Below are 121,896 nucleotides of genomic sequence, written 5' to 3' on the forward strand. Positions count from 1 at the left end.
ACTCCTACCACGTGTTTATGTATGATTAAGGTGAATAAAAAGACTGTAGAAGATTCACTAGATTGACTGTACAAAAAAAAACTATTTAAAAAATGCCTTTGGGAATTTTACTTTGGATATTGCTCACCGGTAAATATTTTAACTTTGAACTAGTTACCTACCATTTTGTTCTAGCTTGAGATAGCGACCTCTAGGTTTCACTCTTAATTTTCTTTCATAGAGACTTTTAAACAATGTGTAACTTTACGGAGGTTTACATTCAAAATTGTTGTTAGCCCCAATGTTTTGTAATTTAGGAGCAGGGACAATCTCGTCACACTAAACGAAAAGTTCAGTTTTGTACCCTACAAGTGTATGCCGAGTTTGTTTTTCTAGGTGCGGTCAATAAAAGGCTAATACTGTGCATCCATAATTTTTATTCACACTGTATAATTAGTATATAATATTTATACATTGTATAATATTCCATACTCTTTTGTATTTCTATAAAAAAAAACTATAAACACTGCTCAAAATCTTTATAAAGTTTTTTAAGTTAACTAAATTTTGAGTTACTAATGTCCTCATTCACATTTTGTTAATCATTCAATTAGATAAATAATTGAGGCTATTCAACTCAAACATTTATATAATAGTAAACACAATAAGTGTACATTGGATCTATAGCTTATAGTTATAGTTTTTTTATTAATGAATGTATCCATAACATTTTGGGGAATAATGGTTTCATCGTCGAGGTGCCACCGTCTTCTTTCAGATAAACATAATAATTAAATCGCTTTAGAATTGAAAATTTGGAACATAAAATAAACACGTAGGTAAATTAGACCATTCCCCAACTTCTTACTGAGTGTACTAGTATCAATAATACATTTTATATTTATGATTTTCGCAGTAAGTTAAGTATAAAAGTTAGTTGATGGTTCAATAAATAAATAAGTATAAATACGTTTATATTATTCAACTAATACTGTGTTTTTCTTTTCATGTTTGTGAAATTCAAAATATTTGTTGCATTTATTTGTTTTATTTTATCTTTATTCTTATACTATTTATTTAATTCCTCTTGTTTATGATGTAACATTAATTTTTAAAGCCGCTTTTCTTATAATTCATTATAAAGCTGCTTGTGCTTATTCCTTTTAACTTCTGTTACTTATGATTATTATTAATACTATGACATAGGAGCTAGTGATAATATCTCGCCGTATCTCAAATATCCAATTTTAGTACAACTTTCTAATTGACTTTTCTCGAACGCTTCACTTCTCTAAATTCAAACGAATTGTTTCTTAAAACTATTTGGATTTACGAAGTATAATAAATGCACTAGTGAGGTAATAAGTTGCTTTATTTCCGACTTCATTACTGAAATAGACAAAAAAATACGGTTGGTGAGAATCATGATGGAACTGACGAATGCGTTCGACTGCGTGAGTCATCCACATCTGGATTGTCTGAGAGACCTTGGACTGGGTCGCATGGCATTAAAGTGGTGGGGCTCCAATCTTTCTCTCAGAGAGCAGTGTGTCCAGGGCGAAGGCACTCGTTCATCCTGGGCTCCAGTAAATTTTGGTGTCCCCCAGGAATTGGTTCTGGGGCCAACACTCTACCATCTGTAAATAATTTGCCGGTGGTAGTCCCATACAACCATCTGGTTGTGTACGCTGACGATATTGCGTCAAATTTTCCAGTGTAAATGCTGAAGGATTTGTGTTTAACAGTCATGTTGTTTTAAAGCAGATATACCAGATTTTGAATAGTTTAATTTAAATCTGAATATTATAAAAAACAGTTTGTATGGAATTTTGTAGGTGAGTTAAATCGAATTCTCCTAACATTGAAATTAACAATGCAACTGTACTATAGAATGAATAAATTTATTATCTGAGAGTACATATAGATGATGATATTAGTTGTACTCATATAAACCAGGTGTGCCAGTCTGCCTCTTCATTTGTATCCATTTTATGCCCACTTGCCAAGTACCGCAGCCTGTTTAAACTTACTCAATGTTCTCTTGTTGAGTCACGTCTAAGGTACAGTTTATTGATATGGGGCGCGGCTACCCTAACATAGCTTAATAGAGTTTTTTAATTACAAAGTGAGCCATTTGTGTTCTTGCGGGCCTAGGCAAACGAGACTCTTGTAAAATGCATTAAAAAATAAATTTAATAACACTACCGTCACTATACATTTTTGAAACGTTTATGTTTGCAAAATTCAATAGTGTATCAGTCACGTGTGAACCTCCGACGGACACAGCACCAGTCGGCTTTGGCTGCAGGTTTGCCTCTTCATGCAGGCACCAGGTTATTTTGAAGACTTCCTGATTGCCTAAAGTGCGTCCAAAACAAATCGGAATTCAAGCTAAAATTGAGGGAGCAATTGGCGGCGAACTTATTTTACTCGGTGGGAGAGGTTTTACCGCAGATGTATCACATTTGGGCTTTAAACCTGATTCTATTAATTGGATTCCTTATTTGAGGCTGTTTCTTTTATTATTGAATAATTCTAAGACCCTTGCTTTTTTAACTATTGACTTTGTTATAACATTTGTAAGATGGCAATTGTCGTACAACTTGTAGTTGCCATACGACAATAAGTGTATTTGTATTTGTAATAATTGACTGTTCGTGCAAAAAAGTAGGGCTTTTCTATGTTTGTCACAATACGTACCTTTATTTAATTGGTAAATTATAATGATCTATTATAGCTACTACGCCATATATAGGCTACTACTACGGTTTGGGGATACAGTACTAAAATAAACCTAATATTCTAATGCTAGCGGATATTTACAATCCGATCACACGATCGATGTTGAAGCCAAACACTGTTGAAGCTACCATATTATATCCGACGAACGGCTTAAAATAAAAGTATTAGTTCATCAGGTGAGCCACGATTGAACCAATGTTGTTTTATTTTAATTAAATAAAAAATGGATATGTGACAGTTTGTATTTTTAATCATCAGGATATTTATAGAAAAATACTACATTAAAATAAATACTAAATAGGGTTTTTGAAATCTTTTAACTCAAAGAATTTTGTTATAAACAAGTAATTACCTCAGTTTTCCAAAGTTTCAATTCACACAAATTTCAATCAATAATAATAATTAGATTTTGAACAATTACTCAGATAGATTAATAAGTGATAACAACGCTTTGACAAAAGAACAAATTGAAAACCAGTAATCTGCAAAATCTGCATCAAATTTTTCCTTCTAAACTAATTAATTAATCTTTTAACCACTAAATATATTTTCATTCTCATACAACGTTCTCTTTTTCTTGAATCAGTTCCGAACTGAACACTAGGGATCTGAAAAGCCCCGATTCAACTTGCTCTTGTAATCATCAAGGCCTGGAACCACTACAACTGTTTTAATTCTTTTGTTTGTTTCCTTTTTCGTGACCCGACTCCAAATCGAAGACCAGAAATCAGCCGAACCTCCAAGGCCAGTCTCCCCTGTAAATAATTCCGTCTCATAAGTCGAGATGCTTTCTTTTACACTCCCAGGCAGCCGTAAAACCGGGAGACATGATCGACGTGTCGGCGCTCAGCATCTCGGGCACGTAAACCCATAAAAAATTGTCGCTAACCAAGAGAAATGCGGTGGGATTGAGCGGGCTAATCCCATTGTCCGTATTAAGGCGGTACACGTAGCCGGTACTCGCGCGTCCGCTGGCCGCGATGGATATTTAATTGCGTTTCCAAGGGGCCTGTAAATCAATATGTTGTTAGTGGATTAACAATGTCATGCTCTCACTACGAACTCCACTCATGTGTTATTCAAGCCCGGATTTACTTTACCGACATCCGCCTCCACCATAATTCTATTTGGTTTATTTTATAACCGTTGTGCAGTACCATTCTATTGTACGATCCACAGACCGCTCTCCTTCCTTTCCCACTTGATTGGCTATAACCGAATGTGGCATTGTGCAATTTCTCTCCTTAATGAGTTTTCCGTTTAGCTACTTCTACTATGTATCAATACTATAAAATAGTTGTACGTTAATTTAGCTGTTGCATACAATGCATTAAGCTGTAGCTTCTGATTAAAAACGTATAAGGTTATATAGTTCATTTGAGTCTCTGCTGAAGTAGATATGCTTTTGTGGGATTTTAAATGAGTTTTTAACTCATTTAGTCCATTATCACACGAGTATCCTATTATTGCCATATCAATGATTGAACACTCTGCTGTTTCTCGGTAGCGCATTTGGTACAAGCTAGGCCACCACAATTAGTGCGGTTGACGATTTATTTATTTTTTTTTTTTTGCAGGAAATTCCTGTATTGGTCAAAAGAAAAACCAGGTTGTGTACCTATAAAATGCAAATTGGTTCTCCACTTCTAGACTATAAACTTTTATTTCCTTTCTTATTTTCTTCTTCTGAAAAAAGTGGTTTGTGCCATTTATTGCAATATTACCAGACGGTTTCTTGATAATTGACAGTTCACATTTTATAGGCTGAGCGTTAGCAAAGCATTCTCTCAGAGAGCTTGCAGAATGTTTCTTGTTTCTGTCAGTAGGATATATTGTAAACTAATTAAGCTGTAGACTCCATTTCCGCTTGAGTAAGATCGAGTTCAATGATGGTGCATGTTCTTTCAAGGGATTTTGATGAGCGTTCCCGAAGCTTACTCAAGGCGATATCTTAGAATAAATTAAAGTATAAACTTAAAATTAATGCATGAAATTTATTTTCCACAAACGTAATATTGAGGTCGGTAATCGAACATGTCACTTTACGTTCTGACTCCATTGGGTTACGATGTTTTCAAGATATGTCCATGACCTCAAATAGCGGAGATTCCAAAGGGCTTTAATACAACAGACATTTTTATATCTTCCGTAATATGTGTTAATATTAAAAGCACTTTCGCCGGTTAAAGCATCTCCAGTTAATATAAACAGAAAAAATTTGTTTATATGATAATAAGTTTATTACCTCTAGTTTAAGTTGCTCCGCCGGGACTAGAACGGAGATCTCTCACTTGCTGGGCGAGCATTCTTCTGATAAAGTAAAAATGGTTTACTCTTTCAATGGAGCAAACTAAATTGAACCGTTCCTCGAGGTCGTTTGGTAGCAAGAAGTCCAAGCGTCACTCGGCCCCAGCGCTTGACAGCAACACGCTTCTTACTGAATCTAACAGTTCACATTCAAACACAGGCTACGCAACCCTGCAATCAATACAATATTCAGCAGGATTAAATGGAGTAGACTATACTACTAAGTGAAAATTAAAAACGTCACGTAATAATGTTATACTATCTATTTTCCTCAAGAACTGTTTAATGTTATACAATTGTGAATTGATAGTGTGCCTATTTTTGTTATTTTATGGCCAGACAAAATTTTACCGAAAAAAAATTATAGACACTAATCTAAATTTAATATTTCAGCCATGTTTTGTCAGATATACCGCTTTCACGGTACAAGCCGAGGATTTTCCGCCGAATTGTCCAGTTAGAGTAACACATTCACCACGCTCTCAGGGGAGTTTTGAGATTTAAAACATTTTTATAAACATTTTTTAGAATGAATAAAAAATAGCTTCTCATTATATCCTCTACTATATACATTTCTAGTTGATATTCGTATGATATTTTGTGGGTGAACCGGTAGGTTGAGTGTAACGCCTTCTTTTGCTTTCGAGTTCCGCGGGCCGGAAGAGCTTTCGCCACCGGGTCATCCGGCTAGATCTTAACATTGTATATGATGCAATCCATTCTGTACTTCATCGGAGGCTTTACTATATACTCGTATACATAAAACAGATTCTCAGCCTACACTAGGCTACTGCGGGTAGGTTCAGAGCAGCCATAAAATAATGGCCCACACGTAGGTTGTTTGATAAATAGTGATTATGATATTTTAAATTTATATCGTCACTATCCTCACATAAATATTATACATTAAAATAATAATACTAGAAGTTACTTTTAAACTATTTATATGATATTTAACATTGAATGATTGTTTATTCGACCTTGCTGGTAGGTCTAGCTGTTTTGCACCTCGGGAGAGAAAGGCAGCTCGAGAAGGGCAAGGTCCGCTGTAAGCGACAGCACGACCGGACAAAGCGACCCTCCCAGCCACTTGCCCTGGTAATGAGGTTCTAGATTGTTTAACAAACACCGGTTCCAACATTGTCACGAATATTAGTCGCGTTCAGGGAAAGAACGAGGATCTCTACTCGGAAACGAGAGAGGAACGACGGGGACTCGCGGCGCGGCGGCGGCTCGGTGTAGCGACAATAGTCATGATTAGATGTGAGATTGTAGGGCCAACGACAAATTGGGAGGCTCAGTCTCATTGTTGGGCCGGACCGAGCCTCAATAACCGGGCCGGTAATGGCGCGTTTAGGCGCACCACGGACATTTATAATTGCGCATTTTGTTTTTATCACAACGACCCCGACCCGCCGCTTAAACGTTTTCCTCCCCCACAAAAAAGAATAGACATGATTTGACATCGGTAACCCTCGGTCACGATCACCTAATCATATGGTTCAGTAATTGTGTCCGTCTGTCTGCCAGTTGGATTAAAACTGTTCCAATCGAACCCTTTGTCTCCGACAACCGGTTGTTAACCATCTGTCCGACTCGCGTTGTTCATGGTATTGCCTCGAATATGAATGTTCCCGCACGATTTCCCGCAACTATCTTGAATAAGCACGGTTATTAACTTGACACTTGGGGTGATCAGCATAACATAAGCTTCTGTTAAAATTTGATAAGAGAAACTCATGCTTTAGAAATACCATTTTCGTCCGTCACCAAAGGTGTTAAACAGCTAAATATGAGTGTTCGAATAAATACATTAGAAAGTATTAGTTTTTAAAAATGTTCCATTATAACCACTCAACTTAAAGGCTATGTTAAAAATTCCAAATAACAAAAACCATCTTTGCGATCCATGTCAAACTCGATTATATTTTGATGAACAACTACAAAAGAAAAGAACCATCAGGCATGATTAAACTGATTTAGATTAAGATATGTTCCTGCAAATAAGATTTTCGTATTATTCTTATTATTCGTGGCACAACATAGGCGCATCGTTCCATATCGGAATCACAACAGTCATTCAATCCCGACTCTACTCCAGTCATCATCATTTATTGCGTTTGACTTTTACAATGTCAAAAACTTTTACTAGCCCCCTCTCTCCATCCCCCGGTCTAGAGCCGGTAGTGGTAGATTCTCTTACAGCATACACCGAAAGAACGACTAAATAGACTAAGTGCATAGGACATGGGAACGTACTATGATACCATACCTACAACAGTAGAGCTATAGTAGTAGTAGTAGTAGCTATAGCCTACTCTCCACAAGTGGAATTAAAGGACGGATTGACTGAAATGGTACAGCCCCTGCATCTCTGACGGTCTTGTTCCAGCTACTAAAGGTCAAATGTCTATAACGACAGCTCTACTACTAATCGTGAACTGCAAGCAATGTGCCAGATCGTAGTCACAAAGAACTCAGACCTTGTAGACGATCAGATCCGAAGCTAAGAGATCTTCCTGGATGTGGATAACGTGTTTGATTTTCTATTTTGTCACAGAGAATCCAACACTTTAAGACCTGCGTCATATATGTATAACTTCTCACTTCTTGCTCCCTATTGGATATTCATCTCCGATGTTGAAATAAAAAATGTAAAAAGACTGGAACTTTAAAAACGAGTGTGTATAAATGTCAACGGGCTGTTCAGTTTTCTTAATCTTGACAGTTTCAGGCGAGGGAAAGTCTGCAGTGATTGGGTTATCTACTCACTGTACTGACGTAATTTCATTTAAATAAATTCCCTTTAGAATGGTGGTTTAGAACAAACTTTTCAGTTCATGTTTCAATATCAATCGATGCTTATGGAGTTAGCTTATGAAATGGTTCTTCTACATTAGACAATATCATCGCGTATGTCTTGTATTACCCAGTGTTTTCAATATCGCGTTTAGATATGTTGTCTACTTTTGTTCATTGACATTTTAGCAGCCAAATGTCTTCTTTGTCAATTAGGGACAAATTTAATCCAAAGTCAGTTTTAAGATTTAAATCAAGCTTAAATTTTTTAGTAAAATATACTTGGTATAAACTATAAATTAACAAATTATTAGTTATTTCCCCTATTTTTGTGACACCAATGCAGAGCTTTTGATGACGTTTCGGGACCTGGGGGCATCGTGGGCGCTTTGTGAGACCTAATGAGTAAATTTTAACGGATAGGATATACCGGAACACTATTAACAAATTGAGGAAGAAGTGAGCTCTGTAGGGTTTAAGATACAAAAGAAGTGCTTCTGTTTATAGTGCTTGAGCTCACGGCTCTTGTTGGACGAGATTTATGGGTCGGCAAACAGAACATGTGGGTAACACAACAATGAATAGAACCCCCTCTCACACAACAGGGTATACAGCGGGGGAGGGGAGCTCATTGGAATCTTGATTTAAAAAGAGATCCAGTTATAAATAATTCAAGGTTGGCCATTGGCGGAGAGCGATTGTTCCGCTAATCCAGAACCAATCAGAATAACGCTACGATTTGAGTGCGTTTTAATAGCGTCGGCCGTGTAATATAGATCGAGGATATGCAACTTTTATGTGGCAAGCTTTATGGGAGTACATTGTTCTCCTCTGCGTTACAGCTTTTTCTCCCTCCCTCATCACTCCATCCCTCTCCCTCTATTGTCTCTTTTCCACCACATTTTATTCTTGTGGCCTAGTGCTTTCTAGTTCCTAATTCTCACGGGTGGTGTTATAAGTCGCCAATCACTTAACAAACCCATTCCTGAAAATTATTTTGACTGATTAATTCCAAACAAGATTTTGAGGTTATGTTTAGTTATTGATTTACAAAGTTTACAACCAAAGTAGTAGGGTAGTATTTTTTATTTATTAATAAATAAAAAATATTAAATATTAATATCAAAGTAATTTTAATAAATAACTATATATTTAATAGGCTAATAAGATTTGAAACTGTAACGAATATTAAGAATGTAACCGATTCAGAGACGACGTGTAAACAGCTAATTCACAACATGAAATTCAGTTTAATAATTAATAAGTAGACCATTGTTGTCTTTATCCGTTCTTTAATTCTGTGTTTCTAACAATACATAAAAAATTAAAAAAATATAATAACTATAGCCTAATGTTCCTTACTGTAATACATCTTTCACATTCGATATGTCGCTTTCTTATGTTGTTCCTTTCTATTGTGTATGTTTATTTATTTACGTAAACCATTGGGAACTCTTTAATCATTGATAATGGCAATGGCACAAATTTATATATTCGTATCAAGAAATATAATATAATATTAACACCAACAACTATATTATTGATATTACTACATAAGAATACAATCGTAACCGAGATAGAAACTGCTTCTATAATATAATAATAGTATTGCAAATAAAAAAGTATGATCATAGGTAAATAGATTGTATAAATTCATTACAACACATTTTAAGGTATACACTATTTCTGGTGATATTTATCCAATTATAATAATTTCTGTACTACTGAAAACATTAAAATAACGATAAATCTGAGTGCACCTCTGCTCTTGCTCATGTTATGTGTATAATAAAAGATCCAAAAAATATGAGAGTATATACCACTTGGTCCAGTATGTATTAAAAGGTACACACCTTAAAACTTAGTTTATTAACTTAGTTACAGTTTGTACCTAATAAACTGTAATTTTTCATTTATGCTTCTTGGTTTGAGTTCTCAGATAAAAACATTAGAATTTTATTTTTATTTAAAACCTAAGAATACTACTAATAACAAGTAAAAACTAATTCCAAAAATCAAGACACAGAATTTAAAAAAGGTAACATTCTTATGGGGTTTTAAATAACTCAACAAACTACATTTTATAAGACAATGAAACGGTCTTATTCATTGTATTTATTACACAATATTTAATCTTTAAATAACTCAATAGTAACTTTGTCTCGCAATATTCCTTAGAGATTTGATAAATAATTTTCTTGCTTCCTGGAAATGGAAGAAGAGAGACCAATACTTTGGGATAGAATAAGACGAAAAAGGCATTTATTATGGTTTTTATTGAACAGTTAAAAGTCTTTAAATAATCCAAAGATCTACTTGACTAAATTCCAAATTGATATGATCAATTAAAAGTATGTCCTGTTAGTTCATAAGTCTCTCCTTAAATGAATTATATCTAAAAAATTTAATTAATATTAATATTAAAAAATATATAAAATATTATAAAATATTTAATTAATATAATTAATATTTATATTTAAAAATTAAATTAAATTAATTATATATAATTATAATTAATTAATTATATATTTAATTAGTTAATTATATGTTTAATTAATTAATTATAATAAAATTATATTAACCCTCAATCTGCAGGGATTATTCCAACAGATACAGTGGATTATACATAGCTACAGTGTCATAGTTTTGTATCCTCTTTTTATTTCGTTTTAAGAAGAGGAAATAAAACATAAGTGCATAATACACCTAGTTTTAACAGAACTCATAAAGGAGGACACTGTAAAATTTTGCCTATTTTTACATCTCTTTACTTAAGTTGATCACCAATTTTTCCGAAACTATCAAACAAAACCTTTTAATGGAATAGGGCTGCCCCACAGCGACCCCACTCTATCTTTCGAAATGAACCTTTATGTGTACAGTAAACCATTTTTGAAGTTGCACATAATAAAAAATATTAAGAAACAATAAGCAAAAAAAACAGCGAGATGCAGTTTTCTTAAAAATGTACGGCAGCTTATTTCAGTAAATCTATGAAATACCACTTTTAGTGTTTGGCTTCGAGATGATATTCCTATTGAAGGCAATATAAAACTTGGAGGCATAGCTTGGTGATTAAAATTTCTCAAAAGTTATCTCAAAGGTACTATGGAGAGATTCCCAGTTTATGACAGGTTGCAGATGGTGCTCTTCTAGGTCTCCTTTTATAATTGACTATAACAAGGGGCAACGAAATGACAAAAGTTGCTTGATAAAGTTGTCTTTCAGTGGCCATCGCTTATCCCAAAGATCATAGGGGATATGTCTTTGTTCATAGTGGCACTCAGAGTGATGACCCTGTTTTAGGTAACGTGGATTCCGTCCTGAAGCAACAATAAAGGTGAGCGTGGACATAAGAATTTTTAATTTACCAAATGATACCTAAGAGCCGCTATGGGAAGCTTCCCAATTTTCATTAGGATTTTCATGGATCAACAAGAAGGAGTTAATTGCTTAGAAGTCCTTTTTTCCATTTCCAACGCTTACACCACTGGTACAGAACACACACTAACACACACACACACACACACACACACACGCGCGCGCGCGCGCGCGCGCGCGCACACTGTTTCTGTTCCGAGTAACGTCTGAGTAAGGCAATATACCATCTATTCCTGGAACATTCAGACAGAATAAAGTATATAGATTGTAATTTTGTAAACAAAAAATAAAATTATCTCGAATATATCATGGGAAATCCCCTCGTTATGTGAGGGCTGTACTAGGAGGTCTTTGAAAAATGACAAGGCCAGCTAAAGATAATAAATTACTACGTTTTCCAGCAATGACCATCCCTTAAATCAGGGATGACAAAAACACTTTGTTTTTTCATTTTAGCGTTCTGAGTAATGTCCCTGCTTATGAAAAATTGGGATCTATTCAAGAATAGAGGGAGTACAGAGATTTTATTTTATTTTATGTTTTATGCTTGGAGATGTTTCGAAGTTAATGTCTCTGTTCCAAATAATGATCCCTTTGAGGAAATCTACCTTTTAGGAATTGCTCAGACAGACTTTTTTGTTGAAAGAGGATTTCATGACCTTCGATTTAACACAGCAATAATTGGTATAAAATTACTCCCCTTCATTTTTTGTATGGAACTTCTGTTCGGATACATGTGGAATATATATTGTGGGACAACGGAACAGCGTAGAGTGCAGAGATTGTGAATTTTTCTGACCACAAAACCCGAAACGTCGTATGAAGAGTTTTGGCACTTTATGTTGGAGTTTTAAGTGATGGTCTTTAAGAGACGTTTACCATGACATGAAAACACAGTCATTATTACGTCAAGGATCATTGTGATTACAATTATGGCTCACGTAATATTAACACGTTCTCCGAAAATATAACATTTCTACTAGTTGGAATCACTAAACGTCACATGCTAGTATCTGAACATTTGGATATGAACATGAACTAAAGAACATATTAGAAACATTAGGCAATAAAAATTAAACAAAAATTTATTATTGTTATGATGTAAGCGCGTAACTGTTTTAATAGAGAGTACCACCTCTTCCATAAACAGGTACAATAGTATAACGATGTTCACTACTTAAAAGCGAATGCGCTGTAACCATCGATATACAACAACCGTATTTGCTATTGTTATAGTGCAATTTATGTAGTAGGCTAACCGTGTAACTGTTTTGTTGCTTATAGAACACTTATACATTATATTTAGAACAACAGTATAGTACAAACTTCTATACAATGGATAACTTTCTCATTTAAGTTAAAACACCATTTTGCCATAAGCGTTCCGTTTTGTTCAATTCAAGATTATGTCATGCAAAACCGCTGGATACTTTTTTTTTATTTAAATTAAAATGACGATAACGCTGATAATAAAACATAATATTTGCTGTAAGTGAACAGTGTGGATATAAATGGGATTGTGAACGGATAGCATTAGTTACATTTTCAAGATGACTTTTTCATTAAATGAATTCAGAGCAACTGCAGTAAATTATTTCATTTCATTAATGTTCTATTATAAGGTTTCTCAAATTTTAAGTGATTGGTGTTACTTTTGAGATCCTTCGTTTTGTTTCTAACATTGTTTCACATATTTTTGAAGTGTGTTGATTTGTATTTTAAAGTTTGTATTTATGTGTTGTTAGCTCATATAACACTGAACTAGATGAACAACACTAATAACGTTGAAGAATACTACAACGTGCTTCTACCTTGTTACAGTGAGAATTATATATATATATATATATATATATTGGTCAAACCTAAATTACCAATGACAAACACCAATGAAAAATCAATACCAAAACAAAAAGGATCACATCCGTGTAATAAACCAAGATGTTTGATTTGTAAAATGTTACCAAATTCTTCAAAATTCACTAGTAGCAAAACACGCAAGACATATCCTATCATCGGCAACTTGTCTTGTGAATCTAAAAATGTGATTTACCAAATTCAATGTAAAAAATGTCCAGCAGATTATATTGGCTCAACAACAAATACCTTGAGGACAAGAATGACAGGACACCGATTTGATTATAAACACCAAGATTTAAAGAAAACTGTCGTGACTCATGGTATAAATCATAATGAAACTTTCGAAAATACATATATTCAGTCAAACCTATTCGGCAAGTACATACAAATTCAAACCCAATTTACCTCAGAACATTAGAACAAGCACACCAATTGGTTTTAAAGAGCAAAATTCCACATGGACTCAACATCAGATAACTTAGCCAAAAACGTCTAAATTTGAAATCAACATATGGAACAATTGTTTAGTTCATGTCATCTGTATTTATTGTTATTACTTATTCACTGTTTATTTACTTTCGTTTGTACTGTTTTCTTTTATATTTTTATATTTTATACATTTTTTGCACCTGAAGACGGTTTTTCACCGAAATATAGTGCCAATGTTTTAAAAACAATTTGTTTTAATTGTAAAGTAATTCACTACAAATAATATATATATATATATATATATATATATATATATATATATATATATATATATATATATATACAAGTTACCAGCATACATTATACACAGTAAATTTTTTTTAATTACGACCAAATCAATATTGTTATCATCTCTGATGTTTCGAGTTGGCATACTTAATATATACTTAGTTGCTCATTTACGAACACCTCCTGTCAAGCTGTCACTTATTGCTTACATTACATTATCGGTTAATAACATTGGTTGTATTTGAGATAAAACATATAATTTATAACTTATATATAGATATACGTATATTATTAATAGGCAAATCGCAGTTCTCTGTAACACTGACTGAGACGGTGCTTGTAGGATGAATAATTAGCCTGGTGTCCAGGAAGGGTCTGTATTATGTAAGCTCTAGAGTAGCTTGCGTGATCAGCTGATTATCCCCTCCTTCTCCTCCCTCCCCGGCCATCGTGTGGTCAGCAGCTGTCAGCAACTCGCTGAGTCAATTATCAACAGATGCTGATAGGCTCTACGTAATCAACTCACATTAGTTTCTGTGGCTCTAGTTTAATAGCTGAAATTAGATAAAGGTTGCCGTTCAATTCGTTTCGCCCGCATAATGTACTGGCATAAATATATCAATTTATTAACTCTTAAACATTACGTCATCTAGTACATGAGAAATATTTTAGTAGCCGGCTATACTGACAGATATCTTATACCTGTTTTATAAGGCCAAATCAAATCAAATCTGAAATATATTTACTTCCCTATCTCTCTCCCACTTTATAAAATGGAAATTTTATGTTAAGATTTTCCACCATATTTATTATTTATTCAACAGAAAGTTTTAAAGTTCCTGTATTCTCGGTTACTAAAAAGCTACACATTTTTATGTACAATGTTGCTAAGTGTGTTTACATTAATGCATACTAGACTTCAAACCTTCTTTAACCTAAATTTTGGACTAAAATGATTTAATTTTTAACCTCATCATGTTGCTTCAATTCACAACACACTAGTCTAGTTCCACACAAGAGCTGTGTTATGTTGTAGATGTATTCACTCTGCGAGAACGAGCAGTGTATAAGCCAATGTTTATTAAGACATCTTCAAAAATCCTGTTACAAAATAGAAACACTGTAGACCTGTTTAGCCTCTATCGCAGGAGCGCTAGCTCTCTTGGTTTCTTACTGGATGTTCTAATTTATTTATCATAATTAATGAACTGTTAAGTATATTATAGTATTATAAGTTTCAGAATGTTTAATTGATAGAGCTTACTATAATGCCAAGTTAGTTTGAAGTTTCTGTCATCCTCTTTCAAATTTGAGTTTATGTTGGGAAATAAACAATTCCGAAACAGGAATAAAGAGAATAATCATGTTTAAACACGATTAAACATGTAGTTACATTTAAACTGGCATTGCTAATGGCACAAATGAAATAAAATTACTACAGCAGAGTCGATGAAACATACCCTCAGGTAGGAAATGTAGAAATCTTATCCAGCGTTAAATATTCAATCAAACATTATTGTGATAGTAGTTGTTGCCAGATTGCTAGCCAGAAGCTAATTTATCAAAATGGTCAAAGTGCACCAGGTTATACAGTGTTATTACTACTAGAAATTTAGATTTTAGTATGTTGGAAACAACCCCTAATATTTAGTAATAGTAATAAAGTAATACTTCTTCTTACTTTCATTTCTTGTTCTGTATTTTTTAAACCTAATACTTTTGTTTTTTTACCTTCTTACATTTTTGTAACGTACTATTGTAATGTGTATTGTAGTTTTGTCGACACTTCAACCCGTCAAGCAGAATCAAACGCTCTGATGTGGTTGAGAAATTATGTAACATCTCAACCACATAATGCTTCTGACTTTACTAGACTTCCATTCCCATATACAAGAATCTTCTAGTGCTCCTAATCAGTAGATAATTCCACATAGTTTAATGATATTTCCGATTTAGCTCTCCAGTAATTTTTTCACCATTCATTAGTAAACTATGCGCCCGTTGGATTGGCTATCATAAACGTTTATAAATAAATTGATAACACAACCAAAGAGATTTTGAGCCACGCTGTAGAAATCAATCATTAGTCACCAAATATTAAATCTACACTCAATTAAAAATAAATCTGTTTTTGTTTAAGATGCTTTCCAGGCTAAAAATTACAATATTGTACCTGAGATATTAATTTTTCGAATAGGTATGATTAGATATATCCCCTCATTCTGTTCACTAAAACCTTGTCTGTAATATTTCCTCACGCCAGTAGGAGTAAGGATATACGACTTCATCTTGCTCCGGCATTTTGTTTTCACACTTCAGAAATACTTGATATATTCCTATCTTTCGTACTTTTTGAGATTCTCCTGAAATCTCTAAAAAGATTTTGTTGTGCAGGCGGCCAAGAGAGTCATCCACAACAACCTCTTGTTGAGTTACTATGAATTCCGTCGAAGCCAGGTTCTGTCCTATGTTTTAACTTTTGATTACTCCATAGCCCATCATTTCTCTGATTTTTTCATTCTGTACTAAAACGACACTCTTTCTCTTGACATGTCATGGATAAGGTGTCTTATACCTGACATGGGCACTTTATCATAGCCGTATAAAAGATCGTGAAACCGAAGAATGAAGATACTTTTATGCCTTTTGTATGAATATCTTTGCATTGTAGTAGTCCACTATTTTTCAAACTCATCTGAACAATATTGTCCGTAATAACACACTACATACTATTCTCTTTTAAAATAGAGTACTTTCTCATCCTGTGTTTGTATTTGAGTGTTTGTCACGTACAAGGCATTCTGTTTTGTATATTTAACATCCCACAAAGTACATTATTTCATCTTCTCATTAGATATCCTTGAAATCAAGCTATCCTGCACAGTGATTGTTTGTTACACTATATTTGGCAGAATTACTATATTTCTGATAACTGCAGTGATAACCCCTGGTACATAGCATAATCCCTAACACGGCAGCTCTAATACAATCAAGATTTTCTATTAATCGTATCTGACTCAGTTAATTCCTGACTCATTTGTTACGTCAAGTATATCATTCCAAATGAATTCTTGCATGCCTTTTCATTTGCCTCACTCATCTTATAAACATGAAGGCAATTTGTGCTTAATGTCTCTATCTCTTAGATCACCACTTACGACGTTAATCATTAATGTTAATATTTTTATTCATCGTTTTCGAACCGCCATCCGAGAGAACATCTATTCACATTCCAGTTCTACTAACATCATATCCCAGGTTTCATTCTTCTTTATGGCTTGTCGTACATTTACCCAGTAGACGGACCGAATTTACTTATTATAGGGCAAACATAACTGGATCTCTCCTTGTTTATTAAAATCTGTTTCACCTTCAGAATTTATTTTCCCCAAAGCCTCAGCATGAGTCCCTGGTATTTCTTCAGTTTAAACCTCATCCACTTCCATTATTCTATTATAGTCATTTAAACCCAACCCAGCAAGTCGCATCTGCCTTCAATTCTAGCCTCTAGCAGGATTCTCACTTTCCTAGGCCTTACCATGCTTTCGTCATCTCGACATATTCTTTTCCATATTTTATAAACAATTGGTATAAAATTCACGTAACAATTCCGATTGTGAATCCAAACCCATGAATAAAAGAAGAGTAGCAATTTTCTATGATATTTAAAATTTATTTTTAGTAGTACAATTTTACCAAATGTATTTTTAATCAAATCCAAAATAAACCGATGTAAATTCTTTCCAACGTCAATATAAACTAATAACCTTTAATATGAAACGTATATATTTAAGTTTAATATAATTGCAATCTCTTAAAAGTGTCAATTAAATATTGTAAATAGACTCGTGAAAACCGCTGTAATAAAATAACAAGATTGCTACAGATTTAATTAACATTAACAAACGTTGTATTGTTTTTATAGTCAGAAATTGAAAAACATCGTGGCAACTCCATCATACAGTTTAAAACATCAATTTTATTTTAAACCAAATGAGTGATAAAAACGAAAAGATTAATTTAAAATAAAAATAATATTATGCTTAAGCGATAAAAATGTTCGCAACGATGATTGTTGCTTATCTTACGTGTACATGTTAAAAGTCAAACTAATTTACTCTACAACAGTAAAAATCAGAATTTAGTTAACCATTAAGTAAACTCTAGTTTACTTATGAATTACTGATTAGTTTCTCCAACCAGCACAAAAGCCTTTGTGTAAATAAGTAACTATATTTCACAGTCTATACCTTTGATTTTATGATTATACTTCGCGCCTACATTTATGCCTTCAGAAAAAGGTAGATTTCGTTACGATTACACCTATAATCTGAACTAATAAACACTAAAATTTGACACTTTATGTTCTGGGGGGAGGGCGGGGGGAAGAATGCCCCTTCCCCGTACTAGAACACAGCAATAACAAAAAAGGACGAGTAACTTACATACATTTTTCTGAAAGGATTGAGATAAAAGCATCTATAGTGTGTTTATATACAAGATATGAGATATACGCCGTCATAGCCTCACTCACCGAGGCGCAAGCGGAACAAAATACACAGGACATAAGTCTCACTGGAACTCTACTCATAGCGCGATCCAATGGCCAGACCTATGACCTATAATCTGAGTATATCAGGACCGTTCCAAATACCATACGACCTATACTGTACTGTATGTTCTGACGTGGAATCCATATTTATGTTTGTGTTATAATTTTTTTTAAATGTGTATCATTGTTTGCACACGTTAATATCAATTTTTTATTTATGTTTTAACTTTATATTTAATATGGTACGTAGGCCCGTATGTCGTATAGTGTCTTTACAATAATATCACAACAAACGTAAATGTTTTTTTTTTTTTTTTTTTTAATCTTAAATTAGTAAAACCACCATACCAACCTAAACTTAAAGTATCTTGAAGATTGTTAGTTCCGTTTTAATTTATAAATGTTTATTAGTAATAAAGTAACAAAATTTGTAAATAAAATGAAGTAAAGAAGATGTTATGAAAATGTTTGTGTAAACTAGAGAAAACCTAGTAAATACAAAGCTAAGTGCACAGATAAAACCTTCTAAAATACTGCATTCATTTGGCATAGTTATTTTAAAATATTATAAAACATTGCACTGTTTAATTTTAACCATTTTTTCAACTAGGATTAAACTTTTTAAATTATTGTGTTCCAAAATTCCAGGTCATCAGACGGTCTTCCCAGTCATCTCGTTGGACAAATGAGGTAAATCACTCTTGTATACAGTCATCTGCAATGTAAAATCTTATATACAATTAGCTCCTTTTACATAATTAAATTAAATTTAAAAAATCCCAGTTATAATTTAATTAATAATTAATTAATATATAAACCCTATCCACATAGTCTAAGACAAGTAGTCCTGTGGAGGCTTTGACCTGGCCTCCACAGAGCTTCTGCGTACATCTACTACGGTTTTACGAATATATTTTAGCCGGGTGTCCTAAATGTCTGGAAAAACTTAATTATTTTGATTAGACATAGCTTAATTAAACTCTAGGGTTGCGTACGCACTGTACAGTTTGAACAGTTTAGGTTAAATCTTTTCATATTGAGGATACACTGTCGAGGAAATCGTAAAAATCTTTAATGTAAGCATAGGTAGAATTATACGTCCAAGCACTTGGGAGCTCTCAGCATTTAGTACCTTTCGACCTCTGGCACCTCTCGGTTTCTGGGAGCTCTAAGCAAGACCCAGCCTTCAAAAACCCCAGGTCTCTGTCAACTCTCCATTTTTGGCAGGTCCTAGCCTTTGGAAGAATTTTTTTAGGTCTCGTTTAGAACACATTGCAATACATCCAACTGAAAAGTAACCATTCGTTTGAAAATGGCAACCTCTCAAAGATTAATTGATTTTGTTGTAAATTAACATTCTAAATTACAGTAGAGTTGGGGTACTTACACAAATTGTTGTGTAATTGTATGTTATGTTGCGTTAGGTGACGAACTTTCTTGAATAAATAAATTCAAGACATATTAGATCAAAATCTTTAAACGTTTTTACGTGATAATTTAATAACATTTAGAAAATTACTAATGATGTTCTTTACTCGTTGAATAGTGTTTTACTTATCAATGAGGATAATTCAGAATTAAACAAAAAAAACTTAAAAACATTACCTCAATAGAAAACAAGGCTCACCGGTCACAAAATTTAGATTTAAATTTAGATTTCCTTTGCAGTTCATTAGACTGGCACATTTAAACTTATAGTTCTGAACCACCTGAATCCGTAAAAGCCACAATAATTTATATGAAACCAACTATGAAACACTCTAAGCTTCTATTTTCTCAGAATTTCCACCCTGTCATGTCTCTGATTTTGGGACTTCTAAGATTCCGAGAGCTCCCACCCTCTAGGAGCTCCTGACCCAAGCCTCTGGTACATCTCGCCCCCTTGGACCTTCAATAAACTAAGAACCTATATGCCTCTAGCAAGTACCGGCCTATAGAAGCTCTAGCTCTCTGGCAACTCTCCACCGTTGGCAGTTAATTGTCTTTGGGAAATCTTCGGCCTCTTGTAGTAGTCAACCTCTAGCAAGTACCGGCCTATAGAAAGCTCTAGCTCTCTGGCAACTCTCCACAGTTGGCAGTTAATTGTCTTTGGGAAACTTCGGCCTCTTGTAGTAGTCAGTCAACCTGTAGCAAGTACCAGCCTATAGAAGCTCTAGCTCTCTGGCAATTCTCCACAGTTGGCAGTTAATTGTCTTTGGGAAACTTCGGCCTCTTGTAGTAGTCAACATCTAGCAAGAATCGGCCTTCAGCTTCTCCAGTCTTCTGGCAAGTCCTGGCCTCTGACGGCTCCTTCCCTTTGACAGTTCCTAGCACTTGGGAGCTCTCAGCATATAGCACCATTCGACCTCTGTCACCTCTCGGCTTCTGGAAGCTCTAAGCAAGACCCGGCCTTCAGAAACCCCAGATCTCTGGCAACTCTCCGTCTTTGGCAGGACCTTGCCTTTGGAAGCTATCGGCGTTTTTTTAAGAGTATATCTCTAGTAGACTAAGTATAGACTTCTGGCTGTTTCTGGTTTCGGGAAGTTCTCACTCTCTAAAAGCTATCATGCCCTTGCAGGTACACCCGGTATAGGTCTTTTGGCAGCTCCCGACCTTCTATTTCAGAGCTCTGCTCTACTCTCTTCTAAACATATAAATAATGTGTTATGATTAACTCCATAGAACTTTCATATCAATTATAGTTCATTGTATCCAATAAAAAAGTGTTTAGAAGAACATTGTGTACACAATGGCTTCGATCTGAGCCGGGTCAAATTCTCGTGCCCCTTTCGGTTTTCCCGACTCTTTTTTGTTATAGTGTTTTATTTTGTTGTTGGTGTTTGCTCTCGTTGACTCTTCGAGGCTTTGGTGTCGTCTGCGACTGGATCGAGAGAGTAGCGACTTTCACTTCTGTTCAGACCGTTACTAGTGAAGTTTATTTTGTTTTTACCCTTTTATTTAGTTTTGGGTTTTGTTTTGGGTTTTTGTTTTGCCCCAAATGTCTGGCTAAACACGGCTGTGTCAACTGACGAGGTTCACGAGCTCCAGCTCCAATGTCCGCCTCTCCCATGATTCTTGGGCCGGGTCCTTACACCGGTGCCATGGCGGGCTACTAAGGTTTTCCTACCTGAGGACATTATTTCTCTGTGATACCCTGCTGTGATATTGTCTCAGTGTGCCTGTTATTTAAGTATTGTTATCCAGTTTGTTATCTAGTTTTAAGTAGTTAAGTTTAGGTTAATTCTATCCTTTCAGGAACCCGCCCTGTGCCACAGGACTCCGGGTGATTTTGGCTTGTCCTGTTTGAAATTTGGCGCTCTAAATTCTATCTAACTTAAATTTATAAAGATTTTTAATTTTATCCATAAGTCTGGGTTGACCACTTATAGTTTTGTTCTTCAGGTGCACCTGAGTAGGCAACCTTTCTGGGTAGTTTTGTCTGCGTTTGTCCCCTTGTTTTTCTTTTCTTCTCAAATATATATATATATTTTCACTATGGCTGGCCATCCACGTTCTTTCTTTGCCTTTCCTTGCTCTCTCTCCGTGAGTCGGGCCCCGCTCCGCTCCAATGGGAGCACGTTCTTTGTTAAGCTAGCTTGGTACGGGCGAGCGGAAGCGGGGTGTGGCTCAGATCGAAGTACTTCGTCCTATTGTCTCTAAGGACGGCGAAAATCCATGCCCGACTCAAATTTATAATAAAGAAGGTACATACCGAATTTGGTTAAGTCACTCCACTGGGTGTTCAGATTAATTGTGCATAAAATATATTTGGGCTCCACGCACTTCTCTCAAAATGCACAGAAATACATTCTTGGTTGGCATTTATTATGTAAAGACGTGAGTCCCAATTTTGGTTGGATTCTGTAGTATTCGAGTATAAGTATGTTTTGATCTAAGGCTCTTAGCTCCAAACCCACTTGCACAAGGTGCTCAGAATAATGATTTTACATAGTATAGATATGACCCTAGGGCTCTGGCCCCTTGTTCCAAAGGGCGCTGATCAACCATTGTTTGTTTAATGAGAATGTTGAAATTAGCTTCTTTTCACCTCCAGTTTATTGCAGAGTTTTAAATGTGACACTAACACCACCTCACAATCATGAAACCAACTCATCTCAACATTCGCATGGAATCAACCTTATAGAACGCTCATTTCAGCCATAATCGTGATGACATGGGTATACAAAGAGAAAATGTTTACATGTAAACACTGCAATAGGTAGGTTACAAATCTACCTAAAATTCTCAATGGCTGACAAAATCTATGTTCCACCGTTTTATGAAACTAATTAGTTCAACAAATAACTTCAACACATAATTTTGGCAACTTAATGAAAACTGTTGTACTATTAACTTTCACAGTATAGCCAATCAGTCTGACTGAAATTTGTTTATTCAGCGTTTCTAGTTGATTAGTTATACACTACTTGTACCTGCTACTGTTTGACCTTTTGGACAAAAAATAAATAGGGTTCTTGCAGAGCCCAAGAGGGAGTGTTATAAAGTATATAGGTATACAGGACCTATCAGGTCATTAACAAAAATGTGTAACAACCCTTCTTTTAATGTTGCAACTTTTTTTAAATTGAGTGTACTGTTTAAAATGTTAGCTAGTCAAACTTCTTTTCTTACTTAGTGGTAATACTGTCCTGTATCTTAGGAAATCCAGTAAAATTCCATTCTTAAAGAAGAAACTGATCAAAATTGAAGAGGAAATCTATCAGACATTTTGAGCTGTAGGTTAATAACTTTGATGAAACTTTACTGTAGCTGAGGGCTTTGGCCTTAATAGCCAGTCAATTTCATTAACTCGACTTCGGTCAAGAGTGCCATAAACAATTATAAAGATATTAGAGGTAATTGTATATCGCTACTAAAATTTTCAAGACAAGAAGCTTTAGGCATGATAGGTATTTAAATCTCTACATAACGAGTTTTAAAATTAAATGATTTACTATTTGTTCTATTCTCGATGCACAATGTAGCAAGTACGTTTTATGTTACTTGAAGAATGCGCAATTTTATCCTATCTTTCGAACCTTATAAAGTCTCTCTGTCATAGTATTCTCTTCTCATATACTATAAAATACTCGTTTTATTCATTTGTGCACTTATTCATTTTACAATTTTAAGAAAATTATAATTTTTAATTACGTATAACTTAAAGAAATTGCATGTTTTTTTTAATATTTTTGCACTGAAATATTCATCATCCCATTTATCGTTAAAAGGTCCTCCACAACATCGTATTTGAATTTCGCGAGAAAGACTTCGGTAACACTTGATAGAGTTTATTCTTGTAGATCGATTCAATAATTGTAATGATATGGAACTTTTCCTTCTTCAAGGGCAGAGGGTTCAACACTTAAACCCAAAATGTATCATACTTATTACAGCAGGATTAGCTGTGTACTATCTCGTATTATAAATATCTTCTTAGATGAGCGTTATTATTCGAAGGGCTAGAAAAATACAATTTCACTTTCCATGTCACTTTATCTCGAAAACGAACTGACATATAAACTTGACATTTTGAACAAAGCCTTATTTCTTTAAGTGCAATATTGATTTCGACTATGATTTCAAGTATCTCCATGGGATTTAGATGGGCGTTAGGAAAGCCTTTAACTCAGGGTATAATTGAGCTATAAACTTGAAATTTTATATATTTTGCAAAGCTGATATTAAGGGTTCTAGTGAAATTCGTCTTTTGTCTACTTATCTGCCTAAGTGTCTGTTTTCCTTTGGATATCACAAGAAATACTTCATTTCTTTTGCTGCGCGCATTTGAAACCTATCATTCAGTTGGCAGGCAAACCTTTTTTCTGTCTCTCTAAGGGCTATAAAGTTTTCTTTTCATTATGACAGACTATCTTTGTCTATCAGCAGGACATCCTGAAAATTAAAACAGCATTTATAGTAGTATATGTTTTCGTTTGTTGTCTTTATCAAAGTATTTTAGGTCAATATAAATCACTTTATTCAAAACTTATCCTTATTATGCCTATCTTTGGAAATTATTATGTATCGTAAAATATGAATTAAAGTAGTAAAAATAAACCCATATTTACTGCGGCATACGATTATAGGACAAATAATCTCATTTTAAAGATATAATTAATACATACACCGAAAAGTTATTTGAAAGATGTTTATTGAGTAATTAAAAAATCCATAAAATCTGTTTGGTACTTCATCGTTTAAATATTCAGAAAGTACTGACACAACGAGAAAAAGTCAAAGCGATTGGAACACATTTATAACATCTTAAAATAAGACATCTTCCTTATGCCTACGACCATGGGTAGGTGTAAAATTACTTGAGGTTAAACGCTGTTCTTATATTGTAAAACCAAAAGTCGTTTTCCTATAGGCGGCTCATAATTTCACAGTTTTTAACTGGAGTTTTGTTGCAAATTACCATAGCACTGTAAACAAACACGCGAGGTAGATTCGGTATTCATTCAATAAAGAAGAAAAATAGGTTGTCTTTGGTTATATTGCTCTGCACAAACAAGGCAGCCACAATTTCAGAGTAATGGCAGAAGTGCGCTCATTCTTCCTGAAATAGGCTTGGTATTCTGTTTGATTAGTTTATTTTGTGGTCTATTGTAAATGTGTTGAAGTATACCTGAGGTCAGTTATGAACTGTGGGTTGAATGCACATTTCTGCAACTCATCATCTCAGCAACCCATTATCTCGTTGCAGCAGTCGTGGAATCTCGTGGACTCCACAACAAGGGTGTCATGGGAGACTTTAATTAGGATTGCAATATATTCTCAGGCATTATTGCGGTCAGTGATGATTACTGGATGAGTCCCTTATCCTGATAATCAGCTGATCGTGCAGCACTCAGAAGCCCACTGTCTCGAACCGAGGTGGCTCAGCACTCAGCACTGACTGCACCACACAGCTTGTTGACAGACACGGATACTGTTGTTCGAGTTTTCCATGCAAGACACCATTGCAGATTGAGGAACATTACGCTTGAATTCTTTAGGCTCACCCATTAATGAAGGGGGCTAAAACTTAGTACGGTACTTACTAAACTTGGCTCAAGATTTTCCTCAGTATTCATCAGTTTTCAAAATATTCAATTATAGTGTAATTTGTTTGGCAATGCCAAAGTTTATTGATGATTTGCCTCATTTTTTCATTTAACTTATCTATATCATATCCTTAGTTATTATTTTGTAGACTCAGATATACTTATAAACAAACTTGCCATTCCGCTTAAATTTTAACAAATGCATGTAATAATTTAAATGGTTGCAATTTTTGCTTGGGTGATAAAAATATTAGAATATTATCCAACTACCAAAATTTTTATCTCATAAAAGAATTTAAATTGACATAAAACTTGTTTCATTGCTAAATTTTAGTTATTCCAAGGACATATCAAGGACCCTCTCTTCAGTTACAAGAACGCAGCTAATCACTTGAGATCTTACTATGGAAAAGGCATAAAGGCACACTAATAGTGTTATTGTTATTCTTCCGTTTTTTATTAACAGCACTATTGCTTTTTTGTCTCGATGTTTTAATTGGCTTAGCGTTAGCGAAGCATATTACTCAGAGGGACTGGACAAATTCTTCTGGCTTTTTGTTTTTTGTCTGTTTGTCTTACGTAGGATAGATATCTCGAGAACGAAGTGAGCTAAAGAAATGTTAAATAAATGTTGCGTTAAACTTCAGTTAAACTTCGACAAGATCCATTTTGTTGATGATATATCCTCCATGGGATTTGGTCGAGCGTTAGCGAGGCCTACCCATGGAGCACATTTCTTTCATGTTAATGTGACCCTATGTCAAATCAAATCAAAAATTAATTTATTGTCGTGACACAATAGTTAAAAATCGTACGAATGCATCAAATCGTATTTCAAATTCTCAAGCAAGGCATAATAATTCAACACATTTGACTCTCTACTGAATGAAGATTTTTTATAGTAAAAGAGGTTATAATTATTCCAAATGCACTCTAATAAAATTATATAAAAAGATTGAAATACATATTTTAAATAAAAAGTTTGTATAAAAAAAGTAAGATACATGTATGTGTAAAAGTATGTCTACATTCAGTAAGATGTAAAGGACAATATTCAAATCTCATAGTTGTTAGTGAGGAATGTGGCTAACACCTCAGTAAGCGCTCATACACTGCAGGAGTTCAGCCATGGAGTCTGTCAGCACCTTTCGAGAACCAAATGAGCATGAAGTTTTGCATGATGACACTTCATGGTTTGTGCGTGTACCTTATTTATTTGAGACTTTAATTTTATGACCATGTTTTAACATTTAATTACCAGAATTTTCAATAATATTTCTTGTTAGCTAGTTCATCTTGCATGTGCTTCATACATAATTTCACGTAGTTCTTGTTGCCTTTGCATACATGATCTTTAGTATCTTTATTTTTACTGTTGTTATCATGTTTTAGCTATAATTTTTATTATAAATATTAGATTTTTAAACGGTTAACTTATGCCACGTTTTTACATCCCATAATAGGCTCTATCTTTCTTTAGCATCTTAATTTATCTGTTTTATGAATAAATCTGATTATTGAATACACCTTGATAAATCATACCCATGGGAATCTAACATTAATAAATGCCCTTAATAGAGGAAAAGGCTAGGTTCGGTTCATTGTAATAAAGACGCAATACGATTTTATAGTGCTTCCAGCACTATAAAATATAAGCACTAGAATTTGTCTAAATTTGTACTGAATCACGATGAGTGGTGTTCACGAAACCATGCCTAAGAAAATATTTCATATAAAAATCAGATACTCAATTAACGGTATTGGTAAAAGTTTAAGAGACTAAATTTGCCTAGCTTCAGTTAGATATTAATGGTATGTTTTAAGGAAGCTAAAGAAGCTTATGGATATATGCGACGTGGGTAAAAAAACTAATGTCATTGTATAGTAACTGTTAATCTTTATTTTGCCAAAAAAAGACTACAAAGTCAACAGTGTACATTAAATTAGCACAGAACATTAAATTTACAATAAATTTACTACTATACGAGTACATAGTCTTTAGTACAATTTTCTTGTTCTTTTTTCTAATTGGTATTAGTCCATTAACATTCGATTCTCTAATCGATATCTCAAAATGAATCCAGGGTGTAAAACTTAAAAACGGTATCATTATAATCCATTATTTAATAGAATAAAATACATAAACTTGTCTTCAATCGATGGTACATTGTTTATTAATTTATGGCTTAGGGCCTATGACTAGTGACCCAAAAATGTCTGAACTATGTAATAAAATAACACAATTTAATAGCAGTAATGAGTAATACACCTTTTTCTTAAAAAAAGAAAGCGTTGTAACGAAAATTAAAAACAAAGCCATTTACAAAAATGTAAAAATCTTCATTTAATGGTAAATATAATTTAATAAAATAACATTAATTAATATTGATGTGTAAATGAATATTTCTACAGAATTTTGACCTAAGAACCAGAACCATTTTGTTATAAATTTGAAGTGCGAACGTGGTCTGCTTGAATAGTAACCACACACGCACACCTAATCTTAAACAGTAAACATAGGAAAAGGTGTGAGTGAATAACTGATAACCTAGTACGTTTAGTAAACAGGGAAAATAGTCTAGAATATAAAAACCTATCGAAATCTGTAACGAAACAGATTAGGGAAGTAAAGATGAACTATTACTCATATCTGATAGAAAACTGCCATGGCGATACTAAAAAATGTTGGAATGTAATAAAAAAAGTTATGAAATCTAAAAAAAACAAACATTGATAGGATAAAGGTAAATGACACACTGCTCCATGTATCTGAGGGAAATGAATTTATTGTTGCCAATACTTTTAATGAGTATTTCACGAATATTGTTCAAGGGTTAAAAAGCAATGAGTTTGGTAACAATGTATTTTATGAAGATTGTACAGAGTATATGTGGAGATGTGGAGTATATTTCAACACATTTAGTATAACCTGCAATGAAATAATTGAAATTGTGAAAAATACGAAAAATAAACATAGTTGTGGATTGGATGGTGTAAATATTGTTACGCAAAATAAAAATATAGCATTATTTGCACCACTTTTATATGATATTTTTAATAAATCACTACAGCAAGAAGTATTCCCGGACAAATTTAAAATTGCCTCAGTTGTGTCTGTGTCCAAGTCTGGATGCAGAGAGGATGTATCGTCCTATCGGACTATATCTCTGATTAAATCCATTGAAAAAATATTTGAAACATTAATAAAGAAAAAGTTACTTTTATACCTGACTGAGAGAGGGTTACTTTTACACAGCCATTGCGGTTTCCTGCCTGGAAGAGGGACGGATCTGGCCATAGAGAAGCATGTAAGTTGCATAACTGACTCTGTTGATAGAAATATGTATAGGTTATACTATTGCTTTATATCTCGATTTTCGTAAGGCATACGACGTTTTGGATGTAAATATATTAATAAATAAATTCAGAAGGTGTGGGATTGGTGGTACTGCTCTATTATGGTTAGAATCTTTTGCTAAGAAAAGAAAACAAGTTGTCAAGATGGAGTATTCAAATTGTCAAGTGTGTGTTACAATTGGACTACGGAACAGCTCAAGGAGGGGTGCTTGGCCCATTAGTATTTTTATTAGGCCTATATATCAATGATCTTTTAGAAATAAAACTATTTTCTAAGGTGTTTGCATATGCAGACGACACAGCGTTGGTCTGTTCAGCATACAACAAAAATATTCTGAAGATAAGAGAATATTTATAAAAGAAGATAAGAATTTACAAAATATCTCAGAGTGGCTAGTTAGAAATAAAATGCTTATTAATGTTTCTAAGTCTAAATGCATATAATTTTTGTGATCAGGGTTATTTATTTATTTATTTTGTCTTCCAACGGCTTAGCCAATTTACAATCAGTATAGTTAAATACAGGACATTATACATATATAGTAAGCAAAGTAGCACAATGTTGAGACGGTGTACAAGAGATATACAAGAAATATTAAATTGTACAATTGCAAAAACAAAACAAAATATTTTCTAAATAATGGAGACAACAACGTGAAGAGTACAATGGCAAAGATTAAGACAAGATGCTGACTTAACGACTAATAAATGCCGACTAGTCAAACGTAACAATAAGCTAGAAGTAATAACAAACAACGGTGCAACAGAAAGCAACAACAATCAATAAACACAACAATAAACTGCAATAACAACAAGCTAATAAAAATATGCAAAAATGAATAATGTGTGGTTAAAGCGATAACAATGACACAAACAAGAGATAAACTATGACACTAGCGATAACAACAAAGAATAATCAGTAACAATAGCCTGCTAACAATACTAGGCATGAAATGTAACAAGTTAATTAATACGGAAGCAACCTTGATCAGGCCATGCATAACAAAACCACTTGCACTGGTTGTAGTGGCCCTCTAAAGGCACCACTCAAGAGCACATCACTGCACAAGCCAAAGGTGGTCACGTGTCACGATTGGAGGCTTCGAACAGCTGATCTGAATGACGAGGGCGGGGTATGGAAGAAGTCTAGGTGATCAGGAAGTGTGTTGCCCAGGCGCTGGACTCGAAACAGTGAGCTATTGGCTGCATATAAGGTATTAGTTGAGGTTTTCGAAAAAAGTGCCCTTGACCTCGTGCCAGAAGGTACCCTGAAGTTTATTCTTTCCAGCAAATCAGGGCAGTCCAACTCTCCTCTGACCAGCTTGTATAAGAAAAGTAAGTCCTGACTGACACGCCTTGATTCCATGGAGGGTAGGTTTAGGAGCCGTGAGACTTCGAAAAGAAAATACTGAGATAGAAGATTTCTTTGGCTTTCGCTGTCACAAGTACTTGTGTATATTTATAATTGTAGCTGTCCAATTATAGAGTTTGTAAATTATGTTAAGTATCTAGGTCTCCATATAGATAAATACTTAAAATGTGATTGTCACATAAATATTTTAGAAAAAAAAATTAAAATAAGTCAATATTATTCTCTTTACCATATGCGAAATCATCTGAAAGTTGATCAATTAAGAAACCTGTATTGTTCATGGCTAAAGAGTACCATGAGATATGGAATAATACACTATGGTGGAACTTTGCATACGCTGTTAAACCCTGTTATTGCATCACAAAGAAATGCTATTAGAACATTATATGAAATAAAACGAATGGACAGAGTGAGTTACTTGTTTTCTGAACAACGTATATTAACTTTTAACCAGATTTATATGTACAGCATTGTAATGTATAAACATAAACACCTACATAAATTTAAGATAAAAGAAAATTTTTAAAGTACCAGATCTGCAAAAAAATAATGTTAGAAGTTCCAAATATGAAAAAAGAAAAGAGCAGGCACCAGTTTTACTGCATTGGGCCAAAAATATTTAATATTTTTAGAATCTTTTGGAAATGAAGTTTATTTTGAATGTAAACCGAAGGTAGGCTAAAACTGAAAGCTCGTCAATTTATTACATAATAATTGCGCTTGATGAATCTAATTGTTGTTACTCGTTATTGGATATTCATAGATTATTTATTGTTATAGGTGTTCTTCGTTACTGTTACGTAATGGATGATTTATTGATCGTTATTAAGTATAGAATTTATAATTTATTGTTATTGAGTATTATATATAGTTTATTTATTGTTGCTTGTTGTTGTTTAATTGCTGGTTGTTATACACTATTTACAGTTTAATAATGTTAAATTGATGAAAGAGTTTATGGGGTAAGATATTGTGTGATACATGTCAGCTTTGGAATGATAGAAATCTTTAGTGGTTTGTTGTTGCAACCTTGGCACTGTTAGACTTGTTATAGTAGTGTAGTGGAGTGGAGTTAGAATGTATATCTATGTAGTAGTGCAGTAAAGCTTAGTGGGTATATTGTGTATATTAGTTGTAGTATGTGTACTGTATGTATAAAATCTGCAAGTACAACCAAAATGGACTGGCCGAATGTGAGATTTGATTTGTATTGAATAAAAATATATTGTGTCCCTATTGTGTCGCTATTACGCATGGGACGTGTGAAATATTGTACACAATGTATTTTGTTGAATAAAGCATTTTTGAACTTGAACTTGAACACACACACACACACACACACACACATCGCCATGGTATCTTATGTTCATGGTTATTATTCTAGGTTCTCAAATGCTCAAAATAACGTTTAAGTTTTGGAAAAAGATAAGCCTTGCCTGTAGTTATCATTTTATGCTTGGGTTATCTAATTTTTTCCCTTATCAGGACTTTTAAGGTTATATGCAACTCGACTCGGTTTTATAATTTAACCTTGATGTGACCTACTCCTGCAGGAACGTGGCAGATCAGTGGGGAGCTCTTCTAAAGGAAAGCCAAGAACGATTAAAACTTTTTCACCTTTCTAATTTGCCTAAATTGTGGGTTCTTTGGCAGAATGTCGCCGTGACGAGCCAAAATTTCCAATACAATATAGATTTTTGGATTTACTTAGGAACTTGTTAATATTCATCCGACTACCGATACATGTCAGATACTTAGTAGATAAAAATCGACATCTTACACACACCTTTCACCCATAACAAAATAGGTACTGTATTGTATTTTCCGTTGATTGACTGAATGTCCATTACTCACATTACTTTTGGTTCTTTATAGGCTAAAATTTAAACTCTAGATGTTTGATATTTGACTAATTGGTACTATCTTTCGTTCAAATCCCTTTTGAGTAATTGCATAATTTACCCGCATCCTCTCACTATAAATGGTCCATGGACGACAATTTAGATGCGTTATATGTAGAAATGTTTTGAAGTAGTTAGGAATTATTTAGGAAAATACGGGGACATAATGCAAACGTTCTTTGGTCTAACTATCCAGCGTGTTTATTTTTTGTTTTTCATCAAAAGACTCAGCCATTTAATAATGTAAACCTTTACTAATAGTCTATATCAGTGGTACCCAACTGGTGGTCCAAAAAGGTTAGATACACTAGATGTACCTTTTTAAGCGTTTTCTTCGTAACTGGAGAAAAATCAATACATTGAATGAAAAATGAAAAGTTAATATTAGTGAAAAGTTAAGTATGAAAAATTAATTAGCATAAGTGTTCCCCGAAATTCAATAACTTGGATGCTCCTTTGTTTTCAGACTATTATTTGTACATTGTGTGCTGGTTGGACACTATTGGCGCACTGGATGTAGTTGCACTAATTGTCTTTTAGGCCTCTATCACCGACCAAGCACCCACGTCAAGACAACAAGTGGGTGGGAGCATGGTCGTATATTGTCCATGCATCAACTATCCATTTCTCTTTAGAAATGTTGTTTCTACCTCACGTTTTACAGGAATGTTTTAAGTATTTTAAAATCTGTTACAACAATACTATGCATTTTGAGTACAATACATTAAAAAAACAGGTATATACACTGTTTAATTATTTAAATTGAATTCTGCTTTTTAAGTATTCTATTGTCGTTTCTTTAATAGAATTTTTATATCTATTTATAAACAATATTCTAAATAGTCATTTTACTGAAAATTGATATAAAATAGTAATATAAATTAGTTTTATAAAATTTATATTTAATCCAACATTACAATAAATGTAAACGTTTAATATTATGATAAATTACATTTCTCAGTATCAAGTTTTTAATATCTGAACATTTTTAACGAAGGCAGCTTACAACTAAAAATTAATAAATAAATAAAATGTTGCTAGATTTATAAATTTATGTAACATTTCTCATGCATCTTCTGTACACAAATTGACTCAACCTGCGACACCATGCCGAATATAAAATGACTACGGTACTGAAACATATTAACTTTCAGGTGGGAGAAGTTATTCCAAAACATTTTAAGGGCACAACTCTTTACATTGCAAAAACTTACAAGTTGACGTATTTTTTATACAAATAAATTACGTTTATATTCCGTTTACTCCAGTTCTAAGCTATTTTTAATATTAAGTGTCTACTTATTCACAAAGTCAGATAAAATCGGTTACAAAATTGCACCTAACAGATAATTTTGCACCTCACATGGCCATGCTTCAGTCATCCCATTTCTCATCAGCAATCCAAAATAATAAGCCACAGTAAGAAATGAATGGCTCTTGCCATCTAGCTTGTTATGTAGACAACATTTCAGGAAAAGTATACAATGTTTAGCTTTTATTTGAAACCAACCCATCAAACAAAGTAACTTCGTGTCATGTATATTGGTAACTTACTGAAAAATATATGATCAATCTTCACACAACACACGGTTTACACATTTGTTTATTCTACGATTACGTTGCCATAATGGTTACCCGTAAGACCTATGAAAAAGTGTTAGAATTTAATTATTATTCTTACTTAAATATACATGTTAGTAAATTAATATTATTATTATTACGTGTTTAGGGCCTATTACATTGTCGTCCAGTTCTGAGCTACAGGTTTATTCAAAATCTCAAGTCTCTATCTTTATTAATTTTTATGATGTTGATTTACACGTTAAATTGGTTACAAGACATGCCTATATGTAAACAAAAAAAACGAACTGATAAAAACGTGTTAATACACGTCCTCTTCAGTTTCTGTTTTAAGTTCTTTCCGTTGTTGTTTATTGTATATTTATTTGTTATGGTATTTATAGTCTTTCTGTTAGTTATATCAATTGAAATAGTAGCTCTATTCACCGTTTACCTAATCTCTATTCTTGTTATTGTTACCTGATATTTCTATTGTTGTTAGTATATATATATATATATATATATATATATATATATATACATACACCCTGTATATATATATATATATATATATATATATATATATATATATATATATAGTTTATTTCTTAGTTATTATAAAAACTGCAGCCCTATACACTGTTAACTCAATTCCACTCTAGTTTATCCTACTGTTGTCTTAGATTCTTTACTGATGTTAGTCCTTTTTATATAGTTTATTTACTGTTTTTCCTTTATAGTATTTAATTAATTGTTGTTATTTCCTATTTAAATAGCTTTCATTAGGCTCTATGTTCTATGTCCTATTGCTATACATTGTTTACTAGCCTTCCAATTTCCAGTCTTGTACAGTTGTTACCTGTGTTGTTTGCTGGTCATTCATCCTTGTTGTATGTTACTATTTACTCTCTGTCTTATTAGCTGCTAAGAAAACTTTTGTACATCTTGTCCATAATTATTTTTTGTTACTTTTGTATAAAATTGGCGATTGCCGTTGAAATAAATAAATAAGAAGTGTACATTATAGTAATAATAAGTTATCTTACTAATAATATCATAGTAATTTCTTATAGTAGCTTGTATGAGTTCTAAATAAACACACAAAAAAGTTCTCAATTAAGGGCCTAATAATAGGCCTACTCTAATTATTACACTACAATTTCAGAAAATAATACCAACAATAAAAACACAGCATGATAACGTCAATGTTATTACGGGTATATCAATGAGCAATAATCATTGATAAAGAGAACATGGAAACAATTACAACAATTATAGTCTAATTGAACCTTGAAAAAACAATTATATAAATATAACAATACTGTGATTGTACTGTACTAATAGACTAATATAATTAGTAGCCGCGTGTTCACATATTAGAGAAATAAATACAACTAAAGTCTATGATATTTATTACACTTTATTTATTACCATTTAACTTTATTGGGGTGTATTTTGTAATGTTACTGTTGGCAGTTTACAGCATCCAGTAAAGTCCGTAATGATATGTTCGGCGGTAATGTGGACTTTTGAAAACTCTACTTATTTCCTTTTGCCGTTTTCCTTCCAGTGCACTAAAATCCTCTAGTTTCCCATAATCCCCCAGTTACAGTGTAAGCTCTACCACGAAGTCATTACCAAGATGAAGTCGGTGCCTCGACACACTCGGGTATAAAGCAGTTGAAGAGGTTGGAATTCGAGATTAAAATCACCATCCTGGGTAATTCGAGTGATTAAAGTAATCACAGTCGCATATGGAGTCCGGAGCTATTGTTTTGCTTTTTGTGGGAAGGGCCATTACAACATTTCCCTAAGGAAATCCAATCTAAGATAAAAAGATTACATTATCATAAAAGGCGGTTAGGCCGAGCTGGAAGCTTAAACATAGTGTTAAACATATAATTAATACTCCATGTTGAAGCGGCCTCAAGTTAAGTGGGTTTCAATTTGGTGATTGTGTACAAGGATGGAGCGGCGGCCAATGGGAGCACGGGGCGGTGCGCGGGGAGCGGAGACGCGTCACGATTGGCCGGACCGGTCCCGCCTCCCGCATTGTTGCCGCGTCAGCTGATCGCCGGGGGACGACAGTGTTGCACGATCGCTCGGCCGGTGAAGAAGAAGCAGTGCAGTGCTCGAGACCGGATCAATGGGCAGTGACTGTGTGACTAATTTTCTTTCGGAAACAACGCTGTGATCTCGTTTTCACGGACCTATTTTTAGTAGAGCTAAAAGAGTTTATCATAATAGTAGTAGCGTGTCGAGGATTGTATTCTTTCAAGTGGACTTGCTGTGAGTTGACATGTATTGTACAATGTCATCGAACAGGACTTAAATTTGTTTAGCAGTGTAGGTTAGCTGTTTTTGGACTGAGGATGACGTCTTCACTGAGTGGTGCGATGACCGATGAAGAAGAGGATCAGGAAATTAACGTAGACTCCGGACACGAAGAGGGTGAGGATGAGGACAGTTGTGGGGCCGACAGTTCCGGGGACTGCAGCCCTCCGGCGTCTCTTCCCTTCAGCATCTCCCGGCTCCTGGGGGACTCCCCGACTTCCAGAGCGGTCGTACCGGGAACTCCCGACATCGCCTCCCTCTACTCTCATCCCGCGTTAGGTCTCAAGGCGCCCCAGGGCCTACTCTATTCTCCGGCCGCGGGAGTCATCCGTGTTCCCGCACACAGGCCTCCGCCCCCGGGACCCCCTCTGGCCGCACCGTTCCCCTGGCTCGCCATCGACCCTGCCCTCATGCACCGCAGCGCCGCCGCCGCCGCCTTCGCTTCTCAAGTCGTCAAGGAGAGGTTATCAGGTCAGTTCTGGATATAAAAATGTATTATAAAAATACAAATGGTCTTATTATTAGTATAGGCTAATACTCGTATTAAATGAATCCCAATACATTTCTCCAATATTCTAATTCTCCAAGAATAATTTCATAAACTGGCACATTAAATAAACCTCGGGAAACATTGTACAATAATTAATTGTAATGACCGTCGTCACTCTTCTATTTGTGTACCCGTATGCTTATCATTTAAAATCTAATTGTGTTTTAATGGGGGAGAATAACACCTTATGTAATTAAGTGTAATTATATGTCAAAGCGCGTGTTCATAGATATATAAGGTCCAGTCGTACACTATTTTAATTAGTGTACATTCATTATTCTCTAGCTTCCGAGTTGTTTGGTGTCCTTGAAATACATCCCTGTTAAAATTTAATTTTGAAGCTTTTTCGTATTTGTTCCTTAATGGTAGTGGTTTTATGGACAAAAGGAGCCTCCATCATAAATTTTAGTTCATATGTAATACGTGACAGTTATATTTTCCTTATGAACTATTTATAAACAGGATTTCATTAAATTATGAATTTGTACATTGGTATTAACGCTTAGTCAGAAGTACGCACCGAGTCGCGTCTCATGCCGAAAGGGTTAATGAGTTTATTCTGAAAACCTTGCAAACGTTGCATTGTTGTTAACATTCTAAAATTCTATTTAGTGCCACTTCCTACATTTGTATGTGGAAATTTCTTTAAATTTAAGTTGTCCATATCTGATGTTATTAGAGAAAATAAACTAAAATCCTAAGTATAGAATTGCTGTTTTTATTTCCATTTAGATGTCAAAGATACTACAAATGTTTTTTTTTCAAACTATTGGAATTACTAACATTGTAATTATTACTACATTAATACGGTTTATGATAAAAAAATTCAATCACCCTCACTTTCAATAAACTAATTAATACTTTTATACTGTACTATATTCTTATCAGCATTTATGACACGTATAATTTTTGATGTTATTTTACAAAGTAATAAAACACTAATTGAAACCCAATTATGTACTCGTAGGTCTACTTTTGTCACCAATCACTAACGAGGGTATCACAGGCAATTATCACTTGTTGGCTCTATAACAACCGCGTTATCTCATCTGCCTACGTTTTTTTATTAATGAACAACAACTTTGACTCACGAGGTTAAAGCCATTTTTCAGATAGCCTACCTGTTATTCTATTAATTTTTATTACTACGTGTTATTAATAATAAACATAATAACAACTCGTTATTTAGATATATCTAAAGAATGCTTCACAGGTTGCGTCTAATCTCTCAGCAGTGTTTTAACACTTCACTGTCATTTAATGATCGTTTTTACCCCACTTTAACAGACAAAGTACATTATATTTAAAGGTCTACACGTTAGGATTATAATTAGGCTATAATAATATTATATATATATATATATATATATATAATATATATATATATATATACACATACATAGGCTACATTTTTAGTTTAATTTGGGTCGGTCGTAAATCTAGAAATAAATTAAATTAATATTCCATTTCTGATTTTCCCAATTCTCATATTGTCATTTAAAACTTAAAAATAACAATTTTAAACAGCATTTATTTAACGAATCTTGCATTGGTGAAAATTAAAAACATAGGGACACAAAAGTTTTGTATGACTAGACTTAGTTATATTTTAATTTTATATTAACTATAAATATGTTTCCACTTTTTTTAAAGGAGAGGCCGTTCTTCTTTTTTTTTTTTTTTTTTTTTTTGCCCGTCGTCATGGGTCTCTGACTGTGCGAGGATCTTATCAAACAGAATAAAGAGGAGAGTCGATACATTACAATGTCGATGGTACTGATAAAACGTAAAACGGTCAAAGACAGGATTTGAACCTGCGTTATTTCTTGCACAGATCCAAAGTCCAACGTCTTAGACCGCTCGGCCATTGACACTCCCGTTATTGCTTAGTCCATCTCTATTACGTGTAGCCTATATCTAGATTATACATTGTTTTATTGACGCTTTTTGTAGTTCTGTGGTAACCATCATAAATAATAAAATCCATTATGATTATCTATGAAGACTTGTTCTCCTTCTTCTCTTTATGTCCTCGGCATGTAAGAAGATATTATGGAATAGAATAAAGGAGATATGCCATAAATTACGAGGTGAACAGTGGCGATGAAAGTACTACAATCTCAGTAGTTTATCAAATCATGTAATCAATAATATTGATTCGAATATATTGTGTTGATAATACGCGTTTTACGACATAATGTCTTAAATTTCAACGCATTGCTACATGTACATGTATAGTTAAGGAATAAATTCATTCTTTAAATGGATTGATAGTAATCAGTGAATGCAGCTCAATTTTTTACTATGTACGAGAACTCGTATTGGAAATATTACTGGTTCCAAGAGTACCAATACTCGTAAGTAGAAAGTTCATCAAATCGTGAAAAAATTTACATTTCCGAGACCGATGTAACTTTTATTTAGATTGAAGAATACATTTCGAATATTACAGGTATTGCGCTAATAAAATACCTACCAATGCACGTACTATATTTTTATTTCGTTCAGATATATATTATAGCTCAATAAAACAATTTTACTCTAAAAACCAATGTGAATAAAAATGAAGTGAAAATAAGAATATGCATACGATACATGTCCTTATTTTTTTGAAACAACTACATCTGAATAATTGTTTGTTAATAAACAAAAATTATAACTCCGACTATAAATATAGGCCTAAAGTTTTGAAACGTTCATAAAGTCGCCCTATCTCGTTATGTATAGTCTAGTTCTTGACCATTATAATATGTTTTTACTGCATTGGATTTAATTTTCAGAAAAAGATTATTGCTAGATTGTATTAAGCATTTGTACATCCATTTCTACCTTGGTAGCAAAGATCGCTTTTAGACATGGAGCATCTTTGACTTTTTTTAAATTACGAGCCTATTTCAAAACTAAAAGAATTGTAGCCTTAATTACATTTTTATCAGAATAAATCCTAAATGTTGGATTAAATACATTATTAAAACTAAATATAGGAGTTTTCTTGTTTCATCGGTTTGAATAACGTGAAATTTTGTATCCATCCGTTTATTTCCATAGAGTGTTATATAAAATAATTAAAATATGATCCTACTGCCTTTTTTGTTTTAATGTAAATTCTACGGGTGTTAAAACACATACAAATCTTACTCAATAATTCCAAAATTATTCTCTGAAACATTTTTTAACGCTTGCGCTTTGCGTAATTGGAGACTATGATCTTTATAAGTTTATCGTAGCTATACGTTTGGATAGAACAAACTAATTAATAATTAATAGAATAAAAATGTACGGTAAACATTGAGAAATATAATTTTTCTTACTCATGAGTTTTAAATACTGGTTGTAAATCGACTATGGCGTTATAACATTTTATCGCTTCAAAAAGTGGAAGGTTAAGCACAATTCAGTTGTAGACCATCAAAACATTTTAAAATTCCTGGAAATGAACTTTTAGATATAGGCTACAATCGGTTTATAAAATAGTAGCAGTTCAAAAGATATTTTACAGTAAAATAAGTTATTAATTCGCCATGTCTCCATAACAACACACTACCCACTACATTTTTACTAAATCTAGGGTTTTATATTAATGGACGACTAGGTAAACTTTCTCACTTTTACATTTTTTGGTATTTATAATCATTAAATTTACGCTAATAAGGATGTACAGGCTTAAAATACTAATCACGGTGATCCAGAATCTTGGTAGACATATGGTGAATGCCTGAAAACAGGAAATTCTTTTAGGACACAACTTGAATCCCAGCTATCTGAGAAACCTCCTCAGAAGTATGGGTTTTAAATGCTTGGCGTAATAAACAAAATCGGGTATCAAATTGTATCCCAAAAAATAAATAAAAAAGTAGACGACAGTTATGATGGGAGGGATGCTTGCACTCACCGTAACCATACTGATTTATTCTGTTCCCCCCCTGTGCCACATGACCCGATGAATAGACAAATTTCGTTAATGGACTGTGTTTGTCTAGTCCATCGTATATGTGACGGTTATTTTATCATTTTACTTCGTTACAAGAAATTGTTATTATTCAAATATTCCACATCTCGCAGGGATATTATTAAAATTTTTTTTGTTATTACGCTAAGTAAGTATTTCTCTACAACAAAACTTATTGCAATGTGACAAACATATAATGTTCGCCTATATTTATTTTTACAAACACCATCAATTGATTTTATAAGATGCTTAATTGAGAAAAATATATACTGATCGCGAAATTTCCAAATTCTCAATCATTTGAATTCCTTCGTTTATTCTTTATTCACGTTATTTTTACAACCCCTAACAGTTTTAATTAGGTTACAAACTTATATCTCAGCTGATAACTGAACAGCTAAAAGACGTTGTGAATTCTGTTATGTTATGTTCTGTTATGTTATGTTCTATATTTGAATTCCTTCGTTTATTCTTTATTCACGTTATTTTTACAACCCCTAACAGTTTTACTTAGGTTACAAACTAATATCTCAGCTGATAACTGAACAGCTAAAAGACGTTGTGAATTCTGTTATGTTATGTTCTGTAATGTTATGTTCTATATTTGAATTCCTTCGTTTATTCTTTATTCACGTTATTTTTACAACCCCTAACAGTTTTACTTAGGTTACAAACTAATATCTCAGCTGATAACTGAACAGCTAAAAGACGTTGTGAATTCTGTTATGTTATGTTCTGTAATGTTATGTTCTATATTTGAATTCCTTCGTTTATTCTTTATTCACGTTATTTTTACAACCCCTAACAGTTTTACTTAGGTTACAAACTAATATCTCAGCTGATAACTGAACAGCTAAAAGACGTTGTGAATTCTGTTATGTTATGTTCTGTTATGTTATGTTCTATATTTGAATTCCTTCGTTTATTCTTTATTCACGTTATTTTTACAACCCCTAACAGTTTTACTTAGGTTGCAAACTAATATCTCAGCTGATAACTGAACAGCTACAAGGTGTGAATTCTGTTATGTTTGTGTCTCAAATTATTTTATAATACATTAGCTTATAATAGTAAAATATAGCACTTTAACATGATAAAGGACAAAAGACTGGTATCTCACTGAAACAATGCTTACAGCACGATTCGACGACTAGACCTAGGAACTACAACTTTCGGGAGGTCAATATTACTAGCTAACTCTCTTGATTGGTCCTAGCTGTTAATCTCCGTGTGTTCTCTACACACCGTAGTCTCTACAGAAGAAATCACCTAGTTCAGACGGCCAAAAAAAGCTTGATCTTTTCTGTTCCCTGATTCATTTCGCAGATCCTTAAAAAGGATTTTGCTCTTCGGCCATTTCACGATACCGTATATAACAAACAACAAATGTAAAAACTGTTAAACCTATTGGGAAAATATGAAATCGTGCCAAATAATACGATAAATGTGTTTGCAGACATATTTATTATAAAAACCCCCGCACAATCCTGAACAATAGTTAGAACAATAACTTTTAGTTCAACTATTACTACAACGAGGCGTGTGTTTACGCACTGCGTCAGTGGTAATCTTAAAAGTAGGGCCGTGACTATGTAATAAATGACAGTCTTTTGAGTCACGCGCCGTCCCAAGCGCCCCGATATAACCAGATTATTGAATAAAGCGATTGTTTCATGTGAGCGCAGAACGAGCTGCGTGGTGGCGGTGTCTGTAGGGCGAGCAAGGACAGAGGCTCAAGCAATATGGTTAGCATCGACCCGGATCCGTCACTGTCTCTACAGAACAGCAGTAGGAGATCGTCTCTGGTCAGAAAACTACAATAGTTTCTATCAGGATATTTCGCCTCTTCTGTATTTCACCATGTTATAAGGTTTTCCTGCCAGTGAGACTCGTACTCAGAACCAATCTGCACATATCATTGTTTCAATGTTGAACTCATAAGAAAAAGTACAACCAACACCAACCGGTAAGCGTTCATTTCAACAACTATTTATATTTGCGTGATATATATTTTTGTTCCGAAACCGAGCAAAACTTAGATTTCAGACGATCTGGAAGTTATAGAAATATACCATAGAAATATACTCTAACAGTAACTTAAAACAATTACATCTTAGTGTGTATCAAAATCCTTCCTTCATATATCAAAATGTGGTCTGAGAGTCGTAGCCAATCTGCAGTGTATACGCTAGCAACCTGAATTTTCTAGAAATCGACAGATACATTTTTCCTGAGAATAAAATCAATCATCAGTCATGCTAGTTTTGGTGGAAGTGCTCATAGAAAAGTATCGAAAGGATTAAAAATACTGTATGAAACGGTTATTCTATTCTCAAATTATATTTCCCCTAGCTTTATAAAATAAAACAGACAGTGCAAATGGGCTGTCGGGTACTGAACTATTACGCTTACAAAACTTGAGACACTAGAGAGCAATACTATTAGGACATGTTGTTATCCAACGCAGTTGTAACTAACAGAGAATTAACTATCTCTGGCCAGAAACTTATATACCAATAACTCCGTACATGTACGTTTCACCAGCTCAGTTTTGTGTCAGTTGTAACTGTTGAGGCAGGAATGTTTGTTCTTTGCGCATCGCTGTCTCTAAATCGTCGTAGCTGTTTTGACCGTATGCCGTCACTTGTTGAGAAGCCACGGCCTTAACAGTTGTGAAAGAATAATTTTGTAGACTTTTCAACATTTTGCCGTTGTGTTTTGCTGATGTAGCCTATTCTGTTGTTTTGTTTTTATGATGTTGTGTAATTTTCAGTTGGTTATGTGATTTTGTGGTGGTATCACTATATACTTCTATATTTTCGTGTTCAAGGGATTTTATAACGTTCTGAACTTTAAATGTTCAGCAAAATATGATTTGTTCACATCAAAGCCAATTATATTTTAAACTCTTAAATTAATTATATGCATTAAAAATTTCTAAAGTGATCAGCAAAAGCATATGGTTATTTATTACCACGACCTCATGCGTTACAGAGGTTCGTAAGTGTGCGTTGTTGCCTTCATTTTATTGCTCAAACGGCGGTTAATTAATCCAACGAGATTTTTTATTAGCTTTTAAAATGAATAAACTCTTGAGTATGTTTCTCCATTTGCCTAAGTGCGAAGATATCTGTAATGGTGTAATGGAATGATAGTGTCTCTTTACCTTAAAAGGTAACTGGAAATTATCTGACGAATTCCTCTTGATGCAGTTAAAACTCTATATACACTATTCTACTTAAAGTTGATGTATTAATTTCTTAACCTTTTGAGAGGCTTTTGATTTTTTCGTAGTGACTCTTTATATACGGATTGTTATATTCATCCTCTGGAATAAAGAAAATTTGATTTGTTTTATTTGAGTAGGCCTACTTTTTAATATTTTCGGAAACATCTAAATGCGTTCTCGATAACTGAACCATAACAATTTGGAAAATACAGTATTTCAAATGAACATCCAGCAAACACAAGTATTTAAATCGATCTAGAGTTATTAATGATAACGATTGGTTCAGTTGTTCTGTAAAATGTTTACAATAACTTAAGAGCTCTCTTCCTCTTGATTGTGAACAACCAATTAAAGTTTCGAAGATAATGAAAGTTTTGGAAAATAATGAAATGGTTTTAAACAATTGTTTTTACTAAAAGTGTTAAACTTTTAAATAATTGCTGTTTTTATTTTAAACTTAACACCAAAGAAACAATAATAAAATAATAACCATTGTATAGATGGGGTGGAATTTTAATACAAAGATCAGTATTTGTATTGTATCGAAATTTTGTTATACTTAAAACCGTCATTGGAGTATAGTACTTCTATATTAATCAAAAATTAAATTGAACGAAACATTTGCGAAGCCACTTTATGTAGCCTACTAGAATAGATCGAATACACATACAAATCTTAATTAGTTTTTAATTTAATTTTTAAGAACGCCAAAATCACTTTACATTATGTAAACATCAATAAAATCACAGAAGATTAAATCAGTTTAATTGTCGATGAATCTTCGGCTTACAACACCGTGAAATATTAGGCCTAAAATAATTCAATATTTGATTGAAGACACTAAACTACAACGAAGAGGTTGTTTAGTCTGAATTCTTCATTAACTTTAAAAAATATCAGTTTTTCACTTCATTAGTCTACTCAAATGCTACACTTATTTACAATTCCTCATCATACTACAGTATTTTTGGCGTCTCAAAAAAGTAATCTGTTACGTAATAATAGACCTCAGACTCCAACGTTACGTTACGTTTCAGGCTCTGGTCTCGAATAAAATGTTTTTAAATTATTTCTGAAAATGTATATTTGTTTGTAAACTAAGTTTGCTTGGTAACACAATAAAAATAAGAAGGCTGTTCTTCATACACGTACCTACATGCACATAATTAGCTGTGCTGACAGTATACCAACCACTTCATTCCACTACTATAGGATGGGAAGCGAGGCGAGGAAGGAGAGCCACAAACCAAGAGAAATAACCGTGAAAGGAGATCCACTGAACTATTCAGGGGCCGCGCCGTTAAACAAGACATTCGGCATAATTCGGCGACATTAGCGGCCATGTCAGGTTATCGGGCGGGATACGTAAATGTCACATTTGCGGGGTTTTATCGACGACTCGCCTCGTCTGATGTTGTTAGCACGTAATTTACCCCCATAAACAGAGGCTACCGCGACGTAGGGGAGTGGGTCGGTACATCGCTACCATTATGGAATAAATATGACTTTGGTAATGGTGAAGGTAAGAAACGTGGCATCGAATATCGCGAAGATAAAACGATGGTCCTAGTACCTAACCTTGAGGTACTCCAAACTGAATATATGTATATGAGTATATGTATGAGGCCTATAACGCAGCGTTGAATATCAAAGGGATACAGAATAGCTAATTTCAGAAATTAAATGTGGCATAAACTTTCCAATTTTAATGGCCTTATTCAAAAATATATGATTTAATACAAAATCAGTAGTCACTACACTGCAAAACTTATTTAAATGACTTGATTACATACACAGAGTAAATAATATACCACCATAGCAATCTCATTTTCCTATAACATATTCCTTTTTTTAACCAATCAAGACCAATTTTAAAATGTTAAATGTTTTTCAAAACATTATTGTTTTTACTTACACGATTCATAAGGTTATTTAATTTATCTATAAATCAAGTTAGAGCTATTTCATAAAGGATTACAATTCTCATTGACCTTAAAGTATTGTAATACATTTTCGAAAAGTTTAGCCTATAATTATATTATTGACTGTTTTGCACAGCAAAATGTAATTTAGATTTGTCAAGCACGTACAGACGTTTTGACAATTAGGCCAGTATGTTTAAAAATAACTAAATAGATGATTTAGTTATGTCGGTCAACTATAAAAAAATTTATTTTCCCATCTCTCTCCATATTTGAATCTAGGCCTACTAGAATATCTCTCGACAACAATCTAAAAAGGTACTCTTAAACCTTAAAGCTTTAATATTATCTTTATATTAGTTTGTTAAAACTAACAGTACTGTATTGGTGCCCTCACCAAGCGAACCCGGCAAACACCGAAGACAGCAGATTAAGAGGCCGTTGACAATGACTGGTTGAAGGTTACTCCGCGGTTACATTCTATTATCCAAACAGTCACTTTTGAGTCATTATGTGGGCTGACAATGATAATGACCTCTCTGCGCATGCGCCGCGCCGGTCATCCACGGCTTGCTGGATATTAACTATGCGCGACAACCGCAACACTTCTTCTTTTTAGGGGCCAACAGACCGGGCAGGGTATACCGTATCGCTCCACTGCACAACCGGCCGGTACTGCTAAGTGCTCGCAGGACAGAGTAGGTCTACTGCGGAGTCAGGTTAGCCACAGCCTCGGAGATTGGAGACGGCAGTTATCATTGTATTTTCAAAATAACTTGGCTCTTAAAATAAAATTTAAACATTTATATGTAAAATAGTCAATGTTTCCATTAATTAAGCCGTCTCTATAGCATCACGAATAATGAATTAATAAAGAATTCAAAATTTAAAAATTTAAAAAATGACTACTTATAAATGTCTCATTTTTAAACACAAGTGTAAAACACTCGTACGTAGGAAAAAGTCTAATACATTAGAATCCCACATACCCGACCTCGGCGTAATCGAAACCTCGGAATATCCGACCGTCTCTTGTTTAAGGTAAAGGCGCTAACATCAAGTGTGTCAGGACTTTTCGAACTTTCGTGAATTAGTTACTGTGTACAGTGCGGTATGTGTATTTATGTGTATTATTTTTTAGCTAAAAATATTTTTAACTAATACTGGTATAATAGGAGTATTAATGTATGAGTGTATTCGTCAAACATATGGACTTTCTGCTTGGGAAATGTTTTTTCCTCCTCGGTCTATCCAATTTTTTGCCATTCGAACCACGGCCCGATACCATCAGGGTAAGATTTTAGAGGGTTGAAAAATAGTGTGAGTAGGTGAGGCCAATAGTATTTGCATAAAAAATCAAAAATATCGTTATTTCCTTAACATTAAATTTTAATTCTCATTATGAACCATACGAATTTTGAAACATTCTAGAAACTTTAATTTCTCTATAATAGGCTACTAGAAAAAGTCAATGGACTGGAAAGTATTTCAACATTTTAATGCAATATTTAAAAACAAAGTATGAGAGTAATGTATCTGATATTAAAACTTTTTTAGAAATAAAATCAAATTTTATATAAACATTTTCATTTTTATAAATTTTTGATTTTTTATATACCACAAGCGTGTTTGGGAACACCCTTAAAAACAGCCAAAATACATATACCCACGTGTGCCTCGTGGAACTTCGAGAAACACCGAGTTAAAAATGTTCACTTACCCTGGGTCAGGCAAACAATCGGAAACAATCAAGGCGGTAATTTCAGAGCTAGCAAATCCTACGGAGAAAAAGACTCACATGTAATTGTGAGCGCTGCGAGTGCGTGTTTTACCTCCAGTATGTCATTAGCACTTGTTCGTTGGAAAGTCCTAGGGACGCCAATGATGTATAATTAAGGACCTTTCCATTTCAAAAAGGTGACACTGATGCGACTCCTATACCTTGCCAATATCCGGGTTAGTCACTATCGAGCATCCCCGCACGGTGTCCACTAAGATGAGTAGCTTTACAAAGATACATATTTAATAATTACTAACGTCTCAAGATAATCTGGTCTAAAATATTCAAAGCTCTAAAAAGGGCAAAGTGATAGAATCCGGAAAGAAAAAAAAAAAAAGGAATAAACGTTGGTTTTTCTAAACCTAAACTCATTAAATTTGTCTGGCTAATCGTCAATACACTTTATTCCATGTTTATACGCCAACCGTTTATGCAACCTTAACGAAGCCCGTTACGCGACATATGGTGAGATCTACTCCTACCTAGCTTACTTGTATTAACTAATACAAAATCTATTCTATTCTATTTTATAATACTTTCTGTAAATAGGTAAAGGATTATCAAATGGTAGAGTTCAATTTTTAATACTAAAAATAAGAAAATATTAAAGGTTGTTTTGTTTACACATTGGTTGATACATAAGAAGAAACAAATGTTGGTCAACGTGGAGAAATAAATGAATTTTCAGTTGTCACAAAGCTGCATACGATCTTTGAAATTTTTTAGAGTTCTTATGAATACTTTAACATTACAGATTACATACATTCGTTACAGATTGATTAGTCGTGTATTATAGTATTGTTGGCTGAGCGTTAGAGAAGCTCACTCTACAAATTTCATTTCTATCTATCTCTATGTTCGCACGGTTTCTCAAGATGAAGTTACCAGATTTATAATTTTGAACAAGCTCTGTATAGATGACATCGCGAGTTCTATCACGTTATAGGCTGGCAAATTGTTTCTTATCTCTGCATGAGGGCTGTAAAAATTTATTTTCTGTCACCTAAGCCTGTTATGTAACATGTAGTCTGGCGTACTACTACGTTAAATTCAGCATCCTCATATTGCCATGGGTAACAGTCCATGAAGGATGCTTACAGGAATCGAACAATGCATCTCTCTAGAGAACTTTTGATTATCATTCCAAGGTGCTGAGGTTCAAGATCTCTTGGCTGTTCGCGTGCCCAATGTTCGGGTGCTGGGCGACATAAAGAGGAGGAAGTGGAGAACAACTTGTCTAAGAGTTCGGCAGCCCTTGAGTTTACGATTAGGTGACTTGTTTGCTCAGTTGCGTGCTAGATGTCGTGGGCCTCAGCCTAAAGTGTATTGGCTACTAACCGGCCCGGCTGTTTCAATCAATTCCCCGCACACACAAACACCGGGCACGCAAGCGTATAATCACGGCCCTACATTCAATATCATCGTATTGCCTCGACGAGCGTCGCCCAGCAATTTGCCCAAGCTCTATTACGATACGATGGTACAAGCAAATGATCTTCGCACGCCAGTTTTACGATCCTCTGACATTTCTACTTATCTTTATTGTCCGGTATCTCGGCGCGGCGCGGCGGAATCAACTGAGTGCTCTGTATTTCAAAACGTAATGAGTGCAAATCGCTTTTGAATAAAAATTGTTGTTGTGTGGTCACTCATCTGAGAGCGTAAGTGATTGGCTTGGATGTTGTTTTTATTTTATCAGGAACTAATGTGCACTTTTCTCTATACAGTACATTACTTGAAAATTTATCGTAATTTTCAACAGGGTATAAGAAAAAATCCAACCTTTAGCTGGGTAAACCTATACACTACAAATCTTATCTCATAAAATGTTAATTACACCTTCAATACAATTTCCTAAATTCTATAAATTTTTAAACCTGCATTGTTATTAAATTTAAACAGTGTAGATTTTTAACATTATTAGAATTTTTAAATTTTGTTAATTTGTTTATAAACATTTAATAAATTTAAATTTGTTTTTAATTAGAAATCTCCATATCTTGCTATGGAATTCTGCAAGCAAATGATATGAAAGCTAACCAACATATCATTTGCTTATAGGTTAGTTATATGTTGTTGATCGCATACATTGTGCTTTGAGTTTTAATTTTGTAAGTAAGGGTGATTTTGTAACTTTGTCAAATAGACTAAGAACATAACAAAAACTGTATCTGAAAATAACTAACCAGATCAATTTATTAAAAAAAATAACAAATCGGTTTATTGCTTAAATAAATAAATCGATACATCAGAGTATCAGACAGGATTCATAAAAATCGAAGGATAACTTTGCTGCCATATAACATTTTGATATTAAGATCAGTTGATTGAGTTCTTCTTTGAACCAGAAGCAATCTATGCACAAAGTTTCAAATCACTAGGATATTGTTATCAAGAATTATCGCAAAGGCGGACAACGACAGGATTTCAAAATGTACCAGTGGCGTCTTTTATTATATATTATTGTAAAATACTATGCATATAAATCATTTAAACAAGCAGTAATAGTCTTCTTTACTGTAACACTTTAGAACAAGTTTGACCGTTTATCATAAAGTGAATAAGTATACTTCTCTTTAATCTTTTTTAAAGTATTCTCTATTAAGGACAACCCTTTATCCAAAATGTAAATCGTTAGTTGATATTTTCCTCAAATATATTTACTTGTACAATCACTTGGCAATGTAGACATTCATTTTCTCCACACATGGTGATCTTGATTTGTATTATCAGATTCTCTAAGTATTTATAAATAATGGAAACTGTTATTCTGAACACATTCCCTTATGGTTTTGCTACTCTATATAGACCATGTGGTTCTTATGCAAAACATCATATGTATAAAAATATGAGATCAAAACTTTAGATAATTATATGGAATAATATAAATTACTAAGGATTATTTTAAAATTATTACTATTATTTTTTTAACGAATGCCCATTCAAAACATTTAAAGCTAGATCTCATGAATACGATTGGTTATAGTATAAATATTAACAAAATCTAATTTAAGTTAGGAAATTCCATGTAGGGTATAATAGTATCTCAGTTACGCAATTTATTAATAAATAAAGGGACTACTCATGGCAAAAGCTATACCAATAATTGTGATTTATGCAACATTATTTATTAACTTTTCGAAATTGTTTTTTACCTGTAACAATCCACGTTTATATATGTATATATATATATATATATATATATATATATATATATATATATTTAATGTTGCATGTAACATTTCAAATCTTGACAATTTCATTCTCTAGATGACCTATGGATAGATAGGCAAAAATTCAATCATACAAAAAAAGTTGACACTAACATTACGCAACATGTATCTCATTCCTTTTAGAAATGAGATTTCATTCAAATTTTTGAAAAATACATATAAAATCACTTGCAACATGTTTTGCTACACGACACATTGAGATTTTTATCCATTAGATTGGGTTTCATGTCAACGTTTAAATAATAAAATTCTACACACCAAAGCACTATAAAATGATATTGTATGCGCTGGGATAGTTAGGATAGGATGTGTCAAAATGTCATATGTTTGAACGTCTTATGGATGTGTTAAGTTTGTTTACAAATTTATTTATTCTGCTACATTCTCTTTTCCACCATAGTTTTTGTATAAGACCAATGCAAAAATATTCGCTAACGCTCAGCCAAACCACGTGGTGTGATATGCATCATCATCTAACTCAGCGTTGCTCGTGTAGAAAGAAGCATCAAGCACAACTTCAAGTATATATACAATTCATTCTCGAGATATCGTGCGGACAGACCGACAGACATACAATTTTCAGCCCAACTTCACTAAAGCTCAGCAAATTTATCTTCATACTTCTCAACTTCGGGCTGATGATCTTTAAAACATAAAAAATTCATCTATTGCAGAACGTGAGGCGATAAAAGAATTCACTTCAGTAAGTGAATTATTATTATATGATATGTAAACCATTAAAATAACTTAATGTATATTATTTTTCCAACTGTAAAAAATGGATGATTATTAAGTGTATTGAAAGCTTAGTGTTGGTGTTTTGGTTGGGGATTTTGTCTTAACCCACTACACAAATTCTAACCAAAAACAAACCCGAACCCCAACTAACCCAAACCCAAATCTGACCCATTGTACTGGGTCTCGACATTGGTAATATGAAGAGTGCCAGTCGGCGTAGTGCCGTTTCTTAACCGATAGCATATAAATTTTTTGTTTTTCAATCTATTTTCGACAACGTTTATAGTCCGTCGAAGACACTTATCTAACCTGATTTTTGACGCTTTTTGTACAACCACTCGGTTTGTCAAAGCCTGACTTGAAATACCACGAGCGTGAAGAACCATGTTCAAATTTAAAATGTGATTTAAATAGACTATTACAAATTATTACAATATTTATTTGTAATACTTATTACAATAGACTATTTATTTATTTTCTATTGATCAGATAAACAAGTATACTAGGGGTGGGTCTTTTATTTATTAGGCTTTTTAAATATTTGGTTTAACAAATGAGTATCTTTATAAATATATACAGAAAAGTATGCATTTTGGACGCAACTGAAGTAAACGTTATTCTTATTTTATGTGATACACCGTTCTGGTTTTTGTTGAAGTCTAGGAATTATTGTAGCCTTTACGAGGATATTGTTTTAATAATAACAACGTTCACTGCTTAATCTGTTAAGCATCTTTTAAACGCACAAACAAATTTTTACCTATTATGTTCCGTTAATGTGTAAGGTTTTATTTTTAAGTATTCTTTACAGAAGATCCACAACACGTTGTTGTTAGTTTGTAAAACTAGTGTGGGTCTGTCTGAAGATTCTCAGGAAATATGCAACAATTCGATTTAAAAATAGCCTTGAGTATTCCTCAATGTCCTTTTTTTTAATTAGAATGTACACGATTTTCTAGTAAGTGTCGTATAATAATGGACTAAATAGTGTAGCTTAATTCTGTTATTTAAATATCAGCCTTCGAATTGATAGTGGTGATAATCACAAACCAGTACAAAGCGAAATAGCGCCTCCTGTTCTACCAATCGTTGTAGTCTCCAGTAGTAAAGAAATTTTCAGCACATCATTTGTTGACAAAATCGTTGTAGTTTGTATATGAATCGCAAACTACTAGATTTTTCTTTAATGTTCATACTTAAGAACTTATATAATGAAATAATACCAAACCCTTCGATTACTTCGGTAAAAATCAACATCTTAAAAAGCTTTTCATTTTCAGAAGGATTATAAATTTGTATACATAAACTCAGTGTATGAAGACAAAGTAAAGCTTTTATATATATTTAAGGAAACTGTATTCATTTATATATTATAATTATTTAATTAATTACAAAATTTTAACATTTACAGCAATAAAAGAATCGGTAAACTGATGATATAGGTAGTTTTAATGTTAAAGGATCCAAGTAATAACCAATTTTAGAGCTTTACGGTTCTCTATGATTATTACTATGTGAAGACGAGAAGTTGATATTTTATTGGGCAGTGAACTAAAACTAAAATTTAATTGTAAAACGTAGCCTAAACTTCAATTGTTTTACGTGTTGGTCTAATGACATCCGTATTAAAAATGGACAATACTGGATTATGCCTACATTACTCCACAACACTGTAGAACCTCAACACGAATGTGGCAGCCGAATCTTAAATTTACTTGATTTAATAACGAATAAGATAATCCCAAGGAAAACTTGTTATACATCATTGTGTATCATAGGCATATAAAGACATTTTTGAAAGGAAGGGTTTATACACTGGGGGTGTAAGAGGTATAAGATACTCTCGAGAAATAAGAGCTCAGGAGCTTCCCCCAGGAAATTAACACTGAACTTTAACACACCATAAATGTGTTCTAACTATGCATGTATGCTAGACAACGTTCAAGTTTGTCACCATGAGCATTAGTAGCAAAGGGCTGGGTCTCACTGATGGTAGAATGCTTCTGCCTGGTCTTAGGTAACAGAAATGTGTTTTCCAGGAAATTATAAAGTCTATGACGTTATGCACGGTGTCCAATTATACCGACTGACAAGAAATATGACGTTCGGTTCCCAGTAGACCTGAACAGACTAAACGTTTTATTCAGGCATTTCAGTCATTGTGCCACGAGCACTCTCACATTCGACTTTTCACTCGGCTGAACTATATTAAAACGTTTCTTGAGGCAGGATGGTGAGTAAAATTAAGAAAATCACCTGAACGGGGTAAATAGACATGGTGCGGCGGGCGCGGGCGGCGCCAGGCTATTACAGTTCGGGGAAGCATCAGGCGCCACCACCGCAGAACCAGCGCACACACCGTGGTCCGTGATCCTCACGCATAGGCTTCTCGGAAACATATAAACAACTTAATTGTGGAACTGCCGTAACAGTGGGATTTACTACTGCTTCACCATGCAGGCTTACTGTACTCTACTCCTTGTATTGCTTCTTGGTAAACATCAGGTTGCATGTTGTCTCCCCCTCCCCCTCCCAATTACTCTTTTCATCTGCCTTCCTTACATATTTTACTTTGCTTGTAATTAACATACTATCCTACATCAACTACAAAGCAGGAGCATATCGTGGTAGACTGGCAAGTTGAGAATTTCATTTGAGTTGCATTGATAAACAATTATTTTTCTATGACTTTAAAACTTAAAACTTAAACCTCTTAGTCCTTTAAAATTGAGGACTTAGGGAACAGCACATATAGTAAGTGCTCATAACGATACTAGAATACACGGAGCATTTCATTTTTTGAAATCTTAAATTTGAACAACCTGATAATGTAGTAAAGCTCAATAATGTCTTGTAGTTTAAATTACATTCAACTCTTAGAATTATGTTCTAAATAAGTGATGGTAATGGATTATTATTTTACCCGTTAACTAATGTAATGCCTCTCCATTGCGGTAGAGATTTAACAGAAATACTAGGTAAGAATGAATTTATTCAACTTATGGTAATTCCGTTTTATAGTATTACTACAATTTGTCTTACCACATAATATGCTATATTGTCATCTTGCCTATTTTTCTCGTTCCTGTTATGTAAACTGACTGAATTATTAAGTAATTTATGAATCAAACATATAAATATTAAGTATTCAAAATTAATAACAATTATACTTTAGAATTGACGATTTAGAACTTAAGTAAATATAAATATATAAAACCGCTTTATAATCATGAAGCGATTAAACAGTATCCTATTTAAGTCCTTTAAATGACTAAAAAAAGGTGGAGAGAAAGCCTTTGTGCGTTAGTTTTGTGCGGCCTCACATTGTTGGTCCTTAAAGAAACAAAAGTAAAACAATCCGTTTATACTCCTACACTTTGGGTAGATGACTTTGTTGCACGTTTTAAACCTTTATCTGAAGTCCTTACGATTGATACCTTCAATACTGCATATTTTAATCCTAAAAATTACATTAAATTGGATTTTTCAAATATGAAACAAATTATTTATATTAACGACTGTGCTCGTTTGGAACTAAAAGGAAACAATACTTGTGAAAGGTCGTCGTTCTGCTCAATCTATTCGTCTCCAACTGCAGCAGATAGAGCGGATGTTTACAGCGCGAATGTCACATTGGGTCAGGTGATGATTTCTCAAAGGCTTGCAAAAACAGTGCCTGTTCATTATGTTAACAGCAGAAGCTAAGGAGTGTCCGCAGCGCCAACGCAGCCTGGTGGTCGGGGAAGCAACTAATTGCGCCTCTTTGTCAACACGCTTGCATCAGTCTGAGCTCACTGCAAATTGCCGGCTTACACCACAGGAAATGAGGGTTTGCAACTAAGACATGTGGAAAACTTAATTTCCTCTCAGTTTCAACTACATGAGTCGGTTGACACCCTTTCTGGGTTGCGGCTCCTCGCGTCAGCGCTCGTTATTATTTTGGGGTTACGTGCAAAACCTAACTCGCTCGGAGGTTTTAAGTGACATTATTGGTACTGAGGAATATAAAAGCATGTTAGCAAATTTATTTAACTATTAGAATCTAAAAATTGTAACTTTTTAAAGTAAACGACATTATTATTTTAATATACGGCATCATTTTATTAGATTATTGACAACTTCTTGTCTTCTTGATTGTTAATAAAAAGAAAATGGTTTGCGCGCGCGCGCGCGCGCGCGCGTGTGTGTGTGTGTGTGTGTGTGTGTGTGTGTGTGTGTGTGTGTGTGTGTGTGTGTGTGTGTGTAAATTTATAAATATTTGGTACTGTACTATCACAATTATTTTGTTCGACTTATAGGTACCGCACTACGAGTTAAACTTTGAGTTTGTATAATAAACATTATACGTCTTAGAGGCGTATAAATTGAAAATTTTTAACTACGAGAAGGCTCTTATTTGAAGTTTACCATGTAGTCAAATGTAGCCCAATTCTGCAAATAAGATAAGAATTTCGTCTAATTAAAGAACATGTAGAGTATGCTACCAACATAAATTATGCTATTCGAATTGTAAAACTTTATTAACCGAAATTATTTTATTTTTACAATTTCATTTGCTGTTGATCGAGAAGAATGGAGAGGCTGTTGTTCAGTGTAAATATACAAGAATATGAATTTGGTTTTGCTATTGTTGTATTTGATAATTGAAAATTAGATCATAATCTAACTCTTTAAAACTAAACTTAACCTTTATAACTCTCTAAAATGATACTTAAATTGTTGTAATCATTATATTTAGTTCTTGTTGCGAAGTTGGATAAGCTTCGATTATTTTTCACCATCTTGAGTGTATTTTCTCTGTAAATAATTAGCTTCTGCCAATGGAATCAAAATAAATAAACCCATTTTTACCATTTATGGAAATATGTAGGGCAATATAAATATCATTGAGAAAATCTGCGTACGTTTGTTGATAAAAAAATTAAGGATAAAGATTTAACAGCTCCGCAGAACATTCTTTATAGCCAATAAATAGAGCAGTAGTTGTATTCACATAAATTAGAATGACACTAATTATACAGTGTTTTCTAGCAATTAGAGAGGCTCTTGTCTATTCCCACACCGGAATGGACATGTGTTATTACATTCTCAAGTCTAAGTACAATTAGCCTCTCGAATCTGGAGGGTTAATGCCTGCCATTGCTTCACGGGTAAGCCGCGCCGCGTCGGGTCTAAATTAGCCCGTTATTAACTACTGCCGAGGTAATTAGTTTAATTGTCACAGAGCCTTCAATTATGCCACGGCTCTTGCTCTTATACTCTCTGTTTCATTTCAGGAAACGAATAAATTGAATCTGCGTTGTGTTTTGAAAGTCCGCAAGAGGAACGATCCACACTGGATCCCACGCTGTGATACTTTTCCCAACAAATCTTAATTACGATAATGGCTAATTAAGTTTTCATGCATAATATATGGAGTGTTGTACATACAATGTTTGTAGTAAACGTACGTAAATTAGTCTCCTGAACGCTTTAAACGATCTTTGTACATGTAAGTTAATTATCAGTTTTTTTTATTAGGTAGGCAGATCTTATAGAATAAATTGATTAAATAGTACACAAGGTATGCTTAACCCTCGCCATGTATTACATAAAATCATTCGGTAAGTTTGACGCAAAATTTCAAGTAGATGTTTGTAAATTAATAGCTATCATTTGTTACCCATAAGCCAATCTACAAATTTTGGCAAAGGCTCAGCTAATACCATGGAGTGACATGCTTTATGATTAAACTACATGTTGCTTATATATAAAAGAAGCTTCGTGTAAATTCAAAGTCTGTATGTCAATTTGTTCTCGAAATATCGTGCGGACGGACAGACAGAGAGAAATTAAATATTTCAGCCCTCCAATGATAAGCTTCACTAATGCTCAACGAATAAACAAGAACTATTTTTCAGTTAAATTTTATCATGCAGTCGCCTTTTATGTTCATATTGGTATACAGTGGAAATTCTGGTAGTAATAGCAAATAAACCAAACTAAGCAAATATAAGCCAGATTTTCTGCGTTACACAACAAGCGAGAACTGTCTAATTTGCTTAGTTACATTATTATCAATTTATTAAATATTATAAGATTTTGACACTTAAAAAAGTTGTATAACTTATAAAATAAAAAATATGACTTTTTGCAACTTTTCCTTTATATCCAAAACAATGAACTGGTTTAGAGCAAAATCCTTTTAAACTAAATGTACATGAATATAAAAGAAGGAGTATTAAAAATATTTATTTTATAAAGCTAACTAATTTTTAGAACTGATTATATTAGATAGCTAGTCGTGCAAAATATAGAAAAGTGATACTTTTACGTTCTTTTTGCCCATAAATTTCGTGTCAGCTGTCTGTTTTTGTACTCTTAGCAATAATATTCCTTATATTTGCTGTTCAACTGCCAAGTTAAATTAACATAGTCTGAGTAAAGGATGTTGGAATTATGATGGGGGTTTGTTAGTCCGATTAAGACTGCTGCCCTTAGTATCACCCTTGATTACGGATCAAGGATCCATAATTAAGGGTATCACTTACCCTATACGAGGGTCACGTGGTTACTGGTAGATTACTGTGGAACTGCGCGGAATGACGACAAGTTCCTCGGCTTCGGTGATCAGCTAGCACGCTTCCCCTATAGCTACAGGCGAACGGAAGGCGACTTTGATTTATCAATACATGTGCTGCTTTAGGATTAAGCAGCTTTTATGAATTTTGTTCAATACGACGGTTTTTAAGCAAGCCTCCATTTCCTGTTAATCTATATTACAGTTCATCATATAGATAACGGTTCCAGTACTTTAAGGCTGCTTCCAAAAAGCCTAGGTTTTCCAATTTCTTGTTTATAATTTTATTTTAACTCTCAAAAACACATAAACGCCATAATTTTTGATAAAACACCGAAATTAAATCGTTCAATGAATAAATGAATTATTTCAAAACTTTATTAAGAAAATAAAAGAAACCCCTATCTAATATTTTTTACCTCACCGCCTTCTAAATAGCTTATAATGGAAATTTGGAAATTCGGTAAAATAAGCGCATAAGAACATTTGTGCAATTACGGCGTAATTTTATAAACTTTTAAGATTTAATGCCAATTTTTAAATATCGGTAGATTTTGTAAGACTTGTCTTTGGCGCTATCTGTGATTAGAATTACCCAACACTTTTAAAATGAAGTACGCTTGTTCATTGCACTGTACAGTATCTTCCAAACACACGTAGCCTATACAATTTTTTTAACAGGATCAAAATTTTATTTCATTATATTCCTATACATTTCATCACGTTTTTCTCTTTTGAATTTTGTTATATCACTAATTATGGATTAGATAAAAATAGTAATTTTATTACATGACACACATTGAAATGTAAACGGTTGTTTTTACAAAGCTAGAGGTGTGAAACACTTTTATTCACTTCTAATGGAAGACCTCATTCCAGATATTCGTGCAAAACCTGATACCCTTCGGTCAAAAAAGGACAAGGGGAGCAAATACATAAAGCTGCCAACTTCTTTAACAACTTCGTGAATGAATGCTTAGCGGGGAAGGAAAAGAAACAATGTAAAATAACGAGTAAATCATCAGTTTCCTCAGTTGTAATACATAAATAGGTATCTGTGACTGTTCACTATCAGCTGTCAGTCGCTGTCATGCTGATGGCCTTAACAAACAAACACAATTCTTGCTAACTATACCGTCGCGATGGTGTCAGTTCTTTTATCTTATTTAAAACTAGTTAACTGTTGCATTTTGTAGAAACTCCAGAAAATGCGAGCAACTCATGGCGAGAGGTGATACATTTCATACGGCGCTCTATGTTATAAACTAATATAACTGTAACGCTACCATAGTATTAGAAACTGACTCCGGAATCCCAGTACCTGCCCAAATGCGGATTCCGTAGGACTGATTTCATGGCTTTTAAACTATAAAATGTACTTTTAAGCATGCCATTGCAGTTCTTAAAGGCCACTTAATTCTTATCTCTTAGCTGTTTAAATCAGTAAATCGTTTAAAAGTTAAGTTGTTATGAAATAATGTTTTTTTTTTTTTTTTACAAACTAAAAACGATCGAACAAAAATACACATCACTCTCTGTTCCCAGTAATGTTTTATGTGCAGACCGTAAAAAGTTCATAAAGATTTCATGTGTAAACTTGAAGTTGCACATCAACTATTTTACAGGAAATAATAAATTCTGGTGATGCGTTTCCAGCTGTGGAATTTTTTGAGCTTTCATTGAAGCCTGTCACTAAGTAGGATAACGCAATTTCTCTTTCGTTTGCAGGGAGATCTGTCAATAATAAAATAGATATCTTGTATGACTTAGAGACTTATAATTTTGCCATTCTTACCTATTTTTATTTAGTTCCTTAATATAAAGTGGCACGAGATGGAATTGGCGTAAAAATATCTTCCTTATCCCAAGAAATCTCCAAAAGGATGAAACTGCAATGGATAAATATTTCAAAAAAATAAAGTTTAATTTTCGATACTACAAAATAATTCTGAGAGTCGTTTAAATATATTTTATAAAGTTATTTTCACTTATATTTGATAAACGAGGATGGGAGTTTTTTTCTTTAGAGAATAAAGGGATAGTTTTGAAATACAGCAAAACACGTTTTCAATTTTCTGCGTTGTATGCTTGGTGGAAGTCGCCAAGTTTTAATATAAAAGATATTTTTTATTCTTCCTTATTTTGGTAAATTTAAATTGTGAAAAAATGCCTTTTATATTGAAACGTTTTCAATTGATGAATATTTACAAATTTGAGTGGAAGAGAGTATATTAAGGATTCCGTACTTGTAGTTAAACACACAATGTGCATACATACGCAACAATTGTTGTTTGGTACTTAAGATTTTATTTTATTTCCAATCTTTTTTTGTATTTCACGTTATTTCGTACTTACTATTACCATTTTATTAATTCATTCAGTTTTTAAATATCATTAATGTTGTAAAATTGTATTTTGTATGTTTGCAGAAATCTGGTTAGAAGTGAGAAGCAGTTGTATATTTTTGTTTATCATTGTGATTTTATTAATTATACATCCGTTATTTTCAAAGAAATCAAATTACTATTAAAAGTCATACTTTTTTATCCATCTAACATTTGTCATTCAAAAGAGTATACAGCTCGGTACATTTCTGCTATTACATTGCTAGGAGAGACGGTAGAAATGTGTAGAATTGAGGTAAAACCAAATTTCAAAAGAATTAAACTCAGCATAAAATAATATTTCTATATCTTGTTTGGTTTTATATTGGGAGTAACTTGTATTCAACATTCTACATTTAGGATCGCTTACAGTAGTAGCGAGAACTATCCAATATCCAATATAATTAATAAAGAAAAAAAACCAGTAGAATTTTGTTCAGCACCTCAAAAGGCAGAGATATTTGAGCGATGAAGGAGGTTCAGCTGTGAGGGATTATTTGTCGGGAAGGTTGGTAACAGATGATGTGATTAACCCTCGCAAAGCACTAATTGTCTGTCGGAGAGTACTCATGTCAATTAACAACAGGAACAGTCATTTGTCTTTGGTCTGGGGAGGTGAGGGATGGGGAGGGAAGTTCCATTTACAAATTGATTTCACATCGGATTTGGGGTTTCTCTTACATAAGACTCTCACACGAGTGGTCTATTGTTTTGATGTTTATTTGTGTAGGGTGCGATGGGCCGACTGGAAAAGTTGCAACTGTTTGTAGGTAAACTATTTTTTACTCTGTATTCTGCATCAATGTCGAGCAGAAGTAGTGTACCTAGCAACGCGACATTAAAATTGTCCTGCGATTGTTCAGCACTGTAGAACAATAGCATTACAGATTTAATGGCAAGGAATCTCACGAAGGAATTATTGATGAGCAGCGGAATATTATTGTGCATGCTCACTTTTTTATTAGCCACCATTTTAATAATATGTCGGATAATAAAATACTGTAATTTATAGAGTCGAATGGAAAGATATTACTTTTCTGTATGGAATCGTTTATTTCTTGTGAGGCTTTGATTATGGTGATACTCATTAACTCTTTTATTCACAGTTTCTTTAATTGCCTCCTAAATTCTTTACTTTGGAGAAAGTAAATAATTTTGATACCTAAAACATACAGAAAAATATTTAAGTAAGTTATATTATTACAAGGTAGGAGTACGCCACACCAGGTGTTGTGAGGCAGAATTCGCTGGGCTTCAGTGCTAAATTTGAAGACTCTATCTAAGTCATACAAGATATCTATTTGGATAAAGTGGTCAGAAATCGTATTTAGTGGCCTAATTGATTTTGTATGAACAATAATGTATGACTTAATAGGTCATCTTACTTAATTTTCTTTTAATGCGCTCTTCTCCCCTTTTTTGGCAGAGAGGAGCCATTACAACAATGAAATCCATCAAAAGTCCTCAAAAAGTGTGTAAGGGAAAAGGTAGATTTAGGACACCCCCTGTAACATTTTAGTTTCGTAATAATGGAAGTATTTGATTATTTACATCGTATGGTCCGAAGCTAAATACTTAAACTTGTATGAGGCTCTCAGCTGACCGTAGTTTGTTGTCGTTATACCAAATGTATTGTTTAGCAAAGCGGCCAAGACGAAAACTTTCCGATGTCAAAGTGTTTTGTCGACGAGTAGATTGAACGGGTTCGTTTCTCCCTTATCTATGACTATGTCTAGGATGGGGCAGCAGGTGAGTGGGACATTAGGGTGTCGCCACAAGGGTAGCTATCTACCCAGACGTCTAGACTGCAATTAGCCTTTTATTGGTTCTTCTTTAATTACTTCTACTTTATCAAAACTCATTTCAGTACGTCTGCCATCCTTATCGGGCACAATGGCTTAGCCGTGTTTACGTCTTGATAGAGAGGGCTATCGCCTCTTTAACATGAGACCGAGATGGAGGTATTCTGTATCCTTGGATTTATATGACTAAACATCATCTCGGCGTGTGTTGAACGAAAATGTACATCTCTAAAATATACTAGTTGTCATTTACAGATTTTTAAAATCTATATTTTCGTTTTGTATAACATATTTAAATACTTTTTGATAAAGTTGATTTTATTTACGGTTAGGAATACAAAACGCGGTAACATTTAGGTGGTTTTGGCTAGAAATTAAACTTCTATATAAGACACCGATGTCATATTCATTAGTTTTAAAACTACATGTAACATTTAACAATGCTCAATTTTGTGTAAATTTGAATATTTTTTTACATCAAGCTTGGCTAATTGGAAATAACGAGACATATTTGTAATAAATTAAACCGTTATCGTATATCATTTCAATGTTGAATATATCGTAGAACATTTTGCTTTTAAAGAAAACATAGTTCCCTTACGGCCTGCGACAAACTCTTTAATGTAACATTCTTAACTCTCCATCGAGATTTGAAACCCTTTCTCAATCAATTACATGTTAGGTACGCGAGGTATTCGAGCTACGCTCCGATGCCGTATCGAATACACCGATCTTGAGTTAGACTAAAAGCCATTCAATTATCCAGTCACTGGAAGTACTCTTAAAAGGAACTTTGATTAAATGAGTTCCCATCGAAGGCGGTCCAATCTACGTGTATGTGTGTGATTATGTATAAACCGTGTTAGGGTTTTAACACGAGCACGTCTTCTGCTCATAACGCGAACTGCGCCAGCGCCAGCACATTAACGAGGTGACGTGCCGAATGAAATGTGCTGATAAGGGGTATTAGGACCCGGACTCAACAAATCATGTGTAGAAGAACACGGGAACGCTCTCAGGGTATCAGTTGATAAGGGAACCTCGCCACCTTGCCGAGAGCAGTGCTGGGCTGTGCGCTGTGCGGTGTGCCACAGGGCTGTGCTCCAGGGCCGCTGCTCTTCTGAAACTTCTCATACTAAGTAGAAGCTATTACATAGGAACGCGCATCCACCTTATACCTCAAGGAATTTCTGAGAATAGAGGCTGCAATTTCCCGAAAGGTCACAGAGATCTCGTCGAGCAAACCAGAAAATACACTTTTATAACCTTAAAACAATATATGAATAACTATTCATAATTATATTTAATTTTAAAGACTTGTAAAATTGTTTGTTTTTAATGAACTTCATCTAATTCATAACTCATAATAATATCAATTGTAATAATGCTTAATGTTTATGTTCCATTTTCCTAAAAATCGAAGTAGAAGTTACAACTGCCACTTGAGTATAAAAAGACTGCTTAATAGGAAACAGACCAATTGCTTCAAAGTAAGGATTTATTTTTCAAGTAGAGTACTTGAGAGACATACTAGACGTTGGGAAGTGCAAATTCAAGATGTTTTGAGATGGGTATAAGATCATTTTCTCTTTTTAGGATATTGGTAACACTTCGTATATAGCTCTACAGTAGCAGGTGATTTACTGTATAAAATTCACTTATAGTTTACCTCAACGTATAAACATCTAATAATTCATATTATTTTCAAGCATGGTATTTTTATTTATTTTAACTAAAAATTTTGTTTAAAACAAGTTCGAAACCAAACAAACTACGGCTTCTTAAACTTGGTATGTAAATTAAATATTTGTTTAAATACTAGTGTGAACAAATATATAATCGTATGAAGATATCCCTAATTTCTTTGTATAAAAACACATTTTAAACTACCAAATAAAAGTCAACACAACAAATAGAAATTGAAAAATTTGAAATTAGATTTATATTATATGTTATGAAATATTTTTATTTATACTGTTATGGGCTACATTTTCGGAGTCAGTGCCTAAAAGTAAAGAATCAGCCCTGTTCCATTGTGAACGCTTTGCCAGCATGTAACCACCTACTGGTAATCTCCAAACCGTTCCCTAGAATGAACATAATATAGTTTTGCCTTGTCCTGAACTCTTTACTATCACAGTGTTGCCCATCTTATTACTGATCCTAGTCTGTCTTTTATACACACCCCTCCTTCATTGATTCCTTGTTATCTGTCTGTTCTTAACAACTTCGTACAGTTCTTAATCTAGAAAAAGAATAGTATAGTAAACCGGAATGTGACTAAAACATCAAAAAGTTAAACCAGTGGCCTTAAAACTTAGGTACTGAAATGTGACATATCACAAGAGTATATAAATAGCGACCAAAAGGAATGAGAAACTCTCTAAGGAAATGAATTAATATAACACGCAAATCATTCAATGAACTAACCTCCCCTTGGACGTCCTTTCAGCCTGCGGTTTAACTGCTTTATTGGCATTTTTATCGAGATGTATTAGCTTTAGGCTACATTTTTATTTCTTCGTTATACTTGTCTTTGTTTTCCTCCATGAATTATGTATTCAATACATTCCGTACAGTGTTTACATGGCGGGAGTCTAAATTCCTCATACATTACCGCGGCTCCCAGGAGTGTAGCGTCTCTGATGCACAGCACCTCTCCCACATAATGTCGCTTATTTGCATGCGTGTGTCTGTGCGTGCGTGTATGCGTACGCTGCCTGACGTTGACTTACCACCGCAGTTTCATGCCTCTTCGTGGAAAGCGTTCACTTCGCTCGATGATATTTCAAGTGAATACGGGATCTTCATTCAGCCAAGAAAATGGAACCAAATATTACTTCTCTAAAACACATGAAATTAAATTCTTATACCACTAGTTTCTTATAGCAAATTACGTATTGAAATTAAACCTGATTGCATGTTACAAATGTTTTTGTTTGTATTTATTTCATTTCAGTGACTTAAGACTACTTCTGCAGCTATACAATAGAATTTAAAATGAAAACGTAGATATTAGTAACAATATTTTATTGGTTGTTATGAGTTGTGAGCTATGTAATAGGTTAGCTAGAGTTAAAATTTTTTATGCAGTTAGCTGATATGAGTATATATATATATATATATATATATATATATATATATACAAAGACGTCATAAAAACTAATTCTCCTGCGAAAGGTTAGCGTTGTAACGCTTCAAGATTTTAGGAAGCAGGAGACTCAAACAATCTAACTCAAGGCAGTTTAACAAATAGTTTCGTGTAAACCCAAGGACAATTACAGGTAATCAGCTGTCTATCCATCGCCACCTTATCACATGGTACAACACACCTCGTTACGTGTTAGGCAATTAGTGGAGAACAACCGCCAAAAAAACTGTCAAATTAAAAAGGTTTTCGCCACAATCTCACTCATTTCGGGCTTTGCATAATTCATACGCGATAAAAACAAATGGTGAAGCTAAGGAGTGATCGTGATAAAGGTGAAATGAACGCCAATTAGCTCTTAATGGTTGCAGGAACTTCCCGGCTTGTGCTCCCAGTTGGCGCTAACATTATCCTTCAACCCGAAAACTATTCGGTTATTTAACAATTAGCTCTTAATGGCAGCAAGAAACCATCGCCTTTTGCTGTGAGTTGGCGCTAACACCATTCTTCAACTCGGAAATTAATCACTTACTTAACAACCAGATCTTAATAACAGCAAGAAACCATCGCCTTTTGCTGTGAGTTAGCGCTAAAACCTTACTTCCTCGGAAACTAATCGGTTACTTAATAACCAGCTCTTAATGGCAGCAAGAAACCGTCGCCTTGTGCTGTGAGTTGGTGCTAACACCATCCCTCAACTCGGAATCTAATCGGTTGCTTGACAACCAGATCTTAATAACAGCAAGAAACTATCGCCTTGTGCTGTGAGTTGGTGCTAACACCATCCCTCAACTCGGAATCTAATCGGTTGCTTAACAACCAGATCTTAATAACAGCAAGAAACTATCGCCTTGTGCTGTGAGTTGGTGCTAACACCATCCCTCAACTCGGAATCTAATCGGTTGCTTAACAACCAGATCTTAATAACAGCAAGAAACTATCGCCTTGTGCTGTGAGTTGGTGCTAACACCATCCCTCAACTCGGAATCTAATCGGTTGCTTAACAACCAGATCTTAATAACAGCAAGAAACTATCGCCTTGTGCTGTGAGTTGGTGCTAACACCATCCCTCAACTCGGAAACTAATCGGTTGCTTAACAACCAGATCTTAATAACATCAAGAAACTATCGCCTTGTGATGTGAGTTGGTGCTAACACCATCCCTCAACTCGGAAACTAATCGGTTGCTTAACAACCAGATCTTAATAACAGCAAGAAACTATCGCCTTGTGCTGTGAGTTGGTGCTAACACCATCCCTCAACTCGGAAACTAATCGGTTGCTTAACAAACAGATCTTAATAACAGCAAGAAACTATCGCCTTGTGCTGTGAGTTGGTGCTAACACCATCCCTCAACTCGGAATCTAATCGGTTGCTTAACAACCAGATCTTAATAACAGCAAGAAACTATCGCCTTGTGCTGTGAGTTGGTGCTAACATCATCCTTCAACTCGGAAACTAATCGGTTGCTTAACAACCAGATCTTAGTAACAGCAAGAAAATATCGCCAATAACACTATCCCTCAACTCGGAAAATGTTCACTTACTTAAAAATTAGCTCTAAATGGCAACATTTCCCGGCTTGTATTCTGAGTAGCTCCAGGCGCTAAAACTCTCCTTCAACTAGATAATAAAATCAAGGATATACACATAACATGTTGTTTTTAGATATTTTAATTTTAAAGCCTTTTCATAAATTAATAATATGCTTAAAAGTAAAAATATGACTGAATTTGTACTTAATAATGTAGTTTTTAGATACTGATTAGTAGTTATGATATGCTCTGATATATTGGTACTGATATATCTTACTTCAAGATGTATGATAATTTTGTTTATTTTATTAAAAATAAAATATAAAGACAAAGGCATTATTTTCATGTTTTAGATGTGAAAAATTACAAATTAAGACTCTCCTTTTGGAATAAATTTTTGTTAGAATAAGATACAATTTTATTCTTCCAACGATCTAATAGTATGTTTTTGGAATTTTATTAAAGAACAATAAAACACCACATTGTACAGGTTGGCGACGCCAGTAAGGCACAAGTGAGTTATTATTTCTCTGGATTTGTGTGGTGACAAGCAAGCGGATTTGCCCGTTAGCCTAAAAGCGATAAGGAAATAACAACCATTTAATTTTGCGTATTTAACGTAAGTTAATGTATTCGACAGAGTCGTTGATAAGTTAAAAGGGGGTTCGGTATGCCCTATCCTTCCCATGTTAATTTGGCCAATTTGATGTACCTTTTTCTCAGAAACCTTTAAAGCTATCATCATCAAACTTTAGGACACTACTATTTAGATCTTTGTTAACATTTAGAGCGGAACAAAGTTAAAAAAAAGAAGTTTTTATTTAATTTGTTGTAAATAAAAAGTTTATTAATTTTTTGTAAAATAATTTATAATTATAATTTTTTTTAATAAAAATTTAAGATAGATTTTTATAATGTCTTCCGCTCTAAATGTTAACAAAGGTCTAAATAGTAGTGTCCTAAAGTTTGATGATGATAGCTTTAAAGGTTTCTGAGAAAAAGGTACATAAAATTGGCCAAATTAACATGGGAAGGATAGGGCATACCGAACCCCCTTAGACCGTACGATAATAATACCACTCAATAACCGTTACTAATATACAAACGTAACGCATTTCATAGTTTTATTCACAGTTCTCCGTGATTTGTAATAGAGCTATTTTCCGCTGTTTCAGTACTAGGCCTATATTTAAAAAAAAAATAATAAACCAACCATTGATACAATAAACTAGCAATCAAGCAAACAAATTTTTATAGAGAGTGACATTTTATATTTTAAATGAAGTGTTGAAAGGTTTATAAATATTAGGAACAAGGTCGTCCCTAGCGTTGGTGATACATGGGACAGAAGTATTTTTGGTGGTCTCCCTTGTTAAAACCCTGACGTCGAATATGATGAAACGGTACGTGATATCGAACTGTAACGCTTATAACCAATGAAAATAATGAAGCGACTTTACATGAAAAAGGTGAAAAGATGAAATTATCTGTTACCGTTAAGGTTTTACATTGGTTGGTATATATGAGGGAATGGTAATAAATTTGGAGATAATTGTATCCATAAAGTATTTGTTACATCCCATGCTGAAAACATACATACAGAGAGTAATAGTATATACCTTACAAAAGTAACTTGGTCACTGAAAACGAGCAAAGATTACTACGTGATAGAGGTGAACTAACATACTCCATTCTGAAGTATTTTTACTCTCGGCTCTGTAACGCAATGTTCAATCTTCAATAGTAAATTATGCAGTAACTTGAAATTTAGGTAATTTTTCCAAACATATGGTCCATCTATAATTTTTCGTAGTTATTAGTTATTTCGTAGTTTGAAATAATAGATTTTTTAAAAGTTCGTTCAGGTTCTATGTTATAAATTGTGTAATCATTACTTTAAGACAAGTGATACTCTTAACTTTCAAGGTCATACTGACTTTCAGCAGTCCGTTTTAGTAAAATATGTTAACTTAATTTTATTTCAAAAAATACTTAACCTATAACTTATTAGGTCAATTGTGACCTTACAGAATTTAATTTTCAAGCTATTTTACACTAGTAAGCACACGAACAATAAACAACACGTTCGCGTTTTTCCAGCGCGGAGAAACATTGTTGGCAAGTCGCTGAGCACTCTGGGTAACAGGCGGTCTTTCAGACTCAGAGTAAACTTACATCTTTTGAAATATTAATAGTGTAAGAATGATTAGACGCTCTGATCTGTAGACCATCCTAATTTGAACTAAAAACTAAATATTAAATTAAAACAGAAAGGAATTCTCTAAAAGATATGCATAACTAATCGTAATTAATTGAGAAAAGATCTTCATCAACGTAAAACAGGGACTCAGTATTGCATACAAATTTATTTACTTTTCTGATATCCCATTATGGTACGCTGATATTTAAAATGAATGAGGTAAGTTCATGAAATGTTTTTTTACTATTTATTTGTCAACTAAACATTTATTTTTTTAATAAAGAGTAACAAACCTATAGAAATATTTTAAACGTTAATAAAGGGAATGTTTTAAATACTTGTTTTAGTAATGTAATTACAGTAAAGTTCCCTAACGAGAACTGATGTTCATATTTCAACTTACACAACAGAGGTTCACACAATCGAGTCCAATGTTAACATTTTCATCCTGCTGCGCGGCGGCGGGGCGGCGTGTTGTTCTCAAAGTACTGTAATATTTTAAACAAACGCGAGCCACTCGGCCAGCCCTCTCTCCGCTTCATATGGGACGTGTATTTGATTACTGTAAAGCAGAACCACTCCCTTAAGGTTCATTGCATTTATCATTCCTAATCAGATTTCCCCAAAGCCCTCTCTATAATTTTAGAAACATTCGCTTTATGTTTGTATACCTGTTGATTTTCCTTCGTTCTCGCTTCTGCCCCGTTGTGGACAACTTTAGTTGAAAACTTTATTTGGGCCTGCAGTATTGAGAGTTTATTCTCATTTTAAGGTTCTTGGTCATCATAGTTTATTTGTCCGTAAATTGATTTGTAACGCAGACAACTATCATTTTTTAGGTTGCCCTCAAATTCGAAAAAAAATGCTTTAGTAGGTATTATTAAAAGTGACGTTTTCGTACGGATATTGAAATCCGTGAAGTGTCCGCAAAAATGTCTCTATGCTGCTTTACTACAGAGGGGCAGCACGAGTATAAGATTAAGGAAAGTAAATACTCCTGTTCATGGTCTCATGGTCAAAAAAGTAAATGCATCCATGCGCATGATTAAGTAGATAACGAGGAATCCAGATAATAAAAGTAGCCTACTCTTTTCTGATTAAGCACTTTTAAGTCTACATTTTCCAAACAGTGTATGCGGTACAAGTATGTATATAAGGTACCAGTTCTCTATACTTCTTGTGGCGTAACAGGTCCGCTTGGGTTTCATTCCAAATTTCAAGTTTATAGCATATGTCTTACTACGACACATGTTAAAATGCAATGCGATTATACTCAGTTGTAATACAAATGTATTTATTCTGCCATCGTGGTCACTAATAGGACCAATGTGAAAATGTTCGCTAACGCTCAGCCAAATTCCATTGAGTGTCAAAATAATCCAGAAATGAACCTTCATGCAAAATTTCGAGCCTGCAGGTTAGTTTAATCATCAGATAACGTATGGGCAGAGAGATATTATATTTCTAGATCTTCGAGTGATAAGTAACGCTCAATAAATTAGAAGTAGATCGAAAGAATTGATTCTCCCGAACTCAAATCCTGGGTAACTCACTATAAGTGTATAACCTTTTTTTGTATAGATAGGTAGTGGCACACCTCAGCTGAAAGCGGGGACGCCGAGCAGTTGTCGTTACTTTTATCTGTTTCCCCGCAAAACAATTAATCGAGGCCGTGTTGGCGACACGTATCGGCCATTACGGCTCTATCGTAAGCACCCGCATGACGTAGCCCGCACTATCACGCCACCCTCCGCTATCACACGCTTTAAACTCGGAGACGCGTCCCGACATGGACATTTAATCAGCACGGCCACTTTGCCACCTGTAATTCACATAGCCGTTATTAACTTCTAACACGGATATTAACACCGGTGTTCATTATGACGGCTAACAACCTGTATGAGGAATCAAATGCTACTTTTAAACACAAAGCTTTTAAAGTATCCAACTGTTTACACCGTTATGCTGTGTTTTAATTATCACAAAAGACTGAATAAATTTGTTGGAAACGTCTCATTTATAGACCGACTCAGTTAACCACTTGATTGTAAGTTATTCAATAAATCTAGTTACTTCTAGGCATCAAAAATATACTGCTTAATTTAGGAACAAACACTCCAAAAAATAAGAAATGTTTTTAAGTTATGTGGGTCTGATGATGTGTTCATTGAACACGAAAGGCCTCACAAAAATAAAATTTCCTATTTAATGGAGTGTTTATTTCTAAATTAAGCATTTGATTCCAATAAGAAGAAGCTGGTAGAATGTATAAAAAAATTCTTCATTTTAATTCACAAATTTAAATAGATTATACTGCACAATGAATCAAACCTTATAACTTTTGCAAAAACAGTACCTTTGAAGTTTGAAAAACATACATTTAAGGACCACTAATATATGAGTATTGCTTTCTTGCGCAATACAATTTGAATACTCTTTTACATACATCTGTTATTAGCTATTTACAAAGCAAAAAAATATTCCTACTTGGGAATTGTGCGCAGCGTCTGGCGAAAAAAAATATTTGTTGACGGGGACCGAGCTGAGCCATTGTCTTTATAAAAAGCCTCCTTGCCCTCCCCTATCCTATTCTGACGAGAACAACCTCCCAGTTTATGCCGCGGAACGGTGATGTGGTAAATATACAGGAGGCAATCTCGAAAATTAAAACATACGCCGGATGGAAAGGGCAGCAAAATGTTGGCGAGGGGTGGTGAGGGGGAGGTAAAAGTTTGCAACCAATATTGGGGATTAATCCGAAAGTCGGGGTGGAAGTATGTAAAGAAGCTTTCAGTATATTGGGTGCAGTAACTCATCGTACCCACGTCATAATGTAGACCAGCGCTTGCAGAGCGCGTGGCGGCGGGTAGCGGAACTTAAAGTTTGCAACGGTTAAAATATCTTTACTTGGGGGTTTTCATACTCCACGAGTGTAACTTGTTGTGTATACTTATTTATCCGTGATTTTCTTTATTAATCATCCCGTGGTTGTTCTTGCGTTCGTAAAACGTGAAAATTATTTAACTGGTAAAATGTCAATCTATTTCATTCATATTATTTCATAAATCTACATGGTCTGGCTCATATCAATGGGCCTGACATTTGAATACACAATACATTTTGTGTGTTCATGTTGTTAAAGATCCACAAACAAAGTGAAATCACAATGTATTAATCAAATGCATATGTAGTGTAAGCACTATAAGTCTCTTCCTAGAAATGAAAAAGATTAGTTTGGTAATCTCCATTTAGTGCAGATGGGGAAGGCTTACTTAAACAAATTTACCAATAAATCGGCCGTTATTTTATTTTTTTATTATTCCATGAGTAATTCATCTAAAAGCTGCTGTGTAAAAGACTTTTAAAATTAAAACTTCAATAAAAAAATTCTTCGAGTGTTTTCAAGAGTAATAAATTTAAAAATGTTTTACGTATTTGAGTTCGAAGTTTTAAAATACTTGGGCGTAGTCGGCTTGCGCTATTTTATCTTTAATTCTTTCCGATCACTGGTTACTGCTTCTTGTTTTGTAATGCATTAAACATTTTACTCCAATTGTAGGCTAATTCAGCATTCAATTTAATTTTATTGGATATTAGGTGAGTTTAAATTTTTTTATGTGTATTTCGTGCTATTCAAAACCCGAGTATAAATATAACAGTTGATGCCCACAAATATAAAATACAGGAACCTCGAATTGGCGCATAATTAATCTTTACTTTTTTTATTGTTTAGCCACGTTTCAATGCGAAACTCAACTTTCTATCTATGAGGAGAAGTAGATTAATTACGTAATCTGATTTAAGTACCAGTATTAGAAACAAGTTTAGTTAATAATTTCTAGAGCTTAAAGCAACATAACTGTATTTAAAGGTGTTAAAGCAAAATCTACACGAAAATACAAAGCACGTAAAACGCCACTGTGTAGCCACGCAGCTAGGAAATTGTGCAGGCATTGCTATAAAAGGGATAAAAGCGTTAACCACCAGTAACGGGTCGTATACATGTATAACGAGGGCAAACCGAAACAAATACTGTGATAATTGTTAAATCAATAAAATGAGTGTAAGCCTTTCCGCACGCAAACAACTGAAAACAAATTTACACCAACTAGCCGAGTGGAGCAGAGCGATCTAGTGGGCAAATTAATAACTGGAACCCGCGACTGCGGGACCCCCCACCCTCATGAATACTGTAACAGCCGCGAGGAGGGTGGGGTCGGGGTGGGAGCGAGAGGGGCTCTTTCATAACTTTAGCACGTTTTAAAAATATTAAAAGTAGCCATACTTCGTTCCGGGAAGAAGCGATGCGATGTCGGAATTAAAAACTGGATCAAGAGCGCGTTCAATTTTTCCCACGTCACTTCCAATCAGTTTGGCGCTCGTTTTTAATCACGCCAAGATGGACGGTCTGATTTTTCATCCGCTTTCAAATATTTATTTTCAAATTAAGTTCATCAAAGGATATACAACCGCTGATTTTATTCTCCACAGTGAAAAGTCAAGCCAATGTAGTTCATTCGTATATAAATTTAATAAAACTAAATAAATCTGCTTTAGAACTCAAAATAACTAGTTTTGCAATTAAAGTAGTAATTAGTCTACAAATGATCTGAAATGATATGTACCCATAGCAAAATAGTTAAAAACATACCTTTTCATTATGATAAATGAAGTAAATACTACAGTAACAACAGATAGGAACAGAATGACATACTCAACAAATTATTTAATCGCTCAGTACTTGCAAATGACACCCAGCTTGCCATTTGCCAAACTGAATGATATTGTACCGGATGTACTGTATTTGAGGATACCAGAATCGAACGCACAGCACAGGCTGAACTACTCGTGCCGCCAGTCAGCCAGTGCCAGTGCCAGTCACGGATGAACCTCTCCGCTAACAGTTTGGTACAACCAGGGCCGGATATGGTTCAGTTGATCCGGTTACGGCACCGGAAGTAGCCATAATGGACTGTCCCGGTCCAACTATGTACTGTAAGTATTGTTGGTCAACAATATTGGAGTTAGTCCATCAGTCAATAAAACAAAATACTCAAACTGCACACTATTCACAGTCCCATCGTCCAACGATGTACTGTAAGTATTGTTAGTCAACAATATTGGCGTTAGGCCATCAGTCAATAAAACAAAATACTCAAACTGCACAGTATTCACAGTCCCATCGTCCAACGATGTACTGTAAGTATTGTTAGTCAACAATATTGGCGTTAGGCCATCAGTCAATAAAACAAAATACTCTAACTGTACACTATTCACAGTCCCATCGTCTAACGATGTACTGTAAGTATTGTTAGTCAACAATATTGGCGTTAGGCCAACAGTCAATAAAACAAAATACTCAAACTGTACACTATTCACAGTCCCATCGTCCAACGATGTACTGTAAGTATTGTTAGTCAACAATATTGGCGTTAGGCCATCAGTCAATAAAACAAAATACTCTAACTGTACACTATTCACAGTCCCATCGTCCAACGATGTACTGTAAGTATTGTTAGTCAACAATATTGGCGTTAGGCCAACAGTCAATAAAACAAAATACTCAAACTGTACACTATTCACAGTCCCATCGTCCAACGATGTACTGTAAGTATTGTTAGTCAACAATATTGGCGTTAGGCCATCAGTCAATAAAACAAAATACTCTAACTGTACACTATTCACAGTCCCATCGTCCAACGATGTACTGTAAGTATTGTTAGTCAACAATATTGGCGTTAGGCCATCAGTCAATAAAACAAAATACTCAAACTGTACACTTTTCACTATCTTCTTAACAAGACAATTTTATTCAATACTTATATGATATATGATATGTCTAAATACGTTTTGATGTACCAATGGGTGAAAGTGGCCTTTGCTTCGTCTGGCATTCAAAGCCAATAAATATGTGTCGGTTATGATAACTCATGCGGTTTTGTTTTCTTCTTTTTTTGAGGAAGACATCGATCTTCGTTTAAGCCTTATTCTGTCCGTCCTCATGGGCCACTGTGCGAGGGCATCAAAAAGAATAAAGAGGAGAGTCGGTACAGTACAAGGTCGATGGTACTGCTAAAAATTGCAAAGGTCTCAGACAGGATTTGAATCTGCCCTATCTCCACTCAGATCTTAAGTCCGACGTTTAGACCGCTCTGAACTCGGCACTCCTGTTTTACTTTAGTGCTATCTTTTTCTTGAATGTTGGAAGATATTTTCATTACCTTAATACAAATGGAGTTAAATTGTGATAAACTATTTTTTAAATATGTTTAATTGTTCATTTAGTTGTTTATATCACTATTTTCACGTAAAGAACAACATTGAAACTGTACTTATATTTCATACACGCAGGCAGATCGTTTACTTTAGGCACATTCACTAACACAAAAACACTATCTACTACGATAAAGATAGATTTAGAAACTTATAGTGTTATCCTCTTAGAATTTATACAGAATGAGTCATAACACGAGTCGAAACCAACACAGTTACCAGAGAAATATTGTATGAGTATTAGACGTTTGTATATTATAGTAGGCTATATTTTTGTTATTGCCACGGGGACAGATTCGGATCTACTCTATTGAAAACGGTCTGCCAGCATAAATGAATGAAAAACATTCTCCTGTTCAGCTGACTGCCTTTCTAGGTACAATGTTCAAGCGTACTTTAACTGAAAGGTTTAAAACAGGAAATATAAAAACAGTGTACTAGGTTCTTGTTAATTTTAACAACGCCGAATTAGGTAATTTTTATATTTGAAATGTAACAGAGATAATACAAATTCTGATACAGACATAGTCCTTTTCGTATGCATGATATTTATGCTAAAAGAAAACAATACTAAGAAAGTAGCTGTGATGGGAAGGGCTGATTCGATGCAAGTTTTGAGTTTAGCTCTAGTTCACCTTCCTCTTGTGTAGCATCTGAAATCTGATGCTGTTGCAGACTTGACTCCTGAAATCTGTAGTCATGTTCGTGTGAAGGGATGCAAAAACAGTCGGCGACGAAGAACGAAGAGGTTCAAAACGAACCCTCTGCATCGTTTCGACATCGGAGACACTCAGAGTAAAAGAAATAATGCTATCTAGGTGAAGAGGTATCCTCATTGTCTCATCAGGTGCACAATAATTGAGCGCACTACGATGTTGACTGACATGATGCCAAAGCACGGTGGAGCAACAGATTCTTGTACACATAAAGCGGCTATGGTGGGAAGGGCTGATTCGATACAAATGTTGAGTTTAGCTCCAGTTTACCTTCCTCTTATGTGTAGTATCTGAAATCTGATGCTGTTACAGACTTGACTCCTGAAATCTGGAGTCTTTTTCGTCGGAAGGGATCCAAAATAATGCGCAATTGAGTGCGCTTTTTCGTTCTACGCTGACTATTGGATGGAGGAAAGTGAACTGGAGCTAAACTCAACATTCGCAATAAGAAAGTATTCTTTTTATTAACGTTTTACGGTTTTCTTTAAAGTTTTTGAAATGTTTGAAAGTATTACCTACTGAGTGTAATCAATTTATCAATTCCTCGGCAAGGAGAAAGGAAGCATTTTTCAAAAAGGTAATTGTAATAAAATTTCTGCTAAAGATTACAACGTGGAAATGGAGGTATCGCATGTCTGACCCATTAGTGATCTGCCCACCACACTGTGTTAACACCGAATGTGCTCAATCTGTCCCACACGTGTGGGCGTGTCGTATCGTGCCTCCTCGCCGCTCCATCAGTCCACCATTACCTGATAGCGCTGTATTACCGCGACTAGCTGTATTGTGTATTGCACGACAAGCTGTATTGTGTATAGCCACGACAGTTCGTGTCCGACTCTCCTATGGTTATCGCCAATTCAATCTACCCGGTCTCATTGCTGATGACAATGATCGCCAGACGGTTAGGACACGTGTTTTTCCACGATATGCTCGCGGCCAATTTCAGCCAAACTGTTGTCGTTTGTCGTTGTCACGATCGCTCGATATCAATCTCACTGTGTGACCTTCACGTTATCAATTTGTTACGCTTTACATTCCCGAGTACAATTTCAGTATTGCACGTTTTTGTGTCAAACATACTGATACTGCTAAACTGTTTGCAACTACGGTTTTTCAATCGATTGTTATATTTATTTTTTATTTCAAATTCATAGCCTTTTTATTTCAAATAGATAACCACCCTGACGGCAAAAAAATTAGAAACATGTGTTGTTGTTCAACGAGGCGATTATGGGTATTTTAAGTACGACATTTAATTTCAAGTAGTTTTGTAGTCAGGCTCACTAAGATGTATAAGAAACAGCTGAAGATTTCAAAATCTTACAGTATGTACACAAATACTGCTTCAGAGAATTTGTTTATTCATTCACGACTAAAGGTAATATTTGATTAATTATATAATTTAAGAAAGTTGCGCCCTTTTTAAATATTTTTCATACTAAAATTAAGTTTCTTTTATAAATACAAAACAATTCACTCCCTCTTGTTGTCTAAAATTTGCATCCTTATCTTCAACAGTTTTCCTTCCGGTCTTGATCACAAGATATTCCAAAATTCTACTTAAAATTCCCACCACGTCTTGTGGAAAGGCTGTGACCAAAACTTTCTTTGAAAATTAAAAACGTTACTCTAAACTAAAACAAATAGCACCATTTTACTAGTTTTAGCAATTCGAGAACCAACAGCAGGAGCAAGACACAGATTTTATGATTTTAGTTTCTTTTGACACATCTAACAATCAAATTAAATTGGAGTAAATGGAAATTAAAAATCAGTGGCCAACATTAACTAATCAGATACTGTATCTGAATTAAGAGCGCCTTCCTTCGAAATGAACTAACTGTGAGCTCCATCCTATCAACATTGAGTTATAAGTACTAACTATGTGAACTTTGTTAAATAGAACAAGATAAATTCAGTTGCGACGGCGTTAAAGGCTTTCATGCAGGAGCCGTAACCCATGCATTGCATTTGTGGGACCAGAATACTGTATAATAGCTATGTACTGAGTCTGCCCATTTTTTATTTCCTATGAATACTTTTACTCAATTTTGTATGTTACTGGTAACTTATCGTAGAAAATTTTCTAGGATTCCCTTTGAAACACAATAGCATAACTAGAAGCAAGTATATACATCAACATAATACGTTAGACTCTATTTTATATAAATCTCTGCATCACCCTATAACATAAGACGTCTTATTGAAACACCAATTTTTATTACAAATATTTCATCTATAAGCCCATTTCTCTCAACGTATCTTATGTAGTAATTTACTCCATCTTATCAAGATTTTAATTTTGATTTCAATTTATCTTCTCGAGCAATGGTTGATGGACGGGGTGGTATTTCCCTTTTGGTATACATTAGTTCATGTTTAAAGGCAGCAATACAACATTATAGATGTCTATGAAAGAAACATTAAACAGAGGTGAAACTTACCATAGCAACATAATACAGTGTTTAATCGTTTTGCATCAGATGTTTTAACTAAAACCTTCTCTATTTTAACGCATTTATGTAACTTTAAAAATTGTATAGGTTTTGTTCTATGGAACGGCCGGCCAGTTCTACTCTGGCGTAAGAAAAGGAGCCTATTATCAAATTATAACAATAAGAGCTATTTTAAAACGTAAGTTATAACAAACAAAGAACCCTTACGGTAATCCACCACCTACCTGGCTTGTCAGTTTACTCATGCACACACGCTATCTTAAACTAATATTTCAAATCTTCCATTCGGTCAGTTTTCAAAATTAGTATTATTTTAATGCAGCATCAGTGCAAACAAACGCAGCGTTAAAAATAATTTAAATCCCTTTAAATCTGTTGACGCTTTGGTATTAGTGTAGTTTTGAAATGACAAAATTAATCCCTTTTTAATTTACTCTCTTATCTACCCAACCCTATTTATTCTTTCTTCTATTATACCCACTGCTGAGAAGGTAGATGTAGTTGATGCACAAGATCGTACACAGTTGTTTATAAATAGCCTATATTCTTCTGCGATTTTCTCGTTGTCATGGTGGTCACCGTAACACCAATGTAATAATGATCGCCAACACTCAAGTCCATGGTATGCGCTATAATTGAACTCAATGGTGCTTACATAGAAAAGACACTTCTTTAAAGCGTGTACGTTACTTAGTTCAGGAAGTATATATAATTTTTGAGCACGTCGAATAGGCTTCGCCAGCACCTAGGGAATTGAAATCTAGTTATAACTATTTCACTTCCCTTCTAACTGGGTGATCAGGGAAATATCAGACCTCAGTCAGTCATGTACAGAGGACTAGTCAGTGGAATCATTTACTTTACAACCCCCCCCCCCCTCTGTAACGGTGTTCGACTATAGTAAGAGGGGAGCATGCTGAAATAACCAGTCAACGCTATAACAGTTTGTCAGTAAAGTTGGGAACCAGATATTTTATACCTATTAAACCACACTCATAGGTTTTTTTCTAGTGTTGTTAGGTTTACATTGTCTATATGTATAACATTTTGGTAAGTCAGCCTCCACTTTTAAAACGCTTGCTACGCCACTGACAGGGCACTTGTGTGTCGCGGTGTGGCTCGGCGGTGGATGGACAAGGCAGTCGTGTAGCCGGCGGGACACACGTGTAGGACAAGGTGTTTACAGACACAGTGGGGAGGATGGCGTGTAGGCGGAACACCCGTCCTGTGCCTGTAACCGCTGCGCTGGTCGCATGACGATGGCTTGCGGTGCGGCGCCATCTTGTATTCCTGGCGCCATTCCGCCCCCGCGACGCGATAAGCCAGATTACAAATTACAAACCTTTCTGAATCGGTCCTCGATTCCGGTCTCTGCCGCAATTCCTGCAGATGCGATCTTTGGGCTGCTTCTCCCATTTCCGCCTTCTTCTATTTCCGTCGAAATACCTACTACAACTGGAACTAATACTAAAAATCGTTGGCGTCTGTAATCAAAATTTCAAACATTCGCCCTTCTTATAGACAGCCACCCTCTAATTCTCAAAAAAGCTCCACCGAGTTTGGGTGAAGTTTTCTGTACTGCGCGTATAGTTTATTTCACTATTATGTTTATTCTCTTTCTGTAAGTGCATAAGTTCGTGTGGTAAATGAATTATATCGCGAGGATAAGAGAACATGATTTATTCCACAGCAGTTACAACATTTTCCATAATAATAACATTGTGGTTTGATGCAATTTATGTAATTATTCATATCTTCTCATTTCCAGGAAAGGATGACGAGAACCTTAGTGCATGGATACAGTGGGTTTAGGAATGGTTTTCACTTAATGAATGATTAGTACTCAGTTAGTACTTAGTACATTTAGTCAGTGTACAATTAATGTAAGTTATATAGTTGTCAGGGATATCTAATTAAGCTTAGAAATGTGTTCGAAATTATGCCCTTAAAAATAACAAGACTGTGTTTCGATTGATTCTCAAGTATACCATATGGTCTTTCATGGGCCTTTATCAACGACAGTAAAGCATTACAAATTTCTGCAATGCCAAACGACATGCAGAAAGCGCAAAGACCTTTCTTAATCCTCCCAGCGTCCATCGACGCAATTTGCGTCTGATCTGACTCACTAAGTGCAATCAACGCTGATTGCGTCGATAAACATTCGCTTCGTAAATTCACTTTACCGGTGCTATTACCGGTCAAATCGCACTATAAACTATACCATTCAAAATCTTGTGAGATTTATTTCTGTTCAGCGGTATTTGGATTTCTTGAAGTCTGCACCGAATCAGTGGTTGTCTCGGAGAATCGCGTATGATTGTTTGTTGACACTCAGATACGAACATCTGTATTACGCTGGTTGGTGCTTTTTTTCTTTTGTGTTTATTCAATTAGTAAATACAATCTCAACAAAATTAAAATAAGTGATCTATGTATGTCTAGTGACGTAAGGGACATCCTTTTTCAAAGTGATGTCAGTGATTTTGTTGAATTAAGGTGGAAGCATATCCTTACACATGAAGGGCAGGAATAAATAATGAATTTACGAATGTAAACATTATACATTTGTGTTCAAAACTAAATTGGGTTATTTTGGTTTTTTGAAATATATACAAATATATAATATTTAAAATATATAGATAAATGTTTACAAAACGTTTTTGTTTTTTAACAACTTTTTGTAGCAGCTGATATAAAAAAAATAATAACTGACCTCTAGAACAAAACTGTGTTAGTGTAAAATAAAAATAGTTAAATAAAATTAATGATTTAAAACAAAATATAATGGGCACACGATGCGATAAGCTGCTTATAAGATATATAAATACAGTTGCGTTGTTGTAATATTGAACTACTACATAGGTTAAACACTATGATTGCGACTGTTATATTCTCAATGTTGAAATAGTGACATTTCCACCCAATTTAATCTCATAGCGCAATTTTAAATAGCGACTCTATTCGTGAAATGGCTATTGCATTTCTTCATTCATACTCGATTAAACCCTAGTTCTAACTACAAATCACTGGGAAAGGTTTTCACAACTGTTATCCCTTTACGCGCGAGATCAATAATTTGATGTCAAGTATTTAGAGATCGGACCCAAGCAGTATGTTAATTTAAAACTCCATCTCCCGAGCAATCAGGAGCAGTTGCGAGACTGTCAGTATAATGGTCTCATCAGGTTCGGTATAAACTACATTCCGAGTCCGCGGGCAAACCGTATCACTCACTCGATCGAACGTACAATCAGGAATCCCGGACGCAGAGGAATTGAACGCCGTACCAAAAATAACAATGGCCACATCAGAGGTTAATGATAGCTCACGGAGGACCAATGGGCTGAAAGCCATTAATTCCGGCCTTCCCATTGGTTGGCCATTATAATCCGTAATTATGATGGAATGAATAGACGGACGACTGCAGGCTCGTCATTACAGCCGCCATCGCTCTAAATTAGACTCATTCCTGTAATTGTACGCCATTATAATACGCTACATATCTTGACAATTTATCTTTTCCGTGCCGATCGATTTCGGCCGCTCATTTTCCCCGGTGAACGGCCAAAAAAGGCGTAATGGAATCGTAATGGTCCGGGAACGCTGCGGGGACGATGGAACGGTTCCAGGAGGATCGCTGCGTGATGGTTCCGGTGACATGCGAGGAGCCGTTCCGAGAGTGTCACCGTCCGGCTCGTCCACCTCCGGGAATTTCCATCGAGAAGGAATTAAAATAATGACAGGGTTTAAAGCGCTCGGGACTCATTGCGGAGTCAAGCAGTTGTCGGTGACCGCCTCCAGTCGTCTTTGTATTTCAATTAGTCTCTCTGACAGATGTTTCGCAACCGGATTGGAACTGTTGTAACGGAAACTGCACGGCACGACTCGCTCGACATCAAGTCACTGGTTGATGGCGACAAAGTGGCTCGGGGGAGTAAATGGTTCTTGTTGTGGTTACTTGAGGAAAGTTTCCTTTAACGTCACAAATTCAAAACAACAATGAGATCAACATTTTGTCTTCGAAATTTCACTAAATTTAAATTTACAAAATTTACAGACTATCCAACTGTACAGAACCGACAGGTGTTTGGGAATACGCCCAAATTAAGAATATTAGATTAAGTCATCCAAAAAAACGTCACATGTGCCACTCAGATCAGCAAAGCAACTTCGTTATAAGATAAAAATCTACCAACTGCAACCAAAAGCGATACAAATCGTGCAAATTAATTGGCTTACACAACGAAGTAATATTTCTACAGCTTTAAACGACTTTCTCTTTTTAATGGATCGTTAAAAGCAGAATATCCAGTCTACTCACGTCCTAGCTTATCATTTGGACACGATTATTATTTTATTCTAAAAGCAAATGCCTATTAGAAAGAATGATCATGCATATTGAGGTGTACTGGGTAGGTGTACCTGTACCAGCGTAGCGTAAGTGGATAGTTCAGAAATCAACGTGTCATGTTTTGACGTCGTTTAGTCGGTTCGACGGTTCGATCTATGTGACGTTTGTCTGTATGTTTTAGCTGATTTTCAGCTAAGTTCTTGATAAATCAGGACAATTTGCATTTAGTTTTAGATACGAAATGGCTGTTGCTAAGGGTCTCCTTAAAGTGGATTAATAATACATGTGTATATTACTGTTTAAACTCGACTCAATTTTTAATTTATATATTAAAGCGACCTACTTATTATGCTAGTATAGTTAAAACACTAAACAAAGTAAGCAAGTCATCTAATTATCACTAAATATTATCCTGCGACAATTTCAAACTACAAAGTTGTTGAGGTATTTGGTCAACTTCCGACAAAATCAATAAATCCGCAAAATATACAATATGCAAATTGATTTAGGTATTACCTCACGCAAAACCTCCTAATAGCTCATAAATTTAGATTACAAGATATTTTGAGTGAAGGAATAGAAATAAACGCTTTTAAATTTTATTACTTTGAATATTCTCAATCATCTCCAAGACAGACAGAAAATAACAAAGTAAAAGACATATTACGTAAAATTTCAAATTCTTCTATTTGTTACGGTACTGTGACAGACCAAGAAAAATTTCCGTAATACTAACACACTGTCCTCAATTTAAACATATAAGTACGATATGCATATATAGCATATATGCATACGTAACATATGTTAGTCAAAACTTTCGAGTTTAAGAAAGAGATTGTGGTTGTTCTTTAGCATGTTTTTGAGAAAGATTTTAAGGCGACACCTCCATTCAGAAGACACCAAAGCACCAGCTTAGATTAGGTCTTTTGACATCAGACAGTAAAGCCTCATTATTCGCGAAATGACACATAAAACCTTTCTTTGTAACACTTCTTGTCCTTAAGTACAACAAGAGATGACAATTGCTATTAACCAGCCCATTGCCATATCACTGAGAGCCGCGTTCAGTTTTTTTTGTGCAGAGGAATGATTGAGTAGGATCGAATACATCGTTTCGGCATCACAGACACCCAGACTACAAAATATAACAATATAGTGTAATCCAGGTGAAGAAGCATTCTCATTGCCTCTTCAGGTGCACAATTGAGTTTCTGACACGATCTCTAAGCACGGTGGAGAAACCGAGTTTTCTACACACAATATGTTTATAACTTGTAGTCTCTGATGTCGAAACGATGTATAGAGTTCGTCTTGAGATTTTTCGTCTGGATTCATGAGGATCACTGCAGACGAACATGACTCCGGATTCCAGGAGTGAAATAGTGCCAACGTCAGGTTCCAGGACGCTGCGCTAAAAGGAAGGCGAACTCTCAGCATTCACAATAAATCGACCCGTCTCGCCTTAGCTAAGATATTCTATTAATATCCTGATATGTTATTGTATTGGCACGGTTTTAGCCAAAAGTCAACTCCTACTGTTTCTGTTGCAGCGACGTTTCCGATGACCCGGCGGATCGGCCATCCCTACCAGAACCGCACGCCGCCCAAGCGCAAGAAGCCCAGGACCTCCTTCACCCGCCTGCAGATCGCCGAACTGGAGAAGCGGTTCCACAAGCAGAAGTACCTGGCGTCGGCGGAGCGAGCCGCCCTCGCCAAAACCCTCAAGATGACCGACGCTCAGGTCAAAACGTGGTTCCAGAACAGGCGGACCAAGTGGAGGTGAGCTATTAACGTTGTGTGGATACTTGTCAAAGTGATTACGGTTAGACTGAGAATCACACATAATACCAATAATGACGGCAATAACTAGCACACTGGGAGGCATCCGGGGCTAACAAGAACATACCACACATTGAAATATTTTAAGATAAACTCTAGTCTTAAAGCACACAGAGGACTATCAGTTTTAATTATTGTTATTAAATGTTTGTTTGTATGTGCTGTCAAAAATTAAATTCAATAAACCGTTAGAATGCAGTTTCGAGGAAGCCGGACAGAACTTAAGTCTTCGCGACATTGTTTCACTTAGTTACTTGCAACTTTACTTCGCTTTGCAATTTCTGACCCCGAAACCAATAAGCGTTTTTCTTGGACGAAGAGTAACCTATACACCGAGTTTCATGTTTCTTTCAAGAGTTGTCGTAAAGGCGAACTGATTGTACTGATTTTAGAAAGATTGAAGAATAAATGCTTATATCTTACATAAATTTAACACAAGCGTTGCTACCTTGAGAATTTACATCGTACAGTCAATTTAGAAATTCTGAAATAAAAGTGGAGTTAAGATAAAGAAAATAACAAAACCTATTTTAAAATTATTTATGAAGTCTAAATCATTTATCCACATAGGATACAGCTGATGTGTAGATTACTTGGAACTACTTTTTAATTACCAATTAGAATAAATGACATTTGGGGATTAGCATAACAGAATAACTGATTCAATAAACAAATCAGATTGTTCTCTTTAACGCCCATTTCTAACATAAATGTTAAATTTTCAAATAAAAATTCGTATTTAATTTCATACTATCAAATTTGCATGATGAATAATAAAAAACATTTTACATAGGTCAAGTCATAAAATCAAGTCTGAGTGTAGCAAAAAACAAACTTACTAGAAAATATAAAATACATTTAGTTTTTTGTCAAATTATGTCAGGGTCATTAAAATCTAAAATTTAAAAGATAAACAAACTTCTAATAACTTTACTGGCTGAGCGTTAGCGAAGCTTATCACTCGGAGAGCTGGTAACGATTAATTTATGTTTGTCTGTCAACGTTTTCACACGATATCTCGAAAATGAACCGGCGTAAAACTTGAAATTTGTCATGAAACTTCATTTCTTTAAAGGCAACAATTTATTCGATGATATTAAGTGTCGCTCCATGGGTTTTGAACGAGTGTAAACAAATATTTTTTAATTGGTCTTCATTAAATAGCAGAATAAACTTGTAAACAAGCTGAGTACAATAATATGAGATTTTAACGCGTGAAATTTTATTCACAGGTTAACAAGAAAAAGTGATAGAATGGAAAGTCAATGTTAACAGTTGGTGAAAAGATTTCATCTAAGCGCACTATTGCTTTGCAATACGCTCCCTAACACTACATAACTTTTATTATTTGAACACTGCTATGAAACCTAACTTAATGAACTAAAATGTGAATGTATCGCGAGAAAAAAAATATCGATAAAGAATTCATGTATAGATCTTAAGTTTTTCTTGAATAAGTTCTATGATGGTGCATGTCCATCCATTGGTTAGAAGCCAGTCATTCAGTAGTATGACACAATTTCTCTTTTGTCTGACGGAGGGATGCAAAAATGTCTTTACTGTATGATTGTCTGTCTGTCTGTCTGTCTGTCTGTCCGCAGGCTGTTTTGGTGTAGCCTAAGTGCAAAATGAGGAATCACTCTGTGGTTGACAAAAAAACACAACAGCAGGGACTACCTATGTTAATCAAGAATGGGTGTATATTGATGTAGCTTAATGTTTATTGTGTATTCCTAGCTTTGCAAGCAACCTAACATCGCCAGTCAGTCTTCGGAAGCAACCTCCAAACAGTTGGTGTCCAAGTTACGAGAGCTTGTCCAATTTTCCCTAGAGTCGTATTGCGGTTGTTCGTGCACCCAGTGGTTTATAGAATGCTTAGGTGGTAGACTTCTCCTCCTGGAAAATTTAAATTTATTTCTAGTGAGTAGCGTTTCCGAGTGTGGATTGCCTGCAACGTGGAGGCAGCGGTGGGTCGGCGATAGTTAGCGGCAGGTTTACGGCCCGTAACGAGGGTAGGGTGCGCCACCATCGCTATAAAACAGCTCCTGCCACAGAAGCTGCTTGATTACGTGTAATGCCTTGTGTCATTGTCACTGTGTCGCAGAGGCGAGTCGCGCGGTGTAGTGAGGAAACCGGGAGAGAAACCAGAACTGCTCTTTGGTAACAGCTCACTTCTCTAACTAATCAGGACGTTTCGCTGAGGAGATGTGATGAGAAAACACGCGTATTCCCGCGAAAAATATATATCGGATATTAAGTGTGACAGATATAAATTTCCTATTCAGTAAAAACGTATTTAAATTGCATTTAGGTTCCTTAAGGTACAGAAATTGAGATGTTAAAAAAGTTAGTCTCATCAGCGCTTTTGGAAAAGGAAGTATGAGCAGGATCTGCTTGACATAGTACTTGTTCGAGTACGATAAACTTCATTAAAAATCTAGGCCAGAAGATTTAAGTTGTACCCTGAGGACGAAACATTCAGTGTTTCTGGAAGAAATGTAAGGAGCGGCTTGAGGTAACAAAATAGACTTCTTTTACATTCGTAAAATGTAACCGATAAAAAATTCATTCAAAGGATTTGTTTTGTTTTTTTTTTTTTAAGGAGAGACCGATCCCCTTTTAATCCTTATTCTGTCCGTCCTCATGGGCCACTGGCATGTGCGAGGATCTTATCAAACAGAATAAGGGGGAGAGTCGATACAGTACGAGGTTGATAGTACTGATAAAAAGTGCAACGGTCACGGACAGGATTTGAACCTGCGCTATCTCTAACTCAGACCCAAAGTCCAACGACTTAGACCGTTCGCCCATCGGCACTCCCAAATGGATTTATTTAAGCCATTTTTTTAAATGAAACTCATTTCATTTTGAGGCAGAAAACCCCGATTAGTTAAGAATCAGAGTAATTGGTGAAACATGCTATGTAGGAATTTGAATTGATTCAATTCATTCTTAAGAAAACATTGATACGATATTAACACAAGACTACGTAATTGGATTGTACAAGACTGCGGATAGAATGAGGGACATGCTATGGAGGAAAATGCACAATCAATACAAAATTCTAGAAACTAACTACCAGAGAGGAGAGCAATGTTTCCAGCCATGGGGCGAAGACACAAACTTCGCTTACGTAGCTCAAATAAGTATGTACAATCGTGAAGTCAAATACGCATGTAGAATAACGTTAATGCTCAAACATTATTCATTTATTACTGCTTCTGAATCCACTTAATTAGTAATGAGTAGGCCTACTCATAACTAATAAAGAATCGTAAAATTGTGTTATTAAAACTATAGTTTTACACTCCAATTTGAAACAAACATTGAAATGGATGACTATGGCAATTTTATAGCTGGTTATAAACCACAGACTGAGAAGCGTTTTCAATGAGTACGATTGTGCAATAATTCAAACTACCTCCTCTTATTGACAATTATGTATCGGAATGGAACAAATTAAACAAATTGCATGCAATCATGTGTTGGCAAACCAGCACCAAGGTTTGTAGTTTTCACTTTCATTATACGTCTCCGTTTGCTTAATTCTCTTGACATTGATCCCCGTGACCTTTTGTCGTAGGCCTGCTATATCGTAGACCTCGCATTGATTACACACATGCGTAGGATTGATTTTGCATCTTCTTCCTGAAGTTTTCATGCTTTTGCTCATTACACAACATGACCTCAATCGACTGTCCGGGACTCCCACGCCCGGTAAGGAGTTGATTACAAAACTTCTTGGATAGTTCATTATTGAGCAAGATACTTGTAAAGGACATTGATTATGTGGCGGGAAATGACTAATCACGATGATTAAAATGGCCATGAAATCCCTAATCAGGCAACATTATAACAAATAAAACATTATGTTAGTCGATGCAACATTCCGCCAGTTACGAAGAACCGGCAGCAATTCCAATTTCGTGGACGATTGCCGACTTGTAACTGTAAGCTCATCTATCGGCAACTCTGTGAATGTTATGGAGAGTACAGAACGTGTGAAGGACAAGTATGCCAATTAATTGTGAAAGAACTGTCGTTCAAAATAAGGATAGTTGCCAGTTATGGACTCGGCAACTGCTGCATGAGATTTTTATCACCCCCATTTACGAGAGTAACTAACAACCATTTGTTATCTCAGGAGAGGATCGAATGACCCTTAGAGGACGACACCGAACTGGCTTTCAGGCTGGGCAAACGGCACAGTTCTACGACAAAGTTATATACTCTCTGATCCAACGCTACTTTATCCATGTAATAGCCATGGAGACTACATGGCTTGAGGATGTGGCTTTCAAAAGATACGAGTATATGAATAAAGTTTTATTCTCAAATCTTAAAAGGTTTTTTTATAAAGTGATGTGTCACAAATATGTAAAATAACAATACAACCAAGATTAACACTTGTCACGGATTTGTAGACCAAATATTATAATACATCTGTATCTTTTTATACAAAATTACTCATGTAATCCGTATAAGCTCTTATATGGTCTGTCTCTATAATTCCATTATAAAAATGTTGTAAACACAGTTTGTTGACATTAAAGGCAGATACAAGTATGTGAGTAAAACAATCACTGAGTGTTTCCATTCTTTAATTGGACCTTGACTGGGCGAGGCGAGGACCGGGTGACCGCGACCAAGGAGCCAGACTGTACAAACAAAACGGTCCTGGTTAAGTGGTTACTTGTGCATGGTTCGCGCGGCCGGACCAAAGCCGACATGTCTCTTCCATTAGCTCCCAGATAAGTTGCACCGGTCGTAATTAAAATGTTACATCCGCCGTGGAGTATCAATTAATAGCGCGCTATCTATCGGTCACTTCGCCGGGCCACGCCGCACCTCCCTGCCGGGCGCCGCACCGTTCCAGTCGGCGATAGAACATCATAAAATTAGTGTAATTATGCTTAATAAAGTAAACACTTAGCATTCCACAGCCGACTGAGTAAATGGCACGGTGAGCCTCGCCTCCCTACTACTATATCTGAGGATTTGTGTCATTGCTGTTGTTTCCTTCGACTTGTAATCTGCTTGGAGCCTTTGTTAGTCTTAAGCTCAAACTGTGTCTACTATGTCTAGGTACTTCTTAAGAACGAATTAACTGTTCCTTCATATAGCCATATTTATACCTCAAAGTTCACTTTACTTATCAGATACAAAATCCGTGTCTGATTATATAATATAATATATATAAAACACAATTTTTTGCAATCTTATATAAGGAACTAAGCCTCCCTTAAGAATGTTCGAGATGACTCTCAGTGAATTGATCAGATTCGTATGAATGTTCCTCCTCTCCGCATTGCACGTCAAAGTGCCCACATCAGTTCAGAGTAAAGACTGTCAATCCACGAAGTTATTTATTATATATCAAACTCAGAATGTTTGTGTGCTGTGTGGCGGAGATAGGGAGAGACGAGAGAAGAAATCGGCCCACGAGAGACCACGTAGATCGGCCCTTGTGGTGTAATTGGGGTTGACATTTATCCCTGGTCTTGAAGCTCGCCATCGGGGGGACGACCAATCAAGGGCTCCCACCCTTCCACCACCCCTTTGACCACCCCCTGAGTTGGGAGGGGGTGAACATCAACACCGGCTCTATTGTTGAAGTCAGGATAATTACTTAAAGACGTTGTCCTGGTGGGCCCACTCTGGCCGAGACGATCAGGGAGCATGTAATACAATGTGGAGGGGAGAGGGTGTTAGCGAGAGAGGGTAGAATTCCTCCCCTCGTTACTTTCTTACCACTTATAGTATCACATATAGACCTTATGATATCCAGAGAAAATATCCAGAGATAATTTGGAGCCACTTGGTTGTTCAAATGTCCTCTAAATGTAATGCAAAGTAATGTAAATATGTACCGAGTATAATGCGGTATTTTTTAAATTATGTTCCACTGTGTAGAAAATACAATGTTGCAATCTATATATATATATATAAATGAAACTGTTCGTGTGTAACAGCATCACTCACAAACGGCTGGACGGATTCGCCTAATTTTTTTTTTAATTTGTTCGTCTTGATCTGTAGAAGGTTATAGGATACTTTTTATCCCTTTCCCGATTCAGGATTCCGCCCCACTGGTTACAGAAATACCCGTAAGAAATGCATTGCAGCAAACATATGTTATTAAGTGAAAGAGTCTTTTCAAATTTTTAATCAGCTGTTCTTTGTAAACATATATAATGCGACAAAAAATATATTTATATATAAATTTCTTTACACTTATAGTTTTAAAGCATAGAGTAAGCTTAAGAGAAACGACAAATTTTGTTTAAAACTGTTTCTGCAATCATAATATATAAAAATGAATGTTTGTGTGTTTGTCCTTTATAGACTCAGAAACTATTGGACCGATCACTATGAAAATTTGTATTTTTCTATGTAGAAGGTTTATACGCAATGCCCATTGATGTAACTAACCACCAGGCTGTACTGCAAGATATAAAAGTTATCAAAGCGCCTGCACATTATAAACTGCAATTACAACACAGTAGTTACGTATATTAAAATATCCAAACACTATTTGAAGGCAAAGAAATATACGGGCAAAGCTTAAGAGACGCGTGCGAAGCCGCGGGAAACAGCTAGTTTATAAATAAAATTAGATATATTAAAAAAATCAAATATGACCAGTAATTATCCTTCCTACTTACGATTCTTAGAAAACAATCTAGGAGAACATGGACAGTGTACAAATATACAATTTAGAATGAAAAACTAAGATAGGCTATACGAGACTCTAAAATGGAATATTTTACATATACAAAATTAAGGTATGTAAGATGGGTTAACATAGTCTACCAAGTACATTTTGCCTTTAATCAAACAAATTAATTGTTAAAGACTTCCGATCAAATTGAAATTTTCTTGTTTCACCATCATGGTTATTGAAATAAAGTAAAGCATTAGTAAGGTCAGTCTGCACGTCTATCGTTTTAGTAACATAAATGAAATATGCGTAATGAGGTAATTGAGGCAGGCTTAAATCGTCATTATTCAGTTATCCTAAAAGGAGTGAACAATGGTTCTATACTTTTATAACATATTTGTAATGTAACATTCTAAAATCCCAATTTTAAGGATTCTCTTAAAATGTATTTAAATACGAAATAGGTCGAGGAAGATTTAAAATGTTATGTTTAAAAAATCGTAATAACTACGCATAATGAATTAAAAATCTAATTATTTCAAATTTTATAATTTTGTAAAATGTAACTTTTTCGCACTATAATCTAATGATAAAATTTATGTAAATAAATTCATGGTGCAAATATTTGGAAAATGCTCATAGTATGACAAAAAACTTCACAAAAGATGACACGATCGTTATTATGGCTGGGGCCAACGACCTCTCAGACATCACTCCAAGAAATAATCGACCTGCTAGAGTTCTCGTAGGCCAGATGATGAACTTTATCATGGGGCACAACCACACTAATGTTATTGTGGTTTCCATGTTTCATCGCCATCAAGATCATTGGGACTCATACATTAATAGAGAAGTGAGGCGAATTAATATGACGCTACATGAGTGTCTCGAGAAGGTGGGAGTTTCAATGGTGGACGTGACGATGTTGGGTAGGCGATTGTTTACTCAACACGGCCAACATCTCAATCAGTTGGGAAAACGAGTACTCAGCGGTATGATCGCTGTATCTGCGAGAAAACTACGCCTGGTTTCCACTCGACGTCCAAAACCTGTCGCCGAGCTGCAGTCGCCGCCTACCTGTATGGACCTCTCCGGACCAATAACCTTACGTCATGAGACGTATGCCGCCGCCGTCAGATCCTCCGATCAACCAGAGACTTCCAGCCTCCAAACGACACCAAGTCAACGACAGACTGACTCTCGATCGACAGAACACCATACTTTTTTAGGGTCCCCACTTCGGATCGACAGGCAGAATTGAATATATCAAAACAAAAACAAAAACCTATTGGAAAAGTTCCATTCCAAATTTCATTGAGACTGCTTCACCAAAACGCTTCACGCAATTCGCAACTAACAAACTGGATGCACTTCAGCTCATGTGTGAAGATCTGAACACAGATGTACTTGTTGTAACCGAAAACGGGTTCAACAGTAAACACATTGAGCAATGTAAAATTCCAAATTTTAAATTGGCGAACTCGTACTGTCGTAATCACTCAAAAGGAGGTGGGTTCGCATTTTTTTTTTAAACAAAATTTCATTTCAAAAACTTTTTCTATTCAAGAAACAGACGAGAAACATTTTGAAGCAGTCGGAATTAAACTTAAAACCCAAAATTCAAAATTAATTGCCATTGGGATCTACAGGTCTCCCAGTGGCAACGAAAACATGTTTTTTACAAAATTAGAATCCTTACTAACGGACCTGACGAATCATCACCTTGACTACATCCTGATGGGTGATTTTAATATAAACGTCTTGGACAACAACCAGCAAACCACAAAACGATTAGCAGATTTATTAAGGTCATTTGACCTCGAGTTGCTTGTCAAGACCCCAACAAGAGTGACAGCAACGACAAAATCTGCTATTGACAATGTTATCTCCAACCTTCCTAATGTCGCAGTGTCTGTGGTGAATACAGCGATTTCTGACCACTATGGCCAAGAGGCCGTAATTAGTGGAACAAAATTCATTAGGGAGCCCAAAATTTCCAAAACCATAAGAGACACAAGGCCAGAAAATATCGCTCTCCTCAACTCTTTCCTTTCGAAAGAAAAGTGGGACTTTCTAAATTTATCCTAACCAGTTGAGCAACAGTTTGAAACTTTTAATAGTTATTTAAACTTTTATTTAGATCTATGTTGTCCAAAAAGAACCATCAAAATTGGTCAAAAAATGATAAACAATAAATGGATCACTAAAGGAATTCTCATCTCGAGAGAAAAACTTAAGTTTTACTCTGAAATTTATAAACAAACACAAGATGACAATTTTAAAACATTTTTCCGGAAATATAAAACAATTTATAAAAAGGTGATCCATGCAGCAAAAGCATATGATGTCTCAAAAGCGATTATATCTTCAAAAAACATTTCTAAAACTATTTGGGGCATCATTAACAATAAATCAAATCCTTCAAAAATAGCACAGATCAAAATTGGGGATCGGCTTTTGGATGATGAAACTGAGGTGGCTAACGAGTTTAACAAGTTTTTTGCAACTGTGGCTTGTGACCAAGGCCCTCGGCCATCGGCTCCTGTAGCAAACTCCACGAGAAGACAAATTCCATCAGCCTCTATGTGCTTGGCACCGGTCGACGAGAAAGAACTCGTCAGTATTATTCAGCAGCTCCCAGCCAAAAAATTGAATGATCTTAATTCAAACTCAATGTGGCTCATAAAAAAATGCTCGAAGCATATTGTGAGGCCTCTGACCGCCTTGATAAATTCCTCATTTCAATTGGGAGTTTTTCCCTCACTCCTGAAGATGTCAAAAGTAACCCCTATCTTTAAAAAAGACGACCCTACCTACGCTCATGAATAACTATCGGCCTGTCTCTATTTTGCCTATTTTAAGCAAACTATTTGAAAAGTTGTTTTTAGTGCGAATGCTTCAGTTTCTGAATAAACACAATCAGCTCTCAAATGACCAATTTGGCTTCAGAAAGGGCAAATCGACAATAGATGCAATTGTGGGTCTTGTCGATATGATTGTAGAGGGATTGGAAAGTCGAAATCACACTTTAAGTGTGTTTCTCGATTTATCTAAAGCTTTCGATTGTGTTGACCATATTACACTGCTTGACAGACTGGAATCGCATGGCATTCGAGGCGTGCCTCTCACATGGCTTAGTTCATTCCTAAGTCATAGAACTCAAGTTGTCCAAATTTCTAATCATATTTCAAATTCTGTAAATATGAGTTATGGAGTTCCTCAAGGATCCATTCTCAGTCCAATTCTCTTCCTGCTTTATGTTAATGACATAAAATCATCACTACCACACGGGAAAATCGTGCAGTATGCTGATGATACGACTCTTTGTTTTAACGAATCTTCGAAATCAGATTTGGAACAAAACGCATTTGTTGGAATGAACAATTGTGTCCAACATTTTCATAGCCTCAATCTAAATACAAATTCATCTAAATCTAACGTTTTAAATTTCACTTTAAACCCAGTAGACTTTGAGTATGGACCTAGAGTTATGTTAGCGGATACAATACTAGAAGAAGTCTATTCCTCAAAATTCCTTGGAATTTACCTTGATCAAGGTTTGACATGGAATGTTCACATCGATCACGTTTGCTCAAAATTAGCCTCAGGCATTTATGTTCTGAGGTCTCTAGCCAAATACTGCCCAAGTCAAGTTCTGATAACGGCGTATTATGGCTTGATTTATCCACACCTCACTTACGGATTGGTACTATGGGGCGCCTGTGCAAGGAACCAATTTTCAAGAGTGTTTAATTTACAGAAGCGAGCGATCCGCACCATTGCAAAATTAAAGTTTAGAGAGTCGTGCAGGTCAACATTCAAAAGGTTGCAACTGTTAACTCTGCCTAGCCTCTACATTTTACAAACAACGTTGTATTGTATGTCTAAATGTGCCTTGATTACGGGCCGAGACATTCACTCGTACGGGACTAGAGGCAGAGACAACTACCGAACTGGGAGACACAGGACGGTGGTTTATGAACGCTTGCCTTCACAGGCAGGGGTTCATTTTATTAACAGATTGCCTAATGAATTAAGAAAAGCCTCGACGCTCAAGGCGTTAAAAACTCGTTTAAAACGCTGTTTAGCGTCAAATGCATTTTACAATATAAAAGAGTTTCTGGAGTATGACTGGGAGACCACACAATAACAAGACTGACTCTAGAACGAAGTGGGAATTATTGGCGATGGATGAACGTGGAATGAGTGATCAAATGTATGTCTGAATGAGAGCTCGATGTGGTATGTATGTCCAAATTTTAACATATTTGACGTTTGCTATACAAATGTATTTTGTCTCCGCAATAAAAAATTGACTATTGACTATTGACTATTTGAAAAACAGTATTTTTGGTATATACTCATAGTAGTGTTTACCATAGTAAATTATAAAGCTTTATAAATAGTAAGCAAAAATTAATTATTATTAGGTTTTTTATTTATTTTTTTACGGGAGTAGCAATCACCCGTTGAGCCTTATTCTGTCAGTCCTCATGGGCCACTGGTCTCACCGATTATCTTATAAAACAGAAAAAGGGGGAGAGTTGATACAGTACAATATCAAATTACTGATAAAAAGTGCTACGACCACTTTCAGACAGTGTTTGAACCTTGTAGCTATCTCTAACTCAGATTCAAAGTCCTAACGTAGGAGGTGGTGGTTGAATGCTTAGCGGCTTTTCAATAAATTATTGTATAATTCAGGTATGCGTGTGAGCGTTGTGCTTGTTTTAGAAAATATAGAACAGAAGAAAAGTTAAAGCACTAAAGTTTTACTACATTATTGTGCTTTTCGTGAGACGAATCCAGCTTTTTATTTAGTAAAAAATTCTTTTTTGAACAATTTTAAAAGTTTATTTATTCTGCTAACACTTCTATCAAAATAAATAGACAAATCTATGGAACAATAAAATTGTAATGTTTCCGCACATAAACTGCTGTGTTCCGGTGAGCTGCATTTTGCCTTATTTTCTTATAGGAACATACAAATGTGTACCAAGTACTCGTAACACACATAGGTCATTCATACATGTAATTTTTAGTTGATATTTTTATTATAAGGTATCATGCAACTACTGAGCTTTCTTTTTTGGTTGCCTCTGTTTTTTGAGAAACTATATTGAGCGTCTCCCCTTTGAATAGTATTTATAAGTAACGAATTCCGAATTTGAGTTTGGAGTGACTGACAAACCCATCATCTCACATCTCACTGAGAGTGGATTATGTTTATATACAGCGTGTACATAAAGTCCTGCACTGGGTATAATATTTTCTAAACGATAACAGATAAATGAACAAGATTTGGTACATCAATACTACACCTAAAAATCTACTTTTTGAAGGAACTATCAGTTTTCTGTAATATCATGGGGACGTCCCGCAAGGAGTCAGAAGGAAATTTAAATAGTAGCATAGGTCAATATGCACATCATTTTAAAGGGCTTATCTAGCAGAGTTCAATGCCGCAAAACCGCACTCAAAAAGATTGATCCAGTACAAAAATGGCGGCTGTTCAAAGGTTTTACTTGGTTACATTTCATTAGTAGTCATAACCCCGGTAAAGCAAAACTGCAACCAAACGAATACTGCAGATAAATACTACATTGTGATTGTCAGTTGTACAGAAGTGAATTATGATGTAGGTTATCCTCAAGGGGTACAAATTTGGTCCTAATATATTGATAACGGGGAAAACCTGATAACAGTAACAATTAGAAAGCTCTTATCTTTGGTTCGCAGTTTGGACTTTCCAATTAGCCAGTCTATTCATAGTAGGCTATTCTAGTTTTCTTGTTTTAGTAGTGCTGTCCAACCTTTCTATCAGTGCACTTTAGTGCAAAAGAGTTTGTCGTATTGCTTGTAATTCTTCAACTACACTATGTCGCTTGACGAACGTGAACGTATAACACTTCTTATGATGGTTGGTTGGGGAAACAACAGACGATCACACGAGGAAGCATGCCATTTATTTCATGACTACTTTCACGAGAGGCAGCCAATTTCTAGAAAAACTGTAGGGAGAACTGTTCAAACGCTTATGGAAACTAGAAGTGTTTCCGATCGTCATAGGACAGGAAGGCCCGCTACTACTACGACAACTGAAGGCAACTCTTTAGATGTATTGCAGTCATTTATTGAGAATCCGCAAGAGTCCCCTACGCTCAGCAACACAAACTCATGACATCTCTGTTACGTCTGTTAAAAAGATTCTGAAAGGGTCTAATTTTAAGCCTTATAAAGTTGATTTGGTGCACGAACTCAACGAAGATGATTTTGATCGACGTATAGAATTTTGTGAAACTATGATGGCCAAAATAGATTGCAACGAAATTGATGCAAAAAATATTGTGTTTTCAGACGAGTGTTCATTTATGCTGAATGGAAGCGTAAACAGGCACAATTGCCGTTACTGGAGTAGCGAAAATCCTCACTGGATGCGGGAGGCACATACGCAGTATCCACTAAAGGTGAATGTCTGGCTTGGTGTGATAGGTACCCTACCCAGGTTGGTAGGTCCTTTCTTTTATTGAAGGAAATTATAAGTGCAATATCATACCAACGTTTGCTAGAAAATGAAATTACACCAGCACTTCGAAACATGTTTGGAGAACATTACCAGAATATCTGGTTTCAACAGGACGGATCACCCCCCACACTACGTCATTGACGTAAGAGGCCTATTTAAACACCGTTACCAATATATTAGGACCAAATTTGTAACCCTTGAGGATAACCTACGTCATAATTCCACTTCTGTACAACTTAAAATCACAATGTAGTATTTATCTGCAGTATTCGTTTGGGTTGCAGTTTTGCTTTACCGGGGTTATGGCTACTAATGAAATGTAACCAAGTAAAACCTTTGAACAGCCGCCATTTTAGTACTGGATCAATCTTTTTGAGTGCGGTTTGCGGCATTGAACTCTGCTAGATAAGCCCTTTAAAATGATGTGCATATTGACCTATGCTCCTATTTAAGATTTCCTTCTGACTCCTTGCGGGACGTCCCCATGATATTACAGAAAACTGATAGTTCCTTCAAAAAGTAGATTTTTAGGTGTATAGGTGTAGTATTGATGTACCAAATCTTGTTCATTTATCTGTTATCGTTTAGGAAATATTATACCAGTGCAGGACTTTATGTACACCCTGTATAATACACGTACAGAGTGTGTAGAAAATGCTGAGTAAAACTTCAAGAGTGGTTGCGAAGATTTCGTTATAAAAATTCGATTTCGTTTGTTCTACCTTTACATGTACATCTCGTCATTTACGTAGCTATGCAAACTGTCGTCTTTCCGTATTTACTGTGAAAAGTAATTATTTATCATAATCTAATATTTATTACTGTCCCTTCTGATCCATACTGGGTTACGAGATTATTGGATTCGAGAATATTTCTGATTCAGGATCTAGCTGTATTAAAAATGATTAGAATAGTCGTGAAACTAAAATCATTAAAATACAAAAGGCAATAGACAACAACAACGAATAATTTTATTTATACACACATCCGTATAAATAAGGGGGATTTGAAAAAATAATTCAATGTACAAGTCTATATTACCACTACTTCAATTTTTCTTCCAATAATGCCAATTTCAGAATTAAACTAACGGAACTACCTCAGAAGTATCCGCCCCGTTCTTAAATTTGGGTTGAAGTAATCAATGCAAATTTATCTCCTAAAATAATTATGTAGTTTTTTATTTATTTTTTTTTTTTTAACTGAAAGTGCATTATGTAGACCTTTATTTAACAATGAATGATGCGGTAAATATACAAGGGAAAGGGATGTTTTCTTACTTGGGACAGGCGGTTTGTGGCGACAGTCCCCCGGCCTCTCCTTGATTACCGCACTGTTACGTACATACCTGTATCAAAATGCAACGTTACCGCCAGTAAGAGAGCAAAGAACAAACATCTCGAAGAACAAAGTCTCACCTTGGATCAACACAATAAGTAAAAGGCTATCGCTTCAACCGTCAAACCGGGCGAGATGATCGAGTTACGCCCAAAATCTTCCCTTCCCCTCCCCCTCGCAACCCTCTCGGCTGAAAAGAGACAATTGACTTTATCCGCCATTTTGTTAGATCAAGCCGTTTCAGTTTACCGCCGAGGTGTTACGTGTCTCCGTAAGTGGTTCAGACTCGGTTAAAGTTGCATAAAGCTTCGCCTGTTCCTCTTCACTCTTTATTCATCGATTTATACTCATGTCGGTGAATAACACGATGAGAAACATTTCTACTCTTGAACCCGGTATTATTTTGATATTTAATAACTGGTTACATGTAACTCTCGAAAATCATAATCTAAAATTTGTATTCTTACCCATCTCATATTTCTACTGATTCCTTTTTAAAGCAAAAACAATAAAATTGTGTTTTTCCTCAACGACCAATTCAATAGAATATCACCCCGAAATGTACTTTGTGACTAAGTAAACATTACAACTTTTTTGTTTCTCATTCATAATTCTATTAGGTGGTATACTACTTAAAACTAAAAGTTTTTCCAAAAGCTTATTGTGATTTGTTTTCATCATATTTATTTTAAAGGTTAAAAGGTAACAGTTGATTTCTAGAAAATAGCTAGAAAATATTCATATTTAACAAAATCTTATGCATTTCCATTATACTTTTTAGTATTTTCATTCTAACCTATTATGAATCGGTCACATCTAGCTAAAAAACTATTTAAGCAACTATACATAATATAAAGTAATTGAAAGTTGTGTATTATTCCGACTATCACTCTATGTAATACTCCATACGATCTACCAGCTCGTTCAGCTTTTCATATTTAACAGTAATGTCTTGTTCATAACAGTTTTCTAAAAATAAAAGATAATTTCGTATACCATTTGAATGCAAAGAAATAATTTTACTAAGACTTTTTATTTTAATAAAATAAAAGCTTAATTATTAATGTTTTTCAAAACTGGATAACTGAGTTCAAATTGAGGTATAAAATTCAGAGATTTGCGCAAGGAGAAGACGCAAGATGTTAGAAGGCAAGCAAACGAACAGGGGCTTGATGTTAGTCTATAATAATGTTTTTATTAAAACCTGACAAATGAAGTTAGTACAGAACTTTACATAAAAATAATTCACATGAACTTATAAAAACAAAGCATTCTATCTTCCTATTTAAATATTTCTTCTTGTACAGTATTCCAAGCAGAATGTATCGTATTTAGAACATTCTGCTACAAAATAAGAAGCAGAATGTGTTATTGTGTTGTGTTATGTGTTGAATTGTGTTATTTTATGTTTATGTTCTTGTTGGCATTTCGTAGTCAACAGGAATAGTCTAAATAATGGGTATTTCACCTGTCATTCTTGATATATTTAATGTGAAGTGTTTGAAAATATTGAGAACATGTTTATTTCTAACAATTTAGAGCTCAATATCTAACATTCTCAACAGAACGTCCCACATTTAGAACAGAATGTATTTATTCAGGTCAGAGTGTCTCTTGACCACAGTAGAAAGTTTGAACAGAATATTAAAGTATTCTGAGACTACCTTTCTTTCAGCACATCGCATCCAGAGCAGAGTGTCTTCATTTAGAGATGAATCTTCTTGTCAGATCTATGTATCGTGTACCCTAAGAGTAGAATGTTCATATCAGAATTTTCATAACAAAATGAACAGCCAAATCAGCATTATTCGCAGAAGAGTTAATCATACTTCATATATTATTTAGATAGATCTACTTAGCTGCATTAGGTCGTTGAGGAATTGGTAAAGATGGTTCAGACTGTAGTCGCTGGTGTAGGCAAAACCACTATAATATAAAAGTTACGTTCACGGAAGATTGCGTTATCGAAATCATATTTGTTACAAGAGGTTTGTAAACTGGAGGGACTTCAAATCCGACGAACTAGCAGTCGACATGCTAGGTTGGTTAATTATTTGCCTTTTGCAGTTACTTAAGTTAGCATACCTTTTTGGCCGTGTAAGCTAAATCTCTGTGGTCAACCCCAATCTGCATATAATAAACTTTAAACATTTCAATAGCTCATCAACATTTCATCCTATTATCTGTTATACTTTTCCTCACAAAAAATGTTTTAATGTCGTCATAACACACACAACATCTTGGAAACAATATAATAACTCAAAAAGGGATAGGATTTGAATAAACATGAATTACATGTCCAATAAAAATGGAAATAATTGATTTGTCTAAAATAAAAGAATTGTTAATAATAACAGCAAGTCTCTGACATACTGAATGTGTGTGAGTTACATAACTTAACTAACTCAACACGTGCATGCTACCTATGTTGAATCGTTTTTATCCCACACATCATTTAAATACGGGGGTGATAACCAATCGATACCATGAAAACAAAACAACCCATAAAGTGTTTGTTGTTAATTATGAATGCAGCTTTAATATTAACGGTAACACTCGCCATTAACATTAACATTAACGGGACTTGGTGGGGTAATCAGGGCTAGACGTGATAATGAACCATTTTAATTACTTTTACACTCGGCAAATTGCTCATAGTAATTATTTTTCGGATTACTTTTACCCTATAGTTCTCTGTAATTGTGATTAATATGGCGAAATTAATTATTCGGAAATCCCTCGTACAATTTATCGGGGGTTTAAACGTTTGCATAACTTGGCTTGTAATTCTCTGAGATTATTTAAATGTTTGTGTTACAATAACGACAACGCTTACGTTATTACAGGCTTTCATACTGGGTTGGTTCAATTATAATATCATTTTAATTCTGTCCTTCAAAAGTGTAATAATAATTATAGGCCTAAATGTTTATGTCGAAATCGTAATCAATTTTCCAGCAGTACATGTGTTTTGTTTTGTTTTACATTAAATCTGATGAATGGTGATTCTCCTGACGTAGTGCGGTATTCGGACATATTTCTGTTTTTTTTTTTTTTTCGTATTGTTCAACTATTTGATATATATATATATATATATATATATATATATACATATAATTTAATATATAATTTTGTAGGCCGGCGTGAAAATGTATGTATTATTTTAAAATAACTACAACCAATATTGTATTCCATTGAAGTACATGTTCAAAAACGGATAAAACTTCTATAAGTTTGCGTTCACTCGCAAAAAATGTTTATTCCTCACCCCCCCCCCTTCAGGCTTTCCTCGTCCAGTGCTATAATTCCCCCGAACGAGATCCGAAATCATGAATGAAACTTTTAAATATCCGCTCGATAATTCCTTTATGACTCGGTTGATGGGCGATAGGGCGATTTTTATCACCGATTTTTAACCGGTGCCAATCAAAACAGGCGGGTTTGGGGTAGATGTTCAGGGGGAGGGGGAGGTCTTACCGATTCAGCAGCGGCAGTGACGCGAGAGAGAACAGCCTAAGTAGGACCGAGCGGCTGTTGAATAATAGAGCCACCCTCCCCGCAGCACGGCGGGCAATTGTCATCTGTTACCCCCCTCCACATACCCCTCACACCACCACCACGCACAAATAATGACTTCAACAACAACCGAGTCCGAGACAGTCGTTAACTCTTCTGTGACAGAGTTGTCTTGTAATTAAATATATACTGAGAGACGTTTACGTTTTAACTCGGCGAATTGAGGCTAGTTTTGGCTTTACCAAGTACTATGAGTGCCATTTGACGAGTTAACCCTCCGAGTGGCAGTACTTTTTTCTCCAAGTGGCGGGACATTTTTACTGATTTTGTATGTTCGCAAAAGAAAATTTATACAAAATCCTGTATATTATATAAGTATGACGTATCATACATCGATTTAAACTTCATAACACACAGAGTAGAATGGTAATAATATGAAACACTTACCTTGGATTGGTGTAAAAAACCAATGGGTTGAATTCCAAAAATAAAAATTCAAATTTTTTTGTTTTATATTAGGCTGAGTAAATGTTCCTAAACTTAATTTTTTAACACAAATCCAAAATAGCCATTTTGTTTAAAATTTAATTCTGAACAAAAATATGTATCCGTTATATGTATTATTCCTAAAAACAACGCACTATTTGCTGATCTAAACTTTTATGTACATTTTTTTACTGCATTTTAGTCAGTATCAAAGCCAACCTCATTCCTCATCATTCTTCCTGGTTTGAGAGGCCTCCAATAATGTTCCAGGTAAGGGAAACACTCCCTATGACCCCAAAATTACAAGTTGGGCACCAGAAGTGACTTTTACCCCCTTTCTTGGTGTGTACACACACTGCACAAAGTCTGGTAAATAAGCAATCCCGTGAAGAAGACCTACACTTGGTCCAGGAGGTAGTACAGTAGGTGGATGAACCGTTTGTAAGAGTTCCATTAGTACCAGAATATCTAAATACTATATCAAATTAAAGTTTAGAATCTGGTCTTTCTAACCATACCTAATATATAGCGTTTAAGTCGCGGCATAACATCGGAAATACCGGAACAAGAGAGGCTTGCGTTAATAGACGCTAGAGCGTCTTTGCCACTCGCGAACGAGATTTAATAGACGCTGCAGCGTCTTTCACCACTCGGAGGGTTAATCAAAATCACGATCATATTATGAAACTTTGTCACATTATATCATGTAAAACATGAAAATCCAAGATAGTAACAAACAACACGTGGTGATAACTTGGAAGTGTGCAATTAATGGACTGTGCATTGTTTAGTGAAAAATACATTTATTTTATGTCTAAGCGCCTTGACCAGGAATAAAAGTAATTCGTTTTATTTTACTACTTTTAAGACACGAAACATTATTTTTATGAAAAGTCAAGGTGATTTGAAGAAGCAAGGTACCGTATAAACTGCCCAAAGTCTAATTTGTTACATCTGTTCTTTGAACAGACTTGGTTATACATATAAACATATAACGTAAACATTTGCATAAGTTTACGTAATGATAACAAGATGAAGAGTCCATAATAAACGACACGAGCTTAAATTAACACACCAATTTCATTATGATAATCATAATAACGATACGTTATATGATACTGCATATAAAACGATACGAGCTTACAGAAGTTTACGCACCGGATTTATTGTGATAGCTATGACAATGGGACGAGATGTATAATAAACTATTGGAGCCTGTGCGCTACAATGTAAAATACATTATTGTTGTGTTGAAATTGTGTATTTGTACAGGGAACACAACTAAATCTGGTAAACAACTTAATTTCTATTAGCATTTTCCCAAGATTATATTAATATCTTAGCAGATTGTCAGAGCAACTTAACTGATGAATGATGTTTTGAAGGCTGATTGTTCAAATAACGCTTCTCGAACAATGAAAAAGAAATTTTCTTTTATCAAATTGTTGTAGTTTCATGAACAGTTGATTTAAACGTTAGAGATAATTCATAAAATAACATATATATAAAAATGGATTGGTGTAGCCTAATTTGTTTATACGAAGCGGTAAAACCATACAGGCAATTTTGTTTAGAATAATACGCTACGACTAACTGTACAAAATGTAATATTTGTTTTAAATGGGCCATATGCTGCTTTTAACCAATTTAGCTTAAATTTTTAAAATATAATTCCTTTACTCTTGTATTTCAAAATTTAAGCTAAATTGGTTAAAAGCAGCATATGGCCCATTTAAAATAAATATTACATTTAATACAGTACATTTAATACAGGTAAAAGTTATGTTGAAAAATAATTACTTTGGATGATATTAGAGAAAGAAACATTTTATTTACGAACAATTACGTACGCTGAATTACGTATAAAACAAAAACTATATTAAGTAAGTTAATAAACTCCTTAGGTAAGTTAATATAAATTTTTTTAATATGATAATTTCACTTCCTTTTCTAGATTATGGTTGGACTGCAAATTGAATTCTTTGAAATATGTATCACATTTAATACCAAAATAAACCTGATTTCTATATAAAAAATTAATATGTAAATAAAATGCCAATAATTTTATTTATTGCGATGTGTTATATAAAGTTTAACATTTAACAGATTTGCTACCACCATTTCAAGCATAATTAATATATTTAAATTCGTTTTCATAAACGTTTGTGGCTTTCACAAACTTTTAAATTGATGCATAAAATTATATACGTTTACATTTGAAAAGTTCACGAATATCTACGGATTTAAGCTAACTCTGCACTGTGATTACAAATTCATGAAAACGTTTAAAAACTGGGTTGTATGAGAAAGTCGTTTATTTCACTATTACACGATTACTCGTTGTCTCGTATAATGTTTTAAAATATCAAAAGTATATTTGTCGAGCAAATCTATCCAATAAGGTAACTAGATCGATAGAATAGACTGTCATTTAACAATACGAGTTTCAGATAATGAATGGATGAGAATAAGAGATTTTATTTCCCTAAAGTGTAAATATTCATATACAAGGTGCATGAAAAAACAGAAATGTACGTTTTAAACATTTTCTCCAACTTAATTTATCTCAGCCATCCCGTAAATGGAAGCGTCTCCTTTATCCGACAAAGCACCGACTTTTCTCGTGAATTTTTAACTGCTATAGAATGAGTCCCATGCCACTGTGTTTTCATTACTCCGCTGGGTTTTTTGCCCACGGGGTGCATAGATGAGGGGGGAGGGATCACGGGGAGAGAAAGCAAGGGATACAGTAAGCCCACGCACGACCCCGCTCCCAGAGACAGAATACGACACGGCAATTATTGCATAAAAATGGCGGCAACCTTACTTGATGAATATTTCAGCGGCTAAACAGCCAAGTCATGCTCTAAAAGGTGTGTGTTCTTTATTATTGAACGGCCTGTATTATTCAGCCCGCTTTTAAACTGTCAACTTAGCTCGGCGACATTTTTGCCGCCCCTCCTCGCAAAGGGACGAGGACTTGGCGCGTCTTGTCAAAGGATTGACTGATGGAATCCCTGATAAGACTCCATCATGTTCGCGCCTTTGTCAGCCGCGCAGCTGTCACTCACTTTATCGGCTCGTGACGTCATTGGCGTTTTGCCTCTGTTCACTTTGTCGTACTCACCTCCGTACACGTACACACTCGGAACTCTTCTGTCAACTTCGGTTCAGCCAGACATCTTGTTCCTTTCCGACAGTGACACGTGCATTACGGAATGTTATTAATGTTTTACCAGTTAGACTGCTTAAATGATCAAACATCAACTTGAGACACTAAAATCCCTTTTGTGATTGTTTTGCGGCGATGGGTATAAATAACTTTGGCTTAATTTGGCATTGCTTGGTGAATTGAATTATTAAAGTCCGACGGCTAATTGGTCGACTGCAACATGAACATACTGCAACAAATTCATGTGGAATGGAATCCAAACCTCGGGAAACACGGTGCGGTGGTGCGGAAGGTAACTCGGGTGATGTGACCGGGCGGTGACAGTACAAGGGGGTGATTGCCGGACAGACCGCAGCAGTCACCACAACCTACAAACAATTCGGTAGAAATGAAATTCCAATTAGCACTAGTGAGTCAATTTGTGTTTAATTGTTGAACAAGATGGCGGCCAGGGATTAGCCGGCCGTGTCATTGATAGGGGCGCCTGTGTAGCTGACGCTGTCACCTCTCGCTGTAGCCAGGTTAATTACCATTTTAATGAAATATGAGCCGGTGGGATTGTGGGACCGTTAATTAGTTGGCGCCGGACCCGCAAATTGCCAACCTACCATTATTCTACTGTTATCATTGATTAAAACTACCATTTAAACTTGCACAAGGTTAATATCTTGAATAATACAGAACTATATCAACATTACGTGTTATGTAACCTTCTATCTGCAATCTTATACAAAGAAAACACAATATAAAGCAGTATAAAATAAGTTGGAAAATTTTCCAAGAATAAAAGTTATTACCAAAGGATTTTTGCGAGAGTTAAATCTTTTTCAACGTACTTTAGTTGATAATAAATAATTACATATTTTCCAATATAAACGTATGTACTGTACGATATCTTTCGAAATTATGGATTTCACCTTCATGCAACTACACAGAATATACATATTGGAAAATAATTAGCTATTTATTGCTACTTACATTAAAAATCCATGTGTTTTAATACATGTAATTGATGTTACACAAGTCCTTTATTATGTGTTTAAATCTCATTTTTGGAGATGATTTGAAGGAATGGCACGATTTAAAACATGTGCCACTGTTAATATTGTTACATAAAGGAAACAAAACGTTTAAAGATCTGGAATCCAGCCTCTTCATCAGGATCTTAATTTGTAGCATGCTATAAGTAAACTGGCTGAGCATTAGTGAAGCGTATCATTTGAAGAGCTAGAACATTTGTATTCCTGTCTGTCTGTCCGCATGATACATCGAAAACGAACTGGCGTGTAGACTTTAAATTTTACATTAAGGTTGATTTCTATATAGGCAACATAGAGTTCGATAGTGGTGCATGTCACTTCTTGGAAATTGGCTGAGCGTCATTGAAGCCTACTTATCACTCAGTGGCCTGAACAGTTTTTTCTTTTGTCTGCCACCGGAGGGATGTAAAATTTCTATTCTATATGATATATGTTTGTCCATCTGTCCGCAGTACATCTTGAGAATAAAATTATCTATAGAACTGAAACTTAAATGTAACCTCAGTAGAGCCATTTACGCCACAAACTGTGCGTCGTACTCGTACCTTATCAATATATAGGGATGAAAATGCCAAATTCAATAAAACATTTGTATGTCAAGGAACTTAATCATAACAGATCCAGGAGGGAGCAGAAAGTAAATATGAATTTTTATGTTTGTGGTTCTCTGTGGGAGATCCAGATTCTAATTCCGGCAGAATGCTTATTTATATTTACAATTATATATAGAGGCTTTTTAACTGGAGAATGCTTTTAGAACCTAGAATTCATGATCGGCGAAGTATACTACTAGAATAAAATTATTTGTAATATTGTTCTTGTAGAAAATTGGCTGCCATTCGCGCCTCTTTTAAGGCCGCATAACGTAATGGCTAAGAAGGCCACAAATACCATGAAAATAAAATATTATCTGCGTTTACTTTCTGTTATCGTATTTACATTATTAGGTAGCCTAGTCCAAAAGTTATAGGATATCCAGACATGCTTTCAGAGAGAACAAGTTTCTGGATTCATTTAGCACGCTTTTTAGACATAACAAAATCTTTGTTTTTTTTTAAATGATTTTATAACCATTTCAAAAAATAATTAATTTCACCGCGAAAAGATAACATCTTTTAAGAAATATTTATTTAGAATATAGAATAAATGTATGTATTATATTCAAACAATCTGAGTAACTTCAACTTATTATGTACAGCAGTATTTTTGTTAATGATGTAAAGTGACACAAATGTGTATAATTATCTACAAGAGTTGTTGAGTAAAATTGATAATTTACGCGGAAATAATCACCATTCACACCTGAGCGGATGGCACAGCCGCCGCTAGTTCAGTCTTGTTATGAGCAAATTACCCGGTCATTTAAAATTACGTTGATTAGCACCGTCACGTCGAAAATTGCTGTTTAAAAGTAAACAGGAAAACTCACTATGACACCTCCATTAGAATTCATGCCGTTTTAACTCGCATAGCAAGAATGAGTTATGTTGTAGGGAATCGTGAACAGTTAACTCACGATACCTTTTCTTTCATTGTACCTTCCTTTGTACAACTCGGGTAACTCTGCAAAACTGATTTTCATAATCATTCAAAAAATCAAAAAAATCTTCTATTCAAAAAAATCAAATCTGTAATCCTGTAATAATAACAATAATATTCATGTAATGAATGGGAATCAGTCATGTAGTGATTAAACGGTACGCTTAATGATCATTCGATCAACGTCTCAAAAGAGACCATAGTATCTGTTTGTAGTTCAATTAAAATAACATATGAACGAGGGTGACCTTAAGGTTGCATTGCTTTGATACAGAATTATGTACTGTAGGTACATTTAATCCCACCTTTTTGCATGTAAAGCTGAAGAGGGAGCTAGCCCTGTGTCTGGTAAACAAACAACAACAGAATATAATGATCTTACTCTATTAAAAATGAAAAGTGTTTGATATCCAATTTTATCCAGAAGCTATTCCGTTATCGAATAATCATACATTTTCTAGACACATAAGGAAGCATAATTTTATTGTAACCATTTTGTTCCATCTATGGTATAAACGCATCCTCTAAAGCGGAAAAAACACAGTCCTTATCATTCTGAGACTTCGACCTCCTTGGTTATTAATCGAACTATGGATAGTTTAAACAATTTAGTAAAATGCCTCGAGTCCACAAACGGTTTAACTAAATTTCTATTGAGAGGGAGATAAAATAATGTGCTTAATATGCATAATGTAAGGATAAACAAACGGTAATAAAAAACAAGTGGCTGTCACTTGGGACCAGCGATCACATAAGACCAATAGATGGAGCAGTGGGGTTGCCCGTTGAAGCCGCCTCTGTCGCCTGATGATACAACAATGGCGGCGACCTTGGGATGATTCACCCTAGTGGCGAGCGCTCAGACTGTGTTCGCTGCTGTCTGGCAGGTTTTAGAACATGAGAAGGAAGATGAAGATCTCGACTATTACTATGATATTGTAGGAAACACTTCAAATGTAACGACGCATATTGTGGAGTACCTTTCTGGTTTTGTAGTAAGAACGTTAAGAAATAAAATAGCCTGTAGCGGGTGCCTACAGCTGTTACAGGCTAATGAGGAAACGCAATACCGCAACAGTTTGATAAGTTGTAAAAATCGAGGAGGACTTTTACAACCTTCTGAAGGTGTTGTGAAACTTTGTTTGTTATGTGAAACAGAAGTAAAGTTGCGTATTAAGAAAGGCAACGTGACAACTGTGAAAAACTAGAGGACAGAATGGTAAATTCAGTGTTACGAAAGTGTATCGGTGTAAATCTGTTCCCAGGAGGACATTGTTTTGTACAAGATCCTGAGGTAAATCACCTTATATTAGTTCAAAAAGCTATTTGTAAACAATACTTCAAAGTGCGACTACATCACCACTACAAAAATGTCAGTGCATCATTACACAAAACCAGAATACGCAGTCATCTATTAAAAACTGTAATATTTTTAGGACAGTAGAGAGGTACGTTTTATTGTAAGCTTTGGATATTTATGTTTCTAATTTTCATATTTTAATTCCCATTATATTAAATTCATTATTTATAAACATAATGAATTACCCATTTGGGTAATTTGGTGTGCCAGCATCTGGACTATTTCGCATGTAGCTATAGCTTTTTTAGAAATAGTCTTTTCATCATGCTCAATGATACTTAATTTATTTATTTTTTACGTTATTTTTTTCTAATAGCTTGGTGGTAAATTTAACTTATTTGTTTTGTACTTTTTTAATGAATTAATATTTGTTTCTAAAATTGCACTGCTAAATGAGATTGTACATTGTTAATTACCTGATTTCTTGTAAATGTATAGATTTTTCCAAGTAGATCTGCTACATCATTTCTTGTTGTTTGTTATTTGCTCTAAATTTATCTTGTTAATTCTTAAATGTTTATCATTATTTTTCTTTTATCTTGTTGTTGTTGTTGTTGTTGTTCTTGTTATTATACTCAAGTTATATTAGTTTTCGAGTTGGTTAGTGTTATTTATGATTTTTTTATAATTATTGCATCGTCAAAACTAACACACCATGTTTTATTATAAATTTGTTCGATTATGCTGTCTGTCTTGAATTAATTAATTTGCACTATTCTTATAAAAAATGGATGTCCGTTGATAAATAAATAAGTCTATGTCTAGTGGTTTACTTTATTGTACCTTATATTGCCTCAAGTTTAGTTAATATTTAATTGCACTGAATGACAGTTTCTATTTCCATGAAATGATAAGCGAATGCCTTATAAATGGGGTTTAAAAATGTTTAACATATTAAAAATAATTAATTACATTTAAATGAATTTTAAATTAACGATATGTTGAGTTTTAATTTAAGAGCCGAGAGCGGCCTGGAGTGTAGGCGATCTGTTGTAGGTCGGGCGATGCGGTCAGGGTTTTCGCCTATATTCTGCCGATAATATCAGGAAAACGACTGGTCTTAGAAAATAAAGTTTCGAATGAAAAAAATAATTCAACTCTTTATCTCAAACTTTCCCGCTTACAAAACTTGCCTGTCCTAAAAACAAAAAAATTCCTCACAGACCGACTTTTTCATGTTACGATTTCAAATGTGTATAAAACTTTTAAAGTTTTTTGCTCATTAAAATTATATAGAGATCAAAACTGGTAATTTGAGTTGCGCCATTGGAATCAGTGTTTTATGAGATATACGTACACCAAATTTGAAAATTTTGGCTTAATCCTAAGTGGGCTAGGTGGCGATTTATTTATGCGCGCGGACTGCAATTTTTAAGCTTTTCTGGACGGCGTTTGGCGTTTCTAGACGTTCTCAAGATGGCCGCCACTGGCTTCAACACCAGTAATGCTGTAGGAATAGGAGTGCTCCATCTATTGGTCTTATGTGATCGCTGCTTGGGACGTTGGCTGTTCGCTGCAAGCCTCTGGCATCAAACAGCTCAGCACTGGCTGTGCCGTTCTCTGTTGGCTACACGCTGTTGGTCACTGGGTGCTGTTGGCTACTGCCTACTGACCAAGTCTGCTGGTAGCAAACAGCTCAGCTTAACTGGCTGTGCCGTTCTCTGATGGCTACACACTGTTGGTCACTGGGTGCTAATTGTTGGCTACTGGCTACTAACCAAGTCTGCTGGTAGCAAACAGCTCAGCTTAACTGGCTGTGCCGTTCTCTGTTGGCTACACGCTGTTGGTCACTGGGTGCTAATTGTTGGCTACTGGCTACTGACCAAGTCTGCTGGTAGCAAACAGCTCAGCTTAACTGGCTGTGCCGTTCTCTGTTGGCTACACGCTGTTGGTCACTGGGTGCTAATTGTTGGCTACTGGCTACTGACCAAGTCTGCTGGTAGCAAACAGCTCAGCTTAACTGGCTGTGCCGTTCTCTGTTGGCTACACGCTGTTGGTCACTGGGTGCTAATTGTTGGCTACTGGCTACTGACCAAGTCTGCTGGTAGCAAACAGCTCAGCTTAACTGGCTGTGCCGTTCTCTGATGGCTACACACTGTTGGTCACTGGGTGCTAATTGTTGGCTACTGGCTACTGACCAAGTCTGCTGGTAGCAAACAGCTCAGCTTAACTGGCTGTGCCGTTCTCTGTTGGCTACACACTGTTGGTCACTGGGTGCTAATTGTTGGCTACTGGCTACTGACCAAGTCTGCTGGTAGCAAACAGCTCAGGTTTACTGGCTGTGGACCTCTGAAAGTTCTCTGTTGACCATTGGTTGATAACTTCTAACTGTTGGTGAACCCTTCAGTGCTTAGGTCAATTACAAAACTCAGCCACCTGACAAAAGAAGGAATTACTTCGCTGTCATTACTGAGAGTTATGACCTGTGTTTTATAACCATTTGCACAAGTTTATTGGCATCGACTGGTCAGTCATTATGTCATGTTACCGGCGCTCAACAGCAAATTAACATTTCCAAGCTTGAAACCCGCTTAGGGAGCAAACAGTGAGCGCTTTGAATGGTGCTCGTAGAGGGGATACTTGTTGTCCAAAAGTGCATTTAAGAATTTATAACTGTAGCGTATTGAAAACCTCAATCTCAGTCATTACTCAATTTCAAGTTTAATTACTTCAAACTAAGATTTGGTTTTTTTATTTTGAAATGATTTGTTTTTAAATTATGGCAATATTATCCTTATTAGAATGGAGAGACCTGTACACAAGTATAGTAGAATAAGTTTAACAATGTACAAGAGTACAATGTATTAAGATTCTGCAGATAGTGTTATAAGATTGTGTTGAAATACACCTTGATTATTGTTTAAGCAGACTATTTTCAAAATAGTGACGTCTGTGGAAACTTTTAATAAGAAATTTGAATCTGACACATTTTAAAATTTTCATTTTTACATGCAAATCTGTATTATTTCAAAAATGATTTTAAGTCTATCCAATTGTAAGTAGATACTGTAATACACTCCGTGACAGACATTCAAATGACCTTCTCGATAAAAAAAAAACTCAGGGCTTCACGCTCAACGGGAGGAATTTAGTTTGCGCCACATTCAAGACGCACCATCGTTACCATAACGTACCATGGTACCATTCTTGTCGTACAGTAACACGAGATGACGAGCGGTACGGTGCGTCGTGTTGCGAGGCCAGCGGTATAAGATGCAAATGGCACCTGGGGAAGGGAGGATCACCTTGGAGTAACCGCCTGTTAGATACAATTAAGTCGCCGATTACCGTTTACAGTTCCCAGAAGGCGTCGCAACTCGGTTCACCAGATGTTTGCGGCCCTCTCGGCTGGGCGTGTCCCCGACAGTAAAATATCTACTAATATGGCACCCATAGTCGACAATACCACCTGGAAATTTCCCTCAACAAATAACTTTCTAAAACTATCCTCAGCAGTTTACGACCTCAAAGACGTCGCTATCGTTACGGAAGAAAATACGGATAGACTTTAGTCAGTCATCCTGGTAATATTCCGAGACTATATAAGCTAACGGTCAAACAACGACGTTACGATCGCGGGTTGTTTATGTGCTAGCTTACAGTCGCATTTAGAAGTAATGTGAAGGAGATGATATGTGCTTTCATGCTGGTGCTTGGAGACAGAGAGGAGATCTGGAGACATTTCCCAAAATTCTGTATTTCCAAATATAGGGTATACATTTGTTGTATAATATTTGAAACCCAAACGCAGTTGTTAACAATGGTATTAATTATTTCATACAATACACAACCTGTTTATGCGTGTTTCTCACCTGTGAAAGTTGACCGGCCGTATACAACTTTCAATATATTTCATCGACAAAGTATTTTATAACACACATTATTATGTTTAGTTTTTAATTGGTGTCATAGATTCAGGCATGTCAAACTTACCATTTGTTTTTGAGGAAGTTCCATATAGGAACTATCTAAAAGATTGACAGGCCGTGAAACCTATATAATTGGCTACTACTAAAAACCACATGTGTTGTGGAATTACATTAGAATAGAATAATGTGTCGTTGTTATCTCAATGTGTACAAATTATCATGTAATCAATAATTTATCGCTAAAGCTAAGAAATGTGTTTAAAAATTTAATGTCATGTGTAAAATCTCATCTCAATCTCATTAAGCAACTAAAGACTACAATTGTTTAGAAGCAAATCTAAACAATTGTATTTGCTTCTAAACAATTGCAGTCTTTAGTTGCATAATGAGATTGAGATGAGATTTTACACATGACATTAATTACATTATTACATGAATTATTCACATTAACTAATACGTAAAAAATTGTATTTTCAAATTGGTAGTTGAACAATTTTTGTATATACATTTAGTATATTTTTATTCTATTATTGAAATCTTTTCCTCTAAATTGTTAATTAAAGGTATCAAACAAAAGTAATTAGCTTTCACCTCGAAAGCATTACTTGGTTGTGATAAAATATATTAGTAAAATCGTCTAGTATATGTTTTAATTGAATGTATAATACTTTTGAATCAGATATGTTGTAGCTATCATAATCGATTAATTACTTGCTTATATCTTTTGATCTTTAACAAACATACTTTTATCTATTCAATATAACCGAAAAATAAACATTTTAATTCTGGCAATTATTTATAACACGTAACATGTGACTTCAACGCAATAGTAAATTGTATATCGCTTAAAACATTCCTGATTCACAAATATTGGCCAACACCAATCGTAACAAACAGCAAACCCGAGCTACTATTAATTGGAAAATGAATTTGAAATAGATGTGACCATTGGAACTATTAGTTATAAGTAATTCATTGTCGGTGAGCGCAAATCCAGGTGATTGTTACACTGGAAATCCAGCAGGCAGTGGCGATGGCGGCGCTGTGCGGTGTGTGGTATGATCCTGGGGGCAGTGGTAAGCTCTCCATTACCGCCACTGCCACCAGAATTCAATTACCTGGCGTTGACAGTTGCTAATGACGCGAGGCCGTAAACAATTTATAGGTTAGTTTGTAAACACCATTGTCCGACGGATGACACTATCGCAAATTAAGTTTTCCATTTATTTCCCCGTTATTTCGCTCACGTTTGATGATTGCCGGACGCGCTGAAATGTGGTTTTTGTAGTGGCTCTAATGCGTTTGTCGCGTTTGTCATTGTTTTGCAACCCCAATTCTAGCGTTGTGTTACTGGACAATTACGTTGAAAACGGCCCTTTGTTGCTTTCATGTAATGAGTTTTGTGTTCAAATATGATTCAACCAAAAGTTAAATACAACATTGATCTTGACCAGCTCCTATTATTTAATCTCAAAACATATATAAACAAACAACACTGGGTTATGTGTATTTTATAATATTACAACAATATTAAGTAGTCAAATTAAAGTTAATTATTTTTATGTTATATATAATATTGTTGTAAATCATTGAATAAATCATACAAAATATTAAAACGTCTATTTCTGTTGCATTTATTAGTCTTAATCAATTTAGAACATACCTATATTTTAGTAATGTCACACATTTTCACATATTATATTCTTCTTATAGTATAACAGTCGTATATACGTGATTATATCAAGTAAATTTGTATATACATAAAAATGCTAGATGCATTCAATACAAATCACCCGATATTTCAAAATGTACATTACACAATGCTGAGTAACATCCCTAATTTCAAAACCATACGTGTTGAAACCTGTAACTTAGTGTATAATAATGACTTAGTAAATATATCCTACGGATTAGTAAGTAAATACTTTTTGGAAAATTGAGTGTAGCAAATTTAAATAAGTACCAAATTACGTTAACGCTTTATAAAGTTATCTACTTGAAGATATCTAAATTCACAATCCAAATTCAGGTTTGAAATATGAGATGATTGGCTGTGTACCATGAAATCGGAAACAGAAAATAATCTTGTGGTTACGCCCTGTTAAACCGCCAATTTTACTTCAACAATTCCTCTGGTTTCTAAATCACCGGAGTAAAACAAGGTCACTTTCAAGCTCAAGGTCATTTTTGCATCTCTACTTAATACAAGACCGCAAATCTTTGTCTTGTTTTATAAAAAACATTAATTGAATTTGGATAGAACTATTTCCTTTTAACTAGTTTCTGAGTCTGGATATATGTAAAATGTACTAGCAAAAATAGCTCTTAACGGAATTACATTCTACCATACTATATTATAACAAGGGTTAGCAACTCCCACGGCGGCACGGCGTTCTTCATCTCCTCAAACCATTTTTATAAAATGTATTTATCTACCTATAACATCAATGAACTTGAAGTTGCAGTGTAATTGTACCAACATTTCTCAAAAAATGCAAACGACTTGGGTAAACAAAACAATATCTAGTCTTATTCAATAAAAATTGCAATAAATCTGTTGCTTTTAGTAAACAAGTTTAGTTTCCTTTGGAATCAATTGAAGTAAATTGTTACTGCTAAGCAACAAAACTTTAGGTATTCGAAATCGGAAATATCGAAATGTTTGAAAGAAGGTTCCGGAGTAGCAATATTTGTTGGCTGAGCACCAGCGAAACCTATCAATATAACGGACTTGGCAAATGTCATTTCTGTCTGTCTGTATGTCAACACGATATCTCGAAAACGAACTGACCATGAATTGTGCATAAAGCTTCATTCCTATCTGAGCAAATCTGAGTTCGGTTATGGTGCAAGTCACTCCATGGGATCTAGCTGAGCGATAGTGAATATTTTTACTTTGGTCATATGGATAACTGGGTAAGGTACGAGTAATGAGCAGACCAAATAAAGTTGTAAACAATGTCATACGAGATTTTAAGGCCAAGCATGTAGTCTAAGTATCCCAACTAATTTAACACTATTTATTTGGCGACGCTTTGTAGACTTGTATTATTTAAACACTGATATTAAACCTAATTTAATGAACATAAAGGTGATTTTTACTTACATTAAAACAATATTTAACACTTTTTATTATTTTGTGAGTCCTTTCGATATCAAGGATATCTTCTTCAGACACATCACAAAAGTTTCAGACTTTTATGATGTGTCTGAAGAAGATATCCTTGATATCGAAAGGCCTCACAAAATAATAAAAAGTGTTAAATATTGGTTTAATGTTTTAATGTAAGTAAGTTAACAGTACCAATATAAGCTCCATCTACAACATAAATGTCACTGATTGTATCGTGTGACAAAATGTTTCATCTGGAGACTTGAAATCTTGCATGAAACTACACGTCTTTGAAGCCTTTCACTCAGTAGGCTGATACACTCTCTTTTGTTTACCGGGGGGATATAAAAATGTCCATTTTATTGTCTGTCGTTCTATCTCTATCAATAATGAAATGAGCTACAGACTTGAAATTCTGCATTGAACCTCAGCGAAGCCTGTTACTTGACACGGGTTGTGGAGTACGCCTACTTTGTTTTAAATAATTGCCAGACAAGTGTTTCACTATTCACCGTCATGTTGCAGGAGGCAGACGGCGGAAGAGCGGGAGGCCGAGAGGCAAGCGGCTAACAGGCTCATGATGTCTCTACAGGCCGAAGCGCTCAGCAAGGGTATGTACCACGGGGCCGGCTCCGAGAGGGGCCCTCCAGACTCTGGGGCCCTGAGCGCTCTACAGAACCTGCAGCCCTGGGCACCAGGTGGCCCCTCCCTACCACTGCAGCAGGCTCCTGACCATTACACCCTCAGCCAGACACCCATCGCATCACCTATATGTTAGACAAGGACAAGTGTAGAAGAGACTAAATGTGATAGTGCAATGAAATCTCGATTATAAGTGACGTAAAGGCGTGTAAAAACAAGCTTTTTGTACATTTTATCTTAAAGATTATGTACTTTGCTATATAAGTGAATCGAAATACTAATAATGTCGAAGTGAAATCATGTTGCATTGAAATAAATGTATAACAATATCGTTTTATATTGGCTGAAAAATATTTTGAGGTTTAATATTGGTTTCTTTAAAAAATGTGTAAATTACTTTATATATTTGGATTTATATAATATTTTTTGCAATTCGAAAACATTCAGAATTCTGATTATTGCTACATATCAGAAGTGTAACACAATAATTTGAATTATGGTTTTTATACATTATCTACAGCACTTGAACTTTTGTTAAATATTTTAAATTAGCTCAAATAGTTTTAACGAAAGTAATTTCCTTCATTTTGGACTTTTAGTACTTAATTACTACTGCATTAAAATAACAGAAATGTAAATATGTAATTTATCTATGTCGCGTATGTTAGTGATGTTTAAAAGTTATCAAGTATATAAATGGTTAAGTATTGTCACAAACTTTATCATAAATGCCACTAAATGTTGTTATATGTAGCAGATATCATAGTTTACTTGTGTACTTTTTGTTTGTAAAAATATCTCGATCTGTAAATATTAGTGAGTACCTAGACGCTTTCATGCTTGTGGACACTGTTTATATTGTACACTAATCTGTAAATTAAATACTTACATTAAAATTAATAAGAAATAACTTTTCTGGAACATTTCATAATATTTAAAATATGTGCATGTAAAAAGAAACAAAAGAAAGTAAGAATTGTTTAGTTGCTTTAAATGTCCAATTAAGTACTATTATTGCAGTTTTGTTAAGAAATCTTTATTAACAAATAATTAGAATTTTACTACATTTATATTATTCCTCAGAACTTTAAATACCTGGAGTAGCTGTTGAGGCCAATTTTAAAGTACGAGTAATTTTACAAATCTGTGCATTATTTTGAAGTCAAAGATTTAGTTGTAATTTTATTTTATTTTAAGGATTATAATGAAGAGTCCATTGTAATTTGTTTTGTATAGTGTAAGTTAGCTGATTAAAGGCAACTTGTATAAAGCCTGTATTCTGAAAGATATAAAAAGCGTAACAAATTTCTCAAATATGTTTTTCCTTACCCTATTTCATTCAATAAGTTATACAATAATTTGTAAAATTAAAAATATTTCGAAAAGTTAATCACATAAAATGTAAGAAGTTGATAAAAATAAAAGTCGTATATACATTATCCAGCATTTTTATACGACTTTTAAAGTAGCCCTTAGAAAAGACAAAATGAGTAAGCTGGGCCGAATGTTCTAAGGTATCGAATGAGGCGACTCACAAACCGATTATGACTTTCTCAAAATCAGTGTAAACACAAAAAACTGGCAAAAAGTACTTTGATTTAAAGGATAGAAGGAAAATAAGGTCCACAAAATAAAGATAAAACATTAAGTAGTTTTTAATTACAAGAAAAGCTTGAGAGTTAGTTTTTTTTTCAAATTTGATTAATGTATATAATAATATGACACAGATGAACGAAACAAGCAGAGCCCTATTTTCTAGTAATGTACTTGAATCCATGAACGAGTGGTAAATAATTTATTAGAGAAAAGAGACCACATAGAGATCGTCATTTTACAGTGTAGGTCCACGATCCTAGAGCCAATTGGCATTGTATAGGCCTAGGCACACATGCTGGTTCTATGACATCGATAAATTTCCGCTAAGTAGGAAATGGATCTTCAGCCACGCTAATTTTGGTGGAGGTCGAAATGGAATGGTATCAACAGGGTTAAATATGAAACGATACTTATCAGATAATATTTTTCTTATCTTGGCTTAATTTTAATCTCTTTATCTCGTTGACTGACTTTGATAAAAATTTGAGGAAAAATTTCTTCGTCTCTTAGCAGAAATAGATATTCTTAACACAAGAGCTTAACATGCCGTCTTATATTTTAAATTTATGTCTCTGAGACGGTCAGTTTTAAGTGGGTCAAGATAGGAAAAATAAATTCTATGGAAATCATTTTAGATTTATCGGTTAACCCTTTTGATACTCTCCAGTTTTGACTTCCACCAAAAGTAGCGTCGCTGACAATAGATTTTTTTTTCTTAAAAAGAAACGTTTGATTCATTCAAGAAAAAACAGGTTGTGTGTTTGGACTGTTATGTCCCACAGCTTATACTGTTCATGAACCAGTCATTACGGGTATGATGGATTTTCGTAAACTAATTCAGCGGATTAAGTTAATACGATCTTACTAAATAAAAAGTATAATTTTTATATTTAAGCTTGAGATCGTCAAATGCGAATGAGTTAACTGAGGCACAGTAAACCTGAGTGCTGGGAACGACTTTCAAGGATAATACAAACTGCTAGACACTTTTATATATTTGTGTAACGTTTAAAGCATACTCTGTTATCTAAGTTTAAATATGAAGAAAGATTAGCTACCCAGTCCGGAAAGTTAACATACACAATCAAATGCTACTGTATTCATACCATAAATAAATAAATAAATAAATATATATATATATATATATATATATATATATATATATATAATGTTGTAAATTTCCCTACAAAAATAGATAGACAAACTTATTCATGGTATAAGTTAAGGCTATTGATATTACCTAATTATATATATGGTCTTGGGTGGAGTAAAATTGTTTAATACAAATAACTGGATAATCACTTTAATGTTTTGTTCTTGAATATGTTTAAATTATTTTAATGAACAAGTAATTAATTTTTATTTCTTTATCTTTAACGAATATTTATCCAGTACATAGCGGTTTGAAAAAATTATTATGAATTAACTATTATAATAAAGAACTATATTATAAAATAAAAATTACAGCGTAAACGGAACAATCCAGATTTAACCAAAACAAAACTCGTATGTGTTATTAATTCTCTATTTTGGTACAAAAAAAGGGTAAAGGGTACGAAACCTTAATTTTCAAGGTTTCAGAAATTTCAAACTGAAGGATAATAATAAATATATTCAACAATGTTGTAACGCAAGCATGTACAAGAAAAACGGAAAACTAACAAAAAATATGAATGTAAAGATTCCGTGACATATCAAAACATTTCATCTGAACTGAGAAAACTAGAAAACGATGAATTGAGCTAAAGAGACACGGTTCCCCATCCTCTGAGATCGTTCCACGGTACTGATAGACTCATCAGACTTCTGGATAGTTAACTTGCAGCAAAGTGGACAATTTGTACATTACATTAGCTCATTAATGTTGTTTAATTAGTGCTTTTTTTCAAACTCACAAATGTAACTTTCAGTGAGGAGACTTTCAGTTTAACATGACCCACTGATTGGACCTTAGGACTGTGTAGCGTTTTTAAAGCTACATTGATTTATTTTTTTAATTAAAACTTAAATTAAATGAAAATTTTGGGATCGAAATATTGGGATTTAACTTTAGATTAGATTGTGAAAAGTCAGGGTAAAAACGAACATGTAATCCTTTGGCAAGTTAGTACTGGTAGTTTTAAATTGTTAGGAAGGCAGATTGATTGCCTTGAATTCATTAGAACTTGACTTGTTGCGACTATTGTTCTCCTTGTTTGATACAGCTGGACCAATGAGAGAACACCGCGGATGTCCTGCAAAGTTGATTGGAAAGGGAAGTATTTAAGCGTCCGCTCATAATTTTCGCCCTTCTTTTAGTCATTTTCGTGAGTTAAGTTAATTACAGTGCGCCGTGTTTCTTAATTTTTTTCCGCGAGGGATTTTAAGGAAAAAATTAAATTCATTCATAGAAACCACAGAGCAATCTGCATAATTAATTCTCGATGAACAATAGATCATAATAGAATCATACAACTTACAGTTGGTTCAATCTTGCAAGAAAG

General features: G+C 34.8%; 1 protein-coding gene across 1 annotated transcript; it reads left to right on the forward strand.

Moving 5' to 3' along the window:
* Positions 1-35,649: 35,649 nt before the first annotated feature.
* Positions 35,650-119,131, forward strand: LOC124359105 (T-cell leukemia homeobox protein 3-like). Its single transcript, XM_046811558.1, has 3 exons — positions 35,650-36,357; positions 84,268-84,496; positions 117,701-119,131. The coding sequence occupies exons 1-3, from the start codon at positions 35,925-35,927 to the stop codon at positions 117,951-117,953; spliced, it is 915 nt and encodes a 304-aa protein (XP_046667514.1). The 5' UTR covers positions 35,650-35,924; the 3' UTR covers positions 117,954-119,131.
* The last annotated feature ends 2,765 nt before the right edge of the window (positions 119,132-121,896 follow it).

This window comes from Homalodisca vitripennis, chromosome 4 (assembly GCF_021130785.1).
Source record: "Homalodisca vitripennis isolate AUS2020 chromosome 4, UT_GWSS_2.1, whole genome shotgun sequence".
Lineage (NCBI taxonomy): Eukaryota > Metazoa > Arthropoda > Insecta > Hemiptera > Cicadellidae > Homalodisca > Homalodisca vitripennis.

Excerpts from the sequence above, each read along its gene's own strand:
- LOC124359105 (XM_046811558.1), top strand. The coding sequence starts at position 35,925 with ATGACGTCTTCACTGAGTGGTGCGATGACCGATGAAGAAGAGGATCAG. Across the intron at positions 36,358-84,267 it reads CGTCAAGGAGAGGTTATCAG|CGACGTTTCCGATGACCCGG; the intron begins GTCAGTTCTGGA and ends TTTCTGTTGCAG. Across the intron at positions 84,497-117,700 it reads AACAGGCGGACCAAGTGGAG|GAGGCAGACGGCGGAAGAGC; the intron begins GTGAGCTATTAA and ends GTCATGTTGCAG.